The following is a 134,396-nucleotide window of genomic DNA, read 5'->3' on the forward strand; positions in this document are numbered from 1 at the left end:
CAAGGCTGACATTGAACAACAGTGATGTTTCCGGGTCATACTAAACTCATTTCATAACAACAGCAACTCCCTGCACAGCTCACCTTTTTTCTTTTCCACGTTTTAAGGAGTTGTTTAACAAGTTTACCTTTACTGACTTTTATATTTTTCCATAAAATATTTCTTTAAGTTCCTTTCAAGGCAGGGTGTTAGTGCAAATATGCTAATGCGACAAATGTGTCACTGTGCGAACAGTGACACATTTTGCATTGATAGGCTAACACTTTTTTTATGTGGTGTGCTACAAACAAATTCTATAGAGTGAACGCAGTAAATATAAAGGTGTATTCAGTTTGTTAATCTGGACTGAATCCGTTTAATTTGGTCCAGATCGCATCCTGAATCTTGCACTTAGTATGCATTCAGGCTGCCGTCAACCAGACATCTCTGATTTGCACCAAAGACTATAAACAAAACCATCTGACTAAAGATCTCTTCAGTCAATGGCCAGGATTTAGGAGGGCGGAGCAAAGAGGTGAGAGAAGGAATAATGAAAGTCCTGTGCTTTGCAGTGCTTGTCAGGATAGTTCACTGATTCAAACTTTATATTTGGCTGACCAGTTTTGAAAGTCAGTACACAAGCTTTTACTTGTTGCTCTGGTGCAAGATGGTTACTAAGGAGACGACGGTTAAGAAGGTGCGCTGATAAGTCTTTATGACATACAGATCGTCAGGAAAACAGTGAGAAACAACTTGTGTCACGTTAAAAGTTGTTTTAATGAGCCTGGATTTATCCGACCCCATTTCATTGAGTTGCTGTACCTTCTTGTTGCTCCATTACTGCGTTTACATCCTATAATGTCCGGCTATGGTTGCCATTTTGGTTCAGTGGTTCCACTCGGAGCACGGAGCCTATTCAAACTGAGGAAACTCGGAGCGAAAGCCTGATTGGAACTGAACCGAGGCCACCTCCAAAGATGGGTCCGGGAGCGGTTTCTGGTCCTGGACCAGGATCGTATTGGGTTTATTCAGACTGGAAATTGTTCAGGATTATCGGGGAAAACGAACTCTGGTTCACTTTAAGCGGACCAAATGTATCCAGCATGAATACACCCAAAGTCTGACTGACTGATGGACTTATCCCTGACTCGTTTGTCTCGCTCAGTGTACCTCATAGTTCCTTGTATGTGACATGAGCTTGAAAATAGACCATTCATAGATGGTGTGCCTTATGGTGCGGAAAATGTGGTCATTTTAATCTGTTCAATATCTATTCCCCAGCTCTGTATTTACTGTTATATTGATGAAATAAACATGACCCGGGGCTAAATGGATGAAGTTATACGCTTACACTTACTGACTCCCCTTTTCCTAAAGATAGAGCTGCCGTCTGTTAAAGGCAGATATTTGCTCAGTGGATGTTTGGCATTGACAAAAGGGAACTTCATCTCTCACCATGTCATAAAGCTACTTAAGAGTTGCTACCTTCTTAATCTCAAACACAATTATTGAGCAAGGTGCATTCTCAGAATGAAGTGCTGTCTGAATAGGCGGTTGGAGAATTGGGCATTGACATAAATAATAAAAAATAAAAAGGGAGATGGAGACCAAATGTATCACTGCTATTGTTTAGCCTGTCATTTAAAGACCTACAGGCATTTGATTAAAAAGGGCAGATGGTACAAACAGACAGTCAACAGAAGATTTTAAAGAAAATATTTTAAACCTCACATCAGAGAAAAATTTAAGCATTTGTTGACTCCTCTTTCTCTGACCGAGAAAAAAATAGTATTTGAGTAATGAAAAAGATTTGGAGACAGAATCCAGGATGAAATAAAGGGAACTGGCAAATAGAGTTCTACCATAAGATTATTAAAATATTTGCAACTGAATTTCTAACTTTAAGTTTTTCCAACGGGGAAGCGAGAGAAGCATTATTTGTGTTTGGAACTTCATTTAATGAAGAACAGGATTATAAGACACCACACTCCTTTAAATATACCCTTAAACAGGAAAAAACGAAGAATGACTTCTTATATTTAAACCTACTGAAACAGGGCTCTAGAGTGAGACCAATTTGGTCGCACGTGCGACTGGATTTAACATTGGTGCACCCCTAAAAAAATCTACGGCGGCACTGACGTGCCCAGCCGGTCTGTGGGGGGAAAAAACGCATAATCTCGGTGACACTGAAAATCTCAGTGCACATGTGCCCGACAGTTGGAGTGGATGAAAAAAGGTATGTTAAAGATCTTTCACAGAGGAGCTTTAGCGTTTATTAGCGGATACCGCCAAAAGCGGCTTTTTGCCGCAGCTCTACATTAGCAGCATAATGTGTTGCATGTCGGTGCAAAGCCAGAAAGAAAAGCCGCGTTTCTCTGCATCAGAATTTGCTGATTCACGGGGATCGTGCGAAAGGTTGATTTGTCAAAAAGTCATTTTTTGTTATTTAGGTGTTGCTGCGACATTACTGCTGTTTAAGGATTAACTACGGTGGCCCTGACGTTCAAATTACATCATCAGATCACCCTCCGCAAAAAACATCTAAAAGATCACAACGATTAAATGAGCTCAACAAATAATAAAAAACAACATCATGTTTTAGAAATCAAAACAAATCCTGACTCCTATAAATATTCCAAAAAAGAAAGAAAAAGAACAAAAACAAAATAACAAACTGAAATGTTTCAGTAATTTTCAGCAATTAAAACAAATGTTTAAAATGAAACAAAGGAAGAAACTGGAAAATGTAGGCATCTTGGGACATCACTGATTAGATGATGACGTGTGTTCTTCATTTTGATAGACAGTTAGGAAGCGCCATAAACCACAAACACGAATGTTACTGCTGACCCAAACAGCTGCTGCCGTCAAGGAATATTTTAAATTAGGACATACCTATGACGAGATTCTGGATACTCGCTGTATTGTTTTTTTTTAACTTAAATATCTGCTCAGTTAAGCAACTTAAAGTTCCACCCCAACTATATTTTTGTTCAATTTCAAAGCACTCCCACTGGTCTTTTAATTAGGATTATGCCATTTTTAGCCAAATAAAAAAATTGTCGTTTTCCTGGATATACCTGAGTATATACCTGGGGATGTTTGTGCAGGAGTATCCCTCTGTTAAGTGCACCAGTGCAAAAATTTAGTCTAGAGCCCTGTGTAATCCAAAAAGGTTCCATTTTTAAGTGATCCTATCAGAAATCCCAAATCGGAACGTTCAGAAAATCACTTTGTTAATATCTTTCTCACATGCACCTCTAGGGTCTTGACCCATATCAGTGCCGTAGGTTTTTGGGTTTTCCAGGCCGGGGTTGTAGTCGCCACCCATAGGTTGGTACAGGATGATCTGATTGAGATTTAGACTTGTGTTGATCTTCTCTGCTCGCCACTCCCCTCACCTTCTTCCAACCGGAGGAGCTAAAGCCTCTGTGGAGGTGGAGGCAGGTAGGCTCTCCTCATCCCTCATCCATCACAAGCAGTGCAGACGCTGCTGCGCCCTCTTGATGCATTGGTCACGGACCATGTCAGGTTGTCTAAGGTCGTGACTGGTCCGGTTCTTCCTCAAGTTAGTAAAAATTTGTTTGGTTTTCATTCACACTGTAGATCAGGAAATTCTCTCTGCACCAGACCGCTAGTAGCTCCACCACTGTCATTTTTTCTGCAAACTTTGCAACTTGCTTATTGCCAGACGTAGCTTCACAGCTGTGAATCATCAAGGTAAAGCAAAGAGGAGTGTCACACAGCCACTACGTACATTTTCCGCATTTTCCACGCATGAAACTTTGGTCTTTTGTGATCCATGTGTGATATACGTCATTTATAAGTGTTTCTTGCGTTCGTCATCCGTCGATGTGCACAGATGTCCATCGAGGGTTTCAGCTGACGGGTCTGTACGTGAATTTGGTTTTGAGCTGCACGGAAATTTTTGGTCGGGCGAGAATTACACAGTTTATCCATATTTTACATAGTTTATACCCAGTTCCCTTCTCTACTTCTGTGCCGGTCCCGAGCCCGGTTCCTTTGAGAGGGTTGCGTCAGGAAGGGCATCCGGCGTAAAACATTGCCAAGTTTACCATGCGACTCGTTTGCTGTGGCGACCCCTGATGGGAAAAGCCGGAAGAGAAACAACATACGCAATTATCACAATTATGCACGGTTTTTCAAGATGCATATGCAAATCTGTTGCTTTCCACAACCGTTCCGACTTTTCACGCATGTATCACCGATGTATAACTTTTATATCACGCATACAGCGTAATTGACGCTTGAATGACTAATGAAGTGCATATAAACAGAGCAATAATCACACACGGTTCATGTTCCACATTGATTTACGTGTTCCTTGTTTATTTTTACTTCTTCTGTGGTTTTAACATGGTTCAATCGTGATACATCTGTAAAAATGTCATGTAAAGAACTGGAACTTTTCTCACTTTTCCCATAGGATATTCATGTATGTCCAATTTTCATCCGTGCAATATGCACAAACTATACGTAGTGGCTGTGTGACACGACCATTAAGGAGAGCCTGTGTTTACAGTTGAATTTTATAAGCAGTTCAAACGTTTTAATGACCGTATTCTACATAAGATTTTTGAAGAAATCTTTATTTTGCGATCTCTCTCCAACCTTTGATTAAGCTTTAATATCAATCATAGATAAGAGAGACAAGAAGTTAGCTCCTTACTAAATTACTGTTATAGTTATACTGTATCAAATCGACCGTATACAAATCATCACAGGAAGGTTAAATATAAAAAATATTATTAGTTGTTATACCGTCTGATCAGTTACGCTTTATGAAGGATAAAAATGATCCAGATACTAATACAGCACCATTCCTGACTTTAAACATGCACAGTGAGAACATTTTATTTGCTGCTTCATCACATTTTGGATTTGGGACTTCGATCATTACATGGGTCAAAAGGCAAAATACTGGTTCAAAAGAGTAACGCATCGCAGTGGAGTAATATCCACTCTCTGTAGCATTAGGGAACACAGCAAGACTGCCCCATCCTGCCTTTTTATCTAACTTTTCTCTGCTGCAGCGATAAGAGCAAGACAAATGTGAGGGAGGTAGAGAGGAAAATACATAATTTACCACTTTGTGCAGATGATCTGGTCGATTAGTACTTTCAAAAGTCACTTACCTCTATATTAAGCAACAATACAGTCTCACTGCACAGTATCGGGTTACTTAATCAATAAAAAAAACAGAAACATTGCTTAAATCTGAACAGAGAAGTAAAAAATTCAAGATTTTCGTTTTCAATGGATTCCAAAGATATTAAGTAGGCGGGGGATTTAAAAAACATGTTTATCTGGCAAAGATGCAGACTAATCTGGACAAATGGAAGAAAGTTAAGCTAACACTGTGTGGGAAAAAAGAGCATGACTTGTGGCGTGGCAGTTAACCCTAGATGCTATTGCTCACAGTGACATGACAATCAAAATTCTAGAATGAAGCCTGTCAAACATGCATCTAAGAACAATGGGGGTTTGGATTTAACACAGTTAGGGCTGTTCTGCATTTTATTCTGAAAGGACAAACTGACATAACTGGCTTTTAAATTTAATGAACTAGATTTGACCATTCCGAAAAAGCTAAATCTTTTCCTTTTAATCTTCCAATTAAGGTTATTTGTCAGTGTTCTGTTGAAAATCCTTTTTTAAGGCTGCCAAACGCTAAACTGTTGTTGGCAGCAAGTTATTGGAAAAGTTGACACAAATGAGTTAGTTTTCATTTGATGACATTCCTGACTGTGGCGTCTGGATCCTATAACAGTCTAAAGAAGTGTATGTTGAATGGAAAGGGACATTTATGAGAGCATATTATTTTGAACCATTGTTAAGCCTCCTAAATGTTCAGTTCTACGCTCAGCAATGACTGTCAAACTATAAAGGTCACTTGGGAAAAAGAAACAGGGATCAGAAAAGTACGGTGGCCCTGGAGTGCAAATTACACAAACAAATCACGCAATGCAAAAACATGTTAATGATCAACAAAATTTAATAAAATAAAATAAAAAGCAGAATCAAACCAAAATTCCAGAAACCAAAACACAAAAAAGAAACAAATTATAATTCAAACATTTTAAAAAACACAAGTAATTTCCAGATGTCAAAATGAAGTGTTAAAAACAAAACAAAATAAGAAACCAGAAAAGATAGTTATTATGGGACATCGCTAATTGATGACGTTTAACAATTGAACCAGTTAGTTCAAAAAGGGCCCAAGTCCACTATTTTAAAAAAAAGATATATTCTGTGTTCTACGGTCTTCAAGGGAAAAGCTATCTGATTATGTGCAAAAAACTACCAAGTCCGTTGTAATGTATTGACTATGCTTGACATTTAAAATGCATTAGGTGCCAAATTCCTGGACTTGAGCCTCTCTTGCATGGGTTTAGCTTTATCCCATAGATGGCGGCACTAGTTATCCAATATGGCAGCGCCCCTGTTTAATTCAAGAAGGGCCCAAGTCCAGAGACTTTAGTTTGCTAGTCCTCTGAAATGATAAAGGGGAGGTGCTTCATATTATAACATTTGTAAGCTATGAACTGGTGCTAAATCTGGGTAAAGTATTAATCATTTGGTGTAGCCTCCCTTTAAGCTATGCAATTTAAATCACTTCCTGGAAAAACAAACCTCTTGGACTTGGGCCCCTTTTGAACTCACCGATTCAATTATTTCAACTGAAACTTATTTGGCAATGAAGCGATACTGGATATGCTCCGTATTAACCATAAAACTTTGATCAGAACAGAGACATTGAAGACGCATTTGAAAAAACTCAAACATCATCATCCAATTAATACCTACGTTTCCACAACACAAATGCACAAAACTTTATCAAAATTCTAGAAATGTCCAAAAAACACAATTAAGCAATTACACTGTTTCAATCCTAGTTATGCAAATAAGCACAAACCATTCAAGTCATTCAGAAACATTTTGATGGATGTGAACAATCCTTTGATTGACACCAGATCCATTCACATTTCTGCCATGGCACTAGCGCTCATCATCATCTATCAAAGGGTTAGCGGCGAGCTCCTCACACATGGGAGTGGCTACAGATGAAAGCATTTTGGGAAATGGTGGTTGGTGATTTTCCAGAGGAGCTGTGGATCCAACAGCCGCTACCAAGAAGCGCATCGTTATCTGGTTGTTGATCATGTGACTCATTAAATTTGGAATCAGAGTCTTTATTGCAATTTTGCCGAAATATGTCAATTTCTATATGCCTATAAAAATCCCTCCTCCAAGCACAAAACCTTTTTCCCGATAAATGCGAGTTTTTTTAAAATTGTCGAATTTATTATCCCAAATTCAATTTGAGCTATTTCATAGTCAATGGGAATGCAACTAGTGACTTCCACTGCATTTTCCTATTTTGTTTAGTTTTTTGACATTTCTGTCAGGACTGGTCCCCTGTCACCCCCCCCCCCCCCCATCAGCAGGAATTCCACACTACATTACCCATCAGCCCTTGCCCTCAGTACCTGGATGCCCCCAGCTGGTTCCACTCATTCATTACCCACCTGTCTCTCCTCTGCAATCACACAGCCTCTATATATTCAGTGCAGTATCTGCCTACCTGCTTGTCATCCCCTGTATTTTCGCAGCTTTGCGTCTGACCTTGGGCTGGAACTTGGACTCTGTTTCCTGTTCTGCCTTCCGCCTCGACCCTTACCCTTCGTCGCCCGCATCTTCGTCCAAAACCTTGTGACTTAAACATTATTTTAAAGCTCAGACGATGCTTGTCCTTTTGTGAAATGTTTGATCAAAGGTGTAATTGTCATTTTATCTGGATTATGGTTTGACGTTTATTTGTGTTTATCTACCTCTTCTTTCTGGTAAACCATCCTAACTACCATGCTGCCAAAAATGCTAACTTGGTTGAAATTGAAGCTCAACTGAGGTTTGTGTGGAAACCATTAAAGATCCATGTCATTTAAACATACAGACATGGTGGATAGAAGGGGTTCAGAAATAGTATTTAGATCATAAAAGCTTTTTCCCTGAACTTTACTGGAATGTAAGATAAAAATCGAATGAAAGTTAGAAAATCCAAGTCATGAATGTGGTTATGTCTAATGTCTGATGCCGGTTCTTTACGCAGACGCAGATGCATCAGAGCAGAGGTGCATTAAACACCAACGAGGACGAAATCCGGCTGAAGAAGAGAATATAATCCCTGCTGAATACACGTCTATACAGATGAATTATAATAGTCAGCTCGCCGTGACCTTAACACATGCATGCACACACATCCACAAGTGCACACAGTTATTGGCCTCCTGTCAAAGCAGCCCGTCCATTCGTCTTTTCCTGCCTCCTTTTGCCCAATTAATTAAGCAGAAATGTAAACATTTTAATTGAATGTCAAACAGGACCTTAACGGCACGCTCATATGTAAATGAATGTGGCTCCGCTTTAAAGCTGCATGTACCAAGGTTACAGCGCTACACTCATGTGAGTGTGAGCAAGCTGCAGAGTGTAAATGAACTGCAAATGTTTCAATTGAATTACCGTCACTTGGGCGCTAACTAACCCTCCAGGATTTGAACCAATAAAGCCTCAATTAACCTGCAGTGGAAGCGAAGCCTTTGAGCCTTTGTAAAGTTCCCTTTACCAGTCCCGTCATTGATTTATGAGGGTGTGATGGAAAAAGAAACCCGCTGGTTTTGGTTCAGGATTTCAGAGTGCTGATTAGCTGATCATGACTAAAATGATTTCTGATGGAAAACTTCAGTTCATAGGATTCAAACAGGAAGAGTTTTTCCAGGACTTATAGCAGGAACGCTGTGTAGGTCCTCTTTCTTTACCACACTTAACATGTAATGATAATTTATGATTTAAAAAGTCTCTTTTGAAACTATTCTCCCAACTTGTTAATTATATATAAACTGCTGTGTTGATTTGAAAGGAATCCAACACGTCTGTTTGATGTTCCAACAAGGAACGGACCAAAGCAGCCTGTAGGAATGCCTAAAAGAACCTGAAGAACATTAAAACAAACCAAAATCACTATTATTTATATGCTAAAGGCTGTCAATGTCCAACAGGATGCATAAAAACACAGACAAATTGAGAACAAATATTTGTTCAGGAAATCTTCACCAGCTTAGGTGTGTTATTTGCCAAATGTTCACTCAATCACGATTAATAAAGTGAAAATCAAAGATGCTAAAAACTTAATGTATGTGTTGAAGCTGACAAGAAGCTTCATTGATTGAAATCAGCAAAACATGAATGTAATCTGTTTGCTGTCAGAGTCCCATAAAAATAAAAAAAAACTCAAAACAATGCTAAACTGCAAAAGAGGAAACAGACCATCCCAGCTTCCACACTGGATTACTGGAGTTTATTTATTAAATAAAAAACATAAATAAATCAAAACAGTGATTGAAAAAAATGTCAAATTAAATACAAATTTTAAAAAATTCGCTAAAAGAATGCAAGACAGTAGAAATGAATTCTGAAATGAAAATTTTCAATCAAACGGATTACTAAATAAAAATAAATCAGTAATGAACGATAGAAAAAAGCTAAACAAAATTCCCAAAATGCAAACTTAGCAAAATATTGCAGGTTTTGAATAAGTTTACTACTTTTAAATACTGCTTCTAAAGGTTAAACTAAAGCTGCGTTCACACTGATCGAAATTCGTGCGTCAAAGTCGCGTCCGCCGCCACTCCTCTAAAGAATCTTTGGTGGCGGCTGAACATGTTCGCCAGCGTTCAGTGTGAACGCAGCCTAATGCTAGAAACTGTTTAAACGGAATAACAAGCAAAATTAAATAAGAAAAAGAAAGTGACATAAATGAAAATAAACTAAATACCCCTGAATTATACACACATGATTAAACAAATGCATGTGTTAAAATTCCACTGCTTAAGATAGTTAGACTCATCATGCCTGGCTTTATTTTCAATTATACAAAAAATATTCTTCAATGTTCTTTCCTCTCAAGGTAATGTTTAATTAGGTGGAGTCTTAGGTGGAGAAATAACAACAGACAGCATGAAGAGGTTAAAAATAAAGGAAATGATGGACAGCCAAAGCTAAATTATCCAATGGGATCCACAAATTTAGCAGACAAAGAAGCAAAACCCTCTGGTTACTGCTTAAGAAAGATTTGTGTGGAAGATGGCGTGATATAAAGAAATCAGCAAGAGGAAATGGATTCATTTACTGTCAAAATAAAAGAGTTTAAAGCGAACATAATGGAAATGATATTGAAAAGAAAATGAAACAATAAAAGAGAATGGGGGGCTTGTCAAACCCAAATGATCATGGTGGGATTTCTGGTTAGTGTGACACAAAGCAGTTTCCTCCAGTAATTCCATAAAAAAAAACTGCATGAAGGTAAACCGAGCCTTTCTCCAAAGAATGAAAAAGGCAGTTTTCTTCAGTGTTGGCTGTGAGCTAAACATTCCTGATGTGAAGCTCCAGCAGCTGCAGCAGCTTCACCTGCAGGAGGACCAGCGTCTGCTAAATTAACTCTTGTTAAAACGGACTCAGTTTTTTTTCTTTCCCTGCAGCCGTCTAAATAATTAGCTTTTGTTGTAGAAAATGATGAATTTGGGCAGTTAATTTATTGATCGGTCGGCTCCTTTCAATGTGCTTTGCTTTGGAAAGCCATTAATCAATGCGTGAAAACACCTAATCCTCCTCCAGCTCTGCTTTTTCCTCTTCCTCATCGTGCTCCCTGTTGGAAAAAAGAGAAGATTCCTGCATGAGGAGAACTCATCAAATGGAGCATAAATTAGGATGGAAATTTAGAAAAAGATTTTAAAAAAATAAGTAAAAAGCATATGTTTTTCCTCTCAAAAGTGAAGTAAAGTACAAGATAATACCTATACAACAAAGGCAGTCGGAAACTATAAGAGACAAAAGTTTATTTTATTCTATTATTAAAAAATTTACAGAGGAATATATTGTTTTTTCTACACTATTGGGTGCACCAGCTGAAAAGTCAATGAATGCCCATTTTTGAACTTATGTCTTCTCTAAGGCACAAAAGGATCAGAGATACATGTCAGTCAGTCAGACTTTATTGACCGCATTCACATTAACAGTAGAACTTCTTTGTGACACGCCACACAGTAATCACGTTAACATATTTACTGGGGGGGCGATTCAGCCATATATCCCGATATTTCATTTGGTGATTTAAAATGCTGTCAAGATGATATTTGTTTCATCATGTTTAAGCGTCCTTTAGGATGTGACTTTGGTTTTCCACACCGAGCCTCTTTGAGTAGCTCCTCACCGCACCGATGCAACAGCGAGATCTTGTGATGATCACTTTGTGTTAAATGTTTGGTCAGCGGTAAAATAAACCTTTGTATGTTGCGATGCTTAACGTTGTGATCGTTGAAAAAAATGGGAATTTTACCATTTTTTTACGATGAAAAGTGTATTAATATTCAGGTAGATGTTCATACTCTATGATACAGTATCACAACATCTATTGCGGGACATGTATGGCAATACGTATCATATCGCCAGACTCTTGCCAATGAGCCCTACTATTTACAATCCCAGTAGGCTAACCCCCAACATTGACTGCAAGGCGTGAAAAACAGACTTGTACAGCTAAAACCAAAGTAACTGTGACTATGCTTACTCCCAACCTTGTCAGAAACACGTAAAAAACAGTTTGATTTAACTACATGTTAGCCACATTAGTGTATTCACAATCACACTGATCCAATCATTTTGACGCAGCGTCGTCTTCCTCTCAAAATCACATCAATATCAGGTAAACATAACCAGAATTAATCCACATATAAGTTGCTTTGAATTATGAAGCACTCCGATGTTTTTTGATAAAACTGAAGCCTTTTAAGTACTTCTTATTGGTATAATTTACTAAATATACATGAAAACGTTATGACTAGTGAGCCTGATTTCCTTACTTTTATTAAATTCACCTGAAACTCTGACTGCCGAACACTCCACTGTTTTGATAATATAAATAAACTGAAGCTGACGACATTTGAGCCAAAGCCTGGTCCATTTGGCTGAGGGGTTTTCTTTACTGGACACAGTTGAGAATCGGGGCCTGACCGGCAGAGGTGAGCCTGACCATGGTTCCCGTGACCCTGGATGAGTAAGGATTGGTACGTGGTCCTCCAAGGTTCAGAGACATGTCCTGTGTCGTGTGATGATTACTTAAACATTATGGCTAAAAACCACAATGAAGGGCACATGTTCTGTAGGACTGATCATATTGGAAAACAGAAAATAAACTTCAATATAGGTTACCCACTAGTTCTGTTTCTTTCCTTTTACTGATAAACCAGCAGATGATTTTAAGACAAAAACTGCAGCTGTGTGTTCACATTAACGATGCAAAGATTCACTTTCCCCCAACTTGGTTCAAACCTCAATTTTTGTTTTTTGTTTCGATATAATAATAATACTGGATTGGATTTATCTGCTTTTTTCCAGACGCTCAAAGCGCTTACAGTGTTTCATTCACTCCTCATTCATACTTGGTTGACGGTAAGCTATTGTTGTAGCCACAGCTGCCCTGGGGCAGACTGACAGAGGCGTGGCTTACCATCAGTGGGACATTCATACACATTCACACACCAGTGGAGCCGCACTGGAGGCAAGGAGGGTGAAGTGTCTTGCCCAAGGACATAACGACAGTTGGCTAGGGGGGTGCGGGGATTGAACCGCCGACCCTTCGATCATTGGACAACCGGCTCAACCGCCTGAGCCACTGCCACCCTATATGATTTGTGTGATTTGTATATGATTTGTGTTTACCAAACAAAAACAAAAAATCACAATCTTTTTTTTTTAGCTAAAGATTGGGTAACAAAGATGAAAAACCTTTTCTGTTGGCATATACTAAGCCTGGTGTGGTGTAAGTAAGGCCTTCGAAGTGTGCATTATCACTTTTTAACGCACGCAGTGGAAGCCTGAACCGTCCGGCGCAAGGCAGAGGACGGTTGCTTCCTCTAACTGGAAGAGGTTTGGTTCCTGCCATCCTGGCTGGTGTAGGGCCCATATCTTTAGCCCTTCTGGCAGGCTTGAGAGACATGTGACTGAAAAGTGGGCACACCACCGTCCACTGGACGGGGTGTGAGAAAGCATGGTGTCCATGTCAAAGCATGGAAAACAGTGGACCGTTTTCATTGGTAAAAATCCAGAAATGTTGCTGTGCTTTAGAACGACACAGATTGCTCCCTGAGACGGTTGGGTGCCAGCAAGAACAAACGCCATCAAAGGAAATAAGTTATGGATGGACAGATGCTCCAGTGGTGATGGTCAGCTCTAACCAAAAACTTTACAAAGAAGGGATTTCAAACCCCTTTATTGGTAAACATGTTTCTATATTCAGTCACAGAGCTGCACAAAATTACAGCTGACAGCCTTTAAGATGAAACAAACTAAAACCACTGGAAGACTGAAAAGCTGAACTACCAACCCCAAGACTCACTGCTGATTAGCATCAACGCTTTGCTCATTTTGCAGCCAATCGGTGGTTCTGTTGCAGCACTGCATTCCTGAGTGCTGAAAAAGTCACTCCAAGCTGACAAGAGTTCATTTTCAGACACTTATGTTTGTGTTTTTATTCGTTATCAATCTGCCAGAGGTCCCGAGGATGACAAATGAGGCCTGTCAGGGCGACGCCAGCCTCAACAACACACACATGTAGCTACAGTCTCTGAGATGGCGCTCTTATCCACACACACACAGGCAGTGGTCTGTGTGTGTGTGTGTGTGTGTGCAGCAGACGGGTGGGAACAGTTAGGGTCGTGGATAACAAGTCAGACCCAAAACACAATGAGTTTAGCTAAAACCTGTCTTATCTGCACACGCAAACACACACACACACTCAAACACGCTAAATGAACATGAATAAGGTGAGCTGGCTGCCTTCAGGAAGAAAGAATAATAAATGCTGTAACAACTCTAATCTCTGATTAGAACAAAGAGCAGCTTCACGCTCTCAGAGAACAAACTGATGAAGGTTAAACCTGCATGCCTCAGCACAGAGTGGAAAGAGTTTTACAGCATCCAGTCATCCGGTGTTTCAATGTTCTCTCCATCCGTGAAACCAGAAAACATGGCAGGAAGTGAGAAAACTAACAGAGCTGTTGCATCAAGCTGGTTTATGAAGGAACAAAGCAGATGGTTGTTGTGGTCCATCTGAAACCGAAGCAAAGCGTCTTCAGCACAGATTGACCTACAATTTAGAAATAGCAAACATCAAAAACCAGGGAATTACCAAATATTTGTAATTGACATCAAATTTTGTCCTTAAGAAAATCTCCCTATTAAAGAGCGGATAACAGATAAAGGACAACAAATTTGCCTGTTACCATGGTCACTTGAAAAATGTGATAACTCAAAAACTTAGGTACAGGTCAGATGTTTGAGGTTCATGTAAAAAGGTTCAAAGTACAAGAACAAAAAACGGGCCAGAAGAAACAACCTTCTCAGATAATGCAAGTATGTTTTCATATTACATTTTAATGTGAGAGTAATGATGCTTCAGTCTTAGTTATTTCTCAAGGTGAGAAAGCTTACCTAAAGTTCAGGTAAGCTTTCTCACCTTGGAAACAAAGAGGACTCTCTGTGGAAACAAACTGTGTCATGAACAATAACTGATGTCTTTTACTTTGAATGAACCTTAAGAAACTCTGATTTCAATTCTTTTCATCTATACGAGGGCATGAAGGGTTTTTTCATGTCTTTAAGTTTTCCACCATCAACACAGAAAAGATAAGATAAAAGGCCTTTATTATTGTCCAAAAAAAACCTCCAGACATAATAGTATAAATACATACATATCGCCTCGTTTCCACTGAGCATTTACGATTTGGTACGGTCCAGTCCGATACTTTGAGTGTTTTCATTATAAAATGGAAAATTCTTTGTATAATTTTTTTTATTTGTTAGAAGTCCTGCAACTATGCATTTTTCATTAAAGTTTGAGCTTTTAAGGCTGCCTGTTTCTCTTATTTAACAACTACAAATGATGCATATATATAAATAAAATACATATTTATTTCGATATATATTTATATATATGTATAAATATTTAAAAACACAAATATATATAAATTATATAAAAGCTACTTAGATGCCACTAAAGTCTATAGAAAGCATTATCATGCGGGCGCAGACGACCTCACCAAGATGGCGTCGCGCTTCGCCACCGTCGGCCAGGCTTCCCAAGCGGGCGCGTCTCCTCCGATAGAACTCATTGGGCAGAGCTACTGTTGCAACCCGTTGATTGGCTGAAGGTCATTAGGACTAAAGGAAGCTCCAAGAAAGCAGCTGTGTTCCTATTGCCGCCGCAGGTTGCAGAGTAGAGTGGGGTTGGTGGAGGGGGTGGAGCGGTGGTTGCGTGGTGATCTCTGGGCTGCTTGAGTCGGGTGCCGGCCCTGGCCTCGTCCTTGGCCCGCGTCTCACTGTCCGGCGCCCGGTGGCCCCCATGGCTGCCGCCTGGTACGGCGAAGCACGCCTGTCCTGTGGCCTGGGGGCCCAGACGCCGGGTTCACCTATGCCTCCTGGCCCTGCGCCAAGCTGGGTGGGTGCCCCCCCCCCCCCCCCCCGTGCCCCCCCCCCCTTCCGGGCTGCATGGTTCCTGTCGTCGGGGGTGCTCCTGGCCTGGGGGTCTCTACCCCCCTACCTAGTCTCTCCTAGTCTGGCTGGGTAGGATCTGGTTCCCCTTATGAACACAAGGTTCACTTCGGCAGCGTGCATGTATCTCCACCCCCACGTGCACACTGCCACACTGCTCCCTTTCTGCTTCATCCCCCTTCCTAACCCACAGTGTATTGATGGACAGATGTCTTCCGCTCATCTTCGTGTCAAAATTTCACCTTTGATGTAATATTTGTCTTTCCAGCAAATCTGGTATAATTGTTACACAGCTTAAAAAAATAACTTATTCAAATCAGCGCTTGTATCCCCCACTCTCTCCACCTTTCTGCCTTTTATTCTCTTCCAACCCCCCTCTCACATTCTTCCCCTCTTTTTCCCCACGCACACTAAATGTAACAAACAAAAAAAAAATTATTTTTTTATAACTTTTTTTTTAGCTTTTAGGTGTATTGTAATGTTATGTCCTCACAAAGACATCCGCAAAGTGGTATTTTAATCTGTTCAAGTGTTTCTGATTATTCCTTTAAAAACTCCCAGCCCCTCCCAATCCACGAACAACTGGTTCCTCACATTGTGACATCACAAAGTGAGGAACAGCCCCTTCCAGGAAGAGCCCCCAGGCTAACACACATGCCCACTTTCTCCCTAGAGCTAACGGTGATCGGCTAAACGTTTTAACTTATATGCACAATTTTCACATCTATCTTTGTAAAAATTTGGGTGTTTGTGTTCGTAGGCGATACACAAACCCGTTGCCGAGGCCAACTCTAGGTTGACGCCATGAAAATAGGCGGCACCCTCAGAGATCAAGTCATCTTACTTCCAGGTAGGAGAAGTAATTTTTAGAAGTAACATTTAAAGAGAAATAATAAAAGTGTGCCAAAGGGAATATATTATCACATATATGAGCATAGTTTACTCTGAAATGCTTAAGAAAATCATGATAGATCCTTAAGAATGTGTAGTTTACCCCCTGAATTTGAACAACAAAAATCAAAATGTAAGTGCTGCTTCTCCTCAGTTTCTGCTGTTTCACCTGGGGAGGCTGGATTCTGGATGAAGACCTGAAAGAACACCTGCAGAAGAATCGCACTCCTGACATGTGAAGTTGTGGAAAGTTCCTGGACTTGGACTGCTGCTCTGTGTGTGTTTTGGACGGTTTGCACTGTGGCAGACTGTGTTTCTGCAGTTTGACCTTCTGATCTTTAAATGAGGAAGAAACGCGCGAGGATGTCCGGACGAGACGCATCTGAGACACAGAAACAAGAAATGTGGTTTGGAAGAAAAGAGAAACGAAGGTGAGAGTGGAGAAAGCCCGGGAGGGAGGGTGAGAGGAGGGGACGGGGGCACGTGAATGGAGGGGCGCGGGGGGGGGATGCGTTCGCGCGGCTGCCGCTCCGCCACTTTCGGCTTCAGAGCCGCGCAGGACGCAGAGGAGAGCCGCTCCCCGCCGAGGAGCACCACAGCCCGGCGGAGGGAGCCCGCGTGCACCGCCTCAGGACTCTGGACCAGAGCGCGAGCCTGTTCTCGGAAACTTCCGCACAAGAGGAGCAAAGATCCGGGAAACAGCGGAAAGCCCGCGCGCGCCTGCCCGCACACGGCTGCCTGAGCGGGGACACGCGCGGCGCCGTAGACCCCGGGCACGGCTGGACTTTAACGGACCGTCTGCGCTCCTACTGAACCCATTTTTACAAAGGAAAACTTTTTCCTGTGGGGTTCATCCGTGCTGAGAACTTCCCAGAAGACCACACGTGAGTGCGCGCGCGCCCTTCTCCTTTTCGCTTTGGTGCGTTTTTGTGCGCAAAACTCGATTCATTCAGCGCAGAAGAAATGAATGCAGGCGATTTAAGAGAGAAAAACACAATCATTAGCAGGAAGACCTCAAATTTAAGGAATAATAATAAACATAACAAGAAAAGAATAAAATAAAAGTACAGTTTAACCGTTTTTGCGGAGTTTTATTAAAACAAACCATTATAATGTTTCTCACGGTTATAAAAAATACATTTGGAAACTTTACAGTCATTACATTTTGTATTAATATTGACCGTAAAAAAATCCCCCAAACGAAAAGAATCAAATATAAGGTCATCATCTCGTTTAAGAACTAAAAAGCAAAAATGCAGAAATAATTTTAAATAAATCGTTTTTATCTATGATACGTTTTTATTCTTCAAATAAAAATTGCAAAGTTTCATCTTGAGCATCACAGAAATGATGGATGTGCGTCATGTCTACCGAACTGTAGGCCTACTTCAGAGCAGAAAACTTTATTTAAACACTATTTTAAATAAATTACAAAAAAGGTATAAATCAACATGAAAGATTCGATGGGAATTAAAGGAACATTGATGATGAAGGTGTGAGCTTCAGTGTTCTGGCTCGGCTTCCCTTCTCAGATGTTCTTCATCCTTCAGATGAAATTCAGATCAAACTTTGACCAACATTTTTCACTCAGACGTGATTTTGTTGGATTGCATTTTCAAATCTTCAGTTTGAATCTGGTTAAACTCAGTTCTTCTCTGTAGTTGATTTTTCTGATGTTTCTCGGAGTGACTCTGTGATGTCCCGTCCTCTGCAGTGACAGGCCGCCATGCTGAAGCCGGGCGACGCCAGCGGCTCGGCCTTCCTGAAGGTGGACCCGTCCTACCTGCAGCACTGGCAGCAGCTCTTCCCCCAGGCTCAGCTGAAGGCGCCTCTGGCCCCGCATCTCCCTCCACCTGACCGCCTCTCCATCCCCGTGGACGCCCTGCGCCAGACCCGTCTGCACAGCCACCTCCTGCCCCCCCCTCACTGCACGTCCAGCTCTTCTTCCTCCACGTCCTCCTCCTCCTCAGCAGCTTCCTCTTCGTCCTCCTCCGTCTCCATCTGCACCTCCTCCGGCCTCCCCCAGCTCCCCGTCCCACAGCAGATTGCGCTCTTCGGGCAGGCATTGGCACCCGTGTGCACCGGGCCTGTAGGACCCGCCGGAGGTGGTGGAGGGGGGGCAGGAGACCTGGTGGTGGTGCCCCCAGAGAGCCAGCAGGGGCCTGGCCCCGCAGCAGGGCTCGTCCATCAGGCCAAAGAGCTGAGCTGCGGGGGGGTGGGGGTGGTGTCGTCCAGCGTAAAGAGCGGCAGCGGGGGAGGGGGCAGCGAGGAGGGGGTCAAAGGCGCAGAGGCCGGCTTTAAGTTGACGTCGGAGGAGCTGGATTTCTACCTGTACGGGCAGCAGAGGATGGAGATCATCCCGCTGAGCAGCCAGGCGGGGGAGCTCAGCAGCCGTACGTGCACACGCACACACACACACACACTCAGTCTGCAGGGACACTCGCTTTGATCTGTGTAGTGCAGTGACCTCTGACCTCTGCACGCGCCCCCGTCTCTGCTTCTACACATTTATCAGGTTTTCTGTCATTTCGGAAAGCCAGAATGAAAAATGAGTTTTAAATGAAACTTTTAAAACTTTTTTATTCAGACTTTTGCAAATATATAGCAGCTTTTTTGTTAAGCCTCCACAAACGGTGCCTTTAAATGATTAACCCATCTTAGATTTTAGTCTCCATAATGTTGTTTAAGTTGTAAAAATACAAATAGAATTCCTTTGTTTTAGTTTCAAAAAATATTCCGAAATTAATTTTCTGATAAACAGAAAATCTATTTTTAATTGATGATTTTTTTTTTAAATTAATGGATAAATTATTCCAAAACACATTTGTATTTAAATTAAGTTAGCTTCAAAATAAAAAATAAAAAACAGAGAATAATATTTGATGAAATCATTTAACGAACCAATTTATATAAATTCAAAAAAATTTAACGCTTTAACTAAACACTTTTTTGCTGGAATAATTTATTTAAATATTTAAGTTCAAAACCTTCAAATTAAGTATTTTAAAGGTTCATTTTCTGAGGATCTGGAGGACAGTAAGTGAGGCTGATGCTGCTTTGATGTGTGTGTGTGTGTGTGTTTGTGTGTGTGTGTGTGTGTGTGGTGAGGGCGGGGTCAGAGGTCAGCTGCAGGCTTGTTCATCTTCACCATTGACCAGATTCATATTTTTGATTTCCTTTTTTTTATTTAAAAACAAAAATGAGATCGGGTGATTTATTGAAAGTTTAGATATTTTTTTAAATAAAAAGGTGATCAAAACTCAGTTTAACTGCGTGATTAAAGCGCATCATTTTTATTTGATCGTTTTGAACAGCTGGACTTTTTGCGCGCGCGTGAGTTGGCGCCGCGCGGCTCTTTTCCAAAAGGCAGATACACGCCTCCGCGTGGTTGACTGGCACGTGTCGCCGCCTTTGATATCTGCGTTTCATCCTTATCGTATATTTATATACATGTATGTATGTATGTGTGTGTTTGTGTGTTTATTTTGTGTTAAAATATTGTTTAATGTAATTGAAGTCTGAAAAAAACGTTTTTAATTAAGAAGAAATAACTAATAATTTCGTTTTTTAAGTTTCTCTTTCGTTCAGTATTTTTGACAAATCGAAACATTTACTTCACCAATCGAAATGTTCGTATTGATAAATAAATATTTTCTACAATCATAGTTTTAACTCGAACCAAATTCATTTTTGGTTTGTTTTGTCTTCCGCTCTCGGCCGCGCCTCGTGTCCAGAACGGCACCGTGAGCGTGCGCGCGCACGCATGCGGGGTGATAAAACGGCCCATCAGCAGTAATCCGAGTCGATACGCGCCGGCAGCCGATGAGGGATGGGGGGACAAGCAGGAATTAATTGCCGTATATAGTTTTGTGTTTGTGCGGGGAGGGGGCGGGGGTCGGAGGGCCCATCGATCCAGCGGCCCGCGCGCTATTTATCATTCCAACACGCGCACGGAGGAGCAGATAAAGCAGTCATACTCTAATGCGCGTCACTGTCTTCACAGCTATTATTATATGAATATGATAATTATTGTTTCACGGAAGAAAGTTTTTGATATTTAATCAACGTATTTATATTTATTAAAGAAATTATTGATCATTAAAAATCGCTGTTTAATTTTGTTATTCTGCAGTTCGAAAAACAATGTTTTCATGTCAAACATTAATGAACGAAATCAATATTTAATGTGTTTATATTTTTTTAATTGATTTATTTATTTGCTATTTGTTTTATTGATTCAATAATTAAAAAGCTTTTAAAATATAATACAACTATGTTTTTTAACAATAATAACTGTTCAATAGACATCAAGGACATGTAAAACTTTGTAATAATTGACCTGAAGATTGAAGGGTTCTTGAAGTGTTTGTGTCATGAAGATTCTGACGGCTTCCAGCTGATCCGGCTCAGATCCAGACAGAATAACTTCACCCAAAAATTCCTAAAAAAGAAAATCTTTTTATCTTTGTCTGTAGCAGCTCAGTTGAGAGAAACCAACACTGTAGAAAGGTGTGAAGTGAAGCGCCAGACGCAGCTTCTGATTTTATGTTAAAGGAAAAAGACTTTTCAGAGGTTGGTTGGTAGGGTCAGAACTTCCCGTCAGTTCTGCAGCCTCTCTGAGCGAAGCAGCCGTAGGACATAGTCAGACGTTAAGATCCGGATAAATGCTGGCAGGAATCTGGACGTGTGCGCAGCCGGAGCCGCTATCGGTCTGAGCAAACGATACAAACGCCGCGGCGCCACTGACTCACACTTTCCCTGAATCTGAAAAGGGTTTGTGGACTCATGCGCCAAACTCTGTCCTGAATCGGCCCTGATTCTGTCCTGACTTGGTCCTGACTGTCCTTGTTCTGTCCCATGTCTGTCCTGACTGTCCCGATTATGTCCTGAAACTCTCCTGATTGTCCTGACTCTGCCCTTACAGTCTTGATTCTGTCCCGAATGTCCTGATTCTTGCCTGATTCTGTCACGACTCTGTCCTGATTTTGTCCTTACTCTGCCATGACTCTGTCCTTACTGTCCTGACTCTGTCTTGAGTCTGTCCTGACTCTGTCCTGGCTCTGTCCCATGTCTGTCCTGACTGTCCTGAGTCTGTTCTGAGTCTGTGCTGATTCTCTCCTGATTGTGTCGTGGTTCTGTCCTGTCTCTGTCCTGACTCTAACATGACTATGTCTCAATACTGTCCTAATTCTGTCTTGACAATATCCTGATTCTGTCCTGGCTCTAGGATTCCCGACAGACAAGTATTTTATCGGCTCGACTGAAGGTCTAAAGCTTTCGGCACGGAACAACAAAAGCATGCACTAATCAAACATACAGAGAGGAATATTCATTTGTTCGTTCGTTCGTTCGTTCGTCCGTTCGTTCGTCCCTCCGTTCGTTCGTTCGTTCGTTCGTTCGTTCGTTCGTTCGTTCATTCATTCATTCATTCATTCATTCATTCATTCATCATCTTCTTTTGATTTGATTTGATTTGAAATGGTTTATTTCAAGCAATCAAAATAGAAATAATACACAAAAACAATATAATCATCAGTTATACATTCATACAGTAACTAATCAAACTTAGGATAATTAGACATAATTAATAAATATTGCTTGAAAGGGAGTGGAAGGAAGTGAACTTATATAATCCCACCCCGTTATACTATAACCATTTTATTACATGATTTATCAATATCCGGTTCCTAGGTTTTATCAGACAGAATTAACAATCATAAGGTATCAATAAAGCACTTGCCAAAGATGAATTACTTAAGTACTACGTCAAAAATAACTATTTTAGAAATCAACATGGCAAATGCAACATCTGGAATATATGCAAATTATGTTGCTTTTAAAAGTCATTCATATGCTTTAAAACATAATACTATATCAGTAAAATAGACACAACACTGTTTCAGGAATTTTCATAGCAAAATTTCATCAAGTATCAAAAGTTAAAAACATGTGCAAAGTTATGCTACATTAGGAAAGATTTTTGAATCAATTTATCAATTTTAGGGGCTAGTGAAGTAATATCATCAAAAGTCAATCAATTTAACAATTTTCAAAAGTGATTAATCATTTGTTTTACTCTTTTTATATTTTTTTTGGTATTTTTATTTTATTTTTTTTATATAATAAAGTAATGCTGTAGGGGAAAAATAAAAAGGGTCCATAAACTGTCGAATTGTCCAAGGTTGGCATTTCTTCTTTTACTGATAACAGCCGATTTTCTTGGTTTAAACAGTTAATAGTTTTCTTCCATGTTATGTCTGCAGACATTAGATTCAGGTCCATATCCTTCTTCAGCTGATATCAGCTGCGGTGAATGTTGAGGTCAAGTTGTCTGCAGGTCAGAACTCTGCTGTTATTCAGGTTACGTCAGAAATACAGAGAAAGTGAGGAATCCAGGTGTCATATTTCTTGAAATTATTTGGCTTTTTGATTTATTACTCCACGTTGTTTCAGACAACCGTAATCAAGCACTTCTCAAAGTCCTTCATGGTGTTCACGACCAGAACCTTGGCCCGGTACTCTGGACCGAGTGGTTTGACGTGAATCCTGCAGCCTTTAACCCAAGTGTTCTCAATCTGCTTACACTTCCTGAGAAGCCGTGCATGTTTTGAGATTTCAGCATTCCTTCTTGTCAGATGGTCGTTCAGATAAACAGCAGATCCTCTGAGATTTTTGCGTTGATTCATCAGAGCTAGCTTGTGTTTGTGATTCACAAACCTGATGAGGATCGCTGGTTTATCCGTCTCCTTTCTCCTGGGGAGCAGGTGGCAGGTCTCCATGGTATTGAGATCCAGGGAAATCCCTTTAGATGTGAGAAATGAATGTATTTGCTGTTCCAGCGTCGCTGCACCAAACTCCGTATTAGAACTGCTAGCTACGCTAGCGCTAGCATTAGCAGTGCTTGCTCCTGCTGTCAGTTTCGCTCGAGGCTTGATTGGTACTCCAGTGAGAATGACATTATTCATCCTTACTTGCTGTTCCACATCGTCCAGTCTTCTCTCCAGAATCTCGACCCGGTTTTCTCGCTGCTCGTTTTGAGCCCGAAATCTTCGGAACTCTTCCATCATATCCCAGAGCGGTGTTAGCTTAGCCGACACTTGATCCATAAAACTTTTCAGTTTTTCTTGAATAATGTCAAGAGACTTTTTGAGATCTTCATATTCCTGGGGTTTCTTCGGGGGCATGGTCAGCTCTCTTTTTTGGAGAAAAATCAACTTTTTAAGTAATTTGAAGATAGTTGTATTCGCAGAGAGGCACGCCACGCGTCCTGCTGTATAACCCGGAACCGGAACCGGATCTTCTAAACCCGTTGTGTCCCTATCGGGGTCACTGGGCTGCTGGAGCCTATCCTGGCCACTCGTGGGCGAAGGCAGGGGACATCCTGGACGGGTCGCCAGTCTTTCTCAGGGCCAGAGAGGAACAGAATTTCATAAATTCCATTCGGATTCATTTGTGGTTAGAGCCCATGATGCACGTGTGATTCTCATGCACGTGTTGACCATGAAGCCTGATGTTCCAGCAGACATGAGAGAGTGGCGGACGCTCCAGCACAGCTCCACCAGCAGACAGGTTTTCTTGGTTAAAACTTCGGTGACATTAAATGTGTTAATCTCTTATATTACCAACCAAAGCAAAGGATCCTTTTTGTGAGTAAGACACAGTTTTGTGTATCATTTTGTGAATGTGAAGCAGTTTTGTGTTCAGGTGTGACTATGACGATGCTTTGTGTACTTTCTGTACTTTAATGCAGTTTACATTGTGTGTGAGTGTAAAGCATTTTTGTGTTTTTGTGTCACAGGGAGATACCGTTTCGATGATTGTGTGTGTGGGAAACCATTGTGTGTATATTATGTGTGAGTGGCATTTTTGTGTATTATGTGTACGTTTAAAGCAGTTTAGTAAATCGTGTGTTACAGTGAATTAGAGCATCTTTGTGTGTCTTTTTTTAAGTGTGAAGTCATTAGGTATTAGAAAGTGCAAAGCCGTTTTTGTGTGTCTATGTGTCAGTGTGAGGCAGTTTTGTGTTTAAATGTGAGTGTGAAGAAGCTTTGTGTACTTTGTGCAATCTGAAACAAATTTCAGTTTGTGTGTGAGCATTGGCTCTATAGTGTGTCAGAGGTTTAAAGCAAATTTGTGCATTGTGTACATTAATAGAGCAGTTTTGTGTATTTTTTGTAAGTGTAGAGACACTTTGTGTGATAGGTTTGTGTGTGAGTGAGTGAAGCCGCTGTGTGTATCAGTTGAGAGTGTGCAGCAGTCATTTGTGTTGTGTGTGAAAGTGAATATGTTTTGTGTAACTTCTGTGTTATAAAGTTTTTTTGTATTATTTGTGCTTGTGAAGCAGTTTTGTGTACTGTATGCAAATGTTAGGGGTGGCTGTGGTGCAGCGGTAGGGCGGTCGACCCATGATCGTAATATTGCAGGTTCAATTCCCACCTTGCACGCCCATGAGTCGATGCGTCCTTGGGCAAGACACCGAACCCCACCTTGCCTCTGGTGGTAGGCAGGCGCCTGTGTTTGGCAACGGAGCCGCCATCAGTGTGTGAATGTGTGTGGGACTGTGACTGTGACTTTGGGCCTTGTAGGTAAAAAAAGCGCTATATAAGTATACGCCTTTTAGTGTGTGTATCCTTTTAAAAGTGTTAAGTAGTTCTGTGTATGTTGTGTATTATTGTGTGGTATAAAGCAACTGTGCGTATTGTTTTTGAATAAGAATAGTGTCTAGTAGTTCTATGTGTTGTGTGTGTACAGCTGTTTTTTTTGTTCTGTGGGATTGTAAAGCAATTTTGACAGTTTTGTGTATTTTTGTGTAGTGTTAAGAAGTTTTCGTGTTCATGGATAAGTGTGAAGACGTTTTTTTGTGGAGTCATACAGTGTTATTTACGTGTTTGTGAGTCGGAACCTGTTTTGTGTGCTTTTCTAGCACGGGTGTGTATAATTGTGTGTTTTGTGTTCTGTGTTGTTGTTCTCTCAGAAGTGTTTTTGGCTGTTTGCTTTCTGAGTTTGTTGTTGCTGTTCTCTTACAGGTGTGTCGTGTGTGTAATTGTGATTTTTGTTTCTGTTCTCTTACAGGTGAGAGTAGTTGTATTTTTTGCATTACATGTTCCTTTTCTCTCAAATGTGGTTGTAGTTCTGTTTTGTGTTGCTCCTCTCACAGGTGTGTGTAGTTGTGTGCTTTGTGTATTCTGTGTTGCTGTTACCAAACAGGTTTGTGTTGTTGTGTTTCTTGTGTCCTTTTGTCTCTGTGTTGCTGCTCTAGCACAGATGTGCGTAGTTATGTGGTTTTTTTTTGTTGCTGTTCTCTCACATGTGTGTGTAATTGTGCGTTTTACATGTTTCTGTTCTCTCAGTACTGTATGTAGTTGTGTGCTTTGTGTTCCATGTTGTTATTCCCTCGCAAGTGTGTTTAGTTGTGTGCTTTTTGTGTGTTGATGTTCTCTCACAGGTGTATGGTGTGTGTAGTTGTCTGTTTCTTGTCGCTGTTCTCTTGCAGGTGTGTGTAGTTGTGTGCTTTTTGTGTGTAGATGTTCTCTCACAGGTGTATGGTGTGTGTAGTTGTCTGTTTCTTGTCGCTGTTCTCTTGCAGGTGTGTGTAGTTGTGTGCTTTTTGTGTGTAGATGTTCTCTCACAGGTGTATGGTGTGTGTAGTTGTCTGTTTCTTGTCGCTGTTCTCATGCAGGTGTGTGTAGTTGTGTGCCTTTTGTGTGTTGATGTTCTCTCACAGGTGTATGGTGTGTGTAGTTGTCTGTTTCTTGTCGCTGCTCTCTCGCAGGTGTGTTTAGTAGTGTGTATTTTGTGTTGCTGTTACCTTACAGGTTTTTGTAGTTGTGTGTTTCTTGTGTCTTTTTGTGTCTGTGTAACTGTTCTAGCACAGGTGTGTATAGTTATGTGTTTTCCATGTCAGCATTGTGTAGTTGTGTGTTTGTTATATTCCGTTTTGCTGTTCTCGCACGTTTGTGGATTTCTGCGTTTCTTTATTCGTTTTGTGTCTGTGATGTGTTACTGTTTTTGCAGGGGTGTGTGTAGTTTTGTAGTTGTAGTTTTTGACGTGGTCTCTGCTGGAGGAGCCACAGAAAATCCTTCTCTTCTTCAGTCATCTTCCATGCATTAGTGGCATCTGCCTCATCTGCTTCATTTGCTTCGTTTGCTTCATTTGCTTTGTTTGCTTTATCTGCTTCATTTGCTGCTTTTCTGGTTTTGCTACTTCATAAACGACCATAATGTGCTTTAATGTTCATTAATCCATCATGCTGTAAAAGTAGCTATCACCCTCTTATTTTGGGAAAGTCAGAAAAACCCTGTTAGCGTCCGTTCCCGCTCAGCCTGTGGGAGTTTTCCGGCCCGATAATAATCTCTATTATGTTGCTGCAGTCAATTAACATCCATTACTGTCAGACTGCATCTCTGAGTAAATGTTGACGCTCGCTAATTCCCAGCAATACGCTTCTCGCCACATTTAGTCTGGAAAAACACAGAAGTTGGACTTCAGCGTGGAAACAGAAACTTTTTTCCCTTCACTTTCAGTTTTTCTTTGAGTTTGAGGGACGATAACGTTTTGCAAAGGTTTGAACGGATTCTGAGGAAAGAAAGAAAAAGCTAAGCTCAGGGTTCAGCTGATGCGGTGAAGAATCACGCCGTTGAAGCAGCAGATTGATCACACGGAGGTCAAAAAATACAGGTACAGAAAACTAAAATGAAAACCGTCAATGCTTCCTGAAAGAGGCTTCAGATAAGAACAAGTCAAAAACAACAATCCGATGATCAGAAATATTTAGAAAACATACACGCCTAGAACTTGACACTTGATTTCAAGCATTCTGGTCAAGCGTACCAGGACCAAGGTGGGGTTCTGTGTCTCCAACACTTTAGCACAAAGGCAGGCAAGGTGGGAACTTAACCTGTAAGCAATCGGGGGTCAACCTGAAGACTGCCCCACAGCTGCCTCATACCTTTACTTTTGCTCTTTTCTGTCTTCTCTGTTCCTGGAAGTTTTTCAAACCCCATAAAAACTTTGATCTAAGAACTTGATCAAACCTGGAAAAATCAAACTTATTCCAGCTTAGCACACATTGGTCACTTTCACCTCTATATTTAGATTTTAAAATGCCTCCTGGTAGACCTGCAAATTTTATATTGCAAATTTATCGTTATTGCGATATCAAGCTGTGCATTACCCATATCGCAAAAGATAAATGGTCCCCTTAAATGTGCTAAAACAATTTTATAGCAGCTTGAATTATTGAACAAATCAAAGAAATCCCTTTCTTTGATTTCTCCATCCGATTTGACCAATTGGATGGAGCCCTTTTATGTTCACCTCCTATGTAGACCAGGGTCATTTGGAGTGTAATTTAATTTTGACTCTTATTTAAATTAAACTGATCCAGTGAAATAGAAAAGGTGTTTTTGGTTGTTTTGCTATTTGTTCATTTGTTCATGTGGATGTTTTATTCTGTTTTTCTTATTTTAACCTTGTACAGAGACCTTGGGTGACTTGAAAGGCGCTTGAAATAAAATTTATTATTATTATTATTATGTATCGCTAGTTATATCGTCATGGCAATATTGATCACCACTATTGCACATCAAATGGATCTTTTTCAAAACCGTATATTTTCAGGTGCTCCTGATTCACCATGATTTGAAGAAGGAAATACTCAGAAATATCATTTTAAACTTAATTTTTTTAATAAATGTCCTCCATTATCAGAAAAATGTCAAAAACACCTCAACACGCTTTTCATTGGCGTGGGTTCAAGCCCCACTATCTCTAGTGTTACACCTGCTTTTACCACTTTTCTCAGCTTTGTAACAATATTTAGATTTTGAAGCGTCTTTACTTTTCTTTTGAACCTCATGACTTCATCAAACATTTTGCTCTTTGTGGTATTTGTCTCCACTTCCAGACATTCTCTAAAAACTCTGTTATCGGCTGAATCATTGATGAACTTCGTCAGCTCTCAGGCTTTTGAATTATTTCAAGTCTGCATTAGAATTTTACGTTTTTATTTTTACAAATGTTTTAGGTTAAAATGACACCAAGTTCATAAATATATAAGCGATCATCTGCAAAGAGTCTAATAATCTTAGTGAGTTTTGTACCAAAGCTGCCTCCTGATGTTTGTTTGTTCCACCTGAAATCTTTGCTGGTGAACCTCTAGGAGCAAAGGTGAAAGGTCATCATTGATAGCAGAGAACCCTTACCAGATGATTGCTCTTTAAGGCGGTGTAACACAGCCACTATGTACTTTTTGTGCATTTTCCACGTCTGAAATGTCATTATTTCGTGATACATGTAAAGTGTTTGTTGCGTTCGTTGATGTCTGCAGATGTCTGTCGAGGTTTTTGCCTGACGGGTCTTTACGTGAATTCAGTTTTCAGCTGTTCAAAATTTTGGTTGGTTGAGAATCACGCAGTTTACGCGTATTTTACATAGTTTATGCGCATTTATTATGTAAATCTTATGCAATTGTGCATGATTTTTGCGAGATACGTAAATTTGTGGCTTTCCATAACCGCTCCACGTTTGTTTAATGGACTTTTCATGCATCTATACCACCAATGTATAACTTTTATATCATGCATACGGCGCACATATTATGTTCAAATTACATAACTGATGTACAAATCACTTATGAATTGCATATAAACAGCGCAACAATCACGCACGGTTCACTTTCCATGTTGATTTACGTGTTCTTTGCATGGTTTATTTGGACTTTTTCAGTGGTTTAACGAGGTTCATTTGTGAAAAATCTGTGAAAATTTCACGTTAAGACCTCAACTTCTCTCACTTTGTCCACGTATGACCAATTTTCTTCCGTTCAATATGGACAAATTGTACATAGTGGCTGTGTGACACGACATGACCTTGACCTCCTACTTCAACAGGATCAACCAGTATGAGTTAGAGTCTTCACAGACCTGCTGACCCGTCCACGTTTTTTGTTTGAAGGTTCTGTCTCTCAGACTTTCTGAGTTGCCCTCTCACAGATCTGCTCTCCGTCACCAGGCTGTGACATGTGTGCCGACAACAGGAACGGAGAGTGTCCGATGCACGGCCCGCTACACTCCCTGCGCCGCCTCGTTGGCACCAGCAGCACGGCGGCGCCCGTCACCCTGCCGGACGTCCCTGATTGGCTCAGAGACCTTCCTAGAGAGGTGACTCCTCCTGGTCCATTTGTCTGCCCGTTGCAGCAGCAGAGTAGTTAATAGTGGGACTCCTAGTGGCTAAAACTGTAAAGTTCACCCAAATGGCTTCAAACTGCAGCTACAGCAAAAAACATTTGAAATTCTATTTCTGCTTTTTTGAGCTCCATGTCAAAAAGGAAAGTTCTAACCATTAAATTCTACATTTTTAATGACCTGGAGCATCATTTGTTTACGTGTGTATACACGTGTTTAAACTAGATATCACACGCCAAAAACTGGAGGTACACATTTACTAACCAGGAAGAGTCTGTTAACGGACAAAATTTGACTTTGAGTAATAAACCATAAGTGTGTTTGATGCAGAAACAACAGTCTGCTGTCGTTGTTTTGGAGAGGAGGGCTAGATCCACAATGGTGCATCTTTTTTGTTCATGTAAGAACTTTGGAATGCCAGAAGAAACCCCTTTTCAGACAAATGTTTTTGCATAAATGCAATCTAGGAGTTTCTGGACGAGTTCAGGGCAGATGTGGAGCAGTGATGGAGATTAAAGCTGACATTAATCAGGTCTTCTCCTCTTTGCTAAAGTCAAATTTTTGTCTTGGACGTTTCTTTTGTGCGAAGTCCTCCCTTTATTTCTTCCTCTCCAAACCTTTGAGGCCGCTGGGATGAGAGCCTTCACCTCTGGCTGAACTCCTTCTTGTGCGGGCATAGTTTGCCTTCATCACCACCTGCAGAATGCATCACAGTGGTCTGAGCACCATGGTGTGACAGAGGTCTCAGTGCACTTCCTACTTAATAAACATCAGACCCTTTTAGGAGCTGATGACCTTTTTATTTGTTTCAGAAGCGCCCCAACCATTGCGTTCTTTCTCCACTTTGTAGTGCGTTGGTTTACATTATGGTTTAACCAAATCCTGATTTAAATGCTGCTGTTTGCGCCTGTTGCCTATTTTTCAGTGACTCTTATTAAACCGCCAACAAATCCTAATTATAAGGCATTAGCATGAATTAATCTTACTATTTAAATAAACAACAACCTGAAGGATTGTGCAGAAATGTGAAAAGACGTGTCCCTCTGCAGAGATAGACACACTTACACACAAAACAAATGTGACTGTAGACATGAAAACTGGTAGAAGGGAGGGAAAAGTTCCTTCTTAAAATCTATTTTTAAGGAGAAATCATCTGAATTTTCAGGAAAAAAGTAAAGTCTGATGCATTCTTAAAGACCCTCTCCGATCATCTTTTGATTTTTTTCTTGAAGCGTTCCCAGCGGTCTTTTAATTAGGATGATGACATTTTTAGCCCAAAAAAACAAACTGTCATTTTCTAGAACAGGTTCTGCGGAGCGGCAGAAGTTCATTAGAAATTCACCTATGAGTGGGTGGAGTAAGCCCGTCTGCCCATCTGTTCACAGTCTGTCCCACTAGCTTACAGCCACCCACAAACCCAACCTAACAATAGCGGTGTAAGAAAAATGGTGAGCAATATCGGAGCTATCTAGCCGTACAGTTTAGATCCAGATTCCAGCTCAGCGAGGAAAACAAAGACGTACATTGATATATTTGTCTGACAGTGGATGCATCAGAACGGAGCAGAGCAGGGAGCTTATGGCCTGCCTGTGGTTTCTACTTCACTGCTCCCATCTTTTTCCAACAGCATTTTTTTGTCTGCTCCTGATTCACAATGATTCGAATACATTAATACTTAAAAGTTTTAATCTTAGTTATTTTTAAACATGTCCTCCATCATCAGAAAAATGCCACAAGAACATGTTAAAAACACCAAAAACACATTTGCCTTTGGAATGGCCAAAAACAAACACGGAGAAATACACCCGATGGTCAGCAGGGGGCGATAAAGACATTTCGGCTAAAGTGGAAAGGGAAAATGAAGAAGAGATTGTGAAACCCCAACTAAGGAAACAAACTAATACAATTATGGTATCTGTTAATGTTCAAATATGAGGCCAATATATGGTGTTTTGATCACGCAAGTTTCCAGTTCTTGCTTCATTCCAGATGTTTCTGGGAGAAATATTTTCCTAATTTTTGCCATTTCTGTTCTTTAATGTAAAATTTGAAAAGTGCGATAGAAACAGCGACCTGGTCACCTCAGCCAAAGAGTCAAAGATTACAAGCTTGAATTATTGTGAATTATTGTAGTTTGAGCTGCATTTAAGTCAATTTGTTATGACCTCCACATTTCCATTGAGGCTGATCAGTTTGGAATCCTTCGTAAAGCACCAATTTACAACCAAAGGACAAATAATGTTAGTAAAAAATCTGATTAAAAAAAAACTATTTACATTTAATATCATTTATTTTATTATAAATCCATCATTTTAAGCATGTTAAATGTAATAGTTGAGAAAATAAAACTTTGTTTAACAACCTGGAAGTTAAACTTCTGAAGCTGAATTCCATCACAGTAACCCCAAAAGGTTCAACGTGTCTTTATTTCTTCAGTAAAATAACCATCAGCCCTGATGGAATGTTCTTACTGTTGTGCTTTTGTGTTTGTGTGGATGTTACCTAACTGTGTGCACTGTGTGTACAGGTGTGTCTGTGCACGAGCACGGTTCCCGGTCTGGGTTACGGCATCTGCGCCTCCCAGAGGATCCCCCAGGGAACCTGGATCGGCCCGTTTCAGGGCGTGCCGCTGACTCTGGACAAGCTACAGTCTGGAGCTGGCAGGAACACCCGGCACCTGTGGGAGGTGAGGAGGGGGGGTCATCGTTTGGTCAGTAGACTGGCTTTGTGCACGTGCGGGCGTGCACGAGGCTGAGATCACATAGATGACAGAGTACGAATGATTGATTTTTTAAGTCAGATCTGTTTATTGTCTGGTAATAAACTTTGCACTATTCCTAATTTTTGTATGAATGTTTTTTATTTATTAAATATCTTTTGCTTTTATTTTATTTATTTATTAAATTTTCCTTTTCTTCACTTCTTTATTTTTTTGCTTTTAAAATCTCAAAAATCTCAATAAGTATAGAAATGTTTAGAGAACTATTTCATGACAACACTGAAAGAAAAACAAAGGAGCTTGCTTTCGTGCTCAAAGTTACTTTATGAAAATATTGATAATAATGCTCTGATATTTGCAGAATGCTGCAAAAAGTTTGAACATTATTTGTATCTGTCCACTTTTCAGGACTAACACATTTTTTTGAATGGCTGTGCTCGTATTGTTTGAGTCCTGCTGCACCTGGTTGTCATGGTGACAGTATCCACAAGGCGGGGTTGGCTGTGCACGTTTTTTCCAAATCCTCAGACATAAAAATTGCGATGGGTGGCTTAAACTTTTGTTCTGCTAGCGTTTCCGCCGCCGCGAGTCCGGCTTTTACTGCGTCCGTGCTGTGCGGCGGCGGCGGCATGCGGCTTGTCACCTCTTCACCCATTGATCAGAGCTGGGAGTATTTACATACGCTGGCAGGAGACGGTCAATGTAGCGCTCACAGACGGCGGCATTAGCATCGCAGAAGCAGAGGAGAGGGAGCAAAGGCTGCTGGGAGACGGGCAGGGAGACGGATGAGTCCCCTGCGGCCGAGCCGTTAAAGGTCAGTCAGCCAGCGGTGACGGGACATCAGTCTCTGAGTCGCTGACCGCGGGCGGAGGAGGAGAGCAAGGAGAGGGATCACAAGTCCAAGTGAGTTTGAAGAGGAGGACTTTGGTGGTGACAGTCGGAGCGGCAGAAGTCGCCGGGTCACAAACACACAGGGGGTTTCCATAGAAACAGACGGTGATGCTGAACCTTCAACCCGTCAGCATGGATCCAGGTTCTGACTTTGTTCCTGTTTGCAGCAGCTTCTCTGAAACAAAAGTTTCCAACTTTTCCAGGCCACAGACCAGTTACCCATCAGGCAGTATTTCCAAAGAGCGTCCTGTACGAGGCTGAAGATGGCGTCTGATTTATTTTTAGCCTCCAGTGTCTCTAAACTTTGAGGGTTAAATTGATCTTAATCCTCTGCAAAATATCCGCAGCTGCTTTAAACTTCATCTGTGCTCTAGACCTCATTGGAACCATTCAAATGTGGACTAGGTTTTTCCTTAACATATAACTGTCAAAGTGGAAACTAAAACAATCAGACGCCAACTTCAGCCTCGTCTGACTTTAAGGAGCAACAAACAAGACAGAAACAAACAACGACAGAACAAACAGTCACTAAAACTGGTATTTGCTAAACCTAATCTTAAACACAAATCTGCTGTTTGAGCAACTTAATTAGCAGCATCTACTTAACTCTACACAGCCTGTTGCTGAATATTACAATAATAATCAGAATTAATTATTAGTTTTTAAAGGAAGGTTAAAATTCTGTTTGCACTGCACTGTATTGAAAATAGCTTTTTCTCTTTTTTTGTTATCTGACCATCTAGACATTTGTTGCTCTGCTGTTAATACAATTTCCCCCTGGTATTAATAAATAAGGTATTATGGTTTGTGGGATCCTGGTTTTTGTCTGTTAAATGCAGCTTTCTTTTATTTTGAAGTTAAGGCCTCTTCTTCTGGTTCCTCTTTGGATCTTTTCTTCTAAAATAAACTTTCTAAATACGTTTGTGTTTTGTTAACTTTGCGAGCGTGGGGGTTTCAATTTAGCGCCCGGCGCCGTCGCTTTAATTAAGTAGCCGATGGATTCTCAACACGGGAAAGTGAGTGCAGCTGAGACCATCCAATAGTTTTTCAAAATAAAACTTCCTGCAGAATCAGATTTTAAATAAAATGGAAAAATGTTGGTGGGGTTATTTCTTTCCAAGGCTTGATACCAAATGTCCCGGTACCGGTCTGCGGCCCGGGAATTGGGGACTGTATGGAAAGAACTGAAAAGCTGTAACATAATGAAGAATACAATATTAAAACATACATTTTCTACAGGACCAGTGCTCTGAAACACAGAATCCAAAATCAAATAAGCAGACGTACACTCAACTCAAGAGTTTGGAAGTGATAGTTCTGAAGTTTGGTTTAACATAATGTGTAAAGATGACAGTAAAGATTAAACAGAAATACAAGTTTTCATTCAGCCTGAAGGGTCCCAACAGAGTTGGACGCTGGTTATCATGTCAGAAAATGAGCTTTTGAGAAAATGTTCAAAGCCCCAAATGGATAAGAGCAGCTCCACTGAAGGCCTCTTTTTCCTTAAGGTTCAGCTTTTTTTCCAAATGCTTCCAAACGGATTATAAAAATCCGTCTTTTGTTGCATAGATTTTGTCTTCCAGTCATTAATCCCATCATAGGATGAGGCTGTGTTTGCACAATCTTTCAGAGACACTGTGCCCCCCCCCCCCCCCCCACTCCCCAGGGCTTTTAGACCGACTACCAGATCTTTCCAACTTTGGAGGATTTGTGATTCAATAAGCCGCCCCCCCAGCCATTGGCACATTATTGGCTCATTAGTTCCATTGATGAAGCAAAGTCACACACAGGTCCTATTAAAGCTCACTGGCTGTTAAACTCACCTATCGACACCTCCTAAAACAGGAGGAGATGCGTCTCCTGCAGCCGATCTGGGAGGCTAGTCTCATGTTGTCTATGGAATCCAGGAAGGGCCAGTTTCAATCAAGGCTGCAGGCATTGGGGGTGGGCGGAGCCGAGAAGGATTTCAGTATTTCAAAGCAGGACAAAATGATGGGATTCAAGCAAAGAGAATCAGAAAAGCTGTTGGAAAAGGAGCTCAAGTGTGATGAGACCCCTGCACTGAATTGCCCTTGTTTCCGTTGACCATCATAGTTCCTACCTTTTCCAGTTTCTTTGTTTCCTTTTTTTTACCATTTCAAATTCTTCCCTTACCCCTCTGCCTCCTCTCTATTGCTCCAGCGGTTGGGGCATTTGGAGCTGTGGTGGTGTCCAAACTTGGCTTTTTAAGGGGGAGCTGTAGCAACTTGGGCTGGGTATCCCTCCACCAGTGGGGTAATTCACGTGGAGGAGAAACACATTTCTTCACATTGGTGGGCTCTGGAGCACAAAGGGACTTGCTCTGTACTAAACATTAAACTTCTATTATTATGATCTGTTCCATCCAGTCAGACAACTGCTAATGTAATGCTGCATAGGTTCATGTATAGCAGTGTCTGTGTTGCTGCCACGTAGAAGAAAGTGATGGTCCCCATCACTCGGGACACAAACGGGTACAGGTCCATGGGACATTTGGTACCAGTCTGCAGAGAACAAAAACTTAAATGTTTATTTTTAATATGATTTTATAGGAAGCAAATGACCTCAGTCACTTGTTGAAAATACGTCCCCTACTTTCTTAAGGCGGCCAATACATTTTAGATGTTAGGTGTTCAGTGTCCTTTGTTTTTGGATTTATCCGTTGCACCTAGAAAGTTGGACGAGGCTGAAGTTGACGTCTGCTTTTTTAGCTTCCACTTTGGCAGTTATAGGTTAAGAGAAAATCTGTATCACATTTGAATGGTTCCTATAAAAATTTGGATGTACATTTTATCCTTGTCCGTGAAAATATCGTGTGACACTAAACCGGTCAGATGTAGTATAAAGCAGCCATCCCCAAGTATATAGTACATCTGACCAGACAGCCCTGCTGTTTCCTTTGATTTTGTCCTTTTATTTCTGTCTCTGTTTTGCTGAACTGAAGGGAGTTTGTCTGTTTGCAGGAATGTATCTGCTCTAAGCAGCAGCAGAGACAGTCTAATGGAACGTGGGGGTTTGGTGACAAAAGTTCGTAAAGCAGAGCGTCGTCAGCATATCTGTGACATGAAAAAACAGTTATTTAAACATCATTTCTTATAGAGCTCAATAAGATGCTAAAAAAAAAACGAACAGTGGAAATTCTCAGGACAATTGTCAGGACACTCATCTTTTGTTCCTTTAGTCAGGAACTTAAGATGAGTGTCAGAATCTGATTAATCTGCAGAATTCTGCCTCAGGAAACAAGGTTCTTTCAGAGAGTGGACTGATTTGGCTGCCTGTTGGCATGTTCCATGCCTGGTTTGGACCCAGCCTCCTCTGGGTCTGAACAGCCAAAGCAGACGTGGCGTCATGCTGCTCAGCTCCGACCTTGCAGGAGACTTTTTTTTTTTTTCCTGAAGAATTCAGATGTGGGGCAGGAAAACAACAGCAGAACTTCAGAGCGGTTTGAGGGGAAAACATTTAGTCCGAGTGGGAAGCTGATGGGAGTCAGGAGGATTCCCAGCTCATGACAGCGTCCCGGATTTTTGCTTTATGGAGTATTTTCTTTGTCGGCGTGTGTTTGCCGGCATGTCCATCATCCCGCTGCGGCTTCTCTCCCTGCAGGCTTCCTCCATGTTTGTGGTCTCTGATGTGTTTTCTTGACTGATCTCATTATTTGATGTCTGTGGGTTCTGGTCCTTTCAGAGGCCCGCTTGCCTTCAACATCGTCACTCTGATTACATGAAGGGTTTGTGTCAGATTACTGCTTACTTTTGCTGGGATTTCAGTGACAGAGACACAACCCAGAATCATGTGTTCCTGTTTCATGAAACCCGTTTCATTGTAGAGCGTTCCTCTGCCTGGGATCTATTAAATGAAGAGCTTTTTAACGGAGGCAGGAAGGTTCTCGTGGTTGAACTTTGAGAGGCAGTCATGATGTTTTCAAACATACACCCTTTGACTCTTCCTCTTCCTCTGTTCTTTTTTTTTTAGTTGATATTCAAATGTTCAAAAAATAATTTCAGTTTCTGGTTTTTAGGAGCTGTATGTATCATAAGCCGACTTTTCGTCACATCCTCAGCAGCTCTTTTACGTTTGGATCTTGATATTTACAAAATCTGGTATATTTTAAATCCATTATGATTTGTATAAAAATAAAAAGTTATGCAAACATTTTTGAAAAAAAGCCTTTAAATTGTTAGTTTAAGGCAAAATATTTTTTAAGTTTTAACACCATTGACAGTCTGTTCTGTTTTTGTCTCCCTTTTCTCAAATCAGATACAATTGTTAACACAGAATTTTAGGTAGGGTGGTGCAGCAGTTTCCAGTTGTTCCTGACGATGTACAGTGTTGTTCTAGAGAACGCTGCTTTTTAAACTTGCATTAGCGGAGTTTGCAGCAGGATGAGCCCTCTCAGCCACCGTAGGAAAACCAGAGCAGGGAACGGTTTGTGAGCTCCTCGTCTTCCATCGCTCCTCCGAACGAGCAGAAAAACAGCAGATGATGTTGTGGTTGACATGAGAGCCAAGCTGCCATTGGTTTAGCCCCCTCCACTGGACCCTCTGTTCAGTGTGGAGTCAGACAAACAGTTCAGCCGTGTGTGTCCATTGATTGAGAGACTCTGCGGAGGTCTGGAAGTGTGTAACAGATCCTGGCGGAGTTTGTGATCTGAGCCCAAGTGAAATGAGGAAAAAGGGCCTGCAAGGATACAAGTGGAGAAAAAGTACACTTATCCAAACATTGACAGACAGCCTCTAGTCTGCACAGCTTATCCACTTCATTCCACTGGAACTGTGGGAAAGCTCATTTGAGGCCTCAAAACTTGGCTCCTCTGATTTGCTTTTCGCAGGAGCGCAGTCAGGTGATCCTCTTCTGTGTTTGTTTTATTTGGCAGCAAAAAAGCGCAAAAAAAGGAGGAAAATCTCTGGGAGATCTTCAGTGGGGCTAATGCAGGCTCAGCAGGAGAAGTTTCTGTTGCTGGATTTCATAGTTTTGGTCTAAAATGAAGAAATAGACTGAAAAAAGGTGGTGAATGTAGCTTTTTTTGGGTCCTCTGGGTAAAACTGTGACCCAAATCCTAAAAGACGTCAACTGAAACTGTGGGTTTTGCTCACAGAGATGATGACATCTGTGCTGGAAGCACAAGACTCTTCATGCTGCCTGATCAATAAAATATGAAACTTTAGATAATAGTGAGGCGTTCTAGACTTACAGAAGGAGTCTGGTTTATACTTACAGGAAACGACACAAAAGGTGTCTCTTTTTTAAAACCATCACTTCTGTGAAAGAACTAAAACCCGTGTGAGGCTGAAGTTCACTGTTAAGCTCCTCTTCTGAGGACCTGAGAACTTCTGTGCAGAAGTGAAACAACTATTTTGTTGGTATTGTTTTTTAGTAAAGTAGAGAGATGTTTTACACATTTTAATATTTTATTTAGGCAGTTACAATTTGTGTTATTTTCAAACCTTGACATATTTACGTTAGTTTAATTATTTTTTTAATTATTCTTGGTGGCCCACTCCTTTTCCAAAGGGTTCTACATATTCTAACTTTATTTATTATTTTTAAAGCAATAAAAACATTCTTGTAATCTTTTTTTATGATTGTTTTTCGTGTTTCTTTAACTTACAAAGACCATCTGTGGTGTTTCCTTGCTCAGTGGGGATTTGACAGCATTTTCCTTTTTTAATTCTTATTTTTACTGTTCTCACGCGGCTCTCTGTTTATTTGACTTTGGGGACGTGAAGCACTTTGTGTTTGACATGTTTCCATGAAAAATGCTGCATTAAATAAGTTTGCTTGAATAAAGGTTGTGTATGGAATGTTTTCTTTTCAAACAGACAAACAAACAAACAAACAAATGTTTTAAAAATTGGGAGTATAAATTGATTAGGTATATCCTTTTTTAAAATTTTTAGGTGATTTTTTTCTTTTCTACACTTTGATGTTGAAACCTTTACAGTAATTTAAATCTAACCAGGTGTCATCTATGAATACTTTGACCTCACTGATTGACTACAGAAAGAAATCAGACAGACGAGTGTTTTTCCTGAAGAGGGGATGAAGATTTTTGTCGATGGAGTGCAGCTCCTTACTAGACCCCCCTCACTCGTGTTGCTCCTTCAGCAGAACCGGTCCAAACAGTTCCATAGTACTCTAGTAGTACCTCAGGTTTTTGAGAAAGAAACACCGCGTACAATGTGTATTTAAAATGTAACACACAAGACTTTTGGAGAGCTCACTAGGGAAGAGTCCTTCAGCAGGAAAATCTGAATATATTGGTTTAATCTCTGAACAAATGTAAGTATCTGTTATTACATTACACTGACAAAATCAGCTTTTTATACCCACAGAATGTTGTAATTGTTGCCAAAATAAAAAGGCTTTTCTTGTAGAATTTCCGGGTTTTGGCCCCAATAAGCAAGACAAACTGAACACAGTGAGGCCATTCCTTCCCTATCCTGAAAATGTGTTAAGTGAAACTAACCCTGTGTATCTGACATCCACTGTGTTTATCTCAATATGACCATGAAACTTTTATACTTTCTTTTAAAATAATTTTTTGTGAGAAGTATGTGTGGAATTGTACCGACAACCACGAGAAGAGAGCTTATAGATAAAAAAAAAGTTCAAATACCCTGTGAAACACAGACGAGAATTTAAAGGTGATTAACCGCAAAACAACATTCTTGTTAGCATAACTCTCAAAGTGCGTAAAAACAGACAGAGACTGCCAATCAAAGCTGCGCTGGGATCAGACCAGGACCACATGTCATGTATGCGGTGCGGCATTTTCTACTTTTGGCTTCGTCGTTTGCGGTTGCCGTGTCAGAATTCCTCGTTGCTCCCAGGAGCCGCCGTGACCTGCAGGTCGGACCGCGGCCGCTGTAAAACCACCAGTCAGCCCGGTCGTGTTTGGTTAAACCCTTTCGGCGCTTTGGGTCGGCTCGATCTCATTACTCGCCCAGTGTGGTGTCGCGCTGTGGGTATTGTGACCACGGGGTTTGGGAACAAAGATTGGGGTTTTCCACCCGGACCTCAATGTCAGAATAACAGTGGACTCCTCATTCTGCAGCCGAACGTTTGATCTGCATATTTGTGCAGCACACGCTGCTGTTTCCTTCTTTCTCCTGGTTTCTGCAGGGACTTTACTGTTACTGAATTCATTTTCTCATCTGCACCACGCTCACTCATCCTTATCATGGCTTTCACAGTTTAAACGTACTCTGCAATTATTTTTATCTAAACTCCTTTTAGGTCAGGTTTGTGATTCTGTTCTAAGTCCATACACAGAACCTCCATCTTTGCTAATAGTGTGCTTGCATGGCTTCATGGTCGCATGACCAGAAACTCCATAGCGGCATAACATTCTTCTCTTATCTGAAGCATGCTAATGCTAACTGAGATGACAAAGGCTGTGTCCCGATTGGAGGGCTGCGATCTTCCTGGGGTGCATTTGAAGGCTGCTTATGTCACAACACTTCTTTTTCCTGACTTCAAAGATTGGTCTGGTGTATCCTTCAAAGCTGTCCATATCCCATGATGCATTGGAGCCAAACCCGGAGATTTTCTGACAACAATGGCGGAGTGTGAAGCGGGACCCGGAGTTGGAAATACTTACACTTTTTAATAATTACACCTCCAAGATCAAAAGTTGGATCAAATAAGCCAGGAACATTTTGAGCTCCATGCCTGGTTCACTACTCCTCTCTGTTTGGGATTCACGGTTGCTAGGCGACAGGACATTTGCCGATGTAACGGCTGGAATTATCTAATGGCTAGACTCGTCCGAATTCACAGCTGTTACCATCCGACTTACCCGCTAGACGAAGGACCTGGCCAACGTCGACCGGGAAAGCTGCGGTGAACTTCTTCCCCTTGTTAACTTCTCAAAGCTTTGAAATCTCCTTTGGTGCAATTGGAGGTAGAACCCCACCCATCAGTAGAGAGCTTCCCTTTGAATTTGTAAGGGGCACTATGTATATTTTTTTTACAGCATTCCTAGCGTTTCTGGTATTGATGCTTTGGGTTTTTAGAGTGAAAATGTCTGAGAGATGAAGATCTGTTTGTGTAGAATGATTTGTTTTTTCGAATATTGGACAAAAAACACTGTGAAGGATGTTCTTCCTAAAGATGCTTGCTTCCTACTTATACCAAAAAAACAAAAACAAATGCAGCAGTCAACTGTATCATATCAAAGGATTATTTGTCAGTGATCAGTATGAGACGTCTGAGGAACATTAGAGACACTGAAGCAGCTACATGGTGTAAAGCAGTCAGGGGTCTGGGTTGGGTCTGCAAAACAGCTGGGGAAGAGAGGAATGAGGCAAGAAAAGCAAACTTTATTGATCTAACACTTTTCAAAACAGCAGCTCTGACGAGAGGATGGAAGGAATGGAAACACCAGCAAGGAGGGAACACAGAAAACATAAAAACTAAAGATTGAGTCTGACTGCTGGTCTTCATACAGAACAGAGTTTATCACGTTAAGATGAAAGACGACCCCCACATTGGCTCTGCTGGGCTCACATTCTAAGGGTCTTAATCCGATTGTATAATCTAAAGAGGAAAAGATAGACACATTTGACCAATGTATGAATAGAATTGTATAAATTGGATTAAAAAGCAGTTTTGTCTGTTTTCAAATGTTTTCACGAACTTCTAACCCAAACAGGGAAACTCTTGATTCTGGTTTACAGAGGAAAATCATTGCTGCACCACCATGCCTTGGAGCTATTGTGCTAATAATGCAGAAGTATTATCTTCTCCTCTTTCAAAAGTCATTTGACCAAAAGTCCTAAATCTTCTGCTTCTGTGTGGTTTTCAGAGTCTTCTTTCTGTAACCTTCAATCAACCTTCAACATCTTCAGATCAATAGGCTACACTTTAATTCCTCCTTGTGGTTTGCCAATGTTTTGGTGTTTTTAACACATTCTTGTAGCATTTATCTCATAATGGAGGACATTTATAAAAGATTTTAAGATTAAAGCTGCGTTTCTGAATATGTCTTTATTCAGAATATATTGGATCTGGTTGGAGCAGATTCAATCCTGATGTTTGAAAAAGCTTGTGATGCAGCTACTCGTTTTTACTGCTCCAATTCCAAATCCTCCAGTTACAGACAAATAGATCCATGCATGTTTTTATTTTCTCTTCTGAGCTGCCATGAGGCAATAAACTGTGCGACTGGGTCTTAGTGTGGTCTAGTGGGGCACTTATCGCTTGTGGGAGAGAATATAAGCAAAGGCATGCTGGGAAAAAAGTTAATTTCTAATGAGCTCCTGCAGCTCTGCTGAAAATATGTCTTAAAAACGACACAGGCTTCTTAATTTTAGCAAAAAAACAACAATTCCACAATCAATATTAAAAGAGCACTGGGAACAATTTTACAATAGAAAAAAAAGTTATATGTCTTTAAAAGCAAAAGTAGGTGAAGCTACTGTCATTCAACATGTCACCACTAGGTGGCTTATTTCAGAATTGAGTCATTTTAATTTAACGTTTCTAGATCAATACAGGAAAAAAAACTTCACTATGTACCCTTATGCAACACATTTCCAACGTAAAGTATTGCATAAAATCAAAAAGCCACTTTTTACCGGGACAGAATCAGCTGATTTGCAATAAAGGTGTAAACACTTTACTACCCTTTTACTGGGGGTGTAACGATACGCTAAAATCTCAATCTGGTTCGGTTCAGAATTTCACTGGGCTCGGTTTGGTACATTTCGGTTCGGTACTGCTGTTTAACAAATCTACCTGATATGAATTGCTATTTTATTAGCTATTATTTTATTGTGTGTGTTTGTGTGTTTTTTGTTGCCGGACACATGAATTTTTCCCTTGGGAGATTAATAAAGTTTCTATCTATCTATCTATTTTCTGTATTTTTTTGGTACAAAAAAACTAAGGCAGTAAAAAATTACTTGCAAAATGCATTACATAACAATAAATAAAATTGACCTCTATAGGTGATCTGCTTAATAAAATAAGAAAAACTATTAGCTGCCAGGAACCAAAAACTTTGGATATTAACACTGGCCTGAAAAAAAAAAAACATCTGTCAGGTTTTGTCAAGGACAGCCAAAAAGCAAACCCAAGAGTAAAGGTTAAATAGTCTGTTTATTGTCCTGGTCAGAAGTTTGCAGTAATGAAGGAGCGTGGAAACCTCCCGCCAGCAGGGGGAGCAGGACTTAGTAGACTCACAGCTGTGAGAGGAAATGAGCGGACAGAGCTGGGAGGGGGGAGAGAGCCTGGATGCCGGTGATGAAGTTGTAAACACTTGGAGACCTCGGCAGAGGAATCTCCACTTTATAAAGTCAATGGAAAGTCTTGGCTTACAATGCAATACGTGTGGAGGGAGAAGGGAAGGCGAGGCGAGACGAGGCGAGTGACGTGACGATAGCTTACGATCCGTGCGGATGCGTAGACAATTTAGCTGGAATAAATCAGAGAAGACTGACGTTCCGGCAACGAGTGCAGCACAGGCGTTGACTTATGAAGGGGCATGACCAGGTGTCCTCCATGGAGCATGATTGCTCCCACCGGAAGCCTGGCCAAACAAGGTGAGTGCTGCAGCAGACATGACATTACCCCCTCCTCAACGACCGGCACCTGACGGTCAACCAGGATCCAGGATGAAACGAGAGGGAACCCAGGATCGCTCCTCCGGGACGTAGCCCTCCCAGTCCACCAAGTACTGGAAACCCCGGCCACGGCGAAGGGATCGCAGGAGACGGCGCAAAGTGTAGGTAGGACCACCGTCGATGAACCGAGCAGGAGGCGGGGACTGAGCAGGGGGAACCAGAGGACTAGAACAGACTGGCTTGACTTTAGACACGTGAAAGGTCGGATGGACACGAAGAGGTCTGGACAATCGAAGCCGCACCGCTACAGGATTGACCACCTTGGTAATAGGGAAAGGCCCAATAAATCTAGGTGCGAGCTTCTTATTTTCTACTCGAAGTGTGCAGGAGCACTCGTCGAGCTTGTCTCCAAGTCCTTTGGCACCGCCGGACTGAAGCGTGGGCAGAAGGGACAGACACAGACACCTCCTGGGAGCAAAACAGAGGGGGTTGGTAACCATAGACAATTTGAAATGGGGACTGTCTAGTAGCAGAAGATGGAAGAGAGTTGTGAGCGAATTCTGCCCAGACGAGGTTACCAGACCAGGTTGAAGGGTTACTGCCAAACAAAAGACGCAGAGAGGTCTCCAGTTGTTGGTTCAGTCGTTCCGTTTGGCCGTTGGACTGAGGGTGGAAACCGGATGACAGGCTGACAGAGACATTGAGAAGACGGCAAAACTCAGACCAAAATCTTGAGGTGAACTGCGGGCCCCGGTCAGATACGATATCCCTAGGGATGCCATGTAAACGAAAAACATGCTGAAGGAGCACCTCAGCCGTTTCTTTAGCAGAAGAAGTTTGGGTAGGGCAATAAAGTGAAGCATCTTGGAAAATCGGTCGACTATCGTCAGGACAACAGAGTTACCGTTGGAAAGGGGCAGACCAGTGATAAAATCCATGGAGATGTGGGACCATGGTCGCCGGGGAACCGCAAGGGGATGCAAATAACCTGCCTGAGGTCTATTAGTAGGTTTGACTTGGGCACACTCAGGAGAGGCAGATACATATTCTTGGACATCATCTTTCAGAGTTGGCCACCAGAAACGTTGTCTGATGAGAGCGTAAGTGCGTTTACAACCCGGATGGCAAAACAGGCGAGACGCATGGAACCAGTTTAAAAATTTGGACCTCAGGGTGTCAGGAACAAAAATGCAGTCTGTGGGACAGGCAGATGGAGATCCAGTGTTACTGACAGCTGCCATTACCTCCTCCTCAATGTCCGTATTGAGCACAGCCACTCGTGCCGATTGAGGTAAGATAAATTCCGGTGGTGGCACTGCTACTGGCTCCCCCTCCCTCCTGGACAGGGCGTCTGCTTTTGTTTTTTTCGATCCGGGCCTGTAGGACAGGGTGAAATTGAAACGGTTAAAAAAGAGCGCCCATCTAGCTTGACGAGAGTTAACCCTCTTGGCAGACTTCAGGTACTCTAGGTTTTTGTGGTCGGTATAAACCAGAAAAGGAAGTTCGGTCCCCTCCAGCCAATGACGCCATGCCTCCAAAGCCTCTTTAATGGCCAACATTTCCTTGTCACCCACGTCATAATTGCATTCTGCACTTGTTAACCGCCGTGAAAAAAAAGCACATGGGTGGATCTTTTGGTCAAGACCACATCTCTGGGATAGTACCGCCCCAACTCCAATGTCCGATGCATCCACCTCTACAATAAACTGTTTCGTAGGGTCAGGAGTAATCAGTACCGGAGCCGATGTAAATAGGTCCCTTAAAATTAGAAATGCCTTGTCAGCAGCCTCATCCTAGAAAAACACCCTCTTGGAGGAAGTGAGGGCATGCAATGGAGATGCAACCCGACTATAGTCCTTTATAAACCGCCAGTAAAAATTGGCAAAACCCAAAAAACGTTGGAGTTGTTTGCGGTTGTTGGGTCTTGGCCAGCTAAGGACTGCTTGGACCTTACTTGGGTCCATCTTTACCTTACCCCCCTCAATAACCATGCCCAGGAATGATGTGGTAGAAGCGTGAAATTCACACTTCTCAGCCTTGACGAACAGTCGATTTTGAAGGAGTCTCCGGAGAACCGCACGGACATGATGAATGTGTTCAGCCTTGGAGCGAGAAAATATCAGGATGTCATCTAGGTAGACAAACACGAATTTGTTAATCATATCACCTAGGACATCATTCACGAGGTTCTGGAAAACCGCAGGTGCATTGGTAAGACCGAAAGGCATTACCTGGTATTCAAAATGACCTGAGGGAGTGTTGAAGGCAGTTTTCCATTCCGGATGCGTGGACAATTTAGCTGGAATAAATCAGAGAAGACTGACGTTCCGGCAACGAGTGCAGCACAGGCGTGGACTTATGAAGGGGCATGACCAGGTGTCCTCCATAGAGCATGATTGCTCCCACCGGAAGCCTGGCCAAACAAGGTGAGTGCTGCAGCAGACATGACACCATCTGAACTTGCACATTTTCTTTTGTTGTAGACCCGATTGTTACAGTCGTTGTTGTTACAGTTGTTACAGATTAGATGTGTTACTGTGGCATACGCTATCTTTGTGTAACAATGTCAACACACAGCATTTGGCTTATCCAATTGTCTTTTCCCTTAATGGATGCTGACAACAAAGCTAAAGTGTTCCCACACAGGAAGATGGGGGGGGGTCCTCATCTCTGGCGTCGCGTCTGCATTAGCCATATGTTGACATGCTAACTGTCCGTCACCTAATAGCGTCTCGGAGGAAACTCACGGCTAACATTACTTCCGGCTCGGCCCAAAGTTAATACAGTGGCGACCAGGGGGTTAGCCCCGCCCATAGCCACTAAGACTCATGGGAAGTGTGAAATCTTGTGTGTTGAATCCTTCACCATCACTGAGAGAGCTATGAACAGAAGTGAGGTTCATGTTGTTATGCTGTTTGTGTGTGTTCCTAATAAACAGGTTTTAATGCTGGAAAGGAGATGGAGCATCTATTTCTCTGTCTACTCTCTCTCTGAGACTATTTGAGGGCGGGTGGAGTAAGGGGCAAGTACAATCTAAGCAGGTAGTTAATTAGCAGCTCGGCTCTCAATTACGCTACGAGTGACAAAGCAGCTTGGTCGTTACTATGCATGTGCGGGAAAAAAAAGAAAAAACGTACTGAAACAGTACAAAAGTGAACCGAACCGAAACGGATCGGTTCAACTACGTGTATCGTTACATGCCTACCTGTTACCAATTACCCTTAATGCATACACGGCTAAAGAAGTACGTTATTCAAAAGAATGTTAAAGGGTTGAATGGACGCGCGGTTGTTTGATTGACCTGACTGTCCTGTCCTGGGTGTGTTAAAAAAACAACAGACATGTCATTCAATGTGAAGAAAGAAGGGTCTGAAGAGCTTATTTCTGGTGACGTCTGCAGAGCTGAAGAACTGGCTTCAAATGAAACTCGTTCCAACTTGACCTCAGAGTTTTTCGTTCTCTGTAGGTGCCTGGGGTTTTGACCTTTGACAGCATCTGAAAAACATTTATAAGAAGCTAAATTCTTAAAAGGAACAGTCAGTCTCACCTGAACGGTCATGAAGGCCTCTTTCATCAGAACCGAGGAGCTGTGTGACGGTTTTAATGTTTGGATCTGTTCACCGTATAAGGTTCAGGTAAGACAGACGTTGTGGTGGGTGGGGGTTCCCTGCGCCTCACGGTGGGTGGTGTTGATGCGTCACACTTTGCTGCTCCTCTCTGTTGTGTGAGAAAGCAGCTGCTCCACTCACAGAACTTTCTGCTGGCGAGGCGGATCGAGTCGGTTATCCAAATATTTTCTGTCTCTCTGTGCGATTATTACCCGTCTAATTTATGAGGCGGCCCGGCCGCCCGCCGCAGGCCCAGGTTCAGTCCGTCTCTGCTCATGTGGAGGTCCCGACTGTTGCTCTTGGGTTTGACATGATGGCAGCAGCGGCAGCACAGTTTCTATTGCTCACCGATGAAAAAAACAAAAGTTTCCCTAAAACTCGGATCAACTGAAAAATGGGATGGAAGGTAAAAGTGGCGTTGACCAAAAAAAATGAGGGACTCTGTAGCTCCTTGTTGACTTTATTTGACTTCATTCCAGCGCAGCTGGACTGCAGAACAAACATGGCGGTTCCAGAATGTAGAACAGAATCAGAAGGATGTGAAAACAATGAAGAAAGTGGATGCAGAGTGAGAGTGGGCTCACACCGTAACACAGCCGACCCTTGAAACTGGTTTTATAGGGGTCACAATTATGAGAAGACTTTAAACTGCAGATCTGGGCATGTTTTAGGCTTCATGGAAACTTTATTACTAAATTGCTCTCATTAAATATGTAACAAACAAGTTTAAAGCTTTTCTTTAGCAGAAAGTCTCGTAAAGACTGGTAAATGGTGTGTACTTTTTCCTTCCGCGAAAGCCCGAAGCGCTTTACAGTCATAGTCCCATTCACCGATTCACTGACACCAACTTTCCACCCGGGTGGGGTTCGTGTCTTGCCCAAGGACACGTTGACCTATGGGCACGCAGCCTGCATGTCCGCGTTTCTATGAAGTGAAGTTTTGAGATCAAACTTTCCTATATTGCAAATAAATTGTTGAACTTTAAACACAAAACGTTCAAAGTTACTATTAAAAAAATTTAATATGTGCTTTCAAAATCTTATTCTTTGCTTTCACTGTGTAGTGAGTAGTGATCCTGCCCAAGAAACTTCTCGGAAGTCTCTGTGAATAAAAAGTGTGCATGAGTGTTCAATAGTTTGGAGAATATTGAACACAATGAGGAAACAATGTATTTTACTTCTTTTTTTTAAAAACCTTCAACGTTTTTATCATCAAAACACCATGGAATCATTAACAGTCTTCATAAATTGTTGGTATTTATCAGGTTTTACTTCACATATTTGACGTGTTAAAAAAAAAGTAGTTATTGCTGCTAAAATCCAGGACCCTTGAAAGTCCTGCAATGTATAGTTTTTTTGTGTTTTGGGAGTAGTGAAGTAATCCACCTTCCAAGTCCTCCTTCCCGCCATTTATTGGTGGATGGTCCACCAACAAAATATTTGTATAGTGCCATCTGCTGTATCACTTGTCATGTGATAAATCCCAGAATTCTCAAACTGCGTTTAAGGACTAGAGAGAACTCTAGTAGACTCCCTGAATCCTTTTAGGAACAGAATGTTGGGATTTGTTTTCCTCTGTTTTTCATCAGGCAGGATTGTTTTAGCATCTGAAGTGAACCTCAGGTGATGAAACCAAACTCAACTGAAGTTCCCAGGTTTTCTGGAGTTCCTCCAGGTCAAAAGCGTCTGCAGAGATCTTCAGCAGAGAAGGCCGCTGATTGTCAGCTTGGCTTATCTTGTCCTGCTGGACAGTCTGGTCAGGTGAAGAAGGAGCTGTTGAGGCGGGAAGGTGGAAGAGATAAAGTGAGCAGATAAGTGCAGTATTAGTAGAGTTTCATTGATTAGCTGTAAAGAACAGTGTGCAGCATTGATCGGCTTTCAGAGGCAGTTTTACAGGATTTAGACTGAAAAGGAGAGAAAAAAAAACAGGTTTACGTGTAGAAAAACATCCAGAAAAAGAAAACAAGACAGTAAGGATGATCATCTGTCTGTGATAACAGTTCAGGCAGTTACTGAAAGTTTGCGTTTGTTCTGCAAACTATCATCAGAAGCTTCACTCAGCTGATGACAGATCTCACTTGGGTTTTTTTCTCTGCGCTCATAAACGTCAGACTCAAATACACAACTTTCTTCGGCTGAGCAAACCCACCTCTGAACCACTACCATAAATGTCTTACTATTTTGACTTTTCAACTTACTGTGACAATGGAAAACACTTTTTCTGATCAAAAGTGAAAAATGTGCCTTTGACTGACATTTGTGCTTAAAAACACCAAAAATGTAAAAAAAGGCAATTTTGCTCAAATTCATACTATTTTGACATTTCAACTCACTCTGATAACGGAAAACACTTTTTTTTACTCACCTTCAATTGCAGAGAAAAGTTACAAAGTGCAGCATGGTCGGGTGAAAAAAACTAAAAGTAGATTGTAAAAATGGCATCAAAGGGTTTATAAAACATGAAAACGAGCATATTATCAGGAATAAAAGGCAGCCCCATCAGTTTAAAGATATGCTGAATAAACCAAACTGTTTTAAACAAGACTCAGAGTTAGGCTGCGTTCATACCCAACATAATTTGTGTCAGTGGCGTCCAATTTCAATGTTATGTCAATTAACAGATGCGATCAGATCCAAACCAACTTGGAAGAGAGTCTGAATGTCTCCTCCTGAGCTTTAGGGTGTTTTTCATATTTGTGTTGAGACAATAACAAAAAGGTCCTCCAACTTTATTTTTATTTTTCCCTTGTGGACAAGTCATCAAACTGGGTCACAAGGAGATGGAAGTTCGGCTGAAAGCGGCCGGAGTTCAGACGCAGCTCCTGCAGTAGATGGTGAAGCTCACTGTCCTGGGAGAGTCTCCGAATGATGTCATGAGCCCATATATGGAGACGTGGTTACCGATGCTTTTGTTGGACTCTTTAAAATGAATCAATCAACATCATCTCTCAGCATCACCCGTGTCTTTCGTGAATTATAAATGAGATATACAAAAATGCTTCCATGTAGTGATGAGGCTGAAAACTTTGGACAGTAGCTCCTCCCACACATGGCGGGGGGGTTGACAGATTTAAGAATACATATTTGGACAAACATCGACTAAACAGGGCCAGAGGAAACAAATTTGTCATGCAAAACTTATTTAGTGTGAACACAGCATTAGTCTGGTGGAGGGGTAAGGCATTCCTTAGACACGGTGGTTCGGCAAAGAAAAATGAGATGTTCCCTCCTCTGGTTTTTAGGAACACACTATAGGTTTTGTAGAACAAATCTCAAAGATTAAGTTGAGGAAAAAAAGCTTAAAAGGGTACTGTTAGATGGTCTACCTAGACCACTTATGGGTGTACCCCATCCGCAGGGCAGAGCCCTGAGGGACCCCACAACTCATTTATCTTAGTTCTAACATTTTGCTACCCATTGCAACACTAAATTTTCTGCTAGAAAGGAAATCGACCAACTTAAGCTTGACCCTGACAAAAGAAGAAAAGAATAGAGACAGCTGATTGTGTCTGGATGACTGACTGGACCTAAAAGCCCCTGTTAGGTCCAGCAGCACCATCACAGTGCACTGTCCAGAATCTGCAGCCATGGGAACAATTTTAGACACGTTTAAAAGGACCGTCTCTGTTGAGTGGCTTTTCTAAAGCCAGATGTAAAAACATCTAGAATTTGATGATGTTCCAACAATTTTAGAAATGTTGAAAGTGAGCCTTAAGTATTTGGAATCAGGATGATTTAGGTTTGATTTATGACGATAGGATTAAACACACTATTTGTAAAGAAAGTAGAAATAGAACCACATTTTACAGGCAGATTGATCAATTTACTAAAAACAGGACTGACAAAATTAAAGATATTTTGAAATAGAGAGGTGGGGACAGTATCAAGTGGACCAGATGATGTGACCCAAATATGTAGGATGCAGTCAAAACATGACCTCGGGGAACCTCACTTGAAATAATATCCAATCACCTTCAGACTTCAGCTGAAATTCACAGAGAAATATGGACAGAAAGTCAACTCACCTTTCAAATCTTCCTTAACAGCAGTTAAACTGGTAAGCGAGGACGGCTTAAAGGTCAAGGCCGTGTCAAACAGCCACCACGTACATTTTGCGCATATTGGAAGAATGAAAATTGGTCATTTGTGAAAAAATTGTAGAAAAAGCAAGTAGAGTGATTCTTTACATGAAACTTTAGATGTATCACAAATGTTAAAACCACGAAAGAAGTAGGAATAAACCACCCGAAGAACACGTAAATTATTATTTTTAATGACTTTTGCACTGTTTATATGCAATTAATTAGTGAATTGTGCGTCCATCCATCCATTTTCTAAACCTGTCTTGTCACTTTCGGGGCTCCGGGCTGCCGGAGCCTAACTCGGCCACTAGTGGGCAACCGCAGGGTACATCCTGGACCCATGACGCATGTTTGTGGGCGGAAGCCGGGGTCCCTAGAGAAAAACCATGCATGCATGGGGAAAACATGCAAACTACACACACAAAGTTCCCCCATTGGTGTTCTGTTTCAGCTCCCCCAGCCTGGACTTGAACCAGGGGCCTTCTTGATGGCTAACCACTCCACCACCTTGCAGCCCAATTAGTGCATCATTTATGTAATTTTAACGTATACTTGATTTAAAAGCTACACATCTGTAGATCATGCGTGAAAAGTTCGTTAGACAGCCATGTGGACAGACATGGAACGGCTGTGGAAAGCCACGAATCTGCGAATGCATCTCTCAAAAATCACACACAACTGCGTAAGATTTACGTAATATTTGTGTATAAACGATCTAAACTGTGTAATTCTCAACTGACCAAAAATTTTTATGCACAGCTCAAAACTGAATTTGCGTAAAGACCCATTGGCCAAAACCCTCGAAAGACATCTGCACACATCGACAAATGAGAGAAACACTTGTATCACGAAATGCGCTAACGTAGTGGCTGTGTGACACAGCCCTTAAGTGTGTTACTTGCAAGACGTTACTTCTCAGCTGTTTTGGCATCATCACATGTTTGAAGCGTGTGGATTGAAACCAGAATCTTACATAACTGAAATGAGGAAAACCTGCTGCTGTCTGTCGCATGTTGAGTTTCCTCGTCTGTGTGTGGATGTGATGGAGTTGGTGCAGGACCGAGTGTTGTAACACCCTCCGGACACGATAACTCACGGCTGCATTAGTGACACGCATACACGGATAAATGCACACACCCGTCACACACACCCCCACGACTGACGGCCAAGCATCCATTTGCATGCCTGTGTCGGCACAGAGCTGCCCCTTAAAGTGTTTTCTCTGATAAATGAGCCGCATTCCTGTCTGCATGCGCGCACACACAAATACACACCTTACACACCAAAAGAAGATTCACTGTGTAATCAGCTCAGCAGGTCCTACTGGGAAGCTTCTCACACACCGTCTTTACCTCACTGTCAGATGCAGGAGCTTGAGCTGACACCGCCAACCTGCTGCAGCCCCTGATTACGTGTTTACAGATGTTCATCTACATCAGGAGTGTCAAATTTGAAATTCACAGTGGGCCAAAATGAAGCAGTCTCTTGAAATAAAGTCACAGGCCAAACTCAATATTTACTGAAAAATTAACTGCAACTGATGTGTAATGTTTAACCTTTTCACATGGAAACAAACTTTAGTTTTGCTGAAACACAGAATCTGGAAAAACCAAAGCTTGATATTACAAACCATGAGAAATTACATTTGAAATAAAAGACACATCAGTGGTATTTTTTTCTTATTTAAATAAATAAATAAATAAAGTATGTCTCTCCCCGTATCCTTTCAAGTTCTTTTTTAAAGTAAACATTTTTCAAAGCCAACAACCAAAGAACCAAAATTAACGTCATTCAATAAAAATCCACTGCCTTGCAGTAGAAAAAGTGCATAAAAAAACAGATATATAGTCAAGCTCAGTTTGCTACACTCTGTTTTTCTCTGCACAATGGTCTAGGCCAGATACCTGGCATCTTTTTTTAGATGTGAGTTCGTCAATGTCTGGGGTCGGGCTCTGAGCTGAGAAAAACCTCGTATTTTAGCCGGCCTGTCTTAAAGCTCCTATTGTCCATCTGTGGTTTGGCCATTTTTGTGGAGGGTGAAATTAATTTGTCCGATGTGAGCATGGCTGTCCATGATTGTCCACAGAAACAAGGAGCGCTTGCCGGTCGGTACTGACTGCGGGCCAACGTACTAGCAAAGCATTATGGGATTTGTAGTATTAGCGGTATAGTGTGTACCGCGGGCCAGCTCTAATGCACATTTGAAATGATCTCGCGGGCCAATTAAAATTACACTGCAGGGCAAATTTGGCCCCTGGGCCTGAGTTTGACACATGTGCTCTACATGATGGAGTTTCTCAGGCTTGTTCAGAACCAAAGTGCCACTTGAGCCTTGGACTGATAAGAATAAGCTTCACTTTTCTGTTCTCCAATCAGCAAATAGATTGATTGCACATCCTACCTTTCTTGAGCTCTAAAGATGATTTATTTTATTTACCAAACAGACAACAGACAGTGGAAAAAGAACAGATTCATCAGAGGTCATGCGTGCATTTCGATGTACCTGCACACACAGAAAAAAGGATGTAAATCTGTAGGAAGGAGGAGGCGCCGCCTCAGATGAAGGCTGCAGAGTTTGCAGATGGAGTGACACTGACAGACATAAAGTGCTTACATCCAGAGAATAATAAATGAGGCAGTTTCCTTTAATTCTCACACTCATTTACTGCATCGATTGTTTGCTGGCCGTATGGACAGCACAGAGGAATGCTATCGGCTCAGGTCATCACCTTATAAACACGCTCAACGCCTCTTCAATACAGTCAGAGAGGAGCTGCACGGATGGACGGAGGGATGGATTTATAATGAACACAGAAGCTGAGACACATCGACTGGCTTTAACTGCTTATGATCTCCATTAACTGGAGTCCTCAGCTTTCTGCTGATTTATCTTCTTGTCTCTGGTGGCATCTTCACCGAGGTTTCCACAGCTGAGATATTCAAGTCAAATTAATAATTATTATAGCAGCAGCTGCTGCTGCTGTGGAACTCGAACCTGAACCAACAGGCTTTGAGTGTGTCCTCTTCAGAAAAGCAAAGCAGTTCTAGAGGTTTGGATTGGAAGAAGGAGCATTTACTGTGACTCATTACTTCAAACAGAACCTCCATCTGCAGAGAACAGGTGAAGAAGAATCCAAAACTACTTAACTGGATACTACTGATTGTTTTCTTTACCTTAAAGTTGCACTCTGATCATCTCTTGATCTATTGTAAAAGTTTTCCCAAAGGTCTTTTGATTATGATGATGCTGTTTTTAGCCAAAACAAAATAAAAGCCTGTGTGGCAGGTGTTAGGCCTGGGGAATCTGCTGTCATTGCAATGGGGCGCCTGTGCTGGTGGGGACTGGGAGATGGTTGCCTCACCAATCGCGGATCAGTCTGCCAGCTTTCCCCGACCGACCCTCCTTCCTCTTACAACACTTATTAGGACAATGGGGGGGTTATTGGTAGTGGCTCCTCTCCCAAGGTTGTTGCATGGAATTGGCGCCTCCCTTCTCGTTTTAATTGCACCTTAGACATGTAGAACCCTTGGTAGGGGGGGGCTTGGACATCACTGCCACCTGAGTTCCCTGGTGGAACCATGACCCGGGGATCATATTACATCTGAGCCAGGGGGAGTGTCCGTGTCCCCGTGGTGCGGGTTTTGGTCCTTGCTCTTGAGCGTTGGCCCCCTCTAAGATTCCAACTGTGGGTGAGCCTGGCCGGGCAATGTTCACTATGCCCCTCAGGGACCCCCACTTCCTTATGGGCGGAGGTGGGCGACCCCTGCCTTGCTCTCTCCCGACATCCCGCGTGCTGAGAGGGTGTTTGCCTGGAGTATGGGGTGGGTCTCCCTTGGGGGGCCCTGGCTCGTTCCTGGGGTTGGGGAGGGTGGGTGCCCGGAACTCCTGGGAAGTGGTGGGCGGCTCGCCTGGAGCTGGCAGGCTGTCCAGGGGTGGGGTCCAGTGCTGGGCCCACTGGCGGGACGGAGGGCCCAGCTGGGGAGGGCTGGGGCCCGCACTCTCCGTGCTCCTATGCCTCTCTGCTCTTTGGCGTTGGGGGCCGTGGGGCGGTTTTGCTAGCCCTGGTCTGGGTGTCTGACTGCATTGCGGGCAGATTCCCTCTATCTGCTATACCATACCATTGTCGGGGGGCCCTGGCTACCGCTATAGCTTCAGCGGGGGTCTTGTTGTAGGGACAGCCGTGCACTCTCCCTCTTTTTGCATTCCATCATCCTCCTCAGTAGAACATAAAGACCCACCTGAGCAGAGGTATCAGCTCACCTTTGCACAAATAGTATGTGGGACAGAATGAAAGGCTTTACGTATGTTGGTTTGTATGCATATGTGTGCGTGAACTGTAGTTGTGTTGACATGATTGTATGTGAAAGTTTTTGGAGCCAACAGGTATGTTTGTAACACTTAAGAGTATGTGTGTGGACAGTCCCCCCACCCCCCTTAGTATTTTGTTTGTGGATAATTTGAAATATGATGGGTGGTACATAAAATGTTCTCCAATTCTAAAATTACCTGTTTAGGCCTCTCAGTTGTTTGTAAATCTGCCTCACCAGCCAAAACCTTCACAATACGTCACATCCTCCGTGTCCGCCATGCATTGGAATGAGAGACACAGACACCGCTCACTGTAGCGTTTAGGCTGAAAACATTTGGTGGTAACTCCTCCCACACGCGGCTGGGGTGTCAACCTTATAAACACATTTTTGGACAGGCGTTGAGCTATGGCAAGCAAAAAGTATCGTAAATCATCATGAAAAGTGGTGTAAAGAACGGTGTTTTGGCCATCAAAAATTACGTTTTTTTGCTCTTGCAGCAAATTTGGAGAGGCGTTTGACGCCGGTACCCCCATAGACTCTCAACAGCTCCCATTAAAGAAATTACTGTTTGTTTGTTTTTTTACGACACTTCATCAACATCTCCTTCTCTGTCTTCAGACTTTGACAGTTAACACATTTTAAAAGTGCAATCTATCGACAAGACAATAAATGTAAATCTGGAATTAATTATAGCGTCGTATGAATCTGCGTTTCTCTTACTTTCTTTCTTGGAAATTGAATTTTACGTAAAAACGAATGAGGTACTCCTTACAGTCACTTAGCACCCCTGAAGCTACCGCAGAGACAGAATCCTGGAGCCGCCCCTGGTGATCCGTGTTCTGTTTATCGCTGCAACCACAGCTCTGCTGGACGAGGAGAAGAGTCTCTCAGATCACCTGGATTTATGTGTCTCTCCTGAAGTCATCTTTACCCTTTCACGTGTTCTTAAGGAAACACATCATCACACATTTCTGGTATTAATCTGCAGAAAAGTATATATTTAGCTTAGCTCTGCCATAAATACTCTCACACTACATGCAGTTTTACACTTCACCCAGCCGCTGTGCGTAAATGATGAGGGGCGAACCCCAGTGCCTCTGAAGGTTGTATATTTTCAGCTTGCCCTCCCCTCCACCTCTCCCTATAAATTTAGCGTAGTGAATCCTCCTGTTAACAGTATGCTTACTTCTCCTAAGTTGAAGAGCTGAAGAGGAAGCGAGTGTGAGGAGTGAGGAGTTCATATCTGTGTGTCTGACGTCGAGTTTGTAGATCTGTGTGGCTGCAGAGAGCTGTGGAAACCTCACCTGGAGATCTGAACTCATCTTGGAGGAGATGGTTGGAGTGGACCTTCATGTTATTATACAGTAAATCATGCTGTGAAGTGTAGCAGCAGTTTGTCGGTGAAAATGTGAATGCTGGAGAGAATGAAAGAATAAAAGAAACTTACAAACTTGAAAGATTCTAATTTAGCTAAAAAATCTCAGAGGGATTAAAGAGAATAATCATTTTATTACAATTGAATCGGTGAATTCAAAAGGGGCCCAAGTCCACACATTTTTTTTTATAGATATTTATTTTGGTTGTGTTAAACAAACAAACTTAAAAAAAACATCAACATAAGCATTGAAACTGAACAATGTCAACATAAACATTGAAAAAAACAACATAAACATTGAACAAAATTAACCGAAAAAGGTGTTGGGTGAAGCCAAGGCTTATTTCCCCAACCCTGAATACAAACATCACATCTACCCACAAATTGTTAGAACCTTAAATAAGAAAAGAAAAAGGAAGAGGAGAAAAACAAGAAACAAAACAAACACAAACACTTCTCAAAATTACCTCACAACCACCAGAGTCTCTCAGTCAAAATAGAGATATTATCTGTTCTATGGTCTTCAAGGGAAAAGCTATCTGATTATGTGCAAAAAAGTCCCAAGTCCATTGTAATGTATTGGTTATGCTTGACATTTAAAATGCATTAAGTGCAAAATTCCTGGACTTGGGCCTCTCTTGCATGGGTTTAGCTTTACCCCACAGATGGCAGCACTAGTTATCCAATATGGCAGCACCCCTGTTTAATTCAAGAAGGGCCGAAGTCCAGAGACTTTAGTTTGCTAGTCCTCTGAAATTATAAAAGTGAGGTGCTTCATATTATAACATTTGTAAGCTATGAACTGGTGCTACATCTGGGTAAAGTATTAATCATTTGGTGTAGCCTCCTTTAAGCTATGCAAATAAAATCACTTCCTGGAAAAACAAACCTCTTGGACTTGGGCCCCTTTTGAACTAACCGATTCAATTCACAGCAGATCTTTTCTGTAAAAAACAAACCTTCCCTTTTTGTCTTTCAGATTTATGACGCAGAGGGAACTTTACTGCACTTTATCGATGGAAATGATCCCAGTAAGTCCAGTTGGATGAGGTACATCCGCTGCGCCAGACACTGCGGAGAGCAGAACATGATGGTGGTGCAGTACAGGTGAGGATCCAGGCTTCACTTTCTGAACAAAACAATTGTCCATTTGGAAAAAAGAGATGTTCCCCTTTTGCCGTCTGTTTCACAAATTTATTTCACCGCGGCTATGCATGTTTTTTTCAGTTTTTATTCTTATTGTTGTGTTCATTTAACAAAACACTGCTTTCTGCGTCCTGATTGGCCGCATCTCCTGTACAGCGAAGTGCCAAGTCCAGCTTGTCAGACTTACATAAATCTTCATGGCGATCAGGTCTTTTTTTTTTCATTCTATAATACTGGACTTCTTTATCTATAAGTTTTGAACTTTGAGAATTTAAACAATAGAGAAAAGTGTGGAAATATCTGAAAAAAGTGTATAAAGTGTGTAGTGAGGAGTTTTACACGCTAATAACATCTACAATCCTCCTTTATCCTGCGTTATTTATGGTCCCCCATGATTATTGTAGGGAATTCTACCATTTGCATCAAATTTGAAACGCATATTTTTGACACCCCTACCTCATCCGCATGATCCAAACTGTCCCTAAATACCCATAGTATAAAAGATGGCATGTTTTCTGTCCTGTAGTTCATCATAATTCCACTAGGGGCAGCAGAAGGGCTTTTCCTGCTCATTTCCAAATCGATGCTTTCACGAAAACTTGATCCCTGGTGGAAATAGTTTTGATCATTTTCAAAACTTTATTTGTTTTAATTTTTTAAATAAACATTTGCTGCAATGAAATAATTCAAAATGTTTTGATAATTAATTCTTTATAAAAGTTCTATAAAGTTTTTTTTTTACCCTAAAAGTTTAATTAAGACCAACATTTTATTGAAAGCAGTTTTTTATTATTGTTCACACAAATGTAGACAGAGTGAAAAAGTTTTAGATCCAAATCAAATGAGCATTAGATGGAAAACTGATATAATCAAACCAAAATAGTTAAACCAGAAACATGATTAATCCATTGTGTCATTTTAAATGAAAGCAATGTTAGCTAAAAGCAAAAGCAGCACATCTCATAGAATAGTACAGTTCTTGTCTGAAGCGCTCTGCATCTGTTTTTCAATCCACTCGTTGAGTTCTTCGTCATGCTTCACCTGAAGTTGACTTGTGGCTTCATTCCGAGCTTCCTCGTCCACTTGAGAAAGTTTTTCCTGGAGGTCACTTTTTTCTTCATCTTGTTTTTTCTTCAGGAGCTCGTACTGCTTCTTGTACGTTTTGTCCTTGATAAGGTTTTTCAGAATGATCTTGTTCTTCTTCTGCTCCTTCTCCTTCAGTTCCTCGATCTCTTTGTCATGTTTAGCCATGAGCGCAGTAAAGTCTTTCACGTATTTTTCTTTGAACTCGTTAAACTCCTCAGCTTGCTTCCTGGCCTCCTCTTCATTTCTCTCCTTGATCTCCTCCATTTTTTTCAGGTAGCTTTCCTGCGTCTCTCTCAGTTCCTTCTCCTCCTGAGCTTTTCTGATTTTGTCTTCTTCTCTTCGTTTGATTTCATAGTCACTTCTTTCTCTGTCGTATTCTTCTTTGAGCTTCTGGAGCTGGGCCCTCTCCTGCTCCTGCCTCTGTTGCTCTTCTTCTTTTCGTTTCTGCCACCACTGTTTGCGTTCTCTTTCCCAGGATTCCCGTTCTTGCTGCAGCTCTTCTTTATACGTTATTATGTCTTTGTCAGAAACTGCATTTCTCTCCAGTTCTGATTTCATTTTCTCCTCCAGAGATTTTAGTTTTTGGCTCCACTCTCTCCGCAGATGTTGCTCTTTGATTTTCTGATTTTTATCCTCCTTTTCTCTTTCCTCCTCCTCTTTCTTTTTTTTCTGCTCCTGTTGTTTGATGTACTCTTCCTTCTCTCTGAGCGCTTTCTCTTTCTCCGTTCTTTCTTCCTGGATCTTCATCTTCTTTGCTTCGATTTCCTTCTCAAACTCTTTCTGCAGTTTCTCCTTCTCTCTCTGCATCTCCTCCTCCTTTTCCTTCAGGATCCTCTGCACCTCCTTTTGGATGGCTCTCTCGGCCTCCTGGAACATTTCTGATGTGTAGCAGCTGGCACCGTTTTTCTTCACCATTGTGTCGATCTTATTCAGAAGTGCAGCGACCTGTTGGTGGTTCTTCTGATCTTTGTTGTTGAGAACGTGGTACCGTCCTCCACAGGATTCAATCAGCTCCTTCATGAATTTGTCATTGGCTTCCTCTATGTAGCTCTCAATTGTTTGATCCTGAAGATCATCTCCTCTGGTGAAAACCAGGATGATAAAATGGACTGAGTTCTTGCCGAAGAACTCTCTAATAAGATCCACGGTGTCTCTTTCTTCCTGCGTGAAGCGACCGACCTGCACCACCAGCAGGAAGACATGAGGTCCAGGAGCCATCAGGCTGATGCACTTCACCATCTCTTGCTTCACTTCATCGTTGGACAGATTGGTGTCGTACAGACCAGGCGTGTCAACCACAGAAACCATCCTCCCGTCGACCTCCGCACTCTGTTTTTTACAGAGGGTGGTCACAGATTTCATACTAGGTTTGGAGTTAAAACAGTTTTTCCCCAAAATCGTGTTTCCAGTTGCGCTCTTCCCGCAGCCGGTCTTCCCAACCATCACTATCCTCAGAGGTTCAGGCTTCAGTTTTCCATCAGTCGTTGTCATCTGGATGTCTTGTTTTTGAATTGTTCGTGGTTTTATCATCATTTCTCTTCTAAATGACTGAGATCCCACAGCCGAAATCTTCTCCACGAGGCTGAGTAAACCAGAAACCTGCTGCTTGTCTTTGACGTTGAAGACCATGTACTGACCCGGCCAGCTCTGACGGAGCTCCTGGATCTTCTTGTTTTCTGTCATGGAGCTAACCACCTCTGCATCTGCTGGGTCTGACTCCACAGCAAAAAGAATGACGGTGAAGGCCTTGAACTGAGAGCCGAAGATTTCCTGGAGCACCTCCAGCTCCTTCTTGTCTTTATCGCTGATGCTTTCCACAGGTAGAACCATGACGAAGGCATGGACACCTTCAGGATTCCAGAGAGATAAAGAGGCTTGTGTGATCTTACCGGTTACTTGAGGGCTGTTCCCATACAAGGCAGACATCTCGATAAGAGACACCAGGCGTCCGGACACTTCTGCCTCTCTCTTGGCATGCCTTGTGTCAAGGGCTTGTTGATTGTTTTTTCCCATAATCACGTCGGCAACTGAACTCTTCCAAATTCCATGTCTCCCACAAAGCACTATGTTCAGAGGGGGTTGAAAGGTTGCAGATGTTCTTTTATTGGTTTCAAGTCCCTCTGAGAAGTTCAGATGGCTTTGTCTGGTGTTGCTTACAATCGCCGTCATCTTGTCCATGAGCTCTTTAATGTCCTTATTGAGAAGATCTTGCCTGTCAAAGTGGACTATCTGCATCCTTCCTCCACAGTCTTGCTTCAGCTTGTTAATGGATGGGGTCTTTGGCTCCTCCTTGTTCAAAAAGATCACTATGGAGTGCTTCCCGGCTTCGGGTCCGAAGAAACTCTGGATGAATTTGAGGCGTTGTCTGTCGTCCTCGTTAAAGTCATGGGGCTTCACCATCAGCAGCAGGATGTTAGGTCCTGGCGGGCAGAGAGCCACGCACTTTTTCATCTCGTGCTTCACTTTTTCCTGTGACTGACTGAAGATGTCGGCAGTGTTGACCACAGTTACGTTAGTGTTTTGAAACAATCCTTTAGTGATTGTGGTGTTTGGAGACAGTTTTGATAAAAAGAAATCTTTTTTTCCTGTGATGAGGTTAGACAGCATGTTCTTTTTATTTTGGCTCTTTCCAAACAAGAGAACTCGAAGTTCCGGCGCTGCGAAAGAACAACAGCAGAGGAACATTATAGACGTTTTCTCGAACACTTATGTAATGTACAAGTTATTTATGTTTAAAAGACATTTTCTAAACAGTCCAATGAATTACTTTACTGTACTTTAAAGACCTAATTACTTTAAAAAAAAACAACAATAGTGCGGTTCATATTCTGGATTATAATCTTAAATATGACTTCATTTTGGTCGTGTTTACTGATGTCGAAGTAATTAAAAGGTACACAACACTCTGTTAAAACGGCAATCTGTTTCTTTTATGTGTTACTATTAAGGTTGGGAGTTACAAGTATTGTGAATACGCCAACGCAGCTAACATTTCTAATGAAGCTATTGTGAAGCATGCTGCAAAGAAGTTCTGTGAACACAGTTAATCAAGTCTTATTGACTGATGGAATCATCTGTGACTAATTTCTCGCTAAATGCGCCTTATATATGACTTAAGTTCAAAAATGGACCATTTAATAATAATGGACCATTTAATAAGACCATTTGGGTCTTATAAATATATCAATCTATCTATCTATCTATCTATCTATCTATCTATCTATCTATCTATCTATCTATCTATCTATCTATCTATCTATCTATCTATCTATCTATCTATCTATCTATCCATCCATCCATCCATCCATCCATCCATCCATCCATCCATCCATCCATCCATCTATCTATCTATCTATCTATCTATCTATCTATCTATCCTTATGTATTTAGCACTTTTCATACAAAAGGTTACACAAAGTGCTGTACACCAAAATATATATAAAAAAGAAAGCACAATACTATAAGATATAACCCCACCCCACGCACACACGTGCACAGACACACAAAACCTCCAACCCCCTTAACTGATGTAGATAGACATTGGAAAACAGGTTTATAATCCAGTGCGCCCTTTAGTGCAGAAAATACAGTGAGCATGCCGCTTAAACGTCTGCAGGCCAACCGTCACTGAATGTGACTTCTTTCTGTCATGATCTGGATATGCGGTTTAATAGATTCATCAGATGCCATCCTCTCACTACTCAAATTATTGTCTGACATTAAACAGGTCTGTGACTTGAAATGGGTTGGGGACCACTGCTATAGACTGAATGGTTTCAGCTATGATCTGTCCTATGAGGCAAAATATTACTGTGCCAGACATTGGGGTCAAACATACTCTGGGGTAATTACATTCTCTGGAGGGAGAGGGACCTCAATATATTCTGTTGTTTGAAAATCTAGTTGATGAGAATCAATGAGACTCACCGTGTGCTAAAGCTCCTGCTGCCATGGCGTCCTGTAATGGCGGCTGATCGCTATAGCTGTGGCACAGATGCGTTGGTACCTGATGGATTAATGGAAGCACAAGTTCAGCTTACTGAACTGAATTTGCCATGCAATCACACTATGACGAAATGAGACTTTCAAAATGCAAAGCTGCAATTGTGTGCCGTCACAGGATCATGAAAGTGCTGTGATCAGAGGAGAAAATGTCAGTTTTGCTCTCTACACTGTACTTTAAGCCATGATGGCCCAAAAGGAATTGGAACAGAGGTGGAAGGGTTAACACCATCTGCCATGATTAGAGGAGATGCTAGACGGAACCTTTCTGGCACTTTACCATCCTAGACCGTGACCAACCCTTCCTAAAACCGTTTGAGTAACTGTGCTCATCATGCTGGAGAGTATCATAAAGCGTGTGGTGTTTTTTCTTTTCATGATGTTGATTGTTTCTTTTTCTTTCTTTTTTTAATTTGGTGCATAAAGTTGCTTGATTGTTTCTTCTACAACTTCCACTAAAGAGCTGTTAAAGACGACCACTGAAGGAGCTGAAGGAGCAACGTACAAAAGCCTCTCAGGACTGTGTTTTAGGACTCGCCCGTTTTTGTTTCTTCTTTTGGTTTCTGTTTCACCACAGGAACCCTGACAGTGAGTTGCATGTAGGATTTACCTGCAGTTTTTTGACAGAAGTCTTTCCCCACCCACTGGAACTACGGCAATTCCAGTGGATTGTGAAGCTGATTAAAGCAGTCTTGTGCTGAAATGCAACACTTTACAGTAGTAAAGTGTTTATGGAAGCAACATAAATCACTTGATTCTGTTGCAGAGAAAAGCAGCTTTGAGCTCTTACGGAACACTTCACTTTTTCCAAAGTGCAACACATCGGTGCAAAGCCAAGTTGGTCCGCGTCAGAATGAGCAAATTCACAGTGATTGCGTAAACCAGGGGTCCCCAAATCCAGGCCTCGAGGGCCGGTGTCCTACATGTTTTCCAACCAACCTGCCATTGAAGCTCCTTATTGGCTAAACACACCTGACAAGGTAATCAGCAGCAAATAAGGCAGGGTTTCTGGAAAACCAGCAGGACACCAGCTCCCGAGGCCTGGGTTTGGACACCCCTGGCGTAAACAGTAGAAGAGTTGTGTTATTTTGATGTCGCTGAAGACATCTCTGGTGTCAAAGGGTTAAGGCGACAGCACATGGAACCATGTGGTGGCAGTGGTAGTCCATAGCGGTTTTCCATCTAAACTAGAACCAAGGCCACTTATCTTCTAGTATCAGATGCGTCCAGACTGGCTCAGCTGTGCTCATTGGCAGTAAAATATGCTGAACTGGATATTGTTTTGCTATTGGTAGAATACATCAACTTACAATATTTGAAATTGAGTTTAGTATTTTTTGAGCGGATCTGTTTCTTCACAGCTTTCATTCCAACAGTTCTCCTTTGTCTTCTGCATTTGTTCTTTCGTTTTCAATTCTCCAGAACCAATGTGGTGGAGCAGGTTAGGGCAGACTGAAGATCTGATAGATTTTAATCAGCAGCTCAGATAACAAGAGATCCAATCACAAAAACACAGATAAGTTGAGGTGGAAGTTCAGCTGTCATCTGATAAAGACAAACAGTATGTCACGCTTTAGTTCCCCCCATCGGGATAAAGAAAGTCTGTCATTTTAAATGAGGAGAAAGGTCATAGTCTCACTTCTGGCCCTGCAGGTTGATCTGCTGTCAACCACGTAACCCGGTCTGGTCCTGGTCCCCGTTCTTGTTGCCCGTAGGTTAGGATTTGGTCATCTCTAAGCCAAGAGGAATGTCTTTATGTTTGTGGTCGTCTTGCTATAGGCTCAAATGAGGATCTTTTGACCCACAAACCGATCAAGAGCAAAGTAAAACTCTTAAAATGGTCTCTTTTCGCTGGAAAAGTCTGATTTGAGAATGGTGTCAAAACCAGTTGGTGTTTGTATTCATCAGTTTCATGAACACTTTAGAGGTCAACTAAACCAAAACCTGTTGTTTGAGCTGCAAGGAATTGTTAGCAATGATAGAGATTACCACTAAAAGTGACCCACCTTGATGGAGGAACATTGACTTTTTCACCAAGGTTAAGCCAAATAGCTTTAAATTGCACAAATAAAATGCATAAATTCTTTATTAAGAATGAACCCACAGATCCAGACTGAACAAAAACACAGTTATATATATATATATATATATATATATATATATATATATATATATATATATATATATATGAATATTTACTTGAATCGCTTTTGAAGTTTACCTGCAGGGTTTAGTCACCAAAGCGAGCTCTCTGTGGTTCTGTCTGACTCTGAATTCTTTCTGAAACAGTTGCTTGCTATTATAAACAAAATGTTCTGAAGCACATGAACAATCTTTGATTTCACTGCGCTTTTCATTATTTTGTGTGATTACAGAGATTGCAGGTATGCGGACGTGCTGCTTTCTGCGTCATTGGTAGAAACCAGTTTATCTTTATCACTCAGTATCACTATGTAGTAGAGATAATCTTTTCCATCTGTTGAGCTTCAGTTATTTATCGATTTAGTAAATTGTGGATCAATAAAAAACTTTAAAAGTACTTTTTTTTATAAAATTTTGATCAAATTAAACATGTTTTTAAGAATATTTCATGATACATTAAAATTATTTTTTATTTTCATTACTGCTCCCCAACATAAATCATTTGTTGTCCTCATCTTCCTTTCAAAGAAGTCTTCTTTTCCCATTAGCATGATGAAAACGGACACAGGTGAGCTGGGAAATAGATGAATTACATGATTTTGGTGCAAAGATCTGCAAACTCTGCTTTCATTCCCACAAAACCGGATCAAATTTGATATAGACATGTGCTAATTTATCCTCTGGCATCATCATCCTATGATTGTTTTCATGTCATCTCTAAATCCAGTTTCACTCGCACGATAACATCAATAATACAGAAAAAAAAACATTTTTCCAGTTTAAATCTTCTAGGTCTAATAATTTAGTTCTCTGTTAGTTATTTATTAATGTTTTTCATTGTGCTGTTTTGAATTGAGTTTCTGTTTGTTTTTATAGGCTAATTCAAAAGTTTTACCCCTGATTTATTGTTTATGTGTTATTCTCATGGATGATTGTATCTTTTTTTGTGTTTTTGTTCCACTTGACTTGTTTTTTGTTGTTGTTGTACACCTGCGCATCTGGTCATATTTGTTTAACTAAACAAATACGACCAGATTAGTTAAGTATATGAACAAATAGGAACATGTACAGACATCCAGCAAATATGAGAATACATTTCAGCTAAACCAAAATGTGATCAAATTTTAGAAATAAAATAACCTTGAAATACAAGTTATTTTTCTTCAATCCACTTAGCATTTTTAATAAATCCATGCTCGACATTAGCAGATACAATGATGTAAAACTTACGTGTCACCAATTGAAAGGCTTGTAGAGAAAGTCTGCGGCCCTGTAGCTCCTTCTCACCTGAGGAGCAAAGAAAAGTCAGGGTTACTCAGAGTTAGAATGCCGTCACGACTTCATGAAGGACTCACAGACTCGGACTCTGCAGCTCTCCTCTGACGATCTGCCGTCTGACCGACATCCAAACGCATCGCGCCTCACCAGACTTATATCAGCACAATCGGGAAGTCGCTCTGCATTCAGGTATGAGGAAAATGCACATGAATCTATGCATTGGGATTCTCTGCATTTTTTACGCTCATTTGACATGAAGAATGTGGAATCCTGGACCCGCCTGGTGCAGATGCTGCGTGGGGTCACGCTCTGATGGGGAAATGAGCTGGAGGCTTGTTGACTTAACGTGTTTCTATGGACTGATTGGAATCAGTCATATGAACCCATCAATGCACAGAAACTTAGTACAGGGGAATCAGGTTTTGTCTTCAGCCTTCCTGCTGTCATGTTATACTCAAAGAAGTAAAAAACAGTTCATTTCTGAACATTTTCCTAAATTATACTTTATTCTCAGTTTCTGTCCACTGGAGCGGCTTTGTGTCGTCATCTCAGGAACCACAAGAATCTCTCAAGGAGATACTTCTTAGATCTTAGATCCTTTTCTTCTGTTTCAGACTCTTGAATGCTTTGAAACTCCGAAGCACGTCTAAGAGATCTTCTTTGGAAGATCTGCACTGTGTTTTATGGTTTCAGCTTTTTTCAGTGTTCAGCTCACTCAGAAGATTCCTGCTTCTCTTTTTGGTTTTGGTCACTTTCATGCTTGAAAAATGAAATAAAACTTTCAGCAGTGACTTGGTTGAATGCGGAGTCAAACGCTTAAGTTTAACATTCATTTCTGTGTGTTTGTTTCTTCAGGGAGCTGTAGTGCTACTAAATCTAAAGCTTCACTCAAACACAAGAAGACAAGAACAGTTTTAATGTTGCAGTAAAAACAAAAATCCATCACTCTTTAAACTTGAATTCATACATTTAAAATACTCTCACATTAGTTCAACTGGAGTTGTCTTTTTTTGTAACCTTTAAACGTTTTTCTTTACATTTGAAGCTCTTTCTGTTTGAAAGTCTGAACTTTTCTCTCATGTTTTGCAGCTGCCTCTTACAGAACAGGTTGAATTTCATATTTTAGACCGATTATTTCTGGCCTAACGGCTGCTCAGACTTGGAAAATCCCCATTTGAACTTAGATCTTCTAGACCTGAGAGTTTGTCTGCTGAGTCCAGTCACAGTGAGGACACACTGGACTTGTAGTTTAAAGACCAACACTGCATTCACTCTCCTCCTTTGCAGCGACGAAGCTCTGATTGGTTACTGTCAGATCTTTAGGTTGTTGGCTTTGATTTGAAGTCCTGAGTTAAAAGATCTGCAGGAACCTTTCCTGCTCCTGTTTCTGTTTATAGTTCAGTTTAACTGCTTTACCAGTGGATTCAATGTTTATGGATTATGAAGAACACAGACTGATGTGGTTTGTTGAAATATTATCCTAAATTGATTTGTTTTATTTTTAAAGAAATGACAGCAGATGTTGATACTGTTATTGTTCCTCTGAGTTTTTGTTCTTTAAAAAGTTGACTTTTTCTCTGATGCTTCGCTCCTTTTGCACTTTTATTGTCTCCTTTTCTAAATGTGGTTAAGACTTTAGACCTGTTCTGATGTCGACTCTCTGCTTCAAACCACTTCTCATAAACGTTTTACGGTCTTTCTCGTTTGAAGGGTCTTTGAAACAGTCGTCCTCACCCTCTCCTCTCAGTCAGTCAGAGCGGTGAAACATCGGTGGACATATGCAAACCTCCTTTTCTTATTTCACCATTCTAGATGTGCACAAAGCATTTAGACCAGCCTGATACTGCTGTCCGTCCAGCGCGTCAGCAATGGTTTTGTCTGAAAACATGCTCAAATCTGTTGTTTTAACAGCAGTTTTACTGTTTACAAGTTTCTTAATAAAAGTCATTGAAAAATAATTTTTTTGATTTTAGTCGGTAACTCTCATTACAATCCGGAAAATGATCTCCTAACGCATGTTCACTGATTTTACATCAATTTATTCATTTTCCAAACCGGCTTTATCCCTGTCCTGGTCACAGAGCTGCTGGAGCCTATCCCAGCTACCGTCAGGTGAAGGCGGGTACACCCCCTTACAGATCACAAGTCATCACAGGGCCAGATTTGACACTTTTACCTAAATTTTTTAGGATAAAACAAAAATGATTTTATTCTTACTTCTAATGGAACTACGAATCAGACAATCATGACACGAACAAATACAGACCATTGAACTGAGACGCTCCGCCAGCTGATGAAGCTTTAAGAAAGCTAAGCTCTCACTTTGGCCATTATTCAAAATTAACTGCTAACTTTCTGAACGCTTCCCTCAAAAAATCTAAAACATTTTACCCCAAATATAGCTTATCTTGCTTGCTACTATCAGAATCAGAAGTACTTTAATGATCCCACACGCGGGAAATTTGTGCGTCATCATAGCAGTAAACAAAAGAGAAAAAAGAATAATATGAAAAACAATAATATAAGAACAAAAATGTAGCAGAAATGTAAACAAATAAGGCAGTATAATTTAAAGACAATTAACAAACAGGTAACAATGTGCAAAAATGTACAAAAGTCATCTGCTACACTGTGAGTTATTGTACAGTGTTATTGTATTGGGTAGGAAGGATTTCTGTTATCTGACAGTTTTGGAGCGGAGCTGTCTGAGCCTCCTAGAGAAGGAGCTCCGCTGTTTGTCCAGAACAGGGTGGAGAGGATGGTCTGGGTTGTCCATGATGGATAAGATCTTGTTCAGTGACCTCCTCTTCATCACTGCTTCAAGTGTTTCCAGTTTGCAGCCAATGACAGAACCCACCTTCCTGATCAGCTTCTTCAGTCTGTTGGCGTCACTGACCGCAATACTGCTTCCCCAGCAGACCACGGAGGGGAACAAGGTGTTGGCCACCACAAACTGGTAGAAGATCTCCAGCATCTTGCTGCACACGTTAAGGGATCTCAGCTTCCTTAGGAAGTGGAGTCTACTGCTGGCCTTTGGGTACACATACTGTTGCTCCTCCAGCTCAGTCTGTTGTCGATAGTCCCTCCCAGGTATTTGTACTCCTCCACATCCCTGCCCAGGATGCAGAGATGCTGCAGGACTGTCCCCTTCCTCCTGAAGTCGATCACCATCTCCCTGGTCTTGTCCATGTTGAGCAGCAGGTGATTCTCTCCAGCCCCCCCCCACAAATCCGTCCACCAGCCTCCTTAATTCTTCCTCCTGTCCACCGCTTGTACACCCCATAATGACTTACTATGACTTGATTTTGGAAAAAAACAAATCAAGACTACTACCTGCACACTATTATGCAAAACCCAAATGAGTTTAGGTTCTAAATAGGAAATTATCATTTCAGTTCATCTGAAGTCAGTGTCTTAATGAGGATACGATCTAAAAAAAAATGTGTGTGAATCCAGGTTTCTACATTTATTAAAGTTTTGTCTTTTAGCAACTTTCTTTTCTTTTAAGAGAACCTGCACCATAAACGGCATTTTTTTCTGGTGTTCTAAGCCATGTAACTAACAACAAATGACGCAGCCAGTAACTCATCCCCTCCCACAGCTGAATAAGGCTTATTTAGGCTTTTTGAAAGTGCTTCCTTCAGTTTCAGGCAGAAGGGGGGGATTTTTCTTTTCTAATTTTAAGTAGGAATGTAGGAGCCTGGATTTCTGCTGATTTTTGATAATCTACTCTTTCAGACATCGTTTGTCTGATACAGCATTCTAAGCCCTGTAGCTCAGACTAAGTAAAGTTCAGTTTTGGGTTTCTGAACTCTTGTTGGTTAATCAGTCAGTGTAACGCGCTGAAAGACTTTGGTCAACCATCTGCTCTGCCACTTACTTAGAAAGACCTTTGAAAACATTTAAATTTACAAAGACAGACGTTAGGTGACATTTTTGTTGAGTCTCTCTTGATCAAGGTTGAAGATAAAAATGTTTGTAAAAAGATGATATTTGATAGCTTATCAGGTGTTGAGGGACAGCTTTCTTCTGGTGTCAAGACAGGAAACCGGTTCTAGTTGTCTTGGTTGTGTCATGACATTTAGATTTGATATCTTTGTACCTGCCTTTACGTTTCTGTTTTGCTTCTTTACTCTCTGCGTCGTTTGTATTTTCTGTATCTTTTTCAAAAGTCTTTTACAGTTTTTTTTTGTTTTGTTGTTATTCTTTATTTGGATTCATCTGCAGCAGGTTGGTGTGTTACATTAGACTGGGGCTGGACCCAGAAGCAGGACAGAAACTGAAGTGAGGTGAAAACATGGTCTTCATTGAGTCCCAGTTGTGGTGGAGGGTTCTGGTTTGCAATAAACGTGGCTGGGGTGGGTGATGAAACGGATGAGCTGCTGGTCTGGTGGAAGCTCCGAGGACTGAAGACCTTGATTGGTTTCCCATGGAAGGACAAGAGGTCGACAGTGGTGGAGATGAAGGTTGTAGTAATTCCTGGAGGAGCAAACCCCAGAGTGGGTCAGCGTGCAGATGAAAGTGTGGTACTTGGCATAAAGCTTGGCTTGAGAGCTTAGCATGGGTCAGTTTACTCTACCACAGGACGCAGACGGACTGACATCGGCTGGAGGGTGAGGTAGTCCAGATAAAGGCTGCAGGCTGATGAGCTGATAGGGAGCAGGTGAGCAGATCGTCAGCAGGTATGTGTGGGAGGTGACCAGGATCCAACATGGTGACAAATTATCTAAAAATCAACATTTGGGTTAGATTAGATGTAATGGCAGCCCAGTGATTCAGCCGATGTTCAGAGAAATCTTGAAACCAGAAACATTTGATCTGTGAGCAGACTAATGTCTGACTCAGGATATTTTTCAAGAAAACAACCCAATTTCCATGATAGACTCAACTATCCAAGTGTTTTAGTGAAAAAAAAACAACCCAGACCTCATTTTATTCTGTTTTATGAACTCTGTTTACTCTTTAGAGCCACTTGTAAAAAAATGTGAAAGAAGATGTGAGGTTCTTGTTTAGCTGCCCCTGCCTGATGCCCCCACAGAAGCAGGACTCTCACCACTGAGGGAGGCTTTAAAAAACACGAGTCTGACATCCACTCGACAGTGGTCACTTAAGATTTAGACAAAACACTGATTCTCCAAATACTTTAGAGCAAAAATGTTAATGCAAAACTCTTCATCATTTACTGTACCAGCTCAGTGGTAGAGTGTATGCGCTGAATATGGAAGGTTGTGTGTTCAAATCCACAGTTAGGTCACAGCTCGGACCCCAAACGAGTCACGAAGGCTTCTTCCTTCCTTCTTTTTTTCCTTTAACTTCTCCTGTCCAGCAGCTGAGCAAACAGACCAGAGCTGGAGGCCTCTTGTGTTGGTCAGAATTTGTTGTTGTTACAATAGCGGGTTATGAATCTTTGACACACGTGGTGCATATTTGTATAAATTCCTTCTGTATTGGAGGCTTCACTTTTTTTATGATAATCATGTTTGTATAGATTGGACTGGACAGAAATGAAGAAGAGAGAAGGAGAGTGTGGGATGTTAGAGATGGGGGATAAGGGTACAAGAGAAAGGGGAGAAAAGGGGTGATAAAGAAGTTGGGGGATGATTAAAGAAGTGGGGGAGGGGGTAGAAACACAAAGCAACAAGTTGCTGGAGATTAATCACTGTTTTTGTCAGGTGTAGATGTCAGTCAGAAGGGGGCGGGGCCTGTTCACAGACACACTCAAATGTTTAAGCAGATCAAGAGACTTTTGGCTTGGTTGAAAACTAGGAGGAAATCCACTGTCCTATTTCCTGCTTGACTCATGCTTGTCAGACTGGGCTGTTTTGTTTTTTTAAACACAGAAAAACTAAGTAGAAGAATGCTGCATCTGAACCATTGTGGACACACAAGCCCAGATTCCAGATCCAGATCCAGATCTGAATCATCCTAAATGCTCATCAGGATCTTCTGCAGATGCTGTTTTGGTGTCGTCTCTGACCTGTGCCCCTGTTGTGTTGCAGGTCCTGCATCTTCTACAGAGCGTGTGTGGACATTCCCAGAGGAACGGAGCTGCTGGTTTGGTACAATGACTCCTACACCTCCTTCTTTGGTATCCCGCTGCAGTGCATCGCTCAGGACGAAAACTGTGAGCAAACATGGCTGTTTGCATGCTTCTCTGTTCGTTTTCGCCATGATAATCCCAATTTAGTTTTTTAAGGCGACCTCTTTTATTTTGAAAGTCATTGGATGTTTATAAGACCAGAAAACATGAGATAAAAATGTCACTGTGCTCAGCTTCTTTCTAACCTCTGGTCTTTCAGCTGTTTCCATCCAGACTTGACTCAATTTCATTTTTTGTTTTATTTTACTGTAATTTGAGATAGAATTGGGCAGAAAATGATAATCCAAACGTCTTTGTGTAGGTTTACTCTGACACTTTGCAGCTGGAATGCTCTCCGGCTGATTTTGTTTTTGAAAGTGCAGCAGTGCAGGAAGGCAGATGAGCCCAGCTTGTCTGTGCTTGTTTTGCAGTGATGTTGCTGTTACAGTTAAAGATCTTCCAACTTTTTTGTTTTTAGTTCTCCATAGGCCTGCACAATAAACCACAAATGTATTGTTATCGCGATATCAATCTGTGAAATATGCATATCGCAAGAGTCGAGGAAAATTGCAATAAATGGTTTCCATAAATGTGCTAAAACAGTCATATGGCAGCTTGAAGTATTTAAAGAATCAAATAGATCCATTTATGCATTTGACCAATCGGATGGAGCTCTTTTATATATTTATTTATTTTGGAGCCCTTCTAGACTAGAGTCATTCAGAGCATAATTTGAGTTGTTTTGACTCTAATTTAAATGAAACAGTTACAGTGAAACGGAAATGATGCATTTAGATGTTTTGCTATTTGTTCATGTATCACAAGTTATATCATCATCGCAATATTGATCACTAATATTGCGTATCGCGATTTTTTCTCATATCATGCAGCCCTAGTTCTCCACAAAAACATGATCAATAGTCTACAACACAAAGACCTCCTTCTATGTTGGTCTTTGGTTTTTGTTTGTCAGCAGCATTGACGTCTGTCATTTCAGGCACTGCTCCAGCAGGAGCAGTGCCGGAGCTAGGGCATAATGTGAGGGGGGGCAGAAGGGTGGCAAATGAGAACAGCAGAGATGAAGGCCATTAGAAATGAAAGGATCAAAAACACGTGTTTCTTATTTATTATGGTTCTTGTAGCTGAGGTGCTATTACTAATGGCAGAAGAAGCTTGGATTGAGGTTTTTCTTGACTGGTGAACTGATGTCCTTTACTGTAGAGAGCAAGGTTTCTTCATTTCCTTCACCTTTTTATTGAAATTCCAAACCTGCAGAAAGAGGAGCAGGAACCAGCTGTGAGCTCAGCACGTTGGCTTTGGTTATTTGTCGTCAAATAATGATAAGCTATAAATGTTGTCCAAATCACAATAAGAAGAAAAACTAAACGTTTGTGTTTACATGAAATGAACATGTTTTGAATAAAAAGTTCATTCAGTTTAGTCCAGGACTGTTTTATTAGATTGTTTTTTGCCAAACAACAATATCTGATTTTCCACTCATGTCACTGATTAGTTTTTTGAGTTTGATGTTATGTCCGTGACCACTGTGTGTTCTTTCATTGACAGAGTGGAACAAATGATTTTATCCACGTCTGTAAACCAGATTATACTGTCTAAAAGTAGTGATAGGAATAACTATTGCTTAAATGGACAATACTTCAAGTGTTTGCTTTTGGTATTTTCGGCGGCTGTGGTGCAGAGGTTGAGCGATGGGAAGATCGCTGGTTTGGTTCCGGCCCTGCATGCCCATGTGTCCAAGTGTCCTTGGACAGAACCCCACATTGCTCCTGGTGGCTACGGATTTGTGCCGGCAGAGCTGCCATCAGTGTGTGAATGTGTGTTCATGGGTAAATGGGACTGTGACTGTAAGGTGCGTTCAGCCTTCTAAGAAGGTAGTAAAGTCTGATATAAGTATAAACCATTTACCAAACTGGCTGCATTTTCACTGACTATAAATTTGCGATAATAAATTCACCCACAATACAAAAAAAAACTTGCATTTATCAAAAAAGGTTTTCGTGCTTGGAGGAGGTGAGTTTTGAGGCGCATCGAAATGGACATATGTCTTAAAACTCCAGTGCAAACTTTTTTCAAAATAAATGAGTCACACGACCAACGACGTTGGGCGCTACACGTCGGGCGCCACCAGAGGTCCCACAGCATCACACAGATCATCAAAAGTTGATTGTTGGATCCCAAGCTCCTCTGTAAAATCACCAACCACCATTTACCAAAATGGCTTTAGCCGTAGCCCCTCCCACGTGTAAGGAGCTCGCCGCTCCACGGCCCTAATAAGACACCGATGTCTCCTTTAATAAATGATGATGAGCGCTAGTGCCGTGGCAGAAATGTGAATGGATCTGCTGTCAATCAAAGTATTGTTCACATCCATCAACATGTTTCTGAATGAGTTGAATGGTTTGTGTTTATTTGCATGATTAGGATTCAATGGAAACAGTGTTATTGCTAAATTTAGTTTTTTTCGAAGAATGTCGATAAAGTTTTTTGAATATGTGTCATGGAAACGCAGCTATAGATGTTTATAATCTTTACAGTAAACTGTATGTTGAAAGTTTTTGTGTGAACTGACATCTCTCGTCCTTCACTCATCAGTTCTTTCTCGTCTCTCATCAGTTTCCTCTCTAATGACTTCTTCTTCCTTTTCTCTGCTTTTTCTTTGTGTCTCTTCCAGTTTTCTGCTCATTCCGCCTGTTGAATAAATTCCACTCAAACATATTTTCTGCAGATCTAAGGGGAACTTTGTCTTCCTGTCTTGCAAATTCTCCGTTTATGAAGAAAAGACAATGCACGAAGAGGAGTTTGATCTTGTGAAATGAATTGAATTAGGAGCTGAAATGAGCTCTCGCTGATTGGAAATTAGAGACGTTTGTCCGCAAGCTGGTTTGTTTTAGAGACAGAAGGACTCTGACATGACATGGCTCATCATAGTAGGACTGCAGCAGCCTCTTTGGGTGCACAAACACATGCAGGCACGCACGTGCACGCTGACAGTTTGGAGTGCACTTTAAACACATGGGGAAAGTTTAACAATCATGAGGGCCACCGAGGGATCCACCAGAGGACAGGCATGACTTTGGTGTCATCTTTGAAGTTAGATGGTCCAGATCTCAAGCAATGGTCAAAAAAACAAAAGCCAACAGGGTCGATGTTACACAAACGCACACACACACACACAAACACACACGTGCAGGACAAACAAAATCCAGCAGATTTACTTTTGTTCCACCCTGCAGTAAAAAAGTTTGTTCAAATCCCAATTAAGTCAAATGAGATTAGTTCTTCGGTACCAAATGAAAGCCAGCAGCTCTGCTGCTAATTGAAGACATGTTGCTGCTAACTGCATTTAGGTTTTCTGTTCCGTCTTCATCTGAAAGCACCAAAAAGAAGCAACCGATTCACTTTTCATAGTTTTTTGTGGGATCTGCAAGACAGTTAAAGATTCAAAACAGCTTTTTTAGTTCTCGTTTAAAAACATGTGTACATCTGTACCTTTACTTCAGACAACACATCCGCTTGATTAATTCATGTCAGTTTTACCCTGGACTTTCAGTCAGACTGTAAACTCCTGAACCGGATGTTGGACTTCCACTTCAAATTTCATTGGAATTACGCTAATTGTTTAAAGAGTTATAGTAGTTCAAAGAGCGTGTGTCATTCAAAGTAGCTGGAGTCATCCACAGTTTTAAAAAGCTAAATGCAAATTGAAATTTTTTTAGTACTAGAGACTTTTACAACAACTTCAATTTCTTTATAAATAATATACATTTCCATAAATTACTCTGACCTCCATGTTTAAACACCAAAAAAGATGTTTACTAAGAAAATCTAGAGGTTTTAGTTCATTTTAAAGCATAAATAATTGTGTAAGATTATACTTTCGTCCAAAATATTAAGGCTCTCAATTGCAAAATAAATATTTCTAGATATATATTGAAATATCAAATCCTCAGAGTGCAGCACACATGATACAGATTTTTTTTTTTGGGGGGGGGGGGGTGTAGCGGGAGCCTCTGAGAAATGTCAAAATTTGACCTAACTCCCTAAACTTACGATGCATTTTTATGTGTCTTAAATGAAAAGTCAGAAAAATCAAAGTGTAATCAGACGGTTCCTGATAGATCAGAACCAGCTGTTTATGATAAAATGCAGACAAGAGAGCGAGATGTCAGAATCAGAATCAGAACATCAGTGTTTGTGCTGCCGGAAGCCCTCAGGCTGACTCAGAGCTCTGTCAGGTCAAAACGTTTACTGTCTCAAACATTTCCCCTGAACAGTCAATTTACCAGTTTCCCCATCAGTCACTCATTTGGTTAACTTGTCAGTTTTTACACATTCAGCTTTAATAGTTTTATTTATGATTGTGGGACAGAAGATTAAAGTAATAATAGATTAAAAAGCATAAATCCAGTCAATCTAAACCTGTTTAGATAAATGTTTGTAATCTGTTAGAGCAGCAAAAAGAAATCGGACGTATCTATTCAAGAACAACTGAATCATTTTCTTTTTTTTTCTCATCATACGGCATAAAAAGTGTTGTTTTTGCAGATAATAAACAACAATATATAGTAATTGACAGTAAATCCTGGAATAAATTCAGGGGTAATATCTGATGATCATCTTAACTTTAAAGAAAAACATCTGCTCTTCTTTCCTGCACACAGATTTGCCCTGTAGAACCTCAGGAGGTTCAGACTTTACCTTTTAGTTAAATAATCCAACTCCTTGTGTAAACATCTAATAATTCTCAGCTCGACAACACTCCTCTGACAGACCTACCACGCTGCAGATTTCATGATTTAGAGCAGGGTGCCCTCTACTATTAAGGTAAGCTCTGCAAGACCTATTTACTGGACTATGGCCTTGAGTTATGCACCAAAGTCACTTCGTTCAGCTTCAAAGTTGAGAACTTCTAATATATCTTCAGTCAAAAATACTAAGTTTATGTACTAATAACTCCAAAAACCACTGCTACCTGAGTGGGCTCAGATTCCTGGGGCGGGAACCGAGGGCCCGGCAGCAGGCGCCGTGGCAGGACGACTGTGTCGCCGTCTCACTTCCAATCGAGGACGTACGCAGGCCTCAATCAAGTGACGTATTCACAGTGAGGGGGATGATTCGCCAACAGATTTGGCTTTAGTATTGGTTTTAGTATTACCATCATACGCACTTGTGGTCATGTGATAAGCACACTTGGTTGATAATGCCACAACCAACATGTATTCTGTACCAGAAGCTGCCTTTCCATTGAAAATAAAATTTCCAATTTGTTTTTGGGATAATAGAATTTCCTAATGATTATTTTGTAGGGAAAAAAACTAGCCTTTTATCGAAAAAAAGTTTTTGCGCTTGAAGGAGGTGTGTTTTTTTTGTGGTAGACATATTTACTGTTACAACAAGGGGGTATGAATTTCTGACACACAAGGTGTATTTTCTGTAGAAACTCCCTTTGTAATTTAGGCTAGAACATGTTTAGCTTTACAGTGACATGTTTGGGTTTTATTGGTCCTCAAAATAAGCTGTGCAGAAATTTGCTGCACTGAAATTGTTCTGGTCACAAAGAGTTTTTAATTCAGTAAAAGTAGATGTAGAGTCAGACGTGGACGTGAACAGGCCGATGTGGACGCACTGATGGAGGCTCCTTGGCCTAAAACACAGCAAGCGTTAAAACTTGAGACGAGTCGGCTCAGTTTCACGTCACAGAGCCCAGAAGAGATCACCCCTCCCTAAAAGAAAGAAATTACAAACTCTGCAATGTTGCAGACTGCATCTGCATAATCTTTCCATTTCCGTGATGCATTTCAAACACAGCCAAACCCTATTGACCTGCAATTTCTGTGTTTGCAATGTTTGAAGGAAAAGGAATTGAGTGTGGGCGAGCCGCGCAGAACGGCCCGTCGATAGCGCCGTCGGGAAACTTACAGATGGTGTAATTATCTCCTCATCAGGTTATTAGAGGATCAATGAGGCCTGGTGGCCTGATGGCAGAGGTGAGCTGAAGAGTGATGAGAAGTGATTATGAGCACTTGAGTCCAGAGACAAAGTGTTGGAGAAGGGCTGTCTGCAAGTTGTCTGAAAGTTTTTTGTCTTCTCGGATGAAATTTGACCTATCTGGTCTCATCAGTGGTCGTAGGAAACTAACAAAAGTTTTTTCCTTTTCCTAAATAAATGTACAAAAATATTCAGTCTGCCTGATAAAGTTAAGAAGAGTTTATCTGTAGGTCTGCTTTAGCGTAGTGTCTCATCAGTTCTAGCCACGATGTCCAACATGTAAACCGTATGATAAAAATGTCTTCATTGGTCTACATCACATGTGTCAAACTCAAGGCCCGCGGGCCAAATGTGGGCCGCCATGTCATTTTATGTGGCCCGCGAGAGCATAAAAGTTTTTAATTTCTTAAAATCAAAAATAAAAATTGGTGTGTATTTATTCATATCAAGGGGGAATTGGACTTGAAATATCGGATTTGGCAACTATACATTAGGACTTAAAGACTGTCCATAGAACCTAACCTGACAGAATCAAATGTAAAAGGATTTATGCTAAAGTAACAATCAAACATATCTTTCTATGCAACTGTAATTGTCACTTTAAAAAGTTATAATAAATAAATAAATGAGTTATGTAACATTAAGGAGCAGTTTTGTTTATTTTTCATTACATTTAGTTACATGTATAAGTTATATCTGGACCTTTGAAGACAACCACTATGCTGATGTGGCCCTCGGTTAAAATGAGTTTGACACCCCTGATCTACATATAAATATATACTGTATTTATATAATCTCTAACAGCCGATAGTTGGTGTGAAAGTGGCTTGTCCAACAAACAGAAAAACCTAAACATATGCAGGACAGAGGATTGAGTGCAATTGCAGGTAGTAGAGAGAGGCTCTGAAGACAATTAGATCATTCTTTTGGAATGGACGATATCATCGTCCATCGTGATGGGTGACTGACATCCCGATGGAGAGACCACCATCGTGATGCCACGCCCCCGCCACGTTGCGCATCGACACCATAAGCCGCGGTTACATGTACAAAATATCTTGATGGGATCAATGGTCGGATTAGAATCCAACCGTGTACATGGGCCCAGAAAAATGTTTTCAGAATATAAAAACGTTCACTAAGGTCACACTTTCCGTCGGAATAAATCATTCGCACATGCGCAGTAGGGTTTGAAAAACGGAAGGATATAAATTCCGCCAGCGGCTTTTTTTTCCCAAACTTTATTGAATGTAACAATTCAATACAAAACATTGTTAAACAGCGCCGAGCGGCTATATACATTGACATGTCAGCTCGGTAAAATACGAGAGGATCTTCTAAACGTGCTTTTAATAATGTTACGGTTATTATGAAACACCTGTTCGCTCATCATTTGAATTTTAATCCGTGTGGTCAGGGCTTTTTCTGAACGAAGCCAGGATTAGCAGTATGCTAACACGGGCTAACAACATTAGCTTTGGGTGGTGCTGCTTGCTGGCTGCACGTAAACATGTAAGAATAACATCAGCCTTTATTTAGTCGGGACACGACTGGAAACACAAATCCACGTGATTGTTTGAATGTTTTCTAAGGACTGAGCGACATTTCTGCTTTGAAGCTCAAACAGCTGTGTCTGCCAACGATCCGAGCTGTGCTCAGACACACACTTTTAGACCCGGTTCTGATTTCGGTTGCTTGTACCCCTAGAGCTGCGGGACGGATCGCAGTCTTAAATCTCCCACACATACCGCTCATGTACCCCCCCCCCCCCCCCTTCCCATCAAACACAAAGCTGTAAGTCCGCACTCCCCCGGAAGTGCGGGAGTGGACTACTTCTTTTCTATTTTGTTTGTTACTTTTTTTGTTAAAGTCACTTCCCTCAGTTTATACTGGATCATCGCGGATTAACCATTAGTTGGGAAATAAAATGAAAAAAGCAAAAAAACGAATAGCAGTTATATAAGAACGAAAAATGTAAAAATACCCCCCCCCCCCGACGATGTCATCGTCCATCCCGATGGTTGACAGCAAACATCGTCAAAGGCCAATTTAAGGGACATCGCCCAACCCTACTGTCTGTCCTTAACAATGACTTACATTTGCCAAACAACCTATCCACTGATGGGTTTGATAAATAGGTCAACGTGTAACCCTTGTGCTATCCTAGGCAATTTAACATTGGGAGTTGGGTCATCTAGACCCACTAGACAGTGCTCTGAACCTTTTTTCTTCAATGATTTGTGATCTTCACTGGTGTCCATGGATTACCGTAATTTCCGGACTACAAGCCGCTACTTTTTTCCTGCGCTTACAGCCCTGCGGCTTATTCAGTGACGCGGCTAATTTATGGATTTAATTAGCGGCCGCCATGTACGTACTTTCGAACTCAGTGAATAGTTTGAATTCTTTATCTAACACCAAGCACAAGGCATTTATATTCAACACACCTCTAAGCAGCCAAACAGCATGGACTTGACTTCAGGTCTTAGACACTTCAGTCATGGTTCAACAAAATGAAACACGCATGCCCGGCCGCATCCCAGAATCCTTTGGTGCCATTAGACCCAACGTGCACCAGATCGCCGCTACAATATGATGAAGCTTTCAAGTTAAAAGCAATCGTTAAAAGCAGCGTAAAAAAGTCCACCGTCACCAACGGGTTTGGAAAAGCCGGTTTGCTGCGTGACGGAGAGAACAGCGCATGGAGTGAATTTACACTCCATTTACGGTTTCTAAGGAAACCGTAAAAGCGGAATTTTGCTTTGAAAAACTCACAGCCTCCGTGTGAGCTGGAGACATCTTCTCCTGCTGATTGAGCTGCGGGGCCGATGGCAGTCTGAAGGCTCCCACACGTAACAACGCACCCGCCCCTCATACACAAAACGTACAGTATTAAGTCCGATTGCTTTGCACAGAAACGATTTGCTCCATCCACCGGCGCAACGGGGACGAAGTGCTCCTCCTTGAAGCCGCCCTGGCCAGAGGTGTCGGAGTAGATAGGAAGGGGAGACAAGGAGCGCGCGGGGCGGGAGCGGAGCGCAGAGGCGTCCGCGGAGTGCAGAGGCTTCTGAATTCTGACGCACGCGCCGCACTGAGGCGCGCGTATCACGCTGAGGCGCACGCTTTTCAGTCGCCGCTGCTGTATTTTACCGGTGTGTTTTTTAACCAGTCCTGTTACTCCCATAACGCTGCTGCGACACAAGCGGAAGGAGAGCTGTACCCGTTCACCCCTCCATGCACTGCTGCTAATTCTTAAACACGTACAACAGAATGGCGAGCCGGGCATTGGCCCCGCCTTTAGCCCCTAAGACTCATGGGAAATGTGGAATCGCGGATGTAAATTTCCTCATCATAACTGAGGGATGTAATGTTGATTATATGGTTACTGTTTGTAATTTTATGTATGATACCTAGATTGTCAATAAGTAAAAAAAAATGAAATAAAAACACCATAACTGAGGAACTTGTGAACAGAATAGAGGTCCATGCTGTTTGACAGATGTCGATACACTCAAATACATGACCCAGAGGCAAAGCTGGCACCACCCACAATGTGCTAATGAATTGCACTCACTCTGGGATACTGGCCGTGATCTGTCAGGATGACAATATCGCCTAACACATGCGCGGCTTGTACTCTGACGCGGCTTGTGTATGTATAAAACTAATTAAACACGTGAAATGGGTGGGTGCGGCTTGTAATCGGGTGCGCTTTGTAGTCCGGAATTTACGGTACATGAAATCTTTCCACCTTTATCCACCTTTGTCATGGTAGGGAGAACACGTCAATGTAAGGATGGGGTCATCTAAGATAGCACAAGGGTTAAAGAAAATGGGGAATATATCACAGTAGCAATGACAGTAATAATTACTGTTCGGTATGTTTTTCTACTGAAATACCGTCCTCACTTTCTACAACTTGCATATTATTAGATTTAATTCCTCATGAAAAGGAGAGGTTTTGTTGGAGACAGAAAAACAACAGTTGCCGCATCCAGTTCATTAGAAAATGGTCAGGTGTTCTTCTGCACAACAGTAAAGTCTTTACACAATTCAAACAGGATAACAATTCTGTGTCATCATAACCATTGATTGTATGTGAGAACTGGACTGAGTGATTCCTCCACCCTGACTTTCCAAACAGGAAGTACCCACTGGCTCCATAGACTTCTATAGAAAAATAAACAGCTATGACTGAGTCATTCAATTGGTCAGAATAACCATCCTTGTTTATTGTTCTTGATAATCCTCCTTTTTTGTCAGGATATTGTTCTGTAGCTCAAGTTATAAACTGGCCAATCAGATGCCTTAGTAAAAGTAGGTTGTCTCTCGTCAAATGTTTGAAGCGTTTGATTCACAGATTCTCCCAAGCCCGTTTTAAAGTGGAAGTGTTGTGGCCTTCCAACAAGCTCACTCCTGATTGGTCAGAGTGTTTGCCAGAGAAATGTTCAGCCAGACCAACTCGGACCAATCACTGATGTCGACTGGCTCCAGCATGGCGGCGTCGTATCACGAAAAAATGGCAACTGAAGTGGCTCAATCTTATTGGGACTTTTATTGGAACTGGAAGTAAGTCATCACAACCACTCAGTCCAGTTCTCATAAACAGACAATGGTCTTAACCCCACCCCCCAAGTGTGGAATGACGGAAAACGTGTGGCATCACTTCCTGTGTTCTGGTCAATAGGTTATTTTGAATAATCTAATTCGATCACATTTTCTGCTCCTATGTGATAAAACAAATGTTTCTGTGTTTTTTGACTTCCTGCTTGTTAACGTTTTCCCAAACCAATTTTATAGAATTAAAACCATAATTTGGCTCAGAGAAAAAAGCCCAACATGTCCCCTAAAGGTCAGTTCTAGCATGATGAAGGGTTAAGAAGTTCCGAGTTGTCAGTTGTTCCGACCGCAGAACACAACACAGCTGACATTAGGGTCAAGTGAGGACAGCTGCCATGAGCTGGTTTACCCCAAATCTAATTTACACACTTTTATATAATGGATTCTTCCCTGTTAATGTCATTGTACTTGTCTGTTTCCTTCACCCGCAACACTTCATCCTGGATCTGCTCCTCTTATGGGCCTGATTTCTTTATCCTGCCAAGATCTGTGTTCAAATTTGTTGTTTGTTCAAAACAGAGCCAGCAAAAATAGAATTATGTGTAAAAAATAAAACTTTTGGAACAGAGAGCATGTTTTATATGAGACTGAAATGAGTTACTTCCATTTAAGAAAGAGGTCCCATAAGTTCAATTGTTATTTGTCGCATTAAATGTCCTCATTTTGTGAATCTGGCTGAAATTCTATCAGTTCATCTCTTTAACCTCTGGATTAAAGTCCCATTCCAATCCTTTTTAGTCCATTTTCAAAGCGTTCCCGGTGGTCTTTTAATTATGTTGATGCAGTTTCTAGACAAAAGACATAGTTTCTGCAGAGCGGCAGGAGTTCATTAGAAACTTTACCTTTGAGTTGTGCGGCAGAACTGTTGTTAAACCCGCCCCCCCATTTGCTCTCCATTACTGAGAGCTCTCTGTTTACACTCTAGCTTACAGCCCGAGCTGACATTTGCAACAGGTACGTGCACAGAGGGGCGGGGGCTCAAAGTCAGAAAAGCGCAGCAAAAAAACTGTTTTGTGTCTTTTAATTAATACAGAAATTAAGTAAACTACTAATAGATAACTACTCCGTTGTGATACCTGTGTAGGCCAAAGTAATAAAATTGTCCTTTTTTATGTAAACAAAGGATTGTTAACATAACTTAGTCATGGAATAGGAAGACATTAAAGCAAACACAAAAAAAATGGAGGCTTTTTATGTTGGCACAATATACTGCAGGCATATTCAGCATGAATCAAGTTGAATACAAATGGTAATATTTTTAGCACAGACATCAAACAACTTTTATCCCCAGAATGCTGAAATTATTAATAGTATTGAATGTTAGCATAGTGTTGCAGTGAGGATTCTATGCTTTAGTTCAGTTTTTCAGTGTTTTTTCTTTTTTTTGTTGTGGTCGTGTTCTGTCCTCTGTCAGTCACTCCAGATTCATGTTAACCTTCCACAGCAGTTTTCATTTCTTTTCATCGTCATCAGCGAGTAGAAGTGTCTGGTTTTCGGGTCTGTGTTGTCCGATCATCTGCTTTATCATCTTTTTGTTTCTTTACTGCGTTTGTCCTGTTTATTTATTAAATGTTTACATTTGCCAAGTTTCCTGCATTTTGGCTCCGACACCTCCAGTTCCTGACAGCTGAACCCAATGTGACTCTGGTTCTATGTTTGGATTCACAGTAGGGTTGTGCCGATGGACGATATCATCGTCCATCGTGATGGGTGACTGACATCCCGATGGAGAGACCACCATCGTGATGCCACGCCCCCGCCACGTTGCGCGTCGACACCATAAGCCGCGGTTACATGTACAAAATATCCTGATGGGATCAATGGTCGGATTAGAATCCAACCGTGTAGATGGGCCCAGAAAAATGTTTTCAGAATGTAAAAACGTTCACTAAGGTCACAATTTCGGTCGGAATAAATCATTCGCACATGCGCAGTTTGAAAACCGGAAGAGGATACAACTTCCGCCGAGCGGCTTTTTTTCCAAACTTTATTGAATGTAACAATTCAATACAAAACGATAACAGCGCCGAGCGGCTATATACATTGACATGTCAGCTCGGTAAAATACGAGATGATCTTCTAAACGTGCTTTTAATAATGTTACGGTTATTATCAAACACCTGTTCGCTCATCATTTGAATTTTAATCCGTGTGGTCAGGGCTTTTTCTGAACGAAGCCAGGATTAGCAGTATGCTAACACGGGCTAACAACATTAGCTTTGGGTGGTGCTGCTTGCTGGCTGCACGTAAACATGTTAGAATAACATCAGCCTTTATTTAGTCGGGACACGACTGGAAACACAAATCCACGTGATAGTTTGAATGTTTTCTAAGGACTGAGCGACATTTCTGCTTTGAAGCTCAAACAGCTGTGTCTGCCAACGATCCGAGCTGTGCTCAGACACACACTTTTAGACCCGGTTCTGAGTTTGATAGCTCGTCCCCCTAGAGCTGCGGGACGGATCGCAGTCTTAAATCTCCCACACATACCGCTCATGTACCCCCCCCCCCCCTTCCCATCAAACACAAAGCTGTAAATCCGCCCTCCGCCGGTCCACTCCGCCAGTTAAGTGCGGGAGCGGACTACTTCTTTTCTATGTTGCTTGTTACTTTTTCTGTTAAAGTCACTTCCCTCAGTTTATACTGGATCATCGCGGATTAACCATTAGTTGGGAAATAAAATGAAAAAAGCAAAATAACGAATAGCAGTTATATAAGAAGAAAAATGCAAAAAATACCCCCCCCCCCCGACGATGTCATCGTCCATCCCGATGGTTGACAGCAAACATCGTCAACGGCCAATTTAGGGGACATCGCCCAACCCTAATTCACAGCTAAATTCTATTTTGCATCTCATCCTCTAAGCACAGACTCTTGTTTTATTACAACAGATGGTGAAACTGAATGATACAGAGTTTAAAGAAGGCGATTCTAATTAGAAAATATTACTTCAAAAAGATACATTTAGTGTCAGACCCATGTGGGGAAGCTGTGAACTCGACATAAATACTGTTCATTTATTGTGAAATTTCTCTGGTGTTATATTTTGTACTTAGTACCCAACTTCCTGTCCCTGGACGATCTGCTCTGTGTTAATTTGATGCGCAGCTCAGACGTCTGGCTAAAGTAGAAAGGGACTTCTTGATTAATATAGAGCATTTTTCTGAAATATGAACCATCTGGCAGCTCTCAGTCTGAGAGCGGCAGCTCAGAACCGCTGAGTTACAAGAAAATAGATTCAATAGAAAACCAGAGGATTTTGTAGCCACATTTTTTCTTGTATATTTAACAAATATTTATTAATTTGATTTTTTTTTTAAAAGAGGGTTCTTCTTTAATTCCAGGCAAAAAGGGCAGGTGCTAAAACACCCCTAGAACCATATGTGTGCCTGAGTAGTGATGTAAAAATATTGGAGCTATCCAGCTGTAAAGTTCTGATCCAGATTCCAGCTCAGATGAGGAAAACAAAGACGTACATGGATCCATTTGTCTGACAGTGGACTGAATGGAGCGAGCAGGAAGCTTGTGGCCCTGTCAGCGTATTTTCTACATCACAAATATTATCTGTTTCAAGGAGCATTTTTGTCTTCTGATCCTGACTCACAACAATTTGAATACAGATAGAGTCAGGAATGCAAATCTAAGCTTAGTTTTCTTAAAATATGTCTTACACACATGTTTAAACACCAGAAAACAGTGTTTTTACCAGAGTGGGTCTTTAACTGCGTGTAAAATCTGCTATCAGCAAAAGCCTGACACCAAAAAATTCCAACTTGACAAGAAAAAAAAATCACGGCTGGCGTGAAAACCTTCTTTTATTTAGCATTCATGATTGCTTGAGAGGTGACCCAGTACAACTTCCTATACTTTGTCCCACCCAATTGGACATTTTGGTTGGTAGTTGAAGTGGGCGGAGTAAATTCTAGTCAATGCGCCCCTCCCACTTCATGCCTCATTTCTGCAGTTCAGATTCCAATGGGTGCCATCAGAGATAATGCATCTGGGCTGGATTTTTATGAATATTTATTCATATTTGATAGGGTACGTTAAGAGCTAAAAAGGGAAGAAAAATGAAAGGAGGACATAATCAAAAAGAAAAGGAGGAACAATTGAGGAGTCAGAGAGCAAAGACTTAGCTAAAGTAGACAGACATGCTTAGGCGGGGAGAGTAGGGGTCTGAATGAAAAAGGTTCAGAGTAAAAATAAATACTGATTTATTAAGACCAACGCTGGTGATGCTCTGTCATCACAGAGGGTATCTGAGTGAAAACTACAGGCCAACAGTTCTTATTTATTGCATGTAGTATTCAGACAAAATGTGTTGTTTTAGATACATTGAACCCGTCCCGCTTGAATCTTTTCATCAGATGGAAAAATCTTCTGTTAAACAAAGTCCAAACCTGTCGATGGGTTTCCATCCATGTGCTTGGAGTCTTTGTTTTCATGTCAGGTTGCTGGTTGCATTCTTACGTGCTGGTAGATACATAAAAGTGCTGATCTGTCCTTTCTGTCCGGCTGTGATTCCTCATCTCTGCTCATGTGAGCTGCCTTCACTGCATTTCATTAAATCTTTGTGTGAGAGTTTTCAGAGCTTCCTCCTCACACTCTGCTGCATAACCGGTTTATTGCTTTTCCTCAGTGAACGTTCCTGCCACAGTGATGGAAGCCATGAGCAGACAGGAGTCCCTGCAGAGCTTCAACAAAAATGCCAAGCCGTCTTCCTCTTCGTCGTCTTCCTCTGCGATCCCCACCCTCGTCCGCTCCATGGTCTTCCCCCACTCCCCCTGCTCTCGGAGTTTCTCTCTGCTGGACAAGGTTGGAGCTCAGTCGGACTCCAGTTTCGGTCATTTGGGGTCCAAGAACCAGCGAGTCCTGGCGAGCCCGACCTCCACCAGCCAGCTGAGCAGCGAGTTCAGCGACTGGCATCTGTGGAAGTGCGGGCAGTGCTTCAAGACCTTCACCCAGAGGATCCTGCTGCAGATGCACGTCTGCCCACAGAATCCTGACAGGTGAGCTCCCGTCACGCTCCTCACTCTGCTTTCATCTTTACAGACGTCCAGAAGGGATAGAACAAAAACAAGATTGGAAATGAGCAAAAAGAAGAAACAGTTAAAGACCCACTCAAAAGAAATATATGATTTTGGTCTTTTTAACACATTAATTTAGCATTTTTCTCATGATAAAGGACGTTCATAAAAATATCAAGCTTAAAATTGCATTTCTGAGTATTTCTTTATTCAAATTTTTGTGAATAAAGAGCAGACGAAAGCTTGTAGCTGTGGCATAAGTGCTGTAGTTGGTGGGGAGGCCACAAGCTCCCCTAGTCTGCTCCATTCGGATGCATCCACTCTCAGACAAATAGATCCATGAACGTCGTTGTTTTTTTTTCTCGTCTGAGTGGAATCTGGATCAGAACTGCATGAGTGGACAGCTCCGATATCGCTCGCCGTTTTTGTTGCACTGGTAATGTTAGGTTGGGGTTGTGAGGGGCTGTAAGCTAGCAGGAGAACGTGGAAACAGTTGTGTGACGGGACGCACCAACGGCCCCGCCCACAACACCAGAGACAGATTTCTAATGAACTCCTGCTGCTCGGCAGAAACTTTGTTCAAGAAAAAGACAGGTTTTTGGATTTGGGCTAAAATGGCATGATCATAATTAAAAGACGAGTGGGAAGGCTTTGACAAAGGATCAAAAGATGATTGGAGTGGGACAAAGACAAAAGAAAACATCTGTGTTATAAAAGATCAGTCATAATGGTATTTTCATTCCATCTGAACGACTGGATGCACCAACACTCCTCTGCAGTTTGTTAAAACAGCAACTCTCTTTCTTTAGAACTTCTCACAGGTTGAAGGGGAGCGTGTGTTTAACAGCAGCAGGGTGTTTGACAGCTCTACGAGTCTGACACAGTTTTAAGCGCATCAAACTGTTGCCGTCGCCGGGAAATTAGACACTTCAGTTGTAATGGATGTCTAGGGTCTTGTCATCATCGCACCATTTGTGCGTGACAGCGAGTGGGAGTTTGTGGAGGAGAGCGAGGAGTCTTTAAAAGTGTCTGAGTTCGTAAAACATCTGCCAAGTTAATTATATACAGCGTGGACGGAGGGAGAGGAGGAGTGTGGGTGGCTGGACGGAGGATGTATTGGAAAATTTTTGCTTAGCTTTATTTTTCGTGGGGAGAGTCGGAGCAGCGCATAAATCAGCGCTGGGCGTCAGTGAGAAATACCTCGCCTTACGGTGACGGGGCCAGGAAAACAGATGCCACTTATTCAATAAACTAATACTCATAGGGAAGAAAAATGTGGGCTGGATATGGAGGGGGGGAGGGAGGGTCGATGTGGAGCTGCCTGTCAATAGTAAGGTTTTATGGGACAGGGAAGCAGATAAAATTCAGCTGAACAAGCCAAACAGAGCAGAGTTCTGCAGCTCCAAGGCCACAGATAGCAGCACAGCGTCCACACCGCCGTTAGATCCTCAGTGAAACCAGAGGGGCTTTTCCTGAGGTGGAAAAGTGTCCAACTCCTCTCAGGTAGCTCAGGTAGCAGGTCACATGACAGGATGAAAGAGGGAAACTGATTTTATGTAACAACCAGACGACACACGTCTGATTTGTTGTTTTACGTTAAGCTATTCACTACTGTAGAATGGTGCATGAAAGGATGCTTTTCTGCGCTCCAGAATCCGCTGGAATTACGTTAATGGCATAACTGGTTGAAGAGTAACTGTTGTTGAAAAATGTGAAGACTGGAGCTGAAGCTCTGCTGTTGAAGGGTTAAACTGAAACTGGACTGTTGCTGCTTAAATCTGAGCTTGGTGACAAAGTGAACTGAGAGATGCTTCAATCCGGGCACTCCAATCACTTTAGGGGATCTGTGGCTATCTGTGTTTGTTTCAGGTTATCTCTGGTTATCCAGAGACAAATCAAGTCATTTCACGGCAGCTAAGGTTTTCTATGGGTGTCCTAGGTTTTTAAGGGCGCATTTCTTTATCTCGGGTTAAGAAGCCCAGTTACCTCCGGTATTTCTAAAGTACCTCTTTTTATCCCAGTTTAACCCAGTTTTCTTTAGTTAACTCTGGATTATTTCATATGATCCCAGGTTTTTTCAGGTGTTCTCGGCTTGGTTATCTCTCCTTAAAGCCTCCTTCTGTGTTTGGCTGGAACATACACAGATGGTGTTTCACAGGCTGTTTAGGCAGAGTGGAGTCCTCACCAACATTAAGATATCTCTGTGGTGAAAAGCACAGTGCCAGCATTTTAAAATGTGGAAAAATGCAACAGTGCTTAAACCCAACAGTGTCGACAGTTATATCATTGGAACAGGAAACAGATAAAACGGTCCGCATGCACAGCAGTTTGTACATCGCTGCTGTCTCAGACAGACTCACTGCAGATCTACAGTCAACATGCTCTTCTCCGCACCTTTTACTGCGACCTGCACATATGAACTGATGCTATGATCGGAGCATCTTTAAATCTCAGCAGATGAACATGTTTGACCAAATCTTCAACCAGCCTGTGGTTTCCTCACCCTGACGTCTCCTTTGGTTAATATTAGTCTTCCAGTTTAGATTTCGGGATCTGTCTGTGGTGCTAAATCCAGACGTAGCGTGTTTAGATAACCTTTAGCTTACACTGGTTTGTCATGATCTAGAGTTGATACGTTTGTGTCGGTAGGCAGTAGTACGGTGGCCCACGCAGTCCAATCAGCAATGTCCCATTGTCCCCACCTTTTCTGGTTTCCTATTTTGTTTCATTTTATAACATTTCATATTGATTTCTGAAACGTTTCATTTTTATTTTGTTTCATTAATTTTGACTTGTGTTTTGGTTTTTGTAATTTTGTTTTGTTTTCTAAAAATGTAATGTTGTTTTTAAATTGTAATTTGTTTTTACTTTTTTTAATTAATGTTGCGATCTTTAAAATGTGTCGAGTGATTTGCACTTAAGGGCCACCGTAGTGATGCCAGGAAGATAGAAAAAACAAAAATACCTGAAATATTAATGTATTTGTATATATATATATATATATATATATACACATACATTAATATTTCAGGTATTTGTGTGTGTATATATATATATATGTGTGTGTGTGTGTGTGTGTGTGTGTATATATATTTTTAATTTATTTTATATATTATTTTTTTTTCGCTTTTGGAGGGAAAATAACAAACTAGGATTCATCACAGGTTTGACAAAAGCCCTCCAGATACTTTTGTTTCTTTTGAGTTTTCTCAAATTAGACACAGCCTACCTCTGGTTTTAAGATGGAAGGAGTAATGTGAGTTATAAAATGATTCCATATATTCATTCGACAGTTAGCATTTGTCATTTGAACTGATCAGACCAACAGGGGGCAACAACTGTTTTGTTGGGTTGAGCATCAGAGTTTCTACTGAATAAAACCACCTTTAAGTGGCGTTCTTGGATAAACACTTGTACGGTTACGTTAGAGTGAAGTAGTCGAGACGCAGGCACATTATACACTAGACATTTTCACGTGATAAGTACGCAGCCTTTGTGTACAGCCTGCCTGTTAGAAATAAGGAAATTAGACGTGTAGTATATGTGGACAGCCTACGGTGTGTTATGGGCACGTTTGCATCGTGCACGTGCACACCCTGTGCATGTAGAATCTGCACGCTGTCAGTAAAGAGCCAGCAATCGCACCTAACTAACGATGAGACTGCAGCATAAAGGGCACCGTCTGACAGCATCACGTGCGTCATGAGTCCGTGTGATGTACCACATCCTAACAAAAGCTTCATGATACACTTACCACTCGTACAACAATGGTACCTTCCATGTTCATGTCGTCTCTTAAGTGTCCGCTCGAGCCACAAGGGAGCTGCAAGACACACCTGTAAGATTCAGCTGCTCCACCCTACAACCCTCCACGGACCTGGACAACTTAAAAAGCCTCAGCACCTGTATGGAACAAGCCCCGTACAGTTTGAGCGTAAAAGCTGAGTCCATGTTCAGCTTGTCTGCTGGGGGCAGAGTAGCTGTAAAGAAGACGAGAAGACAAATGGAGCACAGAATCTGTGATGTGTTTGAAGGCAGCCATAGTTTTAGGTCTGGGCCCCGTCCTCAGACCTGGACTTGGCCTTAAAATGACGTCTACATGCCACCTGTGTGACAAACGCCTGGTCCGTCCACACCACACCCTCTCCCTTCATACATATTTATTGATGTTTACCGCATGTGAACTTTGGGAGCCGAAGACGGATGGCTTTACCTCCACCTCACATCTCAGCTCTGTCTCTGTCCCGTTTGTTTTTTCCTGCTGACTGTTTCTTTTTCTGAACTTTCTCCTTGTTCGGTGTCATTTCTCCCTCCGAGTGGTTTCAGCAGAATCCATCATCGCAGAAACTGTTTGTTTATGTCACTTAGGCCTTGGAAGTGCTTTTGATTGGATTTTAAACTGGTGTCGGGATGGAGAATACTGTTTGAGCTCTGCGATGAGTGATGGATCAGAGCGTGAACGCACTCACAGGCTGAACATGTTACAAAGCAATGCAGCGTAAACCGCAGCAGGGAGGCGAATTAATAACTACTGCTCCAGTGATTGATGTGTTTACTGCTCTGCTGCTTAAAAAGTCTTCACTGCTTTTAGAGAAAGTTGGTTGTTCTTACTGACCACTTTGATCCTGGTGGTTTGCGTCTGCGCTGGCTGCTGTTGTTTAGAAGTCAGCCATGCGCTTGTTTATGGACATAATGGCGCGTGAATGTCAGAGGACAGAGTTTGGAGCTGAGTGAAAGTTTGCATCATCACAGAGCTAAACAAGGATTAAAAGGACCTCTGTCATGTTTCCATCCCAAAATATATAGTTCAGATATTTATAGATCTAACGTAATGCCACGGTTCTCTTGGATTTTCAGTGACGTAAGTTTTCAGACCAAAACTGAAATGTTTGTATACATTTATATCTACATGGTTTTCTGCCTAAAACCAAATCATATAAAAAAAATATAAAAATATAAATATTATATAAAATATGTATATAAATATAATATAAAAATAAAATATATATGTATAAAGGATCGCTTCTTGTCCTCTAGAGGCTGCTACAGTTGAAAATAAGGTCACAGTAAAACTGAATATGTTTAGTGAAAGATTTAGGGTGAGACGATTCCTATAGATGTAACTGCTGTGTGTTGTTGTCTGTGTGTTGTCTGAGTGTCCTTATTTTGGGTTTTTTTCCCGCTCTGCTGGGAAAAGTCTGAAAACACGTTAAAGTAAAGTTTCAGACTGAAACAGGACTGTTTCCCTGCCTCTAAGCAGTCTTAAGATCAGGAGATTTATGACCCAGCAGCGAGGATATATTTGCATTTAGCACTAACACAGATGTCTGTCGTCCCTGCTGGACACACAGATGTGTTGAAAAATGCATAGCTGCAGGATGACAATCCATCACTCTAATGGACTGGCTTGTAGAAATTTCTTCAAAGTCTATTTTTATCTGTCACTTCTTCCATTAGGGAAAAATTTACTGTGTTTCATCTGCGTGTGAGTGGATTTTAATAACATGTTTAAAGCTCTTTGTGCTGCTGGCTGACTGGAGTTTAGACTTTCTGTCAGCTGACGGCTTTTAATTTGTTTTCTCTTTGTCCGATGTGCGAATGTTTAGCTGCACCACATGTTCCTCCGAGCTTAAAGGCTGCTCGCAGATTTCTAGTCGAGTCCATTAAATAAGTAAGGCTTTAAAAACTGAACAGCTGTTAAAAAAACATGTAAAGAATACCTGATTACTCTTTTACTTTGAAATGTTACCTACACCCCCCCACCGATGTTAGTGAGTTTGCTATAGGCTGCTGGGTTTTTGTTGTACAGCTGGTTTGATGAGAGGATTAACTGCTTCAGTAGATCCATCAATAGAGTCTGCAGTAAAGAAAGATGGGCAGGTTGAAAAAGAGACAAAGTGAACGGATGTAATTGTAAAAGACAAGATGAGGAAAAAAGACTTTTGTGTTAGTTGGTGGATCTGGAATTGATTTTTATTTGTGGAGGGAAGTGCGCATGTCTGCTCACATGCATACAGAATATTTGTGTGTTCAGGGAATCATTGATTGTGTATTGATGAGGCGGGAGAAGTGATTTATGGCTGATGATCTCGGGAGGGAATAACATCTTCATACGGGTTTGGTATGGATCGGACCACTTGGATCACTCTTCAGACCGCCTCACTGTTCTTCAGCTGCTGTGCCCTGTCCGTCGACATCAAGCACACCAAATGATGTTTATGATGCCTCAGAAAGAGGAAAGTCCATCTAAAGGCAACCCGAAACCTAACCTAAATACAATCTTGGTTTCACATCCATCTAATGTTCTGAATCTGCTGAATCTCTTTTGGGGTCACAGGGTTTGTCGGGTGAAGGAGGGGTACACCCTGGACAGGTCACCAGGGCAGGGCTACGCACACACATTCACATCTAAGGATAACTTAGAGTCATCAATTTAAGTATGTTTTTGAACCGTGGGAGGAAATTGGAGTGAAAACCCACACATGCACCAGGAAAGCATGCTAAGTCCACGCAGAAAGATCCCAGCTGAGATTTGAACCAGGGCCTTCTCACTGTGAGGTGAGAGTGCTAACCACTACCCCACCCCTGAAATAGCCTGAGGTATCCTCGTCTCAGGTGTCTTCATGCTGGAATGGTCTTGTGGACTCAGTGTAAGTGGCTGGTTTGACCTTTGCCTTACTTTCACACAGTGTTCTCTAGGAAAGAACCAGAGACACCTGCCTGGAAAATCCCTGCAGTTCCAGTAGTTACTCATTTGGGGGCGGTGTAGCCTAAAATAGGCTCTGACAAGGATGGACAAAAGCACAAAGAAGAAACCAGGTCTGTCCAGGTGGTGATCAGGCTGCCATGTATCTCCTGCTCGTCCTTACTTCATCAGTTCTTCATTTGGGTGGAGGCAGGTGTAAGACATGTGGTCAGGCTCCAACATACACCCCCTTTCATGTGTTTTGTCCGTGTAATTGTAAATATCACTGAATTGAGGCTGTTGGACACACATGGTTGGTAGAAAAGGCTAGATTTCATTTTTCTGGGGCTGTAAGCGAGTCGCATAAATTTATGTTTTTCCCTTTTGAGAGGAGATTAAAATATTATTGCAAAACTTTCAAACAGTGACAGTTCGTCTGTATCACAGCTCAGTATGAGCCTTCATCTGGCACTTTTAAATGTACGCTCACTATCAAACAAATCATTTCTTATCCACGACTTAATTTTAGATCATAACCTAAATGGCCTGTTTTTAACAGAGACTTGGAATTGTGGTTCTACTGGTTCACTGTCTGAAGCGACTCCACCCCTTTTTTACTTCACAAGCAAAGACAGAAAACAGGGTAGGGGTGGGGGAACTGCTGCTATCCTGTCTGCTTTTATCAGTTTTACAGACAAATTGTTTCATGAATATACATCTTTTGAATACCAGGCCATTGTTTTTAATAACCCCACTGTGTTGTTTTTGATAGTGTATAGACCCCCAAAGTGTAACTCATCTTTTAATTCTGACTTTGCAGAGCTGCTTTCAATTATACACTTAGATTTTAGTAGAATAATTATTTTGGGTGATTTTAACCTGCATGTGGACAACCCATCGGACCCATATGTCCAAGAGTTTTTAAACACTTTAGCAACAATGGATTTTACTCAGCATGTCAGTGTTCCCACCCACAACAGGGGTCACACACTGGATCTTTTAATCACTCGTGGCCTGATGGCCAATGTGACCTCTGTTGTGGATGTTGGTATTTCAGAGCACTCGTGTGTGTTTTTTACTATCAAAGGCTCTGTCACCCAAAGACTTCCAAAGAGAACTGTTAGAACGCGTTGTCTACACCCTGAAGTGGCTGCAAACTTCACCTCACATCTGGAACACAGCCAACCAAACACTCTAAGTTTGTCTGTTGATATATCTGTCCAAAACTTCAACAACAAGCTCATATCAATAATGGACAAAGTCGCTCCCTTAAAAATAAAAACGGTCAAAGCCAAAGCACCCCCTCCTTGGAGAACAGAGGAAACCAAGAGACTTAAGAAAATCTGTAGGGTTGCTGAACGAAATTGGCGCAAAACAAAACTAACAATTCATTACCAAATCTTTAAGGAAAAACTAACCCAATACAACAAATTTATTAAACATGCAAAGCAGGAATACTATTCAAAATTAATAGCTGACAATTTTTCTAATCCAAAGATTCTTTTTTCCACCATTGACAGACTAATCAATCCGATCTCTTCCAGCCCATATTCTACTCTTAGCAGTTTAAAATGTGAGGAGTTTGCAGTCCACTTCACTGATAAGATAAATAACATTAGATTTAATATCACCCAACGACCACTAACAGTTCAGTCTGATGCATTTTGTTTGCCTTTTAAGAACACACTAGAGAGTTTTGTCTTGATTGATGCTGCAAAGCTTCGTAAAGTGATTTCCCAACTTAAGAGTAAAACCTGTTCTCTGGATCCCATCCCCACCTCTCTTTTTAAGTCTGTGTCTTCATCCTGTGAGGAGGAACTCCTGAACATCGTCAATCGCTCTCTTCAGACTGGGATCTTTCCCACATCCTTAAAGACTGCTATAGTGAGACCCACTCTGAAGAAGAGCGGTTTAGATGTTTCAGATCTAGATAATTACCGGCCAGTGTCAAACCTGCCATTTTTAAGTAAGATTTTAGAAAAACTAGTTTTTATCCAACTAAATGATTTTATTAATAAAAATAATATTTTAGAAAAATTTCAGTCTGGTTTTAGATCACATCACTCCACAGAGACGGCGCTGGTCAAGGTTATAAATGATCTCAGGTCCAATTTTGATGAAAAGAAAACATCTGTTTTAGTATTGCTGGACCTGAGTGCAGCCTTCGACACAGTTGACCACTCCATTCTTCTAAACAGACTGCATGACATGGTTGGGATCACTGGAACTGTGTACAGCTGGTTTGAGTCCTACCTCACAGGAAGAGATTTTATTGTCAGTGTAAATGATGCATCATCTTGGAGGCACGGACTGACATGTGGTGTGCCACAAGGTTCGGTCCTTGGCCCCACACTTTTTAACCTCTACATGCTACCGCTAGGTGATGTCATCAGGAGACATGGCATAAACTTTCATAGTTATGCTGATGACACCCAGTTATATGTGGCTGTGTCTCCTGATGACATGGGACCCATTGATGACCTTTTAAGTTGTGTTTTAGATATTGAAACATGGATGGGAGAGAACTTCTTAAAGCTCAATCAAGACAAAACTGACATTTTAATTGTTGGTCCTGAAGCTGAGAGAGAAAGGGTCCAATCCTATTTATCAACTTTTAATCTGAATGTGTGCAATAAAGTAAAAAACCTCGGTGTGATTTTAGATGCAGATCTTAACTTTGAAGCACACGCAAACCAAGTTACAAAGACTGCATTTTATCATCTTAGAAATATTGCCCGAGTGAGACCCTTTCTCTCACAAGCCAGTGCTGAAATATTAATCCATGCTTTTATAACATCTAGGATAGACTATTGTAATGCTCTTCTTTCTGGTGCTAAGAGAAATACTTTAAACCGGCTGCAGCTTGTTCAAAACTCAGCTGCACGCCTTTTAACCAGGACCAGAAAGAAGGAGCACATTACTCCAATTTTGAAGTCTTTGCACTGGCTCCCAGTCAGCTTTAGGATCGATTTTAAGGTTCTTTTATTAGTTTATAAAAGTTTACATGGAACTGGACCCTCATTTTTATCAGATTTACTTTTAGTCTATGACCCTCCCAGAGCCCTCAGGTCCACAGGTGCAGGTCTGCTAGTGGTCCCAAAGGTCAGAACTAAAACCCACGGCGAGGCCTCTTTTCAACACTGTGGACCTCGCCTGTGGAACAGCCTGCCTGAGGACGTGAGGGCTTCAGCCACTGTGGAGGTTTTTAAGAAAAAACTTAAGACACATCTTTTTAGTAAAGCTTTTACATAGTTTTTACTTGTCCACATGTTTTTATTTGATTTTATAAAATTTTAACAGCTAATTTTATTTGTTTTTATTTTAAAGGACGGATGTGTATGTGTTGGGTTTTTGTGTGTTTTTATTAATTCATTTATTTTATTATTATTTGCATTTATTTTTATTTTTATTATTATTACATTCTTTTTACTTTGTTTATTATTTTAACTAAAATATATATTTTTTTATCTTATTTGTTTTATATTTTATTTTATTTTTTTTTTTTTCCTTTGGTAAGCACTTTGAGATGCTATGAAGCATGAAAAGCGCTATATAAATAAAGTTGAATTTGAATTTGAATTTGAATATTCCACCTCTGTTCAACCCTTCAGGTCTGAGCGCACCTCAAAAGCGCATGTGAGAAATGGCAGCACTTCATCGTCCTTGAATATTAGTTGCAATGCCACATTAAACGGGTTCCAGTGCTGCATCAGTGCTAGCTGTAGCTGTGACCTCTGTTTGCAGAGGTCACACAACTCTTTCTCATGGAGCGCTGTGAGCTGCTTGACCTGGAGTTTGGATCTCCCACAGCCTCTTTCATCAGCTCATGTGTTGGTGGTGTGGACACAGCGAAGCCTTGGCAATGATGGTGTTGTTGTTACCAAATGTTGTGTTGAAAGGTGACACAGAGTTTATTGAAATATCTTCACAGACATGTAGAAAAAGATGGTTTTATAGATCTGACTGATTCACAGACAGTAGAAAAGCAAAGAGGCGAGTTTAAATAAACTTTAGGTTTTACTGTGGGACAAATGAAAAGGCCTCATTGGTGGTTTTGTTAGCTTTTTGACTCTGAACAAATGTGTGTGTTGTCAGCCGACTGCAACGGCGTCAGACTGAACGAAGATGTTAACAGGCAGCAGGAGCAGCTGTGCTTGAAGGTCAAGAGAACCCAGAAACAGTTTGTCGACTTCATGCTGACGTTAATTAGATGAACAAATCATGAGGAAAGATCCTTTTTTCTCTGTCAGCATTGAGGTTTAGGGGTTGTACAAGTGAGGAGTCCACTAAATCTTTAGTCTCATGCTCTCGGACCCTAACTCTACTCTCTACACATTAGTAAGGTGGGAGTACCAGCTTCTTCCTGAATGTTTGCAAACTCATGGGTTGTGCAGGTGATACATAAATGCCCGTAGGATCAAGTGGTCTATGACCTTAACATGTGGTACCTGTGTGCCCATTACAGGTTTGCCCATTTTTTGCCTGGAGACATCTCGTATCACCCGTAAGGGCAGTTGTATGGTGTAGGTGTATTCAGACTGGACACATTTGGTTTGCTTAGAGTTAACCAGAGTAGAGCTGTGACGGTGTGGGATCTTTGATCACCGCGGTGATGAACCAGCAGGGGACGCCGTGTTGAGGCTAACCGCAGCCCCCCCCCCCCCCGCAAATACAAAATCCCCCGGCGACCCTGTCGCAAATAAATACAAATACAATGCAGTAGTCTTTACTAACAAATAACAGTACAACTAACTACTACCTATCTAACTAATGAACTAACTATAGAGGTGTTGTAGAATGACTATGTGTGTGTGTGTGTCAGCGCGCTGCGTGTGTAGGACTAGGAGGAAGGAGCGCACACGTGTGTTGGGGGTGCGTGTTGATTCTTCTGCAGCGGACCGCTCTCTAGCTGCATGCGAGGCTTCACCTGTGCTCTCTGGTACAGACATCTTCTCAGAATATTATATTTTGCCCAGTAATAAACAGACAGCAGACACTTTGTCACCTTTCTGGTAGCCATGAAGCCTGACACCCATGAAGAACGCGGAGCAGGAGGCTCCGCCTTTATTTATACAGACACGAAACTTTGCGCTGCACAAAATAGTTCCCAAACAAAACATGTAGTGATATTCATCGAAATCTAACAGTGCGCGTTCGTGTTTGGTGTTCAAGACGGAAACTTCTGTTGTAGAATGACGATGTGTATGTGCTGCTGAAACGTGTGTGTGTGTGAGTAGAGGGAGTGAGAGGCGCGGCGCAGGGAGTGACAGAGAACAGTAATAAAAGGTTTCCCCCAGAAACCCTTGAAGTCAGAAAAAGTAAATTATCAGCAAAGATGAATGTGTTTAATGTGTTTATTGCAGTTCCAATCACGCACCATATGCTGAACTTTAAAAAAAAAAACACTTTAAAAAAAAAAGTGCTGTGATGAAGTGATGCGGATATCGTCACACCCCTAAACCAGAATTCTTTTCCACAATAATGCAGAACACATTTTTAGTCCGGGAAGAGGAAACTCTCTTGGACCCATCTTTGGAGGTGGTCTCGGTTTGTTTCCAATCGGACTTCACTTCGGTTCACTCTGAGTTTCCTTGGTCAGAATAGGCTCCGTGCTTGGAGTGGAACAACTGGACCAAAACGACCACAGTAGACGGTAAACAGAGAGCCGCGGACTAACGAGCAGCATTGATGAGACACAGACTCTCATTGAAATGTGATTGGATGAATGCAGACTCGTTAAAACAACTTTGAATGTGATACACATTGCTGCTCGCTGTTTTCCCGACAAATCATGTCGTAAACATTTAGCAGCGTACCTTCTTAGCTGTTGTCTCCTCAGTAACTGCCTTGCAGCATGCCAACCAAAAAGTGTTGGACCTGATGATGATACAGATATTCAAGCAAAATATAAACTTTGGCAAAGCACACGACTTCCATTATTTTTTCTGTAGTTGCTTTGACCCGCCCTTGTGATTCCTGGCCAGTAATTTAAGAGATCTTTAGTTAAATGTTTTTTTTAACAGGCTTTAGTTCGAAGCAGAATTCTCAGGTAGACACCAGTCTGAATACAGACCAAAAGCAAGGTTCAAGACTCGATCCGACCAACACACTTTTCCAGTCTGAATAGACCCTAAGGCTTGACCACAGTACCATCGCAACACAGTACACCCGATCCCAAAGGAGGTCTGGCCTGAAGAGATGGACCAGAGCACAGTGGCGTGGTGTGAAACGGCAAAACAATTGGTTTCGCTCGTTCAAACTACACACCCACATTTCATTCTTTAAAACACATGATGCAAAAGCCACACTGTGCTAAAAAAAAGGCAGACTGTAGTGGAACACCTAACGATCAATCGACTTTATCGATGAATTGATTTCTGTTCCTATGATCCAACCAGATCGACCTGCCTGAGGCAAGTTGCTAATCGAAACTACTTATGCCATTATAAAATCAGTTCAAAATGAAAAACATAGATTATGATCGATATTGCAAAATACCACTTAGATAGAGACAAAGTAGATTTATTTTACTTTAAGGTAAAAAGGGCCAAGTATCATCACAGCGGACAACAGATGTGTGCTAAAAGGTTCTAATCATGTTCCCTTTGGACATTTTGGATGTGAAAAAACAGCAGTGGGCTGAACTTTAGGAAACTAAAGTGTGAATGGATTTGACATTCATTCTTGTTTAGTTGTTTGTTTGGACACATATTTCATTTACACTGGATTGTCTTGAAGAAATCCAAGGAATGGGGAAAATTCCACCTGCACTCTTCAGTACCAGGTATTTCTGTCTGACTCACACTGCGTGATGTTCGGGCTAAAGATGTCCTGGGTCCAGTTTAGGTCAGTGAATCAGATCGTTCAGAATGAACCAAAATCAACTATAAGTCAACACAAATTATATGAATCTAATTTTTGTTTAAATTAATCATCACACAATCAATCCATTCTTCTTTTTAGTAATTGGAAGTTGACAAACCAATGAAATGATTGCATTCTGCCACCTACTACTTGAGGTTGAAACAATTGCACACAGAAAATATGCCACTGGTATTCAAACCATCAACCCTCAGCTTTCATATTTTTTAGTTCTCTAAGTTATAATAAAAGACTACTTAAGGCTACTTAATTTTGATCATAAAAGTGAAGGTGAGTGACTTTTAAAGCCCATTTTGAACATTTGTCCACAGGTCACACACTGCTCAGCCCAAGAGCAATTTTTGTTTATGAAGCAATTTTTGTACACGTTAAAATGTAGCTCAAAGTGCTTTACATCTTTATGTATATATGACAGAATGAAAACAACCCAAATCCCCACCCTTTTAACCACATCGTCCCGCCAAATTTCCAGAAAAATCCTGATTGCAGAACTTCAAAGGGCCTATGTCAGTGTTTAATAATGTTCATTTCTCACGAAAAACAACTCCAAAGCGATATTTGGAGCAGCAGCCCCTCCCGATCCACGAAAACATGTGAGTTCTAACTTTGTGACGTCACAAAGTGGGGAACAGCCCCTTCCAGGAAGAGTCTTTGTTGTCAGCCCCGCCCCCAGGATAACACACGCCCACTTTCTCCATGGAGCTATAGCGGCTGAACGCTTTCCTTTTACATGCAGAATATGTACATCCATCTTTGCAAAAGTTCAGATGTTGTTTTCTAGACACAGACACGCTGCCAAGGGCGGCTCTAGTTTGACATCATGAATTGGGCGGCACCCACTAGGAGCGAAAGTCGGAGCCTCAGAGATCGATTTGTCTTACCTCCAGGTAGAAAAATGAGCTGCAAAAATAACTTATATTTCATAAAAAAAATTTGTTTTGTGCCAAAGGTAATATGTTATCATATATGTGGATACTCTGAAAGGCTTAAGAATAGCATGATATAGACCCTTCAAGCAGCAGAACAAACAGATTGGCTTTAGCTCCTGTTGTGGCCATCCTGAAGAGTGAGTTTCACCTCTCACTGTGCAGGACGGTCCAGATCGAATCTGACTTTTTTCTCTTCTGTTTCATTTCATTGTCTTTTGTAAAAGTCAGCCTTTTCTGCATCACTTTCCGTTTTTTGTGACATTGAAGATAACTGCAGCCAGTTCTTTGTACTTGTTAATCAGAAGCTGTCTGGAAAACACAGAATTGTTTAGCTTTTTTATGATTTAAAAGCTTTTTCGGGTCTTTTTAAGCCTCATCTTTGAGTGTTTTCTGATTTGGAATTTCATGTCTTCTGAAATGTTTTCCTTTTGTTTTGTTGATTCTCTGGTTTAGTCTAAACTTTGTTTACCGTAACGGATTTGCAGAGTCAGACCAACCTCTTCTATATTTGCAATTCCATATTTACATACACTTGTGTGTGCAGATTGCACTTTGAATATGCACGTACAGGTGTGTGTGTGTGTCTGGGATGAAGGTGCTCATGCTTCTCCTCCTCCTCTTTCCACTGTAATAAACAATAACCGGGCATTAATCTCCCAGCCTGCTGCCTTAATAAATAATATCCACACATTCATCAACTTAAACTATTCACAATCAATGCAGCTCTTCATAGAAAACCCACCTAATAAATAGTGGTGCGGCCCGCTGAGGCGTGAACTTATAGACCGGCCGGCTGATAAATGAGGCGACCCCCACGGCGAGACGCCTTGTATGTGGAAAACTGCAAGTGAGAATTTTTCGATTTTATATTACACTATTTTACTCGTATTACTTCAGTGTGAGTGTGTGTGCGCTCTGCGTCCTCGGGGTGCTGTAGGAGTTTGTGATTTATTAGAGCTGTGAAGATGTTGGTCTATTTGTTTTATTCTACTTCTGCAATGTTTACCTATTTGTTGGGAAGGGAAGTGTGAGTTTTGTCTTATTGGTTTCAAATGGAAACGGCTTTATTTTCAAGCAGCACTTGTGAACTTTCACACATCAACACAGAGAAACACAAGAAGCTGTGATGAGCAGAGAAAAAGGAGAAGGTCTGCTCCAAAAGGAGAGCTATTGACGATTCCTAAGCATGAATGCACCATTATGGATTTTTGCCAACATCCAGTGTTAGATATATTTAAATACACCTTGGCTGAGATCAAATTATTAGTAGAGATAAACTGTGATTGTCTATACGTAGAGTTGGGGGGGGGGGGGGGTCCACACTGACCTGCTAGAGGTCAGAAAGGGGCTAAATCTGCTTCAGAGGTTCCTGATGTGCTGCTCCATCAGGTAAAGCCAAGATCTCTGGTCGGGCTCCACCAGCTGCTGCCGTTGAAACTAAACGGATGAAAGATGGTTTACTTCAGCAGCTGCTGGCTTCATGACACATCAGGAAAGGGTTTTCTACGTACATTCCATGCTGACTTTGTCCTGTGTGTGCACTCATGTACGTGCTTTTGGTGTTTTTAACATGTTCTTGTTGCATTTTTCTCATAATGATGGAGATATTTTAAGAAAATTAAGCTCAATATTGCATCGCTGAGTATTTCTTTATCCAAGTTGTTGTGAATCAGGAACAGATGAAACTTTTTTTTTTTAAACAATCGTATTGGTAACATAGCAAAGAGGCTAGGCAGGTGACATCCTCACCGCTCCGCTCCATTCTGATCATCCCCATCCAGACAAATAGATCCATGAACGTCTTTGTTTTCCTTTTCTGAGCTGGAATCTGGATCAGATAGCTGTGGGCTGGGGGTGTGAGTGGCTGGAAGCTAACGGCCAAACCAATGGCTGACAGGAAAGGGGCGGGCTTACTCCACGCCAACAGTCCCGCCCACAACTCAGAGGTGAATTTGTGATGAGCTCCTGTCGCTCTGCAGAAACTTTGTCCTAGAAAACGACACAGGCTTTTAGATTTTGGTTAAAATGGCGTAATCCTTATTAAAAGAGCACTGGGAACATTTTTTTTGAATAAATCAAAACGTGCTCAGAGTGTAACTTAGACTAATAATACAGATATTTATAAACGCGTGTTCACTCTGTTTCAAGCAAGACAGAAAAACAGACAACAAACTATTTCAAAACTGTGGACTAACGTATGTTAACCTATGTTTCACATTTCTGTTTAATGGCCACCCAGCAGCCACACAGAATAAAGTCTTTACCTGAACCATGGTACAGTATAATTACTCTTTTACTACGGATAAGTTCCTGGAAGGTTGAACCTCTAACCTCAGCTGTGGCAGCCTCCCACCTGACCATCAGGCTGGAATGTTGCAGAAAAGCCAACAGACTTCAAAACATTGTTCATGCAGTGACCTGCAGGCACCCCCCCCCCCCCCCCCTTGTTGTTACGCAAACAACTTAAGGGGAACTACCCAGCAGTTGTCTGAGAGGAAGCTTGAGGGTGGGGACATGTGAGGTAGTGGCAGATCTCATGGTGTGTTTTTGGGCCCAAGGGGGTTCGGACTAAAGCCATGTTTTGCCCTGGTTTACAGAAATTGGTCTCCACTTTGCATGCATGTCTTTAGGTGAGGGAGGAGCAACAGTTTACGTGGTGGTTGAGGCAGCAAAAGAAAAGGCTTTGAGTGACAGAGTGCAGCTGGTGGCACAGAAACCAGAGGAGCCTCTTCCTTTTTCTTGTTTTGAGCTGCAGAAATGTTCTCCTCTTACTATATATTGATCTGCAGTGGTAGCTTCACAAGAGGAGGAGACCAAAGTGTTAGCGAGAACGATGCAGCAGATCCTGACAGCAAAGCTCGGCGTGCACACAGACTCCTCGCAGTGGAGTTCCCGTTTAAAAGCAGCGTCAATGATGATGTCTCTGGTCTGTGAGTGCAGCCGCTGCAGACAGCTCTCCCCCTCAGCTGTCAGCGCTAACAGCCAGGTTAAGTAATTGGATCTGAGGCTCCTCGTCAGCTCCTTAATGTGATAAAGTGGAGCAGGATGGCAGCTGAACGTCTCAGAGAGCCGGGCGCTCAGCCGCTGGCCGCAGCGTCCGCCTCTGCTCTGCAGGAGCTCTCCGTGAGCCTCAGGTGCTGAACAGGCATGCATAAGAGTCCACACTTTTATCTAATGTTTATGCCAACGTGCTGCTGATACTGGGTTCTGCAGCACCTGCAATCTTCCCTGATCTGCTGGAGACTCTTTTTCTTCTGCAGCAGCATCGCGACTCAGTCAAACTTTCAGGATCCAAAATCACACTAGTGAAGAGGCGATCTCCCACTGAACCCAGCAGTCTGGAGGGAGGCGCTCCGGGCGGACACACAGCTGCTGTTGGGTTGTTTGTTTCAGTCTGCTTTGGTCCCACTGTGAACTATCGTCTGTGCACAACGCAAACACACAATCTCTTTAAAGCTATCACACACACATACACACACAGTGATAGATGGTCCAGTCACAATCGGGGCTTGCATTGTTGATGAGGGTCATGTTGCCATGGTTACGGGAGCAGAATCTGGACCCAATGCGCTTGTGTAGTTTATCTTAGTTTTCCAGACCTTTCTCTGTGGTTTCCTCCCATCATTGTTGTAATGCGATCAGGGTTGTGTTTTTGTGTCCAAACATCTCTGACGCATCCGCGGTGCGTTTTCAAACCTTGATTTTCTTCTCCATCCCATCAAAACATTCATTTGTGACTTGATGGCACCAAACTCTAGAAAGGTTTCTTCATCTTCATCAGATGTCTGTGATGATCTGATTGGTTTAAGACCTACTTTTTTTGTAGGTCCTTAACCTTCAACTCTTAGAAATGAGGTAATTAACTCTTTACGTGATTCAAGACAAATGCTGATTCATTTTTAATGAATGGAAAACAGCTTTAAAATAAACATAAAATTGGGTTACAGTGAACTGAAAAGCAGCAATCCTCTAAAGGAGCCACATGCTGTAAAGCCAAATAGGTAAAATATTTGAATGTTTGTTAATGTTTAATAGATTTTTAAAAAAAAAAATCTGCAATGCAAATGTCAATGTTCTAGTTCACCTGTTTCTCTACACAGAGGGCAAACACGTCAGGATGAGCTTTATTATTTGTTAAAATCCAGTGAATTACTGATCATTTTATTGCAAACGAGCCGAAATCACTGCAACAAGGCCAGATTATCTCAACTGTATATTAATGCCTTTATTGGTGACCAGCAAAGGGTGTCATCAAAGGTGTACGGTGGCCCTGAAGTGCAAACCACACCAGCAAAGCAACTCAAAAACACTTTAAAGATCACAGCAACAATTGAAAAAGCAAAACTAATAGTAACACAAAAATACTACATTTTAGCAATGAAAAGAAAATTCCAGAAACCAAAACGGTAAAAAATGAAATGAAAAAAAATGAAACACAATAAAAAAAAGACAAAAAAGAAAGGACATCAATGATGACGTTTGAGTTTTGAAGAAGAGGGAAGCAGAAGGATGTTTTGTCTAAACTGTGATAAAGAGTTGATTAATCAGTGACTGCTCAGAAGCTTAAAGGACCCATATCATGCAAATCAACTTTTTTAGCATTTAAGGTTTTTATCATGTTCATTCCTCACTATATACCACCCCAAAGCAGTATTTTAATCCACTAACGCATCTCTGAATATTCCTCTAAAAACCTGTGCTCTGAGCACCAGCCCCTCCCAATCCATGACGAGTGGGTTTTCACATTGTGATGTCACAAAGTGAGTAACACCCCCTTCCAGGACGAGTCTGAGCTGTCAGCACCGCCCCCAGGCTAAAAGACACTCCCACTTTCTCCATGAAGCTAGCAGTGATCGGCTGGACTCTTTCCCTTTATATGTACAATATGAACATCCGTCTTTGCAAAAGTTTGGATGTTGTTTGTTTTCGTGGGCGACACTCACATGGAGTGAAAGGCGGGGCCTCAGAGATCGAGTCGTCTTACTTCCGGTTTGGAAAATAACTCAGGAAAATAACTCATATTTCATACATAATTTGTTCTTTAGTGTGACAATGGTAATTAATATACTATGATTTATGAATATAGTTTACTCTGAAAGGCTTAAAGAAGCATGACAAAAACTCTTTCTGCCAGAGGACATCATCATAAAAAAACTTCCTGTGGAAAAGATATCATCATCCAATCAGTGACGTCCCATAGTTCCTGTTTTTTTCCAGTTTCTTATTTTATTTCATTTTTTTAAACATTTTATTCTTATTTCTGAAAAATGATTTTGCTTTTTCAAACATTTCCTTTTTTTATTTTTTTATTGTAATTGTGTTTTATTTTGAAATGACCATTTGTTTTCTAGAAATTTGCATTTATTTCTAAAAAAAAAAATTTTTTTATTTGCTTGGCTTTTTTATTTGGTGTTGTGATCTTTAATGTGTTTTTGCATTGAGAGATTTGTTGATGTATCTGCACTTCTACCATTAATGCGTAATCCCTAAACTGATCCAAAGGTAAAACTTAGATATAAAATAAAATAAAAAGACTGACATTTTACATTGGAGTAAGTAGGAACACGTTGGTCCTGGTTCTGACCCAGTCCCTCTCTCTCCATCAGGCCCTACCAGTGTGGCCATTGCTCCCAGTCCTTCTCACAGCCGTCGGAGCTGAGGAACCATGTGGTGACACACTCCAGTGATCGGCCCTTCAAGTGTGGATACTGCGGGCGGGCCTTCGCCGGCGCCACTACCCTCAACAACCACATCCGCACGCACACCGGAGAGAAGCCGTTCAAGTAAGTAACAGTGAGTACTCCCCCTCAAAGAGCCTGCACCTTCCCACAATGCTTTAGTCACATTAGCAGTGAGTTCTTTCCGTTTTGTGTGGGTGTTGTGTTCGTTTGCACTCAGCAGCAACACTGCAGAAATACATTTGCAAAACTCTTAAAAGGAATTTTGTTTGCATCCAATTTTTGGTGAAAACGTTTGTCATCAACAAATCATTAAAAGCCTCTTCAGCTTAAAGGGTCAAATAAAGACATGAATTGTTGGCAAGAACAGACTTTTCTGGAAAGTTGTAAGGTTTAGATCAGGTCAGATTTTGTCAAATGCCTCCATTAGAGTTGTACGACATTTGATATCTGCAGATAGTTTCAACTGAATGATGTCAGCGTTTCAATTTTTCTTTTCCTTTGAAAATACATCACACGTCTCCCCTTTTCTTCTGCTAATAATGAATATGCATTATGTTATTGCCACAGCCCTCCTCCCACTTCTGCCTGACATGAAGGGTTGTTGGAGACAGTGGAATTGGAAACACAAATCGGCGTCATGGTGGCCTGACAGTCAGAATAGAACCACAACAGAGATATTCAGTGATGTTCACATCGGTCTCTGCCATCCATTTTTGGTGAACTTACTTGTGGATGTTATTATCGTTCATTCCCCGCTTCCATCGTTGTTGGATCAGACTGAATGCAGACTCTGAACAGCAGCAGTTATGCTTCATAAAAAACAAACATCGCTGTTTGGTTTCTGCTCCCGTCTGGACTCCAACTTTTTCATCGTTCCCCAATCTTTTGTTCTGTCTTGTCGTTGAGGCTAATCTGACCCCTTTGGCCCGCCTCTGATGAAGACTGTGAGGAAGATCTCTGTGAATCATACGGCGTCAGCAGACTGCAGCGGCTCAATCGCAGTGATAATGAATGTCTTCACGCAGGGACCTCTCAGGTCTGCACCCCCCCCCCGTGAAGGGCCTGATATAATTAGAGGGCAGACCGCTCTGCTCAACCAATCCCAGGAAGGAGTCTCCAAACGGACAGAGAGGTCAGGGCTCAGAGAGCGGACAGGAGAAAGGCTGAAGGAGTGAAAGGGAGAAAGCGAAAGGACAAATTGAGTTGTAGATGTGAGGGTTTGTACCCAGGGAGCTCTGCAGGAAACAAATTAACGCTCCTAATCAGCAATCAGAGGAATCACAGCTTGTCATTGACGTTTGCTGCGTAAGGGTGAAGGAGTGGAGAGAAACAAGAGATCATGAAGTACAAAGTGAAAGCAGAGGAGAGAACTTGCTTAAAGCAAATCAGCCCTCTTAATGAGCAATTGAAGGAGACCCTGGACCTTTTCATCAGCACTTCAGGGTCTCTGTGGAGGCAGAGCGGGACAAAGACAATCACAGACGAGCGTCTGAAATCTTTAGCAGATCGATGGCCTCGGGGAGTTATCTCTTTTCGGACGGTTCAGCGGATAGATTAAAGCTGCCACTGTCACTTTGTCAGGAGGGAAAGGCTCAACTTTATTGTCCCGCTCCAGAGACGATCCCTGGGTTCTTGGCAGCTTTTATCACTGCTGCTGTTTAGTTCTGACATCACCAACGGAGACGGCCACAGCGCTCTGTTACACTTGTTCCCCATGAAATGCTCATATTTGCCGGCTCTTTAAAAAAGAGCCCAAATCAGATTTGTTACTAGCAATTGTGGCACTGAAAATCTCTGGGTGAAAACCAGAAAACTGTGATTCCTTTGAGCTGCAGCTTTGTGCTGGAAAAACACGAGGACAGTGAGATGGAACAAATGCTTTGACCAGTTCGGTTCCAACTTTTGCAGAATTGTAATGATGAAAAAGCACAAGTGGTAGAAAGGGAAAGCAAAACAAATGACACAGAATTAATAGAAAACCCTGAAGAACTTGAACATATGTGGGTAAAACGCCAACAACAGTAAGAAATGAAAACTTTTTTATGAACTTTGATCTCAAACATTTCTTTATTTTGTGTAAAAGTACCGGTAGTTTTGTCATCAGTGTTGTCAAAAATGGAAAACTAAAACTAGACTTTTTATATAAAGAATCAGTCAAATAGGCTAATCTCAAGAGGAGAACACAAAGAAAGACAGTGAAGAAAGTGAGTCTTTGTTGAGTTTCTTCTCTTTAAATGAACGTTCACTGTTGTTTTTTCCATTTTAAACTGAAGGGTCGGCAGTTTTTCTAGTTCCTGATCAAATCATTAATATGAAATCAATTCATGAGGAGGATAGTGTGCTGAGTTCGAGTGTTTTTGACTCTGGATGAAGCTGTTCAACTTTAAAAATCCTTATTTCCCTTTAATTACAAACAGGGATCCAGGTCTGAATGAATGGATTCTAGTTTGTGTTAAGACGATTGTTGATTACATGGTTTTCTCACTGTTTTTACAGTTTGTAACTGTTACTAAAGTGATCTTACAATTAAAACTGTTCTATAAACGTCATCAGCTGTTATCAGTGACCTACTAACTTAAAAAAAAATAGCAACCGATCTGCTTTTATTTTGAAAATAACAAAATAAAGAAGAGTTTATTTTTTGAAACCAGTACATTCTTATGGAGTTTTATCCAAACATCAATAAATGATGACAGATTATTGTTTTTAAATGGATTTAAAGAAATGTTAAAACAGTTTTAAACATTTTAACTTCATGTAAAAAATATATAGTTTTATACAATGAAAGGAGTCATTTTGCCCAAGTCACGTCTTATAAGACATAACATCTTTAACATTATTTAATATGAAAGTTAGCAAACGGAAAGTGGTCAGAAAGAAAAACAAAAACAAGAAAGGCGAGGCCAGAAAAGCACAAAAATATCAAATAAAGAGATTTTAGAGAGTAAAGCGGTTCTGTCTGTGAGTTTGATGTCAAAAAAAGAGAAATAAAACTGAGAAATCAAAGGAAGATGTTGTCAAGTTAAAAACATAGAATAAATATGCACATTTGTTTTTTTCCTTGAGTCTCATGTTGCTACGATGATCATTTATTTCAAACACAACTTGAAGTGACTTAAAGTGTCATGAAGTTAAACCTGAGACGTGAGCAGTGACTGCGTCAGAGAACTGGGCCGAGTGAGAGTGACGTCACCCGTGGTAAAGGATTCACTTCTGGCAACCAAACAAAGTCCATTCAGTCGCCATTTTTTCATGATACTGACGCCGCCATGCTGGAGTCACCAGGTCGGTCTAAGGCAACGTTTCTATGGCAACTATTCTCACCAATTAGGAGTGAGCTTGTTGGGAGGCCACACCCCCAACACTCGTGGGCTAAGAAGAATCGCACATTTATTGAGACGTCTGATTGTCGGTTTATAACTTAAATAACTTGCGCTAAATGCTGTTTATTTCTCTATAGAAGTCTATGCGGTTTTAGCAGGTACTTCCTGTTTGGAATGCGAGGGGGGAGGGGTCACTCGGCCCAGTTCTGGTATACAGTCAGTGGGTGTGACTTTTCATACCTACGTACCTCTGTGCTCCCAGCAGGCCTTCAGTCTCCATCAGTCTGAGTTCGAAACCAGTCTTCACGTGTTAGTCTCCCGTTCTTTCATGCTGTACAGAGCAGATTAAGATAAGAGGGGAGCTTAAACTTCACTGATCCTTGAGGGAAACTGATTAAAGCTCCTCCGTCGTCTTGTCAGGACAAGCTGCTCAACATGATTTTTCCCCTGCTGAGAGGAGGGGGAGACGGCTGCTGGTCGATGCTCCACTCCGGCTCTTTGTTGTGCAGGAGGACCTTCCTTCTTGTTGTGCGTCCTGCTGGATAAGTTGTTGTGACAGAGAGGCTTCAGAGGAGCTTTGATGTCTGCAGATCTGCTGTTTTTCCATGTTCACCTACCAAAAAACAACAGCAGGAATGTTCACCTGAGGCAAGGATTCGGTTTCTGTCTCTTAACTTAGGAACATTTACAGAAAAATCCAGCTTCAGACACAAAGTTTAAACCAACAAACGCTTAAGGTTCCACTTCAATCATCTTTTGTAAAAGGGATCCGAGTGGCCTTTTAATTAGGACTAGAAGAAGCTGCATTTCCAGAAGAAAATGCCGAGTTGAATGCTGTATTGCTAAATGAAAGCTGAATTTGCTGAAGAAATGGAGGAAATGGATGAAAAATGGCTGCCAAACCGTCGCCATCCCATAATAATTTCAAAACGTATTTCCAAATAATAGTCCAAAGCTTTGTACACATTTTCACGTTTGAATGGTGTCTCTAGCTGAAAGTCTGTTGAAGTTATAATGGTTGAAAGAAACAAAGGTTTTCAAAGATTCCCCATGTATTTAATGGAGCAAAAAGTCCGGGAGTATCTTAAAAGGTTCAAAGATTTGAAGGACCAAAAGTCATAGCTGAAAGGAATAAGCTGAAAGAGCTGAACTGTTTAATAGTAGAATGGTTTAAATAGGGGAAAAATTGAAGGAGTTAAAAATCGCCTCACATTTTGGCACAAAATGGCTGCCAAACTGTAGGTGGTGTTGCCATCCCATAATAATTTCACAGTTTATGTTAAAGTCCAAAGCCTTGTGAGTATTTCAATGTTTGAACGGTGTCTCTAGCTAAAAGTATGTTGAAACTGTAATGGTTGAAAGAAACAAAGATTTTCAAGGATTTTCCATGTATTTCAATGGAGCAAAAATCTTGGAAAATCCTGGAATATCTTAAGAAAGTCAAGGGATTTGAAAAACCAAAAATCATAGCAGGAATAAACTGAAAGAGCTGAACATTTTAATAGTTGAATGGTTAAAATAGGTGAAAAATTGTAGAAGGACTTAAGTGCCGAAAGCGGAAGATGAGCGTAATAAATAAAGAGAAACAACATCATTGGTTGAATGCTGTAAAGCATTCAACCAATTAGATTTTTAGCCAAAATCCAAAATCCTGTGTCGTTTTTGAGGGCAAAGTTTCTGCAGAGCGGCAGGAGCCCATTCAAAATTCACCTCAAAGCTGTGGGCGGGACCGTTGGTGCCGAGCGACCCCGCTCCCCCCTTCCCGTCACCCATAGCCAAGAGCTCTTTGCTTACATGCTCTCCCTCTAGCTTACAGCCCCTCACATCCCCAGTGTAACTAAAAAGGAAAACAAAGAGGTACATTGAAGCAGGAAGCTGTGTCTACGACACAGAAGCCATTTTTTTCCAGCTGCATTTTCATCTGCTCCTGATTTACAAACGTTTGAAAAAAGAAATACTCAAAGATGTCTTCCATCATCAGAAAAAAGTCACAAGAACACGTTAAAAACACCAAAAACATCTTTCTGTTTCTGGAAAATTCCTTCACTACTAGATAGTTAATTCACAATTTGTCTGTAATGCGAGGAAAAACAAAATGACAAAACTTTGAAGAAGTCTCACCTTTGTCTTTAAAAAATAATTATTGATTTAATTAATTGGTTTATTTCAGGAATTAATTTTTTTTTTTAAAGCCGCAGGAAAGTTTCTCTGCGATCAATTCAAAGACCACTTTTGCTACGTTTTTCACTTTTATGTTTACTTCTTTAGCAGTTTGATTCTGAGCTCATGTAATTTAGACTGATTATGTTTTTTCTTTTTTTAAATGTTCAGACTTTTCTTTTTGCTTTCCCCTTCAGAAACCAAAAGCAGTCACGCTTTCTGGCGTCTTGGATTATGTTGCTTTAAATGTCACAGTTTTGTAGTATTTTGGACAAATTCTAAAAATCCGCATCAAAGTTTCCTTCTGGGTTGAGCTGATGGTCTGTGGACCCGAGAGGCTCCAGGAGGCTCTGAGCTGCAGCAGAAACACTTCTCACTCTGAGTTTCATTCCACCGTTTGGACTGAGCCAACCCTGCTGCTTCACTCCCCAGTGCCCCCCCCGTTTTGTTGGTTCTGTTTCTGGGCTGTTGGGTCCACCCCCCCCCCCCCCCCGCCGCCCCTCTCCCCCACCTGCAGCTCACACTAAAAGCTCTGTCTCGTCGGTGCTGCTATTGAAAGTGACAGAGACGGTGCCTTATCAGGCCTGGACATACGTGTGTGTCAGTGTGTGTTAACGTGTGTGTCAGTGTGTGTTAATGTGTGTGTCAATGTGTGTTAATGTGCTTGGGATGGGATGGCCCTGCCCGGCCCCCTGATAGATTATTGACAGGTGGAGTCTGGGTGTAATTTATTGGTCAGGTTGTGAAGATCAGGGCAACAATTACAGTTGCTGCTCCGCTGGAGCTCACACACACTTTGTTCTGTCACTGGACATTATAGTTAACGAATAGGTGTGTGTGTGTGTGTGTTCGTCTTTGTTTGAGTGTGTGGGTTTTGTCTGTGTGTGTACTTTTTCCTCAGCAGAAATGTTTTTCTGACTTTTGAGCCAGTTTTCTGTCTGATCTGTTCCTTGTGTTTTCCTCTGTGTGTGTTTGTGTGTTAGGTGCGAGCGTTGCGACCGCAGCTTCACACAGGCCACTCAGCTCAGCCGCCATCAGCGACTTCCCAACGAGTGCAAACCAATGAACGAGAGCAGCGAGTCCATCGAGGTGGATTAACTCCAGATTACCCCACCACCACCACCACCACCAGCGTCAGCTCCATCTGAAAATATCTAGAAACTCTTTGTGAGTCCACAAACACGCCGCTGTCTCCACCGGCTTCTGTAAAAACACAGGAGAACGCCGTGGCGCCGCCTGGTTGTAAAGAAGCCGCTTCGGTTTAGATGATCCTCCACAAACTGTGAAAGTCCATTACTATTTTACCCCCCACCCCGGCCTCCCACTGTAAGCTCTGATTGTTTATTGTAGGGGTCTGGGACCTTCAACACCAACAGATCCATTTGGGTCGGTCTCTTACTGACCAGAACCCAATGAGGGCCGCAAAGTAGAAAAAAACACCTTATTTATGTTTTTGAATCCATTTAGCAGTTCATTTATAAAATGTAATTTATAAAATGTAGCTAGTTTAATTGAAATAGGGTTTAATTTTTTTGCAAATAACTTCAATAATTTTTCTTTTGCCAGCAACAAAACCAAGCCCCTTTCAAAATAAAAGCCATCCTGTCTCAAATTAGATCCTCCTGCTCGATGGATGGATGGATGGATGGATGAATCGATGGATGGATGGATGGATGAATGGATAATGGATGAATGAATCAATTAATGGAGGGATGGATGGATGGATGGATGGATGGATGGATGGATGGATGGATGGATGGATGGATGGATAATGGATGAATGAATCAATGGATGGAGGGATGGATGAATGGATAAATCAATGGATGAATCAATGAATGGATGGAGGGATGGATGGATCCTGGATGGAGGGATGGATGGATGGATGGGTGGGTGGATGAATGGACGGACAGCACATTAAACCTTTTATCATCATTTTCCTCATTAATCAGACATTTAAAAATTTAAATGTAAATGCCAAAATCAACTTAAAGAAAGTAACCAAAACCTCAAATTGATTATTTACCCTATATTGTTTGACCTTTTTTAAGCCAAAGAATCCCAATGGAGGGATGAAAGAGGCTCCAGAGCCCCCAGTTCAATAGTAATGTTGAGCTTCATAGTTTGACAGGAATGCTTTCATCTTCTCAGCATCAGATTAACAATCAGGAAGCGTTTGTTTTTTTATCCAACCACATGACTGTTTCCTAAGTTTCAGTTTAATGCTGATAAATAGTGACTTAGCAGGTAATTTTATTCTTTCAAAACTTCTGAAAAGATGTGCTTTATGGAAAAAGTTCACATCCTGGCCAATCTTCACAACCCCTTCCATGTCGATGTCTTTGTGCTTTTCTATAATTCTGAGGATTCGCTGACAAATCAGTTCTGATCCTTAATTAAATCTTTTCCTTCCCCTTTTTTAGAGTTATGCGTCGCACAGGTCTCTAGCATGAACCCGCACCCTCCTACTAAGCTAACCGAAGCTCTGTAGGAGCAGCGTCCATCTCTGAAAACTCTCAGTCTCTGATTAAAGCTTGACATAAGGTGCTGCTGCTGGCTGATCCTGATTCCAGCGGGTCTTTGTAATGTAAAGGATGCAGAGTTTTATGGAAAGACACCTAACAAGTATACAACTAATGCAGATCAAAAACCTGCTGGTAAATGGTGGATCTCTGTGGGGTAAGAACCATCAAAAAGAAACATATACATCAACACAAAGTTGTGCATAAATTAATACTTTTTTCACAACTTAAAATAAAAAACAAGAATACAACATTTAGTTTTATGTTTGACATGTCGGTTTTAAATACGACTCTTGCTGGTCTTGAATAAGAAATTTCCCCCGTTAACAAACTGTCAAAAATATGTCAAAGGGTCCCGAAACATCGATTCAACATGCGTTCTGAGCCTCATTTATTGAACTAAAACAGAATGAAACTTTTTAGAATAGTATTGATTCCCTGGAAGGGATAAACTCTGTTAAAAAAAAAAACAAGAAGATTATAACAACGATGTCCTGCCGCATTTTTTGTTTCCGGGTGAAAAAAGCTGACTGAATAAACAACCTGGAAGTGGTGGGAAGAAAGAGCAGCCAACATCCCTAATATAAGGTGTAAAAAAGTTTATGTTCAACATAAAAAGATATGATAATTTAACCCTTGTGCTATCTTAGATGACCCCCCCCTTCCATTGAAGTGTTCTCCCTACCATGATAAAGGTGGATAAAGGTGGAAAGATTTCATGTAATCCATGGACACCAGTGAAGATCACAAATCACTGAAGAAAAAAGGTTCAGAGCACTGTCTAGTGGGTCTAAATGACCCAACTCCCAATGTTAAAGTGCCTAGGATAGCACAAGGGATAATAGAATCTGCCATCTGGCGGCCAGCTAACAGCGGGAGGTGGCGCTGGCGGTGAAGCAGGGCGGGGGATCCCCGCTCCGCCAGCCATTTTATTCCCGGTATGGCGGGCTCGCTCCAGCCCCCGGACCTGTCCAGGTGGACCCTGCTTTTGCACATCTGGCAGAACCCCAAAGGGAGATAGTGGGTTAATAAAATGGATGGAAAATAAAATCTAGAAAGCTAAATCTGAGCTAAAGTAGACTAACTGGTGGTCGACCGTAGCGATATTAAAAAAAAAAAGGAAGAAAAAAAAGAAAAGCTGGGTATTCTAATCCTACTGACATTTATTTATTGATGTATTTATTTGATCTTTTTTTTTACTGCAGAAGCGGTCGGATGCCAGTTATTAGCATTTTTTAGCTCTGAGTTAACTTAGCTGTTTTCATTTAGTTTTCCTCTGAATGTCAACCAATTTTGACAGACATGCACCTTTTTTTCAGTCTAATGAGTAGAGTGGCATGTCTGCTACCTCTTTCTGGTCCTTTTCCCACCACTTCTAGGTCTGAAACTGTTAGCAGGTGCAATGTTTACACGACAAAATGCGGCCGGAGATCGCTGTATTACTTTTGTTTTATTCCATTTTCAACAGACCTATTGTAACAAAATTATTTTCCTTTTTTTTGGAAACAATTGCATTCTAAAAAGTTCTATTTTATTTTAGTTTAATAAATAAACTTAATTGAAAACATTATATGTTTCGGCATTCGATGTTTATGCCTGTGACCCCGTGACCTATTTTTGACAGTGAATTAACAGAAAATTTTCTATTCAACTCAAAGAAAAGTCATTTTCAAAACAGACATGTTAAACGTAAAACTAACTGCTATATTTATATTTTTTATGCAAAGTTGTGCAAAAAGTATTCATTTGTGCTCAACTTTGTCTTTATGAATATGTTTCTTTTTGACAGATTCCTTACCCCATCGATCTCTCTGGTTTTTAGAAGTCCAACCATTACCAACCAACAAATCCATAACAAGCTACATGACTAAAGAAACGTTTTTTTGTAGTTCTAAAATCATTTTGAAAGTATTGTAGCTTTTTATTTATCTCCAGTTTTTCAGTCTTACAGGATTCATTAAAGTTAAAAGCACTTTATTTTGAAAGTATTCATAAAAAAGACAGCACTTTAAAAATGTTTTGATGTGAAATGTAATATTTTTTTGTGTGTGTGCTGTTTTTTCGCGTCAAACGAAAGAAAATCAGAAAAACTTGTATCAACAGAGGACAAAATGCAAAACTTGATGTTTATAAAAACTCAATCCAGAATAATAAACCAAACCGTTAAACAAGCAAACACTAAACTAAAACAGGATTGGCTGGTGACCGGCTGCCATGTTTTGATTTGGTCAATTTTTATTAAACCTTTTATCTAACTGTTAGGCATATCTTAATTCTTCATATGAATTCATAAAAGAAACATTACAGCATATGTTATTTATAGAACAGCTCCTCCATCCAATAAAGCCCCATTATGGCTGCAGAATCTGTTAAAGGCGGCCTCGCTCTGATGGAACGCCAGATCACCAACAGGAGCTCCTGTTGACCTCATATTTGACCTCACACAGTCCTTCGTGGATTGTGGTTATGATAAGAAAATGCTTCCTGAATGAAAATCTGATTCATTCTTCTTTTTTCCTCCGTTCTGTGACCTTTATTACCTGGTACAGAGAGCGGGGTTGGAGTTTAGAGAGGGCGTCATCTGTGTCCGTGTGGACTGATAGGCAGGAAAACCACCTGAACGGGATATTTTCAGATGGAGCTGACAAATGGAACCCCGACTGACCGAATCAGAGAGACGTCACCTGGACTTCTTCCTTCCTGCTGAGGAGAACCCTCGTTGAACCAAACCAAAGATCCTTCTCCCTGCAGAGAAGCTGAACCTCCAGGTGGAGCAGTAGGAGGGACTCTGACTGTCTCAATTTGTTTCCTTCCAAAGAAAACTTTGCTCTAATTTTGACAAAACTATGGATATACCAAAAAAAAAAAGTCAGAATGTAGCTTTACTGTGCAGTTTTATTCATTCTCTTTGCAACTTTGAAGCCAAAGGAGACAAAACCAAAGCAGACTAAGAGCTCATCACATGAAGGGGACATAGACTTTAAATAAATTAAGGAGTATGTGTTGGAAAAAAAAAAAATCAAAATGAAAAAAAAAAGACAAAAATTCTATTTATCTTGTTGGCCATGTCGTGCTGCAAGCACTTTTGTTCTGAAATGTTCATGAGGTCATCTTTGCAGCTCCGGTGTTGACAGACATGAGAAGAGCCTGTGATTTCTTATAGAAACAATTCACCGTGTTGAACATGACGCTGACTCAGCATGTGGTTAAATGTCCTCTTTCTCTACTCATGTTTTTATCTTTCATACATGCTGGTTGATGCTCAGCTCTTTGAAAGGGCAGAGCTTTGTCCAGCACTCCTCTTCCTCCTCCTCCTCCTCGTGATGAAGACGGTTCATGTGCCACTCGGCCCGCTTTGAGTCCTCACACGTGTAAATACTTCTGAGTTCAGAAGAATGAGGGTTAAAAACTCAGTTATTCCACCGACGCCTGATCAAGTTTGTGCCTGAGAATTAAAAAGCTTTAAGAAGAATGATCCTGTTGAACCAATGAAAGCTTTAACTGCTCGACCCAAAGACCGGCAGAGTGATGGAAGTCCAGACCTGCATCTGTGTCCTTAAAGTCCAGCTGGAGCGTCGCCGCGGCCCAAAAGCAGCTCAGTGACAAACTGGGAGTTTCTGGACTTCTTGGAGCTTGACTGGACCTGGAAACGGAACGTTTCTGACTTTCAGCTGAGCTACACTGCTGGACCTTTCTGGATCAGCAGAGGAGAACCACACGGGCTGAAGAAGTCAGCAGCTGGTTTGGACTCGTCCTTGTTTGCATGATTTCCTGACTCCCTCTTTTGTAATGAATGTACAGAATGAAACCTGAAACCAAAAAGACATCATTCCTCTGGAAATAAAGCTGAAATAAGTTTTTAATCTTATCAGAAACAATCTGTGCTTTTTTTCCTTCTCAGCTTTTGTTCACTTTATCATATTTACAAGCATCATAAAGGCACATGAATGTTTAAAATAAGCGCCGTTAAGTTCCACTCCAGTCATCTTTTGATCCATATTCAAAGCGCTTCCAGTGGTCTTTTAATTACGACTATGCTATTTTTAGCTCCTAAGAAATGACATACTTTTCAGCTCTGAGTTGTGGGCGGAACTGTTGGAGCAGGGTGAGCCCACCCCCACTTCCGTCATCCCATCTGTTTACATTCTCTTCCTTTGCTGAGAGCCCCTCATAACCCCAGTGCAACAGAAATGGCGAGCAATATTGGAGCTAGTTCTGATCTAGATTTGAGCTCAGATGAGGAAAACAAAGACGCACATGAATCTGTTTGTCTGCAAGTATGGATCAGAATGGGACCTTGCGGCTTGCCGTAGTAGCTTCTACATCTACAAGTCTTCAAATTGAATTTTTCCCTGCTCCTGATTCACAACACTCAGAGTAAAGAAATATTTAGAAATGCAATTTTAAGCTTAATTTTCTTTATATTTTCTTCCATCATGACAAATACCTTAAAAACACCAAAACACAATTTTTTATCAAAGAGAAATGTTTTTTTTAAGTTTCTTTGCATATTTGTAATAATTAACATTTTGCTGTGGTTTTCTTATTTGTGGAAAAGTTTAAGTAAAGCTTTCAAGAGCAAACAATCTGTGCCTGAAAAGACTTTTGGTGCATTTTTTGAGATGAATTGAACTGCTGTCACCGTTAAATTTTGAGCTGCAGAGCAAAGACATGAAGATCCCTCCCTGGCAGAACAGTATTCCCATGCGATGTTGCAGATTTCCTTTTTCAATCTCTCTGTTTTTACAGATTTTTTACACACAAATTTGCATGCATATTTCTTCATTTTTACACAGCAAACTGTGTTCTGCGTCCTCCTGATTGGCTGTTGATCATGTCAGTCAATCTCCTCTGTGCCGTGTCTTCTGTACAGGATGCACTCAGCTTGCCAAAGTTAATCAATGGAGAACGTGATTATTGCGCTGTTGTGCTATCTTAGATGACCCCATCCTTACTTTGAAGTGTTCTCCCTACCATGACAAAGGTGGATAAAGGTGGAAAGATTTCATGTAATCCATGGACACCAGTGAAGATCAGAAATCATTGAAGAAAAAAGGTTCAGCGCACTGTCTAGTGGGTCTAGATGACCCAACTCCCAACGTTAAAGTGCCTAGGATAGCACAAGGGTTACATGAAATTCATTAGTGACTTGTGCATCAATAACCTGATTTTAACGTCTGTGCGCCGTATACGCGACATAAAAGTAAAACATTGGTGGTACATGCGAGAAAAGTCATTGAAAGACACAAATTTGCTAAAATCGCACACAAATGCCAAAGATTTACGTCATAATTGCATATAAACTACATAAAATACGCAAAAACGTCATAATTCTCAACTGGCGAAACTTTTTGAACAGCTCAAAACCAAATTCCCGGAAAGATCCTGAAATTGAAACTCTTGACGCACATCTGCGCACATCGACAAATGACAAATGCAAGAAACTCGTATGAATTACATATATCATGCATGTATTACGGAAGACCGATATTTCATACGTGGAAAATGCACAAAATGTACGTTGTGACTGTGGGACACGGCCTTAACCCTTGTGCTATCTTAGGCACTTTACCATTGGGAGTTGGGTCATCTAGACCCACTAGACAGTGCTCTGAACCTTTTTTCTTCAATGGTTTGTGATCCTCACTGGTGTCCATGGATTACATGAAATCTTTCCACCTTTATCCACCTTTGTCATGATAGGGATACCACGTCAATGTGAGCGTGGGGTCATCTAAGATAGCACAAGGGTTACAAACGAAAACTATATGGCAGGGGTGTCCACATCCAGGCCTCAAGGGCTGGGCTCCTGCTAGTTTTCCAGAAACCTTGCTTTTTCTGGATTAGGAAGGTTTAGCCAGTAAGGAGTTTCAATGGTAGGTTGGTTGGAAAACACACCCTCGAGGCCTGGATTTGGACATCCCTACTATAGAGCCAATCAGCAGCAGAGGAAGAACGTTTGAACCCAGACACACTGAACACAGTCGAAGAACGTGTGTCGCTGTGAAAACGTCTACTCAAGGAATGCGGTCACCCTGTACATGCACCGCTGCAGCGCACTTTGGGTTCCTTCTTGGTCTCACTCATTTTTCTGACTCCACTGTGTGTTTGTCTCTGGTGTAACTTGTTGCAAAATGTGTCAATACAGAGAAGGTCAGCATAGAGCAGATCAGAATTTGTCATGTTTTAGTATGTAGAAAGTGGGTGTGGTTTAGAATCAGGGTCAAATCATCATCTATTTTCCCTCAATTTAGTGAGAGTATGTCCTTTGCATACTTTCAGTTCGTGTGACCCACAGGTCCAGTTGTGCGGTGCAGCTGCCTGTGCTCGCTGCAAACGCTGAAACGCTCAGACCTGATTTCAGAGATTATTCCTGCGAGGGTTCCACAAATTCACCCAAACAAACCCGGCCGCAGCGTTCAGGCATCAATCACGGCTGTTTTTTCACCGTGGGAACCACAACCAAAGGCCAAACAAATGAGCACACAGCCACGAGTTGCAGAACTTTTCCCCTCTTTTTTTTCTTCTCTCTAAATGAGTCTGGGTTTGGTTTCATGTAATGAGATTACGGCTGAGATAGTTTTAATTAGAAGCAGTTAGTGCGAGGGAAGGAAAACAGAGGGAGAGCAGCTGCTGACAGAGGAGGAAAACTGTTTGGAGTTTCATTTGTTTGAACAAGTTCATGTGAAAAAAGACTGAAGGAAGAAGCAAAAAAGAGAGAGAAGAAAAAAAACAGCAGCAGATGATTTATGACCCAAATGGAACGATCCAGAACAAGTTCACAGATGAGTCTAGATAAGAGAAGCAGGCAGTGGGACAGTGACAAAAGATCAACCATGAGAATGTAATCAGATTACTCCATCCTAGATCAGAACAGCTTCTCACAGTTGATCAAACTTTACGGTAAAACCAGGTGGAGTTCAATTTGACATGACTTCACAGAGGTACTTGAACTACCCTTTCCTCTGGAATAGCACACTCCATAAGCGAAACATTCAACATCCTCCATAGAAGCAGCCCATAGACTCAATTTGATCTCCTTAAGAAACCAAAGCTTCCCATAATTCCTCCCAGACATGAGAGATCAGTGGAAAGGCCAGGATGTCCTTGTGTAACCCTTGTTCTATCCTAGGCACTTTAACATTGGGAGTTGGGTCATCTAGACCCACTAGACAGTGCTCTGAACCTTTTTTCTTCAATAATTTGTGATCTTCACTGGTGTCCATGGATTACATGAAATCTTTCCACCTTTATCCACCTTTGTCATGGTAGGGAGAACACGTCAATGGAAGGGGGGGGGGGGGGGGTCATCTAAGATAGCACAAGGGTTAAACAGTTGCTGGTTAACCAGGCTTCATTAGACTAATAAACATTATGAATGAAGAGACGGACACCCAGAAGCAGAGAATTGGTGAGTTTTTTGGCTGTCGTCTAAAGTTTTCTGGCACAACCTGAGAACGTTAAAACTATCAAACAGAAAACAAGCAAAAACTTCTGTTAGTTAAGAGCAAACTGAAGCTTTTACACATGTTAGCACAATGCAACACACCAGCTGTCCTGAAGTTTTCATGCTGCTTAAATAAAGAAAAGAAATTATATACTTTATCACACAACGGGGAAATTCTTCTCCACATTTGACCCATCCCCGGGGGGGGGGGGGGGGGGGGGGGGGGGGGGGGCTGCAGTCTGGCCACACTCTGGGGGCGACAGCTGGCTGGGGAGAGCGGGGATTGATCCGCCAACCCTTCGGTTGTTGGACTGCTCTACCGCCTGAGCATCAGAAAAAGCAAACTTTTGATATGTAAATACCCAATGGATTTATTACCTGTCCCTAATAAGACAGGTTATGACCCACATGTAGATAATCTAATTCAAAAATATAGATGCTTGGATAATTTCTAAATTAATCAGTGTACTGTATTACAGATTTAACTTGATCAGATGAGTGTCAAAAACAAAACAAAAATCAAAGTTAACATTTCCTCTGTTGTCTTTTTCCAAAATATTTCACAAGGACAATAAATTCAATGTTTTTTTCTTTAATATTTCATTAGGACACTGATTTGTAGCACCCATTGGATTCACTGGAGTGATCATTTTTAAGTCGCTTAAATCCTAAAATGTATGAAATACTGATTATTCAGTGGACAACAATTATTTCTGAAAACGTTCTCCAACGTTTTTCACAGCAGGTGAGCCATGATAAAACAATCTATAGGTCCTTTTCACTGTAAGCTTATAGCATGTTGTTAATTTATTTAATTTTCCAATGAGCTTGGAGTCTATGACAGCTCTCATAACAATTAAAAAATGCATAAATTATATAGCTTGTAAATAATCAATATAATACAATTTAATAAATATACACTTACGTGTGCACGCTGACAGTGAAACTGTCTCCTGGCTTTTGAAAATCTTAGCAGTTCTAAGCATAAAAAATATTTATTTTTTACATTTCTTCCTTTAGATTTTTTAAAATGTAAAGTTTTCATTGAAGGCTCTGTGCGAACAAGTGCTGACGTTTCTTCAAACTCAAACTGACCTTTTTAGGAAAAAAAGATTTTGCCTGAAAGAAAATTCAGACAAAAACCTTTGCACATTGAACAGCTCTTAATGGCTGTAATGGTTTTAATGGTTTGCTTTTGGTGGGATTTCCTGCTCTGGGGTGGAAGTTTTTCTGCCCTTGGAATTGGAAACATCTTGACAGAAAAAAAAACTTGGCTCTGAGCTGGATGACTCATTCGACTGCGTGTAGAACTGGAGGACATTCCCCTGGGGGGGGCGATGAACTTCATCCAGTGTGGGTCCTTGGGCAAGACCCTTCGCGCTGCTGCCTAACTGTGCAGCCACAAGGGGGCCCAAGTCTCCAAAAATCTTTGCCAAACCAAATGTGAGAATGTGTGAAAGCTGATTCACTGTGGTGACCCCTGAAGGGATACGCTGAAAGGTGAACAACAAGGTAAGATGGGGAAGTTTGAGCCACGTTTCATTTTTAAAAAAGTATTCTTAGTGCAACAATTTAGCAGTAAGTCAGGGGAGTGCTTGATTGCCCTCCATCTGTGGATCAGCAGGGATGCTGTTCATGCCGCAGGGATTTCAACCAGCGGGTCAAAGGTTCCAGAGCGGGAATGCTCACATCCTGCATAAAAACAATGTCATCATGCAAACTATCTACTACAGGATCAGCTGTTACAAGATTCAAATACTTTAAAATTTATGAATGAAGCTGCATTTGTGCTTGAACTCTTTCTTCTGTTAAGTTCAGTGCACATGTGTGTGCAGTTATATTTGATAAACTTTTAGTCTTCATATTATTCAGCCTCATAAAACCCAGGTACTTTAATTACAGTTTACAATTGAAAATTACATTTCTACTTACTTTTTTACTTCAAAACTAAGAGAAAAACTTTTTTAAGGTTTCAGATCTGCACTTTTGTCTGGTTGTGAACAGACTCTTCATCAGTCAGTTGCTTGAATTCATTCTTTTGCTTAAAGAAACAGCTCCTACAGAATCTTCCACCAACATTTACCCAAATATAATTGAACTTAATTTAAACATGATTCAATGAAAATCTACAACTTTAGAAAAAAGTAAAGTAAAGTCTATAACTAGATCATTCTTGCATTTCTATAAAAAGAGAAAACATTTTTTTGATTTTATAATCATTTGTTAGTAGATCTCAGCTTAGGGTCTGATGACAGAGGAGGCAGTCTTGAAGTTCAGCTGAGGTTGCAGCGCCACCTACTGGCTCACTAAGATACTAGGAGACTAATCTTCAGCTGTAAGGCAGAGACACAGACCTACCTCACCTGGCAGACAACATCAGCGCATTCACTCGTACGCTGGAGATGTGCAGCAGGCGACTTGACCAAGGAAACACTGACTTCTTTGAGAATCTGAGTGACCTTGGTTGAAGAAATAATTCTTGCACCACCACAGTAATTCTGTGTCTCAAAGAGCACATGTATTCCCTGCGAGGTTTCTCTCTAAAAGATTTCCCAGACAACAGTGCTCAACATAACAGGCTGACAGATCCAGTAACGCAGCAGCAGCTGCTGAGCAGGACTTGAGAGTTGCAGTAACAAACCTGCAACCTGGTTTTACAAAGATGTGTAGCACAAAGTGAGCACATTGCAGCCAATAACACAATAGGTTTTATCGCACATAGATTCAATATTGTTGTTCCTACAAAGTGAATGATCCTTTATTTCATCTTTTTCTAGTCTCTAGCAGCAGGAACGTTTACGATTTTGATTCTGAATTAAAGTTTAACATATTGGGCTTATTTTGTTGGAGTTTTTTCACGGTGGAGGGAATGAACATTTTTCCTCCTCCAAAAGGGAAGGTTGACAACCACTGATATAACATAAAAAGACACTATAGGAAAAGGTTAAACATTACATATCATTTGTAATTGATTTTTCAATTGAGTTTGGCCCGTGACTTTCCTTCACTGCTTAATTTTGGTTCACTGTGATTTTGATTTTGACACCGCTGCTCTGGAGTGATGAGAGAAAGATGTCAGTTTTTGGAAGTAATTTCAAAAGTATATGGCGTTGCAAAAGGTGAGGTTTTCAAAGAAAATGGCATGGTGCCTACAGTCAAACACGATTGGGGCAGTGTCCTTGTGAGGGGCTGCATGAGTGCTGCTGGTGTGGGGGAGCTGCAGTTCAGTGATGGTTCACTGAAGATTATGTGATCTAAGTTAGATCACAAACCTTAATTTCATGTTATGGAGTGAAAGAAGTGTTCAATAAAACTCAACCTTGTGGAAAATTTAGAAATTTTTCTTTTGTTCATTGAGCTACTGATTCCATTAGTACTTTTTAAATGGGTGTATTCATTTATAATGAGCACTGTAATGAGAGTGTTTTTCACTTTATAGGCTGCAGGTATACTCAAATGTTTTCCTGTACTCTCATTGGCAGCAGCTGGGGGCGTGTCTCTTGCTTGACAGACTGCAGCTTAAGCCACAAATGTTCCCTTCTTCATATGGGCTGCATTTGGGGGCGTGTCTTTCACTTTGTAGGGTGCAGCTTCTTCACAAGTTTTCCCTTCTTCTGATTGGCTGAATCTGGGGAAGTGTCTTTCCCTTTATAGGCTGCAGCTTTAATTGAAAATATTTGCTTTGATGTGTGATGTACTTAGCGTAACCATAGCAACTGTTGTCATATGCACATCACACATTAAGGCAAATGTTTTCACCTGTGATGAGAGCATTTCAATCATAGTGACTGTTTCCACTTGCTCATGAAACATCAAATACAGTACACAATGCAGTGCAAAAATATGGCTGCGTTTAGGCGTGTCTTTCCCTTTGTGGACTGCAAGTATTGTAAACATTTTTGCTTTAACCCTATTGGTTGAAGCCAGGAGCACATCTCTTGATTTAAAGGCTGCAGCTTCATTCACACATTTTCCCTTCTTATTATTGACTGAATCTGGGGGCGTGTCACTTCTTTTATTGGCTGCAGCTTTAATAAAAAATTTCCTTTGATGTGTGATTTGTTTAGCGTAACCATAGCAACTGTTGCCATGCACTGATCACACATCAAAGCAAATGTCTTTGATGTGTGATTTGTGTACCGTAACCATAGCAACTGTTGCCATGCACACATAACACATTTGTGTACCGTACCCATAGCAACTGTTGCCATGTGCACATCACACATCAAAGCGAATGTCTTTGATGTGTGATTTGTGTAACGTAACCATAGCAACTGTTGCCATGTGCACATCACACATCAAAGCAAATGTCTTTGATGTGTGATGGGCATAACGTAACCATAGCAACTGTTGCCATGTGCACATCCCACATCAAGCAAATGTCTTCGATGTGTGATGGGCATAACGTAACCACAGCAACTGTTGCCATGTGCACATCCCACATCAAGCAAATGTCTTTGATGTGTGATGGGCATAACGTAACCATAGCAACTGTTGCCATGCGCACATCACACATCAATGGCAAATGTCTTTGATGTGTGATTTGTGTAGGGTAACCATAGCAACTGTTGCCATGTGCACATCCCACATCAAAGAAAATGTTTTCATCTGTGAAGTAAGCATTTCAACCATAGTGACAGTTGCCATGTGCACATCACACATCAATTACAGTACACAAAACATTGCTCAACCTTAATGAGTACACCCCAGTACATTAGTCAGAAAACATTTATTGTCCTCTTAGAATCTGCATTCTCTGTGAAAAACTATACTACAAAATACATCTTCAAAGGTGGTCAAACAAGATATGTTAATTTTCACTCACAAAAAAGTGATTTTCCCAACAAATGACTTCAAGGCCATGTTGAAAGACTCAAAATCCTAAAGCAAAAGTAATCCCAAAATTGAAGAAAGGTGGAAGTGCAACCATCTTTCAGAGACGTCCAGGCCATCCATGGAAGCTAAAATCTCGATGATGAGATGATGGGTAGAAGAAAATCCCCATGCAAGTTTACTGCAGTGAGCTAAAGCATTAGAAAGCAAACTGGAGTGACTGTTCCATGTTACATGCATTGGCTGGATGTGGGGGCGTGTCTTTCCCTTTAAAGGCTGCAACTTTCTTCAGTTTCCTTTCTTCTGATTGGCTGCATTTGGGTGCGTGTTTTTACCTTCATAGTCTGCAGCTTCATTTTCAAAGGTCCTAAACCTTCATTGGCAGCAGCTCTCTTGCTTTACAGGCTGCAGATTCAGCCACAAACATTCCCATTCCTTATATTGGCTGCGTTTAGGCGTGTCTTTCCCTTTGTGGACTGCAGGTATTGTAAACATTTTTGCTTTAACCCTATTGGTTGAAGCCAGGAGCACATCTCTTCTTTTAAAGGCTGCAGCTTCATTCACACATTTTCCCTTCTTATTATTGGCTGAATCTGGGGGCGTGTCACTTCTTTTATTGGCTGCAGCTTTAATCAAAAAAATTTCCTTTGATGTGTGATTTGTTTAGCGTAACCATAGCAACTGTTGCCATGCACTGATCACACATCAAAGCAAATATCTTTGATGTGTGATTTGTGTACCGTAACCATAACAACTGTTGCCATGCACACATAACACATTTGTGTACCGTAACCATAGCAACTGTTGCCATGTGCACATCACACATCAAAGCGAATGTCTTTGATGTGTGATTTGTGTACCGTAACCATAGCAACTGTTGCCATGTGCACATCACACATCAAAGCAAATGTCTTTGATGTGTGATGGGCGTAACGTAACCATAGCAACTGTTGCCATGTGCACATCCCACATCAAAGCAAATGTCTTTGATGTGTGATGGGCATTACGTAACCATAGCAACTGTTGCCATGGGCACATAACACATCAAAGCAAATGTCTTTGATGTGTGATGGGCATAACGTAACCATAGCAACTGTTGCCATGCGCACATCACACATCAATGGCTAATGTCTTTGATGTGTGATTTGTGTAGGGTAACCATAGCAACTGTTGGAATGCGCATATCACACATCAAAGCAAATGTATTTGATGTGTGATGGGCATACCGTAACCATAGCAACTGTTGCCATGTGCACATCACACATCAAAGAAAATGTTTTCATCTGTGAAGTAAGCATTTCAACCATAGCGACCGTTGCCATGTGCACATCACACATCAATTACAGTACACAAAACATTTCTCAACCTTAATGAGTACACCCCAGTACATTAGTTAGAAAACATTTAGTGTCCTCTTAGAATCTGCATTCTCTGTGAAAAACTATACTTCAAAATACATCAACAAAGGTGGTCAAACAAGATATGTTAATTTTCACTCACAAAAAAGTGATTTTCCCAACAAATGACTTCAAGGCCATGTTGAAAGACTCAAAATCCTAAAGCAAAAATAATCCCAAAATTGAAGAAAGGTGGAAGTGCAACCATCTTTCAGAGACGTCCAGGCCATCCATGGAAGCTAAAATCTCGATGATGAGATGATGGGTAGAAGAAAATCCCCATGCAAGTTTACTGCAGTGAGCTAAAGCATTAGAAAGCAAACTGGAGTGACTGTTCCATGTTACATGCATTGGCTGGATGTGGGGGCGTGTCTTTCCCTTTAAAGGCTGCAACTTTCTTCAGTTTCCTTTCTTCTGATTGGCTGCATTTGGGTGCGTGTCTTTTCCTTCATAGTCTGCAGCTTCATTTTCAAAGGTCCTAAACCTTCATTGGCAGCAGCTCTCTTGCTTTACAGGCTGCAGATTCAGCCACAAACATTCCCTTTCCTTATATTGGCTGCGTTTAGGCGTGTCTTTCCCTTTGTGGACTGCAGGTATTGTAAACATTTTTGCTTTAACCCTATTGGTTGAAGCCAGGAGCACATCTCTTCTTTTAAAGGCTGCAGCTTCATTCACACATTTTCCCTTCTTATTATTGGCTGAATCTGGGGGCGTGTCACTTCTTTTATTGGCTGCAGCTTTAATCAAAAAAATTTCCTTTGATGTGTGATTTGTTTAGCGTAACCATAGCAACTGTTGCCATGCACTGATCACACATCAAAGCAAATATCTTTGATGTGTGATTTGTGTACCGTAACCATAACAACTGTTGCCATGCACACATAACACATTTGTGTACCGTAACCATAGCAACTGTTGCCATGTGCACATAACACATCAAAGCGAATGTCTTTGATGTGTGATTTGTGTACCGTAACCATAGCAACTGTTGCCATGTGCACATCACACATCAAAGCAAATGTCTTTGATGTGTGATGGGCGTAACGTAACCATAGCAACTGTTGCCATGTGCACATCCCACATCAAAGCAAATGTCTTTGATGTGTGATGGGCATTACGTAACCATAGCAACTGTTGCCATGGGCACATAACACATCAAAGCAAATGTCTTTGATGTGTGATGGGCATAACGTAACCATAGCAACTGTTGCCATGCGCACATCACACATCAATGGCTAATGTCTTTGATGTGTGATTTGTGTAGGGTAACCATAGCAACTGTTGGAATGCGCATATCACACATCAAAGCAAATCTATTTGATGTGTGATGGGCATACCGTAACCATAGCAACTGTTGCCATGTGCACATCACACATCAAAGAAAATGTTTTCATCTGTGAAGTAAGCATTTCAACCATAGCGACCGTTGCCATGTGCACATCACACATCAATTACAGTACACAAAACATTGCTCAACCTTAATGAGTACACCCCAGTACATTAGTCAGAAAACATTTAGTGTCCTCTTAGAATCTGCATTCTCTGTGAAAAACTATACTACAAAATACATCTTCAAAGGTGGTCAAACAAGATATGTTAATTTTCACTCACAAAAAAGTGATTTTCCCAACAAATGACTTCAAGGCCATGTTGAAAGACTCAAAATCCTAAAGCAAAAATAATCCCAAAATTGAAGAAAGGTGGAAGTGCAACCATCTTTCAGAGACGTCCAGGCCATCCATGGAAGCTAAAATCTCGATGATGAGATGATGGGTAGAAGAAAATCCCCATGCAAGTTTACTGCAGTGAGCTAAAGCATTAGAAAGCAAACTGGAGTGACTGTTCCATGTTACATGCATTGGCTGGATGTGGGGGCGTGTCTTTCCCTTTAAAGGCTGCAACTTTCTTCAGTTTCCTTTCTTCTGATTGGCTGCATTTGGGTGCGTGTTTTTTCCTTCATAGTCTGCAGCTTCATTTTCAAAGGTCCTAAACCTTCATTGGCAGCAGCTCTCTTGCTTTACAGGCTGCAGATTCAGCCACAAACATTCCCTTTCCTTATATTGGCTGCGTTTAGGCGTGTCTTTCCCTTTGTGGACTGCAGGTATTGTAAACATTTTTGCTTTAACCCTATTGGTTGAAGCCAGGAGCACATCTCTTCTTTTAAAGGCTGCAGCTTCATTCACACATTTTCCCTTCTTATTATTGGCTGAATCTGGGGGCGTGTCACTTCTTTTATTGGCTGCAGCTTTAATCAAAAAAATTTCCTTTGATGTGTGATTTGTTTAGCGTAACCATAGCAACTGTTGCCATGCACTGATCACACATCAAAGCAAATATCTTTGATGTGTGATTTGTGTACCGTAACCATAACAACTGTTGCCATGCACACATAACACATTTGTGTACCGTAACCATAGCAACTGTTGCCATGTGCACATCACACATCAAAGCGAATGTCTTTGATGTGTGATTTGTGTACCGTAACCATAGCAACTGTTGCCATGTGCACATCCCACATCAAAGCAAATGTCTTTGATGTGTGATGGGCATTACGTAACCATAGCAACTGTTGCCATGGGCACATAACACATCAAAGCAAATGTCTTTGATGTGTGATGGGCATAACGTAACCATAGCAACTGTTGCCATGCGCACATCACACATCAATGGCTAATGTCTTTGATGTGTGATTTGTGTAGGGTAACCACAGCAACTGTTGGAATGCGCATATCACACATCAAAGCAAATGTATTTGATGTGTGATGGGCATACCGTAACCATAGCAACTGTTGCCATGTGCACATCACACATCAAAGAAAATGTTTTCATCTGTGAAGTAAGCATTTCAACCATAGCGACCGTTGCCATGTGCACATCACACATCAATTACAGTACACAAAACATTGCTCAACCTTAATGAGTACACCCCAGTACATTAGTTAGAAAACATTTAGTGTCCTCTTAGAATCTGCATTCTCTGTGAAATACTATACTTCAAAATACATCAACAAAGGTGGTCAAACAAGATATGTTAATTTTCACTCACAAAAAAGTGATTTTCCCAACAAATGACTTCAAGGCCATGTTGAAAGACTCAAAATCCTAAAGCAAAAATAATCCCAAAATTGAAGAAAGGTGGAAGTGCAACCATCTTTCAGAGACGTCCAGGCCATCCATGGAAGCTAAAATCTCGATGATGAGATGATGGGTAGAAGAAAATCCCCATGCAAGTTTACTGCAGTGAGCTAAAGCATTAGAAAGCAAACTGGAGTGACTGTTCCATGTTACATGCATTGGCTGGATGTGGGGGCGTGTCTTTCCCTTTAAAGGCTGCAACTTTCTTCAGTTTCCTTTCTTCTGATTGGCTGCATTTGGGTGCGTGTCTTTTCCTTCATAGTCTGCAGCTTCATTTTCAAAGGTCCTAAACCTTCATTGGCAGCAGCTCTCTTGCTTTACAGGCTGCAGATTCAGCCACAAACATTCCCTTTCCTTATATTGGCTGCGTTTAGGCGTGTCTTTCCCTTTGTGGACTGCAGGTATTGTAAACATTTTTGCTTTAACCCTATTGGTTGAAGCCAGGAGCACATCTCTTCTTTTAAAGGCTGCAGCTTCATTCACACATTTTCCCTTCTTATTATTGGCTGAATCTGGGGGCGTGTCACTTCTTTTATTGGCTGCAGCTTTAATCAAAAAAATTTCCTTTGATGTGTGATTTGTTTAGCGTAACCATAGCAACTGTTGCCATGCACTGATCACACATCAAAGCAAATGTCTTTGATGTGTGATTTGTGTACCGTAACCATAGCAACTGTTGCCATGCACACATAACACATTTGTGTACCGTAACCATAGCAACTGTTGCCATGTGCACATCACACATCAAAGCAAATGTCTTTGATGT

At 41.3% G+C, this 134,396-nt stretch overlaps 2 protein-coding genes across 5 annotated transcripts; one reads left to right on the forward strand and one right to left on the reverse strand.

The window, feature by feature from the left end:
* The first annotated feature begins 16,972 nt into the window (after window positions 1-16,972).
* prdm6 (PR domain containing 6) lies at window positions 16,973-119,502 on the forward strand. Of its 3 annotated transcripts, XR_013657912.1 has the most exons (10): window positions 16,973-17,381; window positions 18,212-18,890; window positions 29,510-29,658; window positions 32,210-32,368; window positions 58,230-58,357; window positions 72,904-73,028; window positions 88,252-88,621; window positions 108,742-108,918; window positions 115,283-115,466; window positions 119,368-119,502. XR_013657912.1 is itself a non-coding variant. In XM_023958809.2 (9 exons), exons 2-9 carry the CDS (start codon window positions 18,224-18,226, stop codon window positions 115,395-115,397), a joined length of 1,890 nt encoding a protein of 629 aa, XP_023814577.1. In that variant the 5' UTR covers window positions 16,973-17,381; window positions 18,212-18,223; the 3' UTR covers window positions 115,398-115,911. The 3 variants fall into 3 exon arrangements, 2 of the variants coding, with proteins under 2 accessions (XP_023814577.1, XP_078808274.1); XM_023958809.2 differs by lacking the exon at window positions 119,368-119,502 and having other exon boundaries at window positions 115,283-115,911; XM_078952148.1 differs by lacking the exon at window positions 119,368-119,502 and having other exon boundaries at window positions 108,742-108,928; window positions 115,283-115,504.
* LOC101163984 (GTPase IMAP family member 8) lies at window positions 59,164-67,040 on the reverse strand. 2 transcript variants are annotated; one of them, XM_011479679.4, is made up of 4 exons: window positions 66,982-67,040; window positions 66,857-66,913; window positions 63,410-63,488; window positions 59,164-62,139 (listed from the first exon to the last, which is right to left on the reverse strand). In XM_011479679.4, exons 3-4 carry the CDS (start codon window positions 63,432-63,434, stop codon window positions 59,357-59,359), a joined length of 2,808 nt encoding a protein of 935 aa, XP_011477981.1. In that variant the 5' UTR covers window positions 63,435-63,488; window positions 66,857-66,913; window positions 66,982-67,040; the 3' UTR covers window positions 59,164-59,356. The 2 variants fall into 2 exon arrangements, with proteins under 2 accessions (XP_011477981.1, XP_023814576.1); XM_023958808.2 differs by lacking the exon at window positions 66,982-67,040 and having other exon boundaries at window positions 66,857-66,975.
* Window positions 119,503-134,396: the final 14,894 nt, after the last annotated feature.

Source organism: Oryzias latipes, chromosome 9, assembly GCF_053564925.1.
Source record: "Oryzias latipes strain Hd-rR chromosome 9, Olatipes_Hd-rR_3.1".
NCBI classification, from domain to species: Eukaryota; Metazoa; Chordata; class Actinopteri; order Beloniformes; family Adrianichthyidae; genus Oryzias; species Oryzias latipes.

Excerpts from the sequence above, each read along its gene's own strand:
- LOC101163984 (XM_011479679.4), bottom strand. The coding sequence starts at position 63,434 with ATGGCAGCAGGAGCTTTAGCACACG. Across the intron at positions 62,140-63,409 it reads AGCAGGAGCTTTAGCACACG|CGCCGGAACTTCGAGTTCTC; the intron begins GTGAGTCTCATT and ends GTTCTTTCGCAG.
- prdm6 (XM_023958809.2), top strand. The coding sequence starts at position 18,224 with ATGCTGAAGCCGGGCGACGCCAGCGGCTCGGCCTTCCTGAAGGTGGAC. Across the intron at positions 18,891-29,509 it reads GGCGGGGGAGCTCAGCAGCC|GCTGTGACATGTGTGCCGAC; the intron begins GTACGTGCACAC and ends CTCCGTCACCAG. Across the intron at positions 108,919-115,282 it reads ACCGGAGAGAAGCCGTTCAA|GTGCGAGCGTTGCGACCGCA; the intron begins GTAAGTAACAGT and ends TTTGTGTGTTAG.